This window comes from Polypterus senegalus, chromosome 11 (assembly GCF_016835505.1).
Source record: "Polypterus senegalus isolate Bchr_013 chromosome 11, ASM1683550v1, whole genome shotgun sequence".
Classification (NCBI taxonomy): domain Eukaryota; kingdom Metazoa; phylum Chordata; class Cladistia; order Polypteriformes; family Polypteridae; genus Polypterus; species Polypterus senegalus.
In genome coordinates, this window is record NC_053164.1 from 158,914,484 (window position 1) to 159,058,662 (window position 144,179).

A 144,179-nucleotide genomic window follows, 5' to 3' on the forward strand; every position below is an offset into this window, starting at 1 on the left:
TCAGACGTGCGTTCCAAAAGAAACCAGAGATGAAAGAGCACTTCTTTTCCTTTATGGGGAAAATATTTGATAATAAGCATGCAGAGATTGCACCTAGTCTTAAAGAAAAGGAAGAGTGTTGGTACCTTCCAATATTTGGAGTGTATCACCCAAAGAAGCTGGGGAAGATTAGAGTAGTGTTTGACTCCAGCTCTAAATACAGAGGGGTTTCTTTAAATGATGTCCTCCTTCCTGGTCCCGACTTGAACAATAAACTTCTCGGGGTGCTTATCCGATTTCGCAAAGATTCTATTGCCTTTATAGCCGATATTCAGCAAATGTTCCATTGTTTCCTTGTCAGAGAAGAAGACAGGAACTTCTTAAGGTTCTTCTGGTTCAAGGATAATGATCCATCCGAAGGCATAATCGAATATCGAATGGTGCTACATATATTTGGAAACAGTCCTTCACCTGCAATTGCAATTTATGGCCTCAATCGGTGTGCACAGGAAGGTGAAGCACAATATGGAAAGGATGTCAAACAATTTGTAGAGAGAGATTTTTATATGGACGATGGACTGAAGTCCTTGCCATCTGTTGAAGCTGCTGTTAGTTTGCTGAAAAGAACACAAGACATGTTTGCTTGTTCAAACCTTAGGTTGCATAAGATTGCTTCTAACAGTTTGGATGTTATTAAGGCCTTTCCATCTAGAGACTATGCAAGCAACCTGAAGGATTTAGACCTAGGAGCAGACACATTGCCAATACACCGCAGTCTTGGTCTGATCTGGAATTTAAAAACGGACACCTTTGAATTTAAAGTCAATAATGAGGAGAAAACCTTTACTCGCCGAGGTGTTTTGTCTACCATCAATAGTTTATACGACCCCCTAGGGTTTGCTGCTCCAATCACTATTCGAGGCAAAGCAATACTCCGGGAACTGACTACAGAGTCAAGTGATTGGGACTGTCCAATGTCTCCAGACAAAGAAAGCTTGTGGGAGGGGTGGAGAAACTCTCTGAAAGCTCTGTCAGACCTCCAAGTCCCGCGTTCATATTCCTTTATTCCCCAAGAGGAAATACAAATTAGGAAACTCGGTGTCTTCTCTGATGCTTCCATTAATTCAATAGCTGCTCTAGCCTACATTAAAATCGTAAACCTTAAAGGACGATGTAACATTTGGTTTGTTATGGGAAAATCAAAGTTAACTCCACGTCCTGAAATCACTGTACCAAGACTAGAGCTCTGTGCTGCAGTGTTAGCAGTAGAAATGGCAGAGCGTATTTCATCAGAAATAGATGTTGAACTTGAAGAGACTGAGTTTTACACATACAGCAAGGTAGTGTTAGGCTACATTCACAATGAGACAAGGAGATTCTATGTTTATGTTAATAATAGGGTTTTATGGATTCGGAAGTCCACACACTCGAAGCAGTGGCATTATGTACCTACTGACTTAAACCCAACTGACCATGCCACAAGAATAGTCTCCGCTAGTCGGTTGAAAGATACCACTTGGCTTACTGGACCTGCTTCATTGGCAAAGGTGGAGCAGTACACTGCAACGTGTGAAACATTTGAGCTAGTCGACCCGGCTCTGATATAGAAATCCGCCCCGAGGTATCAGTATTCAATACCACCACCTCAACCCAGACTCTCGGGTCACATCGTTTTGAAAAATTCTCAACTTGGAAATCCTTGGTCCATGCTGTTGCCAGCCTTCTTCATATAGTTCAGCTCTTCAAAGCTTCTGCTGCAGGTAAGAACAGCTGTAAGGGATGGCATTACTGTAAGATAGCACACACAGTACAAGAGCTTAAACAGTCAAGGGATATTATCATCCGCACTGTGCAGCAAGAGATGTACGCTAAAGAGTTGCAGTGTCTCAGAAACGGAGAAGCCATTCGAAAACTCAGTGCTCTAAGAAAACACGATACTTTCATAGATGAGAAAGAAGTGCTCAGAGTTGGAGGTCGTATTAAGGAAGCCAAGTTTACTATTGAAGAAAAGAACCCTCTTTTAATCCCTGGAAGTCATCACATTGCTCCTTTGTTAGTGTATGATTACCATGAGCAGACTAAACATCAAGGGTGTCTGTTTACAGAAGGAGCTCTACGTGTTGCTGGTATATGGATCATAGATGCAAAAAGAGTTATAAGTGGCACCATATTTAAATGTGTCATCTGCAAAAAACTTTGTGGAGTTTTCCAGACTCAGAAGATGGCTGACTTACCTTCTGACCGGCTTAGTATGGAACCTCCCTTTTCAAATGTAGGGCTCGATGTGTTTGGTCCTTGGATTGTTGCCTCACGTCACACTAGAGGAGGTCTGGTGAACAGTAAAAGCTGGGCAGTCATATTTACTTGTATGAGTATCAGGGCTGTCCACATAGAGGTGGTTGAATCCATGGACACCTCAAGCTTCATCAATGCTTTCCGGCGGTTCATATCTGTTAGGGGCTCGGTTAAAAGAATCCTGCTGATGGAGGGACTCATTTTATTGGCGCTTGTAAAGAGCTAAGAATTGCATCAAACCTTGACATTGACTGCATTGATAGATACTTGTCTGAGCAAGGTTGAACCTGGAAATTTAACCCTCCACATTCTTCACACATGGGAGGGGTGTGGGAGTGCATGATAGGTATGGCCCGGAGAATACTCGATTCCATATTTTTACAAGCAGGGACGGCAAGACTTACTCATGATTCTCTTGTAACTTTCATGGCTGAATTAATGGCTATTATGATCCTTGACATTAATGTCTGATGACCCAGAGGATCCACAGCTTCTAACTCCTTCCACACTGCTCACCCAAAAGATTGGCCTAATTGAGGCTCCTCCTGGTGACTTCAACACGAAACACTTGTACAAGCGCCATTGGAGACAAGTGCAGTGTTTGGCTAATGTCTTTTGGGACAAATGGAGGAAACAGTACCTCTCCACTCTGCAGCCGCGCAATAAATGGCAATCTGGAAGGCCAAACCTAAAATCTGGAGATGTGGTTCTAGTGCGGAATTGTCAGTCTAAAAGGAATGATTGGCCTCTTGGACTGGTGACTAAAGTGTTTCCTAGTGAGGATGGTAGAGTTCGTAAAGTAGAGGTTAAAGTTTGTAGATATAATGAGACCAGACTTTACAATAGGCCTATATCCAAACTTGTTCTTCTTATTTCATCATAGTTAAGGATGATATCTTCGACATCAGGTGGAGAGTGTCATGTTTGTTGGGAAGGTATAGTGCCTAAGTATTGAGCATTTCCATTTGTGGGTGGTTGTTGTGTTCAGGTATGCATGCTCTGTAATGTTTGTCCTTCCTGAGCCACCTTAGAGGGGGGCATTCCCTATGTGGGTAATGTATCTGCCACGGACACATAGAGTGAAATTCATCCTGACTGTTTAGTCCTATGGTAGCATAGCCAGTAAGTTTATATTTGTAAAATGTTATTGTTCTGTACTGCTACATGTAGTTTAAATCTGTTGTCAAAATGTTTGCATGCTGAATATTATATTTTTTTTACTTGTAGTTTCACACCTGCTCTTTATTAATAAACTGGAGATTTGTACACCTCGTGTCGTCAGTCTCCAGGTCGTTTTATTGATCAAGGGAGGAGTTTAGCTGTCTGAATATCTATTACCACGTAATAGTGAGATCAGAACAGCTTGACTTTTTTTAAAATTAAGGGTATCTGTTTAGCATGCTAATTCAGTCCTGATATTAGGGGAGTGAAGTAATTTTTTTGTACCCTCACACATCCGCCAACTCTTCAGTCTGTCAGAGAGAAGAACTGTATCTTTGTCTGGGGCACATAAATGGCTGGCATTCTTCCACCTGGATTTAGCTTTTGAATCTGCCTTTGTAATCTTTTTCAGAGTGTAAATAAAGTTATTTCCTGGGAATTTTTTTTTCTTGCTAAAAGAGGACCGGTATGAAAACATCTTGCTGTATTCTTTGCACTATTCATGTTCTTGGATTCATGGATCAGTTTTCCAAATTGTAATTGTTTTGTGAACAATTTTATTTATGCAAGGTCACCGTGGATGCTAAGATTCAAGAATCTTCATTCAGTTCTCCATGTAAGTCACAGAAAATTCAAGTTTTTCAGCAGCAAGTTATTAGCAATTGATATCATACATGGACACCTAATTTCAAGTACTGTAGAAATGGAAAGAACAAGTTACTATTTTTTACAAGTCACTTTCATTAATGCTGTGACAAAGTTCAGGTTTGGTTCTTGACCTGCTTTCTTGGTACTAGCTGATTTCTTCAAAAGATATGTTGGAATATAACAAGTTGCAATCTTGCTTACTTTATTTATGAACCATTGTTAAAACTGTGAAGTGATCTATAGTTCGAACCATTGTTAAAACTGTGAGTTGATCTATAGTTATAACTAATTTGTCATGGATTTACAAGTTGAATGATACTTGGTGGGCGGTGCTGCCTCATAGTTAGGAGACCCGGGTTCACTTCCCGGGTCCTCCCTGCGTGGAGTTTGCATGTTCTCCCCGTGTCTGCGTGGGTTTCCTCCGGGTGCTCCGGTTTCCTCCCACAGTCCAAAGACATGCAGTTTAGGTGAATTGGCGATTCTAAATTGGCCCTTTGTGTGTGCTTGGTATTTGTGTGTTTCCTGCGGTTGGTTGGCACCCTGCCTGGGATTGGTTCCTGCCTTGTGCTCTGTGTTGGCTGGGATTGGCTCCAGCATACCCCAGCGGGTTGGAAAATGGATGGATGATACTTGGTTAAACTTTATACAACTTTCATAGATATTAGATTTTACATATTCACCCACTTGGAAAAGGAACCAATGAGATTATAATAAAAAACAAATTAAGTTATCCACATACCGTTATACATTGATTGCTCTAGGAAAAAAAACTAGCTTGATGGCTGTGGATGGGTTTCAGACTATTTTCACAATATTACATCTTATCTAGGGCGGCATGGTGTTGCAGTGGGTAGCGCTGCTGCCTTGCAGTTAGGAGACCTGGGTTCGCTTCCTGGGTCCTCCCTGCGTGGAGTTTGCATGTTCTCCCCGTGTCTGCTTGGGTTTCCTCCGGTTTCCTCCCACAGTCCAAAGACATGCAGGTTAGGTGCACTGACGGTTCAAAATTGTGCTTGGTTTGTAAGTGTGAATGCCCTGTGGTGGGCTGGCGTCCTGCCCAGGATTTGTTTCCTGCCTTGCACCCTGTGTTGGCTGGGATGGGCTACAGCAGACCCCCGTGACCCTTTCGTTAGGATGTAGCTGGTTAGGCAGTTTGATTACTAAAAAGATGGAATCTTCCTGGTCATCTTATATTTGATAAAAAAGAAAAGAAATCTGGATATACTCTGTAAGAATTGCCATAATTTTTAAAACTTTTTTTGACACTGTTGGCTAAGAACAGGTACAGATAGACTGGCCAGTTTTCACTGTAGCCGGGGCTGTAATCAGAAGCTAGATTATGGCTTTGATTGAACTCCTGGCTTAATCAACTCATATTTCTTATGGTGCAGGCACACATTAATTATTAGTATTATGACTACACATGGGTGCCAGAGAACCACAAACCACAGAGCCAGTAATACAACACTTGTTAATAGAATAAAATTATAGATTTTTATTCTGCTTATGGGCATTTTTTCCCCACTCCTCTCCCAACAACAAGCCACAAGTATACCGTAAATATTCAATACTCCACAATTCTTCCTTCTTCTCTACCTCTGCTGAGTTTTGCCCGCTGCCTTTCAACTCGGCAGCTCCCTCTATCATCCCCCAGGGATCCGTACAGGGCTGCACTTCCAGACTACAACTCTCATGCAGCCTTGCGGCTGTCCAAACTCGGACTATGTTTAAGGGATACTGCCACCTACAATGGTGTGGGATGAACTGCTCCCCTGCCAGTTTCTGTAGTCCTTAGGTATCCTGATCAGGACAAGACTAGTAAAGTGTCCCAGCCAAGTATTGTCCCCAGTTCTTCCACCCCTCCATTATGGAATCACAGCTGGGTAAGGAATCCTCTTCCATCCTTCTGGGACACCTACAGTATACTTAAATTTTGGTTCCCACTTTGGCACAGTATAGACCCCTGCTGGCAACAGATGACAGACTAATAATCAGAAAATATTATTTTAATTTTATTTTGATTTGATATTTAAGTCAAGTTTATTATTTATGTGTACTGAGAAGGTGTGTTTTAGAATTTTCTTCCATTCAATTATAAATGCATAAATTGACAACTTTCCAAAAGGTAGGAGATGCATATAATTACAGTACTTGTCAAGATTAAATTCTTGAGGAAAAGAGGAAATATATACAGCTCAAAAAAATGATTTAAGGTCCCCAGTATTGGGACCAAACAAGCCAAAACATGGCTTTTGTAGAAAAGACTTGGCTAATGCCATAACACCATGGAAACTTGTAAATACTGTTGCTTAGAAATTTATTCTTCTAGGAAATATGCCATGAACAGCTTTGGAGTAAATGAGGACAAGCTAAAAAAATTTGGAACGACCACACAGACTATAAACCTTGAACACAAGATTCTGAACTGTCTGTTAGCAGAACAAACTACAAGTACCAAGCAGATAAATGTATGTTGCATTGTCTGGAAAGCATTAGGGAAAGAGGCCTTATTTTAGGCATGTGTCATAGACCATCCAATGCAGACAATAATTTCAATACATATCTTTTTGGTAATATTTAAAATGCTAGTTTGCAGGGGGATATTATAGTTATGGTCAGGCCCGGCCTTAGGCATAGGCGAAGTAGGCGACCGCCTAGGGCCCCGGCGACCAGGGGGCCCCGGATCGACGGCGGCCATGCCCCTGGCCTACCCCTCCCCTCGCATGTTTAAATCACGTGGGCCAGCGGGGGCGTGTCCGCGTGGGCGGCTGTCTATATATTGAGTCAAGATCTCTATGGGTCGAACGTTCACATCAGTGAATCAGCCCTCATCATCATTTGTCGAAAATGGCTAAATTGTAGCAGATAACTACTCCGCGCGAAAAAGGGACGCAGGGTGATGACCTCGTAACGTTACAAGAAAACGTCTCATTGGTCTAATTTTCATGCATTTCGCAGAGCTTCCAGGGGGGCCCCTGGACCCCCCTTTCGCCTAGGGCCCCATAACAATATAATGGTCCAGGGAATAGCCGTAGTATTCCAAATACCATAACTGCTTTAGCGTTGTTACACTCACTGCACCTTCTTGTTCTTCTTCTTTCAGCTGCTCCCGTTAGGAGTTGCCACAGTGTATCATCTTTTTCCATATTACTCTCACTGCACCATACGGAGTATTTACTGTATATCACTGTATCTGAGTGTGAATCACAGCAGCAGCTGATCGGAAAGAGAATTATTGGTATACAGCTTCAAGCACACGCTACCTCAGCCACAGCAAAATGTTTCAAAGCCTTTCCTGTACGGACCTCGCAGTTCAGAGACAGTTTTATCCCCAGAACTTTAAATGCATTTAATCAATTGCTCCTTGTAGAACTGTTTGTACTTATAAGTACAATCACTCCACTGTAAACTTGCACTACAGTTATAATATTGCACAACCTGAGCCACTTTATAAAGCGCGTATTTACATATGATGACAATATCATTTTTAAGATGAAATGCACCAAAATATGTTTATTATATTATACAGATAACACATTAACTTCATTTAAATAATCTATATTCTTCACTAGGACTGTTGTGAAGGATAGAATAATTAAACATGTACTACGAAGATATTTCAATGTTCCTTAAACGTTTTGAAGAATCGGCGCTCTAAGCTTACAGATGGCTTAACGTCTATTACAGAGCTGATTATGTGGCGATTGGTTACATGGAGAAAGAAAAACAAGGACTGCAGGGGCAGCTACGCCAATATATATTGAATATAAAACAGAAAGAGAAAATAACAACACAGCTAATAATGCAGCGTCATAAGTGAAATTGGTCTGTATGATGCACATTGTAGTAAGTCCTTATTTTGTTTTAGAAAAATAGTGATTAGTGCTTGGCGAAAGGTTTGTGGAAGAGATTGGTTATCTCTGGCTTCTGTAAATGTTGCTAATAGGAGGGCAACTAGCTGAGCGGAGAATTTCTTGTAAAATTCTGCAGGGTAGCCATCAGGGCCCGTTGCTTTCCCGCCTTGGAGTGACTTTATAGCATCTAGTAATTCGGATAACGCCAGAGGTTTATCAAGTTCTTCTGCACTAAGAGTCTATTTGTGGTATCTGTAATGTATCCAGAAATGCATTAGATTGTGTATTGTCTTCTTTAAACTCAGTAGTATATAGGGATTTATAGTAGTCTCTGAAAGTGTACATTATATTTTTGTGTTTGACGATTTTATCTCTGTTCGTGTTGGTGATTACCGAGATTGCGTTGCACACTTCTTGCTTGTAAATTTGTTAAGCTAAAATCTTATTAGCTTTCTCTCCATATTCATAGTAATGATGTCTGGATTTGTAGATTAGTTGTTCAGTTTCTTTAGTTGTCAAAAGGTTTAATTACAAATGTAGAGCCTGCCTCCTCCTATGTAGAGTCTCGCTTGGTAGTCTGGTGTGTTCTTCATCTATTTTAGTAATTTCACTTTTTATCTCTGCTACTTTCTTGGCTTTGGATTTATTTCTGTGGGAAAGATATGAGGTAAGAGTTTCCCAGAGTATTCCTGCAGAGATCTATTTGTCTCTAGAAAGAATTTGATTTGTTTGGATATAAATTCCGTACAATTCTCGTCAGCTAATAGAAGCGGGTTGAGGCCATCTGCGGGTGAGTGTATGGGGGTTAGTAATTTTAGCTCCAAGATCATAGGTGCATGGTCAGAAATAACAATAGCATCGTATTTGCAAGATTTAATCATAGGCAAGAAGTTATTGTCTATAAAGAAGTAATCAATCCTTGAGTAGCAATGATGTACTGGTGAGTAGAAAGAATATGTTCTTGAATTTGGGTTTAAAAACCTCCAGGGGTCTGATAAGTTGTGATCAGTTATAAACTTTGTAATTGTCTTTGCGGTGTTAGATGCCGTTCCCCCTGTCAAGGAAGTCCTATCTAAAAGTGGATTTAGAACACAATTAAAGTCCCTAGCCATTATAACTTTATGAGTGTTCAGATTGGGAATGGATGCAAATAAATTTTGTATAAATTCCTTATCATCAACATTAGGTGCATAAACATTTATCAAAATCATTTTGCAGTTAGATAAGTCTCCCATGACCATTACATATCTCCCTTCAGGATGCAATACTACATCTGATGCTACAAATGGTACTGTTCTATGTATGAGAATTCCCACACCTCTAGTTTTCTTCGTAAAACTAGAATGGAACATTTGGCCTGTTCCGTCTTTTTGCAGTTTCTGTTTTAACAAAGTGTTTGCACAGATTACTGTAGAAACGGAACCGACATGAAATGTGTGTGTTTCAAACAACGATCTATTATTTCCACTCCAAAACTCCACTTCACTCCCAGAAAATCAATCAAGGCATGAGCTGGGAGAAGTTTGTGCACGTTCTAAGTCGGTAGGGGGATGGAATAGCCGGCTACTTGCAGCTTTTCTTTTATCAGCACATTTAGATTAACAAAAGATGCTGGCGGAGAGGTGAGAACGGTTTTAAGAAGCGATTTAAGATGGGACGGATTTACGAGTTTTTTCGTAGGCTCTGGTAATTCTAATGTTAAGTGGAATGCTTGAAGCCGCTCCAGCCAGCGAGCTATTTGGCCTTCAGGTTCCCTGAAGGAAAGCAACCATTGCAGAGCAGCATGGTCTGTGCGAATCACAAAATGTAGACCACACAGGTAATGCCGAAAGTGCTGAATGGAATCCACAATACCCAATGGTTCTCTGCGAGTTACACAATAGTTCATCTCTGGCCGACTCAATGCCCGGCTATAGTAGGCTACAACTCCTTCCCCTTGCGGATGCTTCTGAGCCAGCACAGCTCCAATTCCCATGTTACTGGCATCTGTATCTATACTAATAAAAGGCAAAGCCCTCACTGACTGACTGACTCATTCATCACTAATTCTCCAGCTTCCCCTGTAGGTAGAAGGCTGAAATTTGGCAGGCTCATTTCTTACAGCTTACTTACAAAAGTTTCATTTCAAAATTCTATGCGTAACAGTCAAAACTGGAACCTACTTATGTACATATATACCGGCCATAGACTGTAGCTCGGTCGCCGTGTGTGGCGGAGTTGCGTCTCTCATCGTCACGCCTTCCACTTAATTGAGTGCCTACCCATATAATATAATATATATAATATATATTGTGAACTTGGACCCGGACACAGACAGACGGACATCGTTGGCTCCACCACACACTGTTTATTTACAATAATTATTTACAAATCCATGTGCACTCCCCAGTGCCTCTTGCACCGATTCCCCAATTGTCCAGGCCACACAGTCCATTGTGCCTTTCTCTCTTGACCGCCTCCCGTCCTCTCTCCAGCTCAGTCCACTTCCACCCGACATTCACTGCTGACTGGAGGAGACGGCCCCTATAAATGGGAACCCGGATGGGCTCCAGCTGCTTCCCGGCAATCAGTCCTGGCCACACCCCAGTGTGGCGGAAGTGCCGGCTGCGCACCCGGAAGCCGTCCGGGTGTCCCCGGTCGTCTTCCTCCCAGCACTTCCTGGTGTGGCGGAAGTGATGGGCTCCAGGGCTGTTCAGGCAGCGGGGCGCCACCTGGCGGTGGCCACGGGTCCCTACAGGGCTGGGCTTCCAAGCCCTTTACCCGAGGCCCCCAAAATAACCACGATACATAATCGCGGCCTGGAGGAGGCACAAGCCCTGAGCCCGGTCGGGGACCACAGTGCCCCACCGCTAGCGAAGACACGTGGGTCCGAGCGACACTCCCCGAAAGGGCAGCACGTCTCCAGAGAGGGTCCTACTATGTCCCCAGCGTCCAACACGGCACCTTGGGGCATCTCGATTCGGCACCCCCTCTGACGCCAACGCGCCCCTCTGGTTTGCGCGTCTCTCGCCCCCGCCGTCCCCACCAGCTGGGTCACTATCGGCCTCCGGCATGCAGCCCTCCCACAGAGCGGCCCGTTCCAGGAGGGCAGGTCCCAAACGACGTTGGCTCCAGCGCTCGTCGGGGCTTCGGACCTGTGAAAAGAGGAAAAGGAGGGCCAGAAGCACTGCCAGGACACTCACCCCGAGCGTCCTGTTGGTCTCTGTACCGGCAGGGCTCTTGCCCCCCTCCGACAGCCCCCGACTTGCCTGCTTGAGTCCTCCGCCGCAGGTTCCATGCCCGTCCTCTCGCTGTCCGCGGGACCGCTCTCACAGGCGGCTCACCCAGCCGCCCAGGGGATTCACTCTGCCTCCGCAGAGGACGGCCTTTTTCTGGACGCTCGCTCCCAGCGAGACGCCACTTCTTATCGGAAGTACCGGCATTCACCCCTCGGTTCCTCCTTTTTGTCTTGGACGCCTTGACGGTCTGGGTCTGAGCATGAGAACAGCTCAAATCCAGCCCTGTCTGCGTCCCTGCAGAGCGACGGGAGACTGCCACGGGCTTGGAGCGCAGGGCGCTAGGACCCAGGGCACTCATCAGCCCCTGTCCTCTGAGCGCCTGCGTACTCTCTCTCCTCGCCCCCTCGGCCGTCTGCACCGCCGCGTCCGCTGTTGGGAAATTGCCTACTCGGAGCCGGTCTTCCTGTAAATAGTCACGGCCGTGTTCGGCGAATCCCCCCTCATGCTGTACGGGGACGGCGTCACCCACCTTCCCTGCAGTACCCTGCTGGCCACAGGCTCCAGCGTCGCGCCGATCCTCCGTTCCAGACGGCGTCTCTTCCGACGCGACCGCCTACCCCTGCAGCTTCTCCAACTGGACAGCGAGAGCACTTAGCATCTGTAATAAAGGCGACTCGGCGGGCCGAAGGGACTCCTCTGGCTCGCGCTGAGCCGCTGGTGGAAACAGAGAGAGACGCCGGTGGGCTTACCTGTCCATCAGCATCACTCGTCGCCTGCCTCCTGTGGGCCACTCCCTCTGGCCCAATCGGGTCTCTCCTAGGCCCGAGACTGGCATTCCTTGGTCCCGCCTCTGTACCGTCATTGGCGGGCACACAAGACACACCGGCCAATCCCGTGCCTGTCAGCGGGCGGGACATCCGGCCCGCGGCCATCTTGTCTCCCCTGCTCTGGGTGCGGTGTCGTGCCTCCTCACCGCTTCGCAGCTGCGGCGATTTTACGAGCTGCAGCGGCTTTGATTTCGCAGCCTCCTCTGCTGCCACCGTCGCCCTGCCGACAGCCCGAGGCCCGGCGTGCTCCTGCCACGGACGCGGATCCGGATCATCCCTCCCTGTAGAAAAGAAGGTAAGTGTGACCTCGAAGGGCCTGTTACTGCAGGGCAGGGTACTCACCTCCCGGATCCCGTCATACCGAGGCCCCTTCCCGGTGTGGCGGAAGTGCTGGGCTCCAGGGCTTTTCAGGCAGCGGGGCGCCGCCTGGCGGTGGCCACGGGTCCCTACAGGGCTGGGCTTCCAAGCCCTTTACCCAAGGCCCCCAACATAACCAGGATGGACGCCCCCTCGCGGTCTGGAGGAGGCACAAGTCCTCCTCTAGTCCTCCTGGGCGTCCAGCCGGGGACCACAATATATATATATATATATATATATAGCAAAATAACCGCGCTTCGCAGTGTGGAAGTAGTGTGTTAGCGTAGTAATGAAAAGAAAAGGAAACATTTTGAAAATAACGTAACATGATTGTCAATGTAATTGTGTTGTCATTGTCATGAGTGTTGCTGGCATATATATATATTTATATATATACACAGACACACACATATATAAACATATATATACACATCATATATATACATATATACACATATACAAATACAGACATATATATATAAACACACACACACAAATATATACATATACATATCTACATATATACTGTATATACACATATATATACAAATCTACATATATATATCTACATATATATATTAGGGGTGGGTCTCGATTAAAAAAATTAATCTAATTAATTAGAGGCTGTGTAATAATTAATCTTGATTAATCGTATCTAATCACACATGAAAATTTGTTCCAAATCGCAAATATTTTTTTTTAATTTAAAAGGGTTTTAGTTGGCGACAGAATCAAATAATTGACATGGACATGAATATTGTAAACTCAAGCTCTTTTAATTTCAGAAAAAAAAAATGCTTTTAAACTGCATTTCAATTCAAAACAGAAACAAAAATATCACCCCTGGCTAAAATTGGGCAGACTTAAAAATAAAGTGGTATTTTAATTACTTTAAGTACATTTTCAGAATGGTAAAATTTCAACATAAAATGCAGTTTTTCTTCTTAAAAAAAAAAAGTCGGAAACATAAAAGGTAATTTGACCAGCTTAATCTTTAAACTCTGAGTAACCTTAGCCAAAATTATTTTGTACATTAGGCTAAAACAGTGTGATCATTGAACATTTTGTAATTAGATGTAATTAGAATTACTAACGGTCACGGAAGTCCAATGATCCCCAGTAAGAGCCACAAAGTCCGCTTTGTGTAATGCATCTAATTTTGCTTGCTTTTCAGTGTGCACAAAACCATGCTTTTATCAAGGCTTACGTCGGGTAGTCTTTTGAAATTAAATTTTCCTCCGATCAGTCGTAGGAACGCTTTATTCCGACTCTAACATTTTTGTAGCTCTGATGTGTGCATCAATGTAATCGATGTACCAGGAAATCATGCATTGACAAAAGTTCCCCTTTGCATGGAATTGAAAGTGTGATTAAATGCGTTATTTTTTTTAATGCATTATGGAGTACATGCATAGAAGCTTCTCAGCTGTGCTTGTGCTAAGAAAAGGAAACATTTTAAAAATAACGTAACATGATTCTGCGTTAACCGCATATTATTTCATACGTCTCAAACCAAGTGGATGAGAAGGTAAAATGAATCAAGAAGCGCGCGTACATACTCAGTGCATCCCCTCTCGGGAATCAAACCTCGGATGTCAGCGCTAGAGGCGAAGCCTCTACAATTGCGCCATGGTGTGTGGCTTGTGTATTTGAGAGTATGTAGATTGGAGTATATATATATATACATATATATACAGTATATATATACCCGCGTATCGCAGCGGAGAAGTAGTGTGTTAAAGAAATTATGAAAAAGAAAAGGGAACATTTTAAAAATAACGTAACATGATTGTCAATATACTGTACAGTAATTGTTTTGTGAGTGTTGAGTGTTGCTGTCATCAAGGATTTGATTATCATTATTTCTTTCAATCAGGTTCGTATTTGTACGATGTGTTGTGTTCAAGTTACATTCTGTGTTTGTCAATCGTTGTAAACATAACAGGTTTCATTCATCGATTAGTTTCTTACTGCATCAATAAACAGTTTTTTTTTTTACACTGTCTTCCTTTAGCGGGATATTGACTTTTTCCACCGTGTGCTTTGTTTCTGCAGTAGCTGCACTTATAAATATGCTTGTATGTATCAGACGCTTCATATTTTTTTGCTGCCTTCTCAATTTTGTAATTCGGTTTTTGTTCAGCACTCTTTGGAACTGTTGCTTTTTGTCTGTGCACTGCGTCAGTTCACGTGAGCCACTTGGTGTTCTTGCATCAAAGGTTCCCAGCTGTGCTGGTGCCATCTTGTGCGATGTTCATGGCTGTATGTAATGTTAGCTAAGACCCGGCACTTAAAAGTTTCTCTCGCAGTTTCGCTGAGTTTGCGCCACACACCATCCTGACCATCTCATCTTCCTTGGCATAAGCACAGTCCTTAACCACTAAATATTTAGCGGCAGTGTTTCTATTGGATTGCCGCTGACAGATGGCCTTATATGGGCAGGCACTAAATTACAAACGCCAGCTGCAGCCAGTCTATGAACTTAATTTAAACTTTAGATTTACACCGTGCTTTGTTTCCAAAGTAGCAGCACTCATGAATATGGTTGTATATGTCAGTCGCTCGCTTCTTATTGTTTCGCTGCCTTCTCAATTATAAAATGCATGTTTTCTTCAGCGCTTTTTTGAGCTCTTCCTGGATATCTACGTACTGCGTTGATAGTAAGTTCACGTGATTACGTGGGAGGCGTGATGATGTCACACGAAACTCCACCCACCATGGCCATCCAGCTCAACTCCATTACAGTATATGGAGATAAATAGATTCCAGTTATGGCCATTACGCGTAGAATTTTGAAATGAAACCTGCCCAACTTTTGTAAGTAAGCTGTAAGGAATGAGCCTGCCAAATTTCAGCCTTCTACCTACACGGGAACTTGGAGTTCATAGTTCATAGACAGGCTGCCGCTGGCGTTTGTCATGCCCAGGGGTAATGCGGGATACAAGTTTAATGAGAGGACGCAGGATATAAACGAGAGTTTTGATCACTTTGTAACTAAGTTAAAATTGCACGTGAAGGGCTGTGCTTATGCAAATTCCGAGACTGTTTGTGGGGGATTGACAGTTAAGGCGGGTAGGGGAGTCACGTCATCATCTCCCCTCCCATTCACCTCATTTCGCTCTGAGCTGAGCTCCGCAGCTAACGCATGCAGTGTTACGGAAGCGAGTTTGTGACGCTGTCACCAAATATTCACAGAAAACTCCACAAGTTAATACACACGCTGTCTCTACGGTTTCTCCACAGTGAATCCTCCAGGCACTACTTACAAAAGGTTACATTGGCAATCGTGTTACGTTATTTTTAAAATGTTTCCTTTTCTTAGCACAAGCACAGCTGAGAAGCTTCGATGCATATGCTCCATAACGCGTTAAAAAATCACGCATTTAATCACACTTTGCAATACAAGGAAAGAGGAACTTCTGTCAATGCATGATTTCATGGTACACCGATTACATTGATCAGCGCTTCCCGATTCATTTTACCATCGCACACCCTTGGTTTGAGAAGAAGTATGAAACAATATGAGGTTAACACAGAAAAACAGATCACCAATTGAAGCTTTATGAATAATCGATTCGCCATCAATAATTGTTTTGGTAAAGCCATACTCAGTGTATTCATTAGATGAACGGTAAAAAAGTAAGAGTGAGGGGAGGGTGACTTTTTGAGGCACGCAGGCAAAACCACAATAGCACGCGGGCTCGATGTAGTGCGCGTCAACTCGATCTGAATTACGCGATCACATTTTTAAAAATATATCTTTTCAAGTTCTATTTAGTCCATATGTGTCAAACTCAAGGCCCTCGGGCCACATCTGGCCCGGCGTGTAATTATATCCGGCCTGTGAGATCATTTTATATATTATTGTTATTAATGGCCCAGGGATATGAAGTGCTGGTAACACAATAAACTACAGATCCCATAATACAGTGATTCAGTTGCCTTGCCGAACACTTACCGCGTTAATCAAGTTTAGCTTATGACGCTGCAAGTTATTGTGAAGCTAGCCCACACGATGCCAAAGAGAAAAGTTGATTCTGAAAATAGAGCCTTTAAAAACCGATGGGAGGCTGAGTATATGTTTACTGACATTGCCGGTAAATCCGTGTGTCTCATTTGTGAAGCTAATGTGGCTGTAATTACAGAACTTAATCTAAGACGGCACTATGAGACAAAACATTAGGATACCCTGAAAAACCTGAATGCAATGCAGAAGATACAGAAAGCAGAAGAGTTAAAGAAGAATCTGACACTTCAGCAGACGTTTTTACCCGTGCAAAATCACAAAGTGATTTCAAGTGAAGCTGCTTTTATGGGAGACACAAATGCACCAGTGCAACTTGCCCCACTTTCCCTGTTGCCAAGTAATGTTAAACCAAGTCGTCACTACGGTGTTCCCAAAAACGCACTTTGCTGATAAACTGAGCGCACTGCACACTGAGTTCGCACGGCGCTTTGGTGACTTTGAAGAACAAAAAAAGAATTTTGAGTTGTTTCGCAACCCATTTGCCGTCGATGTGGAAACTGCACCTGTGCAGATTCAGATGGAGGTGATTGAGCTGCAGTGTAATGGCACACTGAAGCCAAAGTACAATGCTGCAGGGCCCGCACAGTTTATTCACTCCATTCCCGCAGAAATGCTTCAGCTCCGTCTACATGCGGCTCAAACCTTGTGCATGTTTGGTAGCACATATCTGTGTGAGAAGCTCTTCTCAGTGATGAAGACTATCAAAACAGCACACAGGAGTCGCCTCATTGATGAGCACCTGCAGTCCATCCTGAGAATCTCCACAACACAGAACCTCACACCAAACATAAACGAACTTGTTACCAAAAAAAGATGCCAGGCGTCCAGCTCTGATAAAATGACATATGAGCAAAGACAACTGAATGATTTGATTTGTTATTGCTGAAAAGAACAAATTTTATTTATATTTCCAGGTTTTGTTATGCAGCATGTTCATATTTGAATTTGTATAATTTTGACAGGATATATCTTTATGGAGAGCAAAATCTTTTGGGATATTTAAAATGTAAGTTTATTTTTTATATAAAATTACATAAGAGTAAAGAAATTTGAATGTTTGTTCTTTTAACGTTTACTTTATTTCTAACTTGTATAATTTAGACAGGATATATTTTTATGGAGAGCAAAATATTATAAGTTATTTAAGGTTTGAGTTGATTTATTCCGGAATAATATTCCTGTCTGTTTTTATTCATATTTATGCTCAAAAAAGTTAAGTTTTAAAAGTTTAGTTTTAGTGTGTTCAATAAATGTTTATCCTGTTTGGCCCACGACCTAAAGTGTGTTTTGGATTTTGGCCCCCTGTGCAATTGAGTTTGACACCCCTGATTTAGTCGACACAAATATCTTTGGTTGGAATGTAAGGCTAATTTACTCTTTACATTTGTATGGTGAAGAAAAATTGATGCAATGATGCCTACATTTAACTTACATTCCTACCAAAGATATTTCTGTCGACTAAATAAAAATTCCTTCTATTTAAAATTTAAATAGAACTTGAACAGATATGATAGTTCATAATATCCACGCAGACTTGCACGTAAGAGCGGGAGTCATCCGTTTTAACAAACAGCGTATTGCACTGATAGAAAATAGCCTGCCCATTTAATTATTTGGGAATGGATAAATAAATTAAGATTTTGTACAAATAATGTTTTTCATTTTTCTTCCTTGATGGATTCTGCCACCCCCAGCAACAGCTGCTTGCACCCCAAAGAGTATATATATATGTATTTGTGTGTATATATGTGTGTGTATGTATTTATATGTATGTGTGTATATGTAGATATGTATATATATATATGTGGATGTATGTGTATATATGTATATATATATATATATGCATATATGTGTGTGCTTATATATATATGTGTATATGTATATATGTATGGATATGTATATATATATATATATATGTTTATATGTGTGAGTGTATATATATTGTGGACGCCCAGGTGGACAGGAGGAGGGCGTGTGTCTCCTCCAGACCGCGAGGGGGCGTCCGTCCTGGTTATGTTGGGGGCCTCGGGTAAAGAGCTTAGAAGCCCAGCCCTGTAGGGACCTGTGACCACCGCCACGTGGCTCCCCAGTGCCTGAATATCCCGGGTGCGCAGACGGCACTTCCGCCACACTGGGGAGTGGCTACAGAGGAATGCCGGGAAGCAGCTGGAGCCCATCCAAGTTCCTATTTTAGGGGCCGCCTCCCTCCAGTCATCGGCAGAAGTCAGGTGGAAGAGGACGGAGCTGGAGGGAGGACTAGAGGCGGCCAGGAGAAAGGCAGTGGAACTTAGAGGCCTGGACATTGGGGGAATCGGTGCAGGAGGCACTGGGGTGTGTTGTGCACGTGAACTGTAAATATTTGTAAAATAAACAGTGTGTTGGGTGAAACATCGATGTCCGTCCGTGTGTGTCCGGACCAGCGTCCACAATATATATATATATATATATATATATATATATATATATATATATATATATATGCCAGCAACACTCATGACAATGGCAACACAATTAAATTGTTAATCATATTACGTTATTATTAAAATGTTTCCTTTTCTTTTTCATTACTTCTTTAACACACTACTTCTCCGCTGTGAAGCACGGGTATTTTGCTAGTATATATATATATATATAGTGGCAGTAGGGGGCGCTAGTGCTCCCTTGAACCCTCAGGTACAACTCCTGACACCAGGTAAAAGTCCAAGACTCTTTATTTTGATTCACAGTTCACCAAGCACCTTCCACACTACTCATATAATAAATCACAGCACGGCACAGCACAGCTCCACCACTCCTCCCAGACAAGCTTCATTTCCTTCCTCTCAACTCTGGCTCTCCGAGTGGTGGTGGCTTGGCCCTTTAATAGACCACCCGGAAGCGTTACAGGTGATTAACCACCTGGTCCTAATTGCCCTTCCGGGTGGGGCTGCAGGCTCGTCCAGCCGGGCTGTGGGAAGCAGGCAGCTCCCCCTAGTGGCCACGCCGGGCCCCAACCAAGCTGTGGAGGACTCCATCTCCCATGGAGCCCTGCGAGTGGTTGAGAAAACACCGTCGGCCAGGGAGGCTGCCACCAAGCGTCCCGGGGGAGGTACTGGACTGCCCATGGCGGCTCACCCGGAACATAAGCAGTATGGGCATCCCTGCTGGGCATGGGGCCCGGCTATCCTTCACAATATATATACACACAGACACATATATATATACAGATCTACATATATATACATATATACATATATACACACATATATATATATATATACAGGTACATATTCACATATACAGTATATATACACATACAGTATATATACATATCTACATATATATATATATATATATATACACATATACACATACATATATACATACACATACACTTACCTAAAGGATTATTAGGAACACCATACTAATACAGTATTTGATCCCCTTTCGCCTTCAGAACTGCCTTAATTCTACGTGGCATTGATTCAACAAGGTGCTGAAATCATTCTTTAGAAATGTTGGCCCATATTGATAGGCTAGCATCTTGCAGTTGATGGAGATTTGTGGGATGCACATCCAGGGCACGAAGCTCCCGTTCCACCACATCCCAAAGATGCTCTATTGGGTTGAGATCTGGCAACTGTGGGGGCCATTTTAGTACAGTGAACTCATTGTCATGTTCAAGAAACCAATTTGAAATGATTCAAGCTTTGTGACATGGTGCATTATCCTGCTGGAAGTAACCATCAGAGGATGGGTACATGGTGGTCATGAAGGGATGGACATGGTCAGAAACAATGCTCACGTAGCCCGTGGCATTTAAACGATGCCCAATTTGAACTAAGGGGCCTAAAGTGTGCCAAGAAAACATCCCCACACCATTACACCACCACCACCTGCCTGCACAGTGGTAACAAGGCATGATGGATCCATGTTCTCATTCTGTTTACGCCATATTCTGACTCTACCCTTTGAATGTCTCAACAGAAATCGAGACTCATCAGACAAGGCAACATTTTTCCAGTCTTCAACTGTCCAATTTTGGTGAGCTTGTGCAAATTGTAGCCTCTTTTTACTATTTGTAGTGGAGATGAGTGGTACCCGATGGGGTCTTCTGCTGTTGTAGCCCATCCGCCTCAAGGTTGTGCGTGTTGTGGCTTCACAAATGCTTTGCTGTATACCTCGGTTGTAACGAGTGGTTATTTCAGTCAAAGTTGCTCTTCTTTCAGCTTGAATCAGTTAGCCCATTCTCCTCTGACCTCTAGCATCAACAAGGCATTTTCGCCCACAGGACTGCCGCATACTGGATGTTTTTCCCTTTTCACACCATTCTTTGTAAACGCTAGAAATGGTTGTGCGTGAAAATCCCAGTAACTGAGCAGATTGTGAAATACTCAGACCAGCCCATCTGGCACCAACAACCATGCCACGCTCAAAATTGCTTAAATCACCTTTTTTTCCCATTCTGACATTCAGTTTGGAGTTCAGGAGATTGTCTTGACTAGGACCACACCCCTAAATACATTGAAGCAACTGCCATGTGATTGGTTGATTAGATAATTGCATTAATGAGAAATTGAACAGGTGTTCCTAATAATCCTTTAGGTGAGTATATATATATATATATATATATATATATATATATATATATATATATATATATATATATATATATATATATATATATATATATATATATATACAGTGGTACCTCGGTATACGTCTGCTTTGGAATAAGTCCAACTTGGTATTTGTCATGTTTAGAGGCGAAATATTTTGCTTGGTATACGACCTTTGTTTGGAATACGACTCGTGTGCTAGAACAGCACGTGTGGTATACCGGGCGCGCGCCTTCAAAAAAAAAGGGCCAAGTTTTAACCTGTACAATAATCCCTCGCTATATCGCGCTTCAACTTTCGCAGCTTCACTCTATCTTGGATTTTATATGAAAGCATAACTAAATATATAACGCGGATTTTTCGCTGCTTTGCGGGTTCTGGGACAATGTGTCTTTTACTTCCTGTACATGCTTCCTCAGTTGGTTTGCCCAGTTGATTTCATACAAGGGGCGCTATTGGCGGATGACTGAGAAGCTAACCAATCAGAGCACGCAGTTAAGTTCCTGCGTGCTGAATGCAGTGTTAACCAGGAAGTCTCATCTCGCTCATTCAGCATCAACGTGTTTGCGCTGTGTAAAGAGTTGTGCTCTTTTGTGTTTATCTTTGTGCATAGTGAAGCCCTTCATTATGGCTCCAAAACGATCTGCTACTACTTCAGGGGCCGTGCCCAATTGCAAACGGAAGATGTTAACGATTGCCAAAAAGGTAAACATTTTGGATTTGTTGAAGGCTACGATTCTTTTTATTTAAAAAGTAGGAAAGGAATATAAGATCTACGGCCGCAGTGTCCTTTTAACCAGGGTGCAAAACGAGTTGTAAGTGGATGTAATAAGGCAGTAGTCTGGATGGAATCTGCTTTAGGGATTTGGATTGAAGACTGCCAGAAGAAGAACAACAGCAGTGCTACACAATCGCCTGAAGTGGCTCCTTTGGAAGAGCTGTAACGCTCTCCTTTGTTGTGCAGTAAAATTAAACTGATTGTTATCGGACACGTCATTTTCATTTATTTCATCTAATTGCTTTTGTATTTATGTATTTTAGTATTAAGCAGTATTTAAATTATTTTATACAACCCCATCAATGTATAATATGCCAATAACAATAGGATTTTTTTTCATGGGAACGAATTAATCATTTTCCCATTATTTCTTATGGGAAAAATTTGTTTGGTATAAGTCCTGTTTGGTATAAATCCAAGGATCTGGAATGGATTAAGGACGTATACCAAGGTACCACTGTATCTACATATATATGTATATATATATATATATATATATATATATATTGTATATAGCAAAATCCCAGCGCTTCGCAGTGACGAAAAACTGGTTTTCAATTTTTATTAAGAAGAAAAGAAAACCTTTCTAAACTGAGGGAAAATATACCAATAACTATCTGTTAAGGATCTCTTTGTTTACCACATTGTCAGTTCAGCACTCCGGTTGTAATATGACCAAGCTGTGCACTGAGATTACTTTTGAGAATGCAACGTATAGTTTTGTCCAGGAGAAAAGCAATGTTGCCTCAAATCAATGGCAACCTTTTGTAGGGTCTGTCCCTGAGACTTATTAATTGTCATCGTGAAGCAGAGCCTTACTGGAAATTTGAGGCATTTGAATTGAAATGGGAGATCAGAGGGTATAACGGTGATGTGAGGAATACAGTACATTCAGAGTGTGGCGCTCTGCTGTTTTTTTGTGTAGCTGCCTTCACACAGCTTCTCCGCTGCTTTATAAACGAATGCCATATAAGGCCGTCGTTTCTCCTTGCTTCGTGGTTCTGTACTGTTTTATTGTTCGTTTATTACGATTGTTATAGTTATTGTGTAGCTATTCGAGACTTACTTTACTGTTCAGGTACCCATTTCCTTTATTTAATCCGTGGCTTGTACGCTATGTTTTGTTTGTTTATTAAAATTATAGATATTTATTGATTCCCTTCTTTATCTGACTGCCTGCTCATATAAGGCACTCTACAAGTTTTTTGTGAAGCAGCCTTTACACAGCTTCTCCACTGTTTTATAAACAAACGACATATAAAGCCATCCTTTTTCCTTGCTTTGCCAAGGAAGCTGCCTTTTTATTTAATCCACGGGTTCTCCGCTGTTTTATTGTTCGTTTATTACGATTATTATAGTTCTCTTTATATATCACATTGTCAGTTCAGCACTCTGGTTGTAATATGATGAAGCTGCGCAAGCTCACTCTTGAGAATGCAACGTATAGTTGTCCAGGAGAAAAGCAATCTTGCCTGAAATCAATGTCAACCTTTTGTAGGGTCTGTCCCAGAGACTTATTACTTGTCATCGCACAGCAGAGCTTTCCTGGAAATTGGAGGCATCTGAATTGAAATGGGAGATCAGAGGGTATAAAGGGGATGCAAGGAATACATTGAGTGTGGAGAAACTCTAGAGACAGCGTGTGTATTAACTTGTGGATTTTTCTGTGAATATTTGGTGGCAGCATGACGAACTTGCTTCCGCAAGACCACGTTAGCTGTGGAGCTCAGCTCGGAGCATATTCTTTTCCTACCTTGTCAATTGTGTAATGCATTTTTTGAACAGGTTTGATGCATGGAAGTGATCACTCGTACTTTATAATTTACAAAATTATATCCCCTAAACAATTGATACTCAAATAAGAAGAGCTACTACCATACACAAAGACATCCTTCTGGAATATAAAAACCAAGACAACAAAACCACATTCCCCTTGTTGTCATCTATAACCCACATCTTGAAGCACTTCAAAAAAATATATTTTTAAAACCACCCCCCCTGACATGCAGACAACCACCAAACCTTCAGCAACTAATTGTCCGAAGCTCCATAAGTGAGCCTACAAAAAATAGCACATCTCCCTGCCTACAGAAAAGATGTAAACGTGTCCTTACATTTATGATACAAACCATATAGTTATACCACACTGCCGACTAGAACATCACATAAAGAGATCTTTTTCTTGCAGATCTTTCAATGTAGTGTACCTAATTCTCTGTATGAAATGTCCCGACACTGCACTCTATGTGGGAGAAACTGGACAAACATTCCACCAAAGAATGAACTTACACAAGTTCCACATTAAGAATGGCAACACAGATGTTCCTGTAGCAGCTCATTTCAACAGCCATGGACACTGTGAGTGGCCATTCTCTTTCGTCTCGCGGATCTTTTAAGTGTCTTCCGTGATCTTAACATAAAGATCACGTCTCGTCTCCCGTCTTTCTCTACCAGGATTTTTTTTTATAATATAGAGATATTGACTATACATTGTTCTCTTCTCTTGCTAAATGAATCATACCCTGGAGAGGACTGTTAATTCTTTACATCTAAGATGTCTCACTTAAAGGTTTTCCAATGCTGTATATATTGTCTTGTAGACAGCAACCTTTAGTTGGTCCACAATATGATAACAGGTTAAAAAACAGAATATAATGAAAACGTCTGTCTGTTACCAATGCCAGGAATTTTACACTTCTTTTCTCTTGGACCAGTTTCTACAGCAACATTCATTGAGGTAAAAACATTTATTAAGATCAAAAACTCAGGTAACAACCTTGCTTTCAAATCTTTAGCACAGCCTCAGACGTAAGACATTGAGCTGATGGTGCTTTCGTTGTCTTTCATGACTGTTGCGACACCGGAGATGCTGGATACAGTAAAAGGCCCTTGGTGGTAGCTGGTAAGGCTGTGTTTCAGACATTGCTTTTTTAGGTTTTCAGAAATAAGGAAAGAATCCCCAACATTGATTGTGCACGTTTTCGACAACTTTCTTTTACAGTTCCCATAAGACTTTTTTTGTCTTGTCTGCACCTTCTGACTTGAATCTACAAAAGCCGACAACATTAAACTTAAACTTATGTAATATTTCATAGGCTATATTGATTGTCTTTTGTAGGGCACTGACCTTTTCATTCAATGCTTTCATTTGCTTAACTCTGGAGTCAATGTCTTCTTCTGAATCTCCAATGTGAATAGTATCTCCCATTTGACAGGTGTTTGAAACTTCTGGTAAGCGCAGATGTCAGTGAAAAAGCAAGAGATATAGAGTGTACCTTGTTGAAGACTGATCATAAAAAGTTCATGATTAGCACACTGCATTAGAACTAATTAAAGGTGAAACATATTAGAAGACTGTCAACCAGCGCATGAGTGCCCACCTGCCTAGCCGTGTTGATGTTATATACAATTGCTGGAAGATGGAGGACCCAAATGTGGCTCTCATTAACATACTACATTTTCTCAGTATATGTTTAATATTTTGATTTGTTCTTTCATCCTGTTTATTTCAAAATGATTTAGAAACATTTACAAATAATCTTTTTTCAGTTACCATAAACATCCAACAAACACACAAAATTACCTGCCCATTTGTCTGAGGATGGTAAGCACTGGAGACTACATGCTTTATTTTAAGGACTTTAAAGATGTTCTCATTTAGCTGCGGATGAAGTATCAACTGGATTATTTCAGTAGTTCGGACAATGGATAATAAATGGTTTTTCTGGAAATGTTTCAATTTAAAAAATAAAACACATTTGTTTCCATAGTACCTAATTGACAAACTCTTTGCCTTGGCCAGTATTGATCTTCCTAACCATGCCAAATGTGTACAGCTTCTCTATGATGGCTGGAGAGGCTTAGCAACAATCCACTTTTTGTAGAGGTCAGTCATAGTCAACACATACTTGTTTCTTCTGGCATTTTCACACAGTGAGCCAAAGAGATCCAGGCCTACCACCTCCCAAGCTTCTTAAACCTGAGAAAACATTTGCCATTAAATTATTATCTTCATTTGATTTTATATCAGAATTCTGTAACCAGCCATTACCTTGATAGACTGTAAGACTGGTGCCATGGTCTTGATGGGATCATTGAATCGGCAGTGGTGACAACATCTCACCTAAACTATGAGGTAGAAACTGACTTAAATTTTGCATCATATGCTTATATTATTGATAAGAAAGAATGTAATGCTTGTAAAGCTAAAATAGAATTACTTTGTTGTAATATAATTTTGGAAATAACCTTAGCAACTCATAAAGACAAAATGGACTGCAGCAAGGATAACAAGAAGACAAGATTACTACAAAAAACAAGCTCTTTAGAAAGGAAAATCATCGTAAACAATTAGTTACTCGAGGATGATAAAACAGGGTTATTGGCGACTGAGTCGTACTATGGTGCAAAACATTCTATGAAAACAAAGGGTAAGGGTGACGTCATAATTATTACTTGATTTGTCTCTTGTCAAGGAAGGAACAGAGGACCACCTAGACTACTCTTTGGATTACTAGAAAAAAAACACACAGTTACCTGTCCATTTGATCCTTCTTGAGGTAATAAGGGTTTATGTGAAGACTGTAAAACTGGGCATCATTTTGAGAGCACAGAACAAACTGCATCAGTCCTCAGAATACAAGTACATAAACAGATACTTTAAGGAAATTGTATGACTGTCTGGTAATTACATCACAGCTCTAGGGGACTTGCAAAAACATATGACCAAATTTATTACAAGCTAATTACTCTGTTTCTTAATACAAGCCATGATAAATCACAACCTGAGGCAGAATCATTAAATGTATCTCAAGATTCACACTTGAGTATGTGCAAAACCTACCCAATGAGTTACATATTTTATAAGAGTTGGTGAGAAGTAGCCAGCAGTAGCTCTGTCACCGTAATGATTGCTGGTTCCAGGATTATCATGACACTCCAGTGTCTTTTGTTCTTCACTCATGACAACCAGATTGTCGGTTTGGCCCGGTGTATAAGAACCGGTGGTCTGTCAGAAAATAAAATTATATATTCAATCATTACTCTTAACACTGACAAATACTGTGACTTCTACTTTTAGATCACTGGAGTTAGAAGGTTAAATTTCATCTATCAATTAATTTTCCTGCTATCTTTCCCTTTATTAACACCATGGGGGGTTGCAGCATGGTGGGGTGTTTAATTAAAAAAAATAAATAAAAACATAACTATAGGTTTCAAGGAATTACTTGGCTACACAATGACTGACAAAAATGTTACACTACTCCTACACTAAAAAAGTAAATATAAAGATTCTTAGCAATAATTAATTCTTTAGAAAATTTTTAATATTCATTACTTGATTCTAATTTACTTCACTGTTGTTACAAGAATGATACTTAGACAACCTAAAGTTTTGGGGCAGCCACCCGTATAATGTGCCTAGGCTGCAATAAAGGTATTTTTAAAGTTTGTAAGTTGTTCACTCAACTGAGTCCAAAACAGAACTGCCATATTGATTCAAGATGGTGGCTTTAAAGGCCAGTGTAGTAAGTGACATCATTGGGGGCTGGAAATGGAAGTGATGTCATCAGAGGCGGGCCTGGAAGTGACATCAACAATGACACCAGGAGCAGAAGTGATGTCATCAAATGCGCCAGAACCCTGTGGAATTTCCCGAGAATGGTTTGCAAGGGATTGAGAAAAAAGGTTACTGCAACCCGCTGCCCCCTGGTCGGACGTGGAATTGCCATTATTCAAGTCATTTAATTAACTCATACTTGCACATGTGTGACACCTGATTTGGGATAAATCTAGAAAGTTCAGCTTTTCATAGTCCCAAAAAAGAGACAAAATGTATTAATCAATTAATCAAGTATAGGTCAGCAAATAACAGGAAAGTCCACATGAGCAGTTTTTTTTTAGTAACACATATTTTATTAAATTTCAAAAACATTCATGCATGTTCATTGACGCCCTGCCCAGGATTTGTTCCCTGCCTTGTGCCCTTTGTAGGCTGAGATTGGCTCCAGCAGACCTCCGTGACCCTGAAGTTAGGATATAGCAGGTTGGAGAATGGATGGATGGATGGATGTTCATTGAAATGACCTGCCTGATTAAAATGGTAAATTTGGTAATATTCCAGTTATTAAATGAGACACAATGTATAAAAACGAGACGTCAGGTAATCCTAAATATATCTAAATTATATTAGAGTATATATTCTCTAAAACTGAAGAGCATTCAATAAACATTACATACCTTTAATTATCAAATTCACAGACACATGTCATATTTCACTTCACTCTCTGACTGCTAAATTGTTGTTAAATTTTTCCTGTAAAAGATATTCTTTAAAGTTGTTGTAAAATTAAAATGTTTTCAGTCAGTCATTGTCCGACCCGCTATATCCTAACACAGGGTCACGGGGGTCTGCTGGAGTCAATCCCAGCCAAGACAGGGCGCAAGGCAGGAACAAATCCCCGGGCAGGGTGCCTACCCTACACAGTAAAATGTTTTCATTTTTACAAGAATTGAAAAGTATTCTTCTTGATGGAGAGAAATTCAATATGTTTTTGTTGTTCGTTTTGGTGTTCGTCTTTCTCCTTCTCACTCAAAAGACTGAAGTATTATTTGTTAATGCAGACTGAGAAATGCAAATCCAGCAGTAAATTTTTTTGTGTGTTGTAAAACATTAAACATGTGCAGTACAAATAGGGCAGGGTCATGAAAGTAATTTTTTGTAAGAAGAGAATGCATGCACAAAGCAAATTGGATGGGGACTCATTTTGTAAAATAAAAAAATGTGGCTCGGGCACTATTGTAATAGTTCTGTGCATGTGTTTGCATGCACGCATGGCTTGGGATGTCTTTGTGCTCATGTGCACCTGGATTGAGCAGGCACCACAGATTGGGGAGTGACAAGACCTTTTATGATGCTAACTTCTGAAATATGTTGTTGGTTGTGAGCATAAAGAGATGTTTCTAGGCACTGAAAATGTCCAGAAATATCTGAGGAGGCTTAATTTTGTCTTTTGTTGTTGCATGGTTCAAATCATGTTATCAGTCCAAATCGGGTAGCAACAGGTCCAGTCAGGGTTGTCTACTGTCCGTAAAAGACAGTGCAAAAACTCCATGGAGGAAATATAACCCCGACCATGCCAATGTGAAAACTCCATGGGTGTTCAACTAAATAGAGTGAGAGTAAAGCTGCTCCTTTCAGTGAGTCAGTAAAACATTTTGCTTCTCAGTAAAAATTCCTGTGGTCTAGAAGCACTGTTACCAAAGAATGAATAAATGCAACCGTAAGATCCAGGCAACTGAATGGTTTTAAAACTGATGTGTATTAAAATCTAATATTGTTAAATTGTAGTTAATATTTAGTTTATCAGAAATGTTTTTTGTTTGTTACCAACAAACCATTTTTGGTAGTAAGTTGGCCCAATTTAAGCCCCTAGCTCACCTGCTGTTAAAACAATTTGTCTAGTTGAACAACAACAACATTTATTTATATAGCACTATATCATACAAACAATGTAGCTCAAAGTGCTTTACAAGTTGAAAAATAAAAAGGAAGATAATATATAAAACATAAACAAACAAGATTAGGCAATAGTTTTATACATTGTGAAAGAAAATGGTAAGGTCAGATGGCCAGTAGGGCAAAAAAAAACCTCATTTAGGCTGGAGAAAGAAACAAAACTTAGTTCAAATCAAATTGAAACAAAATTATTAATTAGTACACCCTATAGTGTGATAATAATGAAGAAACTAATTTATTAGAAGCACATTTTGTTAACTTTTTAAAAGTTTTCTTTAACACTTTAAAAAATCGAAAATGAAACTTGTATGATTCTTAATAAATATCACAATTCTTAATACTTTAACATATTTAAAATAAAGTATTTAAAATGTGTCTTATACAAAATATGTGTAACTGCATTTTCCCAAAATTAAAGTTCAGCAGCTCAAGCATACAAAATGGGATTCAACATAAGCCTGATGAATCAAAATGATTCCACAGACAAAGTTTCTTCATTTTTAAAAGCTTTAGCAAAAATTCAATGTAAAACAGTTCACACAAAAAAGAGAAAATTGATATAACCAAAAAAAGAAAAGTTCTTATTAAGAAAAATTCTGTTCAAAGCTTAATTCTTGTTTAATTTCTAATGATTACAAATCAATTTCTAAATGTTTCTGAACCATTTAAGAATAGTCAGAAAACTGTATGCCTATCCCATTTCTACGTTCTAAACAACAACTGATCACACTGTATCTTAATTATAGCAGGAAAATTCTATCTCATACTAAATTACAGGGGGAAAAAAGACTATACCATTGTCTATGACTATGAAAGAAATTTATATTCTATTCAAATTAAGCAAACACTAACTGAAAGGTTTAACTTTCTAAGATTGGCTCTTTCAATATGACTTTACTTGTGAACTAGTATGCTTAAGAATACAAAAGGAAATTTACATGTATAATATCCATCCATCCATTATCCAACCCGCTATATCCTAACTACAGGGTCACGGGGGTCTGCTGGAGTCAATCCCAGCCAACACAGGGTGCAAGGCAGGAAACAAACCCTGGGCAGGGCACCAGCCCACTGCAGAGCAGACAAACACCCACCCCACACTAGGGACAATTTAGAATCGCCAATGCACCTAAACTGCATGTCTTTGGATTGTGGGAGGAAACCAGTGTACCCGGAGGAAACTCACACAGACACGGGGAGAACATGCAGACTCCACTCAGGGAGGACCTGGGAAGCAAACCCCGGTCTCCTAACTATGAGGCAGCAGCGCTACCACTGCGCCATCGTGCCTCCCCATGTATAATACATTATTTTAAATTATACAAAAAATACACCAAACTGTACTTGTGAACAAGCATATTTAGGTTCAAGTATGCTTAAGTACACTAAAGCCAATTCACATTTATAATATACTAGTATAAAATACACAAAAAATACACCAAACTGTACTTTCAAACAAGTATACTTAAGTACTATAAAATTAATTTCCATTTAAAATATTGTATACCTTTTTTAAGAGTTCAAAATTACAATTGAATTGTGTTTGAAAAAAAAATGCACTTAAGGAAAATATATTTTTGTCATACTTTTAAAAATTGCAGCACATTATTAATATACTTTAGTATGGTATTTTTTCACTAGGGTATCCAAGGTGGTGTTAAACATTTAAGATACAAGTGGTAACATTTCTTTTTTTTTGTTTTTTTATATATACAATTGGAGCACAGGTAGATGAAGTGATATGTTCATGGTCACACAGTGTCAGCTGAAGGATTTAAACCTGCAACTGCAGAATTTGAAAGTCAAAGTCTTAACCACTACACCACACCGTCTGCCTTTTCTTCTTGAATGACTGATCTAATTGGAACACAGCAATATCAAATTGAGGAACTATTAAAAGCAAGGACTAGTTTTGTAATCATAGTAAAATGTTTTAATACCACAAACAACTGTTCATACATTTCACCATATATTACTGGACACACAATGCAAATCCTTTCAAATTACAAAAAAAAAAAAAAATGTCAACACAATACTTAGAAAATCTGAGCCCATTGTGTGACTTCACTGAAATCTCTGCTGAAGCTCAAGAGGAGACACTTGTACTGTAAGACTAACAGGGTATTTTTTTCTCAGGAGAATAATCTGAGAAGCATGAGATAAAAGAGCATATCTACATTTTATTTCTTTCTGATTTCATTGTTAACTAAGTGAAACCAAAGAGATATTACGGAGATCTCTTTTTGATTTTTCATTCCTATGGGTGGGGACTTTCAAAAGTAGACTTGATGTTATTTTAGAAGAATTAACTGTACAGTAATCCCTCGCTATATCGCGCTTCGACTTTCACGGCTTCACTCTATCGCAGATTTTAAATGTAAGCATATGTAAATATATATCACGGATTTTTCGCTGGTTCCCGATTTTCTGCGAACAATGGGTCTTTTAATTTATGGTACATGCTTCCTCAGTTTGTTTGCCTAGTTGATTGCATACAAGCTTAGAAGCTTCCCAAACTGAGCATGTATTACATATTAAATAAAACTCCTCAATGCTATAAGATATGCTTTCCGCGCGGTGCTTGATTGTTTGCTTGTCTTTGCCTCTATCTCACCCTCTCTGACATTCTCTGCGCCTGACGGAGGGGGTGTGAGTAGAGGTGCTGTTTGCACAGAGGCTGTTTGCTTCAAAGATACTGAAGCTCCTCTAAAAAATGCCACTTTATCGAGGTGGTTCCGCATACTTAAAAGCACAAAAGCACACTTATTGATTTTTTGATTGTTTGCTTTAATCTCACGCGCTCTCTCTCTCTGACGTTCTCTGCACCTGACGGAGGAGATGTGAGTAGAGGAGCTGTTTGCACAGAGACCGTTTGCTTAGAAGATACTGACGCTCCTCTAAAAAATGCCGCTTTATTGCTTCGGCAAACTTAAAAGCACACGTATTGATTTTTTGATTGTTTGCTTTTCTTTGCGAGTGCTCTCTCTCTCTCTCTGAAATTCTCTGCTCCTGATGCAGACACTCCATTGAAGAGAAGATATATTTTCATTCTTTTAATTGTGAGAAAGAACTGTCATCTCTGTCTTGTCATGGAGCACAGTTTAAACTTTTGACTAAAGGGTGTTATTTCATGTCTAGAGGGCTCTAATAATATTAACAGTGTGGGAGAGTTTATAAGGGCTTAAAATATATAAAAATAACCATACAAACATATGGTTTCTACTTCGCGGATTTTCACCTATCGCGGGGAGTTCTGGAACGCAACCCCCGCGATCGAGGAGGGATTACTGTATAGGAATGGCAAGCCTTGCTGGGCTGAATTTCCTGTTCTTGTCGACGTTGTTATAATGTTCTTAAGGACTACTGGTGAACGCTGCATAATAAAAATGCTAAGGATGATTAAGATCCTCTGGCATATATAATCCAAGTTGTCCTCAAAAGTGCTTGCTTTAGAATTGGCAGACTGAGGAGGTGGTCTTTTTTCCTTAAAGAGGAGCAGAATATACAACCCCAATTCCAATAAACTTGGGATGCTGTGTAAAATGTAAATAAAAACAGAATGCAATGAATTGCAAATCGCATAAACCCATATTTTATTCATAATAGAATATAGAAAAGACCTCAAATGTTGAAAGTGAGACATTTTACTATTTCATGAAAAAAATTAGCTCCTTTTGAATTTGATGGTAGCAACATGTATTAAACATGTTGGAACAGGGGGAAATAAAAGGCTGGAAAAGTAAGTGGTACTAAAAATAAATAGCTGGAGGAACATTTTGCAACTAATTAAGTTAACTGGCAGCTGGTCATGATTGGGTATAAACAGAGCATCTTAGAGAGGCTGAGTCTCTCAGAAGTAAAGATTGACAGAGGTTTACCAATTTGCAAAACACTATGTTGACAAATTGAGGAACAATTTCAGAATAATGTTCCTCAATGTAGAATTATGAAGACTTTGAATATCTGATCATATACAGTACATCTGGAGAAATCTCCGTGCGCAAGGGACAAGGCCAAAAATCAGTACTGGATGCCCGTGATCTCAAGGCCCTCAGGTGACACTGCATTAAAAACAGGCATGTTTCTGTCATGTAAATCACTAAATGAGTTAAGGAACACTTCCAAAAATCATTTGCCCTCCACAAATGTATGTTGAACTTGTATCATTCAAAGAGGAAGCGACATGTGACCATGATTCAGAAACGCTGCCATCTTCTCTGGGCCAAAACTCACTTTAAATGGACTGAGTCAAAGTGAAAAACTGTTCTGTGGTGAGATGAATCAAAATTTGAAATTCCTTTTGGAAAACATGGCTTGTTATCAGGGCTCAGTTCAAAAGCTTGCATCTCTGATGATATGGGGTTGCATTAGCTTGCATATCTGGAAAGGTATGATCAATGCTGAAAGGTATATACAGTGATCCCTCGCTATATCGCGCTTCGACTTTCGCAGCTTCACTCTATCGCGGATTTTAAATGTAAGCATATCTAAATATATATCACGGATTTTCCGCTGATTCGCGGATTTCTGCGGACAATGCGTTTTTTACTTTATGGTACATGCTTCCTCAGTTTGTTTGCCCAGTTGATTTCATACAAGGGACGCTATTGGCAGATGGCTTAGAAGCTACCCAATCAGAGCATGTATTACATATTAACTAAAACTCCTCAATGCTATAAGATATGCTTCCCGCGCGGTGCTTGATTGTTTGCTTGTCTCTGCCTCACTCTTACCCTCTCTGACATTCTCTGCGCCTGACGGAGGGGGTGTGAGTAGAGGTGCTGTTTGCACAGAGGCTGTTTGCATAAAAGATAGTGACGCTCCTCTAAAAAATGTAAGTAAGTGCTCGGCATATTTAAAAGCACAAAAGCACACATATTGATTTTTTGATTGTTGCTTTAATCTCACTCTCTCTCTCTGACGTTCTCTGTGCCTGACGGAGGAGATGTGAGCAGAGGGGCTGTTTGCACAGAGGCTGTTTGCTTAGAAGAGGAGATCGAGGAGGGATTACTGTACAGGGTTTAGAGCAACATATGCTCCCATTCAGATGACGTCTTTTTCAGGGAAAGACTTGTAAATTTCAGCAGGACAATGTTAAACTTCACACTGCATCTATTGCAATAGCATGGCTTTGTAGTAGAAAAGTCCAGGTGCTGAACTGGCCTGCCAGCAGTCCAAACAATTCACCAAATGAAAACATTTGGCATATCATGTAATGAATAATACAACAAAGAAGACCAGGGCCTCATGCATAACGCCGTGCGTAGAATTCACACTAAAACATGGCATAAGGACAAAAGCATAAATGTGAGTACGCACAAAAAAATCCAGATGCATAAATCTGTGTGTTCGCCAGCTTCCACATTCTTCTGCTCCATAAATCCCGGTCAGCATGAAAAGTAACACATGTGCACGTGCCCGGTGCCACTCCCCAGACTCCTCCCAGAATTACGCCTCTTTTAATATGCAAATCAATATAAATAGCCCTTAAGCTCAGCCTTCTGTGAAAAGACAATAGCAAAGACACCGGGGAAAATAGAAGAATTTCAGTGAATACCAAGTGGAGGCAAGGAAAAGCGTACTAATTGTTGGTTAAAACAGTGGTATAAACAACAAAAGTAAGTTGATCGAGTGACATAGAAACTCAAAAGCACAAGTTCACAAAGTCGCACAGTGTCTGAAATAAAAAAGAAGTTGTCAGATATCAAAGTCACCGTGAAAAGGCGAGTTGTAGGCCACCATCTGAGTGTCATATGAAAGCTTATTAGGGTACAGAGAAAAGGAAAAAAAATATGGACACAGTGGAAAAAAAGCTTGAAATGTCAACTATAATCTCAAAATTTCCACTTTAATCACGTACTTTATTTTGTCATTAAAGCAGAACATCATAAACTTCATCTTAAAATCGTTTAATTTACTAGTTTCTCAAATTCCATCGTAACTAAAGTAGCACGTTAAATGCTTTGTTTTGTATGTGTTCTTCTATGTGTTCTATGTGTGGGAATCACTACGTGCTTCTTAAATGAGCTTTCTCTTCCTCTGACAGGACACCGAATCCATTACATTCATGGTATTACAGCTCTCTGAATAATTGAAATACTGAGATGTATACTTGACATCATTTTCATGATGATAGGTGGTACAGTGATGAGCTGGCTCCTCATGCATTTCAGCAGGGCTACATAAAGTGTCAGTCGTGTTTGTTTAGTATATAAATTTTATGTTTGTTTGACCTTTTCCATGTATAAAATATATATACCTGAAGAAGAATTTCCTTGCTGCATCTGCAAAAAACGTCACCAAGCATGGCACCTGACCCATGTGGAGGTGGGGGTTCCTGTTACTTTATTTCAAAAGAAAAGAAAAAAAGGAATCATCGAACAACTGTGATCCATCACAGCAAGCACTGCAATTATTATATCAAAGACATCCACAGATCATCATTGATTATTCTGTTAAACATAGTAGTAAGGAACCAAAGACTGTTCATCAACCACATCCCGTGGCTGACAGACTACTTTCTGGAGTCATCAGTGAGACTGTTTGGGTTCATACTTTAAAATAGCACTCTGTATATTGTTATTTTCTGTCATGTCATCATCTGGGACTTGGCCAGGTTTCACGGCCAGGTTTTATCCATTTGTCAGTCTCCACAGTTACCGTGATTTAATTGGATTTTTTGTGTATATGAATGTTTGTTTGTCGTTTTGTGAATTCTGTATATTTTCTGGTTAAGACAAGAAAGGATAAGGGAGGTTGGGGCCGTGTCAATTTTTATTTTCTTTTTTTCTATTACTGTATATATTTGCATCTGCATCATGATCAGAGAATACAGGGTTTTATGTGTAATTTATTTCATTCTTTTCCAATATAGTAATTTTTTTCATATACTGAAACTTTTATCTTTAAACAATTTGCTTGTTTTTAATGTTGACTGCAGAAGTTGGGTTGAGGGTCAGTAAGGAACGAAAGAGTAAATTTGATATTGCCGATTCTGGTCTTCACTCAGCTGGAGTGGGTAACTTGCCGCCATCTGAGCATGAGTATGGTTGTTACAAACTGATTGAAGAACTACTATACAACAATTTCTAAATGAAAAGGTTCTTTTATATTTCAGAAATAAAGATTAATTCTTTTTTCTGTATCTCCAAGAAAAGAAAACAACGCTGAAATAAAACCAGTGGTGCTAAGCTTACACAGTCAATTGAGTTATTTGGCTGCTTACTAAGTATAGGAGCTAGAAGAAAATACACTGTATACCAAGGTAATAATTGTAAACTAAAATGAAAACGAAGACTAAAACTACTAATGAAAAAACATTTTCGTAAATTGAAATAAAATAAATAACAAAACTGAGATGAAAAACTAAAACGATACGAAACGATTACAGTAGCTTAAAGACTAACTAAAATAAAATAATAATTTCTAAAAAAAAAAAAAATCAGTTTTCGTGATCATGTCTGAAAGAACGCGGCTGAATCTGTTTATGCATTTTAATAAACTTCCGTTCCTGCCTTGTAGGTGATGAAATTCAACATATAAACTTTATCAGAACAGAGGGTATCTGCGATCAACATGTCCGGAAGAAAACGACACAGCGCCGTATGGGAGTTTTTCGAATAAAATGCTGAAAGCAACAACAGTAAATGCATAGTGTTGGAGCAGGGTGTGTTGTGTGCTGTACAGATTAAAGGTAAAAACCCAACAAACCTTAAAGTGCACCTTAATAGCTATCACAAATTAGCCTAAGACATATTTCTGGGTAAAGAAAAAGAAAGGCTGAAAAGCGAGTGCAATTTGAGTATACATGCAAGTTCTAGTACACATCATACAAGACAGCAGACATTAACATCGTGTTTGCAGAGGACAGCAAATTGGGGAATGAACTCAGCTGAACAACAAAAACGTGAAGATGCCCAAGTAAACTTGTTTAATGACACTGGCATGTCTACTAGGCTGTGTGACATGCCTTTATTCAGAAAATTTGTTTCCTCTATTGATCCCAAATTTAGCATGCCACGTGCTGCACCAATAAATGCGCTCATTGTACATAAAATGAATACAGCAACACAACGTATAAAAGAAATGGTTAATACTTTTTGTTTCAGGTAGCAAGATTGTGGCATGTATGATAAACGGTCAGCAAACCATCCAATATGTATCCATTGTCTGTTTAGTCTGTTATACTGTATTTTGTAATAAAATAACACATTAGCACATTTATACAGAACATTACAGTTTAATTAGTCTTGGTAAAATAGTAATAAATTATCATATTTAAAAATTATTTATTTTGTAGTGTTATATTTATAGATTAAACTTAATAGATGATTCTGGGGGCTGGGTGTAAAATAAATAATAAAAATTATTTATTTCAAATGATTCAATGCAGCTTTAAGTTTTTTACAAGACTAATTGAGCAGTTATTTTCCAGATTTGGTGTCAATATACAAATTATAAAACTAAATTTGGAAAATTTTTATTAGACTGCATCAGGCTTTGGTACATAGTATAGTACACAGTAATAATTTAATAAATATTTTATTTTAAAAAAATCACACTTTAAAGCTTTTCTGAATATGAGAAGAGAAAATAAGGCCAGCTTATTAAATGAGATCAGTTACAGAGGTAAGATGAATCTTTGACTGTAAAACTGAACAAAACAAAATCCTGCAACCACAGTGGTAACAGATAGATAGATAGATAGATAGATAGATAGATAGATAGATAGATACTTTATTAATCCCAAGGGGAAATTCACACCAATAGTGAATAATAATAATAATAATAATAATAATAATAATAATAATAATAATAATAATAGTGGCTTTGACCAAAATTATCATTTAGTTATTCTATGATGCACTAGGAATAAGTGATTATTTTGTTTAATCTTCTTACATTTTTATTAGAATAACATTATTCTCTGTTTGTTTCTAAAAGTGTGGCCGAACATGGTGGAACAATACACTTGACATGCTGAAGCGACTTCAGGAAACTAAAGCTACACTTAATTAGGTTCTTGATGAACTCGGGATAGATACACTCTTGACCAGTGATTGGGCCAAGTTGGAAAACCAACTTAAAGTTTTGGAGCCATTTGGCATGCACACAGATCAGCTTCAAACAGATAGCCAGTCTCTAGCAGAGGTGATACCTTCCCTGCTAAACCTGGAGGCACATCTCCAGTCAACTAGTGGAGAGAAAAATTTGGCACAAGCTCTTCTAAAGTGTTTGCGCCAACGTTTTACATGTCTGTTAGATCCCATTAGTGACCAATTTGATCCAGTCCCTGCAGCCGCATGTCTAATGGATCCAACTGTCTCTCTAACCCTACAGTCTCCTGAACTAATATCTTTGAAAAGAACAGCAGTTATTTGTATTGACTGAGGCAGCGAAACACAATCACACCATAGAAGCACAACAAGATGAGTCTACACAAACAGTAGCAGTTTCAGCAAACATCACAGTCCTTCAGAAATACAAGTACTTGGCTAATAAAATAATAAGCTTAAACCCTGAAAACCAGCCTTGGCCATCTGAAAGTCCTCCGCATGAAATGCAGAAATATCAGGAGGAGGTTAGGCAGGGGGATTTTACTGGAAATCCTCTTCAGTTTTGGCAAGCCAGGGTGGCTGTGTATCCTAAACCTGTGTATCCCTGTGGCTTTGGACCTTGTGTGTGCCCCGGCCTCACAAGCATTTGTTGAACGCATATTTTTAGTTTGTGGATTGCAAAACAGAATGACCACTTCTCTAGAGCACAGAGTTTTCTTGAAAATTATCAGAAAGATGTATAATTGAAACAGTCAGACTGTTTTGTATCACTGTTATGGTGGGGCTTTAGTAAATTGTGCAAAGGAGAAAGAAGCATTTGTTGTTTCAATTATACCATTTAAATTAGGATTACTATTTTGCATGCAAAACTGCAGTGTGTTCCACAGTCAGTTCAAATTCAGTATCTGGGTTTATTTTTGTGTTTTTTAACAGGACATACCTATAGGTTTCTACTGACATTAAATAAATGTTATTTTCAAAATTATTAAGTCTACAGTTCTCGCATTGTGGCACAAAATTAACCTCCACAAAATTGCTTTAACCATACTATAATTACTAAAACTAAAACTGAAACTAATATATATAAAAATAAAATAAAAATGACTTTGTGAATTAAAAACTAAACTAAAAATATGGCATGAAGGCTAACTAAAACTAAATTAAAACTAAAATTAAGACCTGAAGTAATATAAAAATAAAAACTAGCAAAAAAAGTCAAAACTATAACTCTGCTGTATACCATACAAAAGATACTTAAACCACAAAATAATCAAATATAAAGGCATCCTAAGGTACATTACTGATGTAATAAAACATTAAAATGTGTAAAAAAAATTATATAGACTTGTTATTATGAAGTGTACAGAGCAGTAGTACTATTAGAAAGGAACTGTCAAAGGGATGATTGATTACCTTAAGCCCCGCCCCAAAGGAAACTGTCAAAGGAATGACTGATAACCTTAAGCCCTTGCTTGACCTTAACCTGTCAAAGGGATGATCAATCAAAGCTATTAGAAAGGAACTGTCAATGGGATGATTGACAACCTTAAACCCCGCCCCCAAAGGAAATTGTCAAAGAAATTATTGATGACCTTAAGCCCTTGCTTGACCTTAACCTGTCAAAGGGATGAACAATCAAAGCATGGTCTGTTCTGTTTTACAAGAGGTTGGGGGAATGGGGAGGGGGAATGGGTACACTTATGTACATCTAACATTTTATAATCATACGATTAAACATTAAATATATCTAAAACTCGTAAGAAACTGTCGAAGGGATGATTGATGACCTTAAGCCCTTGCTTGAGCATAACCTGTCAAAGGGATGATCAATCAAAGCATGGTCTGTTCTGTTTTACGAGAGGTTGGGGGAATGGGGAGGGGGAATGGGTAGGCTTACGTACATCCAACATTTTATAATCATACGAATAAACATTAAATATATCTAAAATTCGTAAGAAATAGGGATGACACTTTATCAATGTACCCCATGCCATTCAGAGGGTTTGTCTGTTTCTGTGTGTTTCTTTTTAAATTAAGAAAAGCCCTAACATCTTTTTTAAAATATGTATTAGCTCCATTTACGGCCCCTTAGTAAAAATTCTGTCACACCGTGAGTTTAATCAAGATAATGATTTTTAGACGCGATAATTGGGTAAATGTCAAAATGACTTTTTTTACATTCAGCTGATCTGAAAACAAAGTTATTAGATGAAATATTTTCCACTAACGAATCTATCTAATATACCAAAATACACAATCAACTTTAAAAGATTGCAAGAAAAGTTATTAAAATACATGTGACAATATAAGAAATGGATGCATACATAAAACGTTTGCATTTAGCACAACAACCTCTAGGTAAAACAAATTAAGCTAACTTTCTAGCAAAGAGAATGCTTTAATCTATTGCCTAGATGTTACACTTACAGATGGGGATGTATAAATGAGGATTCAAGTAGAGGTTGGACAGCAGCAACTTTTCACCTGCGAGCTTTCTCTCAAACATACAGGGTGTGTCTCTCCACCCTTCCAAGGCTGGGGCAGCAAGACAGGCAGCATAAAGAGCTCTGCATTACCATCTATTGATACGTTAACTTTTTTCAGTATCAAGTGCCTTGACGATCTTTCCAAAAGGTAGGTGATTTTGCTTTTTTCTTCCACAATGGAAAAAATACTTTTGTGGTTGTTGGTAAGTGTAGATTATCAAAATATGTGCTGTTAATGATCATCTCTTTTCAAACTTTTGAAACGATTGTCTTTTATAAATCCATTTTCAAATCAGATGAAGAGTAAACTCCGAGAAGCCTCTCACCAAGAGGTGGGTTTTCTGATTTTTAAATAAAAAAAAAATTGCACCTAGTTGAAACATTCAGAGTTTTTAAATGAACTATTTTTCTTATTTCAGAAGGTTGGTTGCTCAAAAAGGGAGTCAATTCTAATCTCTCTATTATAAAAAAAAAATCCTGGAGAGAAACACTAGGGCATCGAGACGTGATCTTCACGTGAAGATCACTGAAGACACTTAAAAGAAACCGCAAGGTGAAAGAGATTGGCCACGGAGCATCTCACGGGGACCTTAAACATGAGACTTTGTGCCAAGAGATTGACCTAGAACCATCTCGCGATGATGTGGAACATACGATTCTTGCAAGACACGCTCTGCTTACAATCAATACAGCGTATAAGGACAATATGTTATAAATGAAACATAGACAACTAAGCAAAGAAGAAAGCAGCAGGGAGAAAAGAGACTCAAAAGCGTTGGAGAGAAAATAAGAAAAAGAAGAATCTAGGTGCAAATTCAGAAAATAAGAAAAATAATTATCAGGAAGTGGAATTGAAAAAAAGCATGTCCAATCCGGCTAAAAGACAGAGAGTAAAAGACAAAGTGGAACTTCATAAATATGTTCACAAACGTTGTTGCTATATCCATGCAGAACAGGTTAGAGATTATCTATACTAATAAAAGGCAAAGCCCTCACTAACTGACTGACTCATCACTAATTCTCCAACTTCCCGTGTGGGTGGAAGGCTGAAATTTGGCAGGCTCGTTCCTTACAGCTTCCTTACAAAAGTTGGTCAGGTTTCATTTTGAAATTCTACATGTAACGGTCGAGAACGTCCGCCATGTTGAACTTTCTTATTTATGGCCCCATCTTCACGAAATTTGGTAGGCGGCTTCCCTGCGCTAACTGAAACCGATGTACGTACTTATTTCAATGGTATGACGCCACTGTCGGCCGCCATATTGAACTTTCCAACATCACTAATTTTCCAACTTCCTGTGTAGGTAGAAGACTGACCCCATCTTCACGAAATTTGGTAGGTGGCTTCCCTGCGCTAACCAAAACCGATGTACGTACTTATTTTGGTGGTATGACGCCACTGTCAGCCGCCATATTGAATTTTCCAAACGTCACTAATTCTCCAACTTTCCGTGTAGGTAGAAGGCTGAAATTTGGCAGTCTCATTCCTTACAGCTTACTTACAAAAGTTAAGCAGGTTTCATTTCGAAATTCTACGCATAACGGTCATAACGATCAACAACGTCCTCCATGTTGAACTTTCTTATTCATGGCCCCATCTTCACGAAATTTGGTAGGTGGCTTCCCTGCGCTAACCAAAACCGATGTACATACTTATTTCAGTGGTATGATGCCACTGTCGGCCGCCATATTGAAGTTTCCAATGTCACTAATTCTCCAACTTACCGTGTAGGTAGAAGGCTGAATTTTGGTACTTATTTCAGTGGTATGATGCCACTGTCGGCCTCCATATTGAACTTTTCAACAGTCTTTGTTACTTATGGGCCCATCTTCAAGAAATTTGGGCCCAACGCTAACTGAATTCTACTTAAGTACATATATACGTCCATAGCCTGCAGCTCGGTCACCGTGTGAGGCGGCGTTGGGTCCCCCATCCAAACGCCTCCCACGTTGTTGGCTGCCTGCCTATATAAGGCCGTCCGTCACTCCAGTCTCTACATTCCCTTCCTTGCTTCGCCACAGGATTCACATCTCCCTGCTGATAACTACAGCCTTTTTATTTAATTCACGGCTTCTCCGCTGTTTTATTGTTCATTTATTACGATTATAGTTATTGTGTAGGTATTTTAGACTTACTTTACATTGTTCAGGTACCCATTTCCTTTATCATTCCAACCGTACCCGCAATAACATGTCTATCGAGGTAATCACCATCGATCAAAGAACTGTCACTTACCGAGTGGTTTCCATGCCCGGAGATGGCACCTACCTTTTCTATTCTCTTTGTTACATATTGCATGGCCATATCAGGCTTACTCTTGATATCCGGAGGAACTTTGTGTCTTATGTATTGAATGACTGGGACAGGTTCAAGGTGTGGACTGATGACGGTACAGGAGATAATTATACTACACAGGAGCATTATAAGAATGAAATGCTTAAGCCCTTCACCTATGCATCTGCATGTGTGTTGATGGCTAGCGCTGAATTGTTCGGTTGTCGCTTTTAATTGTACCGAAATGGCCAAATATTTTACACCTTTGGACAACCGCCAATGCCTCTTCAACATCTTAGATTCACAGGTGACAATTTTAGTAGTGGACACTTTGATGTTTATGAATGTTTAAACTCTCAAAAGCTGGATGTGAAGTTATTGATGAAACTGGTTGTATACTTACAGCGCTTGACAGATGCCGAATGTCTCTTCAACACAAGTCCTACAAATACTGTCGTAATTGAAACAAACCATGAAACTCAAACCGATTATGACAGCAGCAACCCAAGCTGTGAGATTTGAAACAACATTACTGTTCACATGGCCAACTGTATGTTGCATGCTCAAGAGTAAGCTCAGCGCACAGCTTGGTCAGGTTACAACCGTAGGGCCGGACTCACAATGTTGTATACAAAGAGATCCTTAACAAATAATTATTGGTATATTTTCCCTCAGTTTAAAAAGGTTTAATTTTCTTCTTAATAAAAATTTTAAGGCAGTACTTCGCCGCTGCGAAGCACGGGTATTTTGCTAGTAGAATATAAAAGTAGGAAAATTGGAAAGTATAAAAAAAAGAAAGTAAGATCGCAGTAGCGCAAACAAATAGAAATTATTATAAAGGGAAAATAATCACCACGGACTAGGTGTCATTGAAAAAAAAGTAGGACAAAGCAAGGTCAGAAATAAAAGACAAAGTAGGAAACAAAGTAAAACATCATAAAGAGGTTAAAAATCAAGGAGGCCAAACACATGCAGAGCAGGTTAGAGATAATGAAAACTGGAATTCAAAAGACTAAAATAAAACGTATGCGCAAAACACATTGAGAGCAAGATACAGAATATGAAAGCAGAAAAAAATTGACAGTGTCAAAACAAAGAAAGTAAACATCGCATTAGTGCAAAGAAAGAGAAAGTATTACTCTTGAAATAACGAAAAGGCGAATAGAGATCGAATATATGAACATAGGTGATATGTCAGAAGTATGTAAATATTGTAAGGCTTTGAAGTTTAAGTCAGAGAATTTCAAAAACATGCATTTATTGGTTACTTAGCAAAAAAAAATGCTGATGATGATGTAGATCGTTTTGTCTGTGCTGAAATTCCAAACAGAGAAACCTATCCTGTCTCACTGACCTCATTTGAAAGATTCAGCATATTGGGACACAAAAGATTCAAAATATTGTTTTAACAGAAGTTCTGAAATAAAAGTAAAACTAATTAAATAGCAGCAATTCAAAGAAAAAAAAATCTTAAAAGTGTGTATCCGGAAAACCAAACACGGGGGTTGGCGAGCGAAGCAAGCAGGGGGCAAAGCCCCCTAGTACTTTTAAATTGAAATGTTGTTTATAAGATTGTACAGATTTAATTCTTTAAAAAGCACATTTAGACTGATTACATTTAATGGAAATGTCTTTAAGTACGTACAAACTTAGTACTTTATATTTTAATTGTAGAAGAATCGTAGGCCGACCTGTATTCTTTTTTACATCTGCAGTTGGAAGAGTTAATCTCTACCACAGATTGTCTTTTTGAGACTAAAAATCCTGTGTTAGACAAAAAAACTAAAGCATCCCCAGAGTCCTGTAAGTATTACTTTAACCTGAGGGTTCAGGTGTATGAAAAATAAGACATTGGGAGTTATATAATTTTTAACAGAAACCTCAACACTTCCGAAGAGTGGTTATTCTTCTGAAGTTCAAGCGAATCCAAAAGAATTGATACCAGGGCTAAGGCTGCTGAGCTGAAGGCTGAAATTCGACCGAGTTCTACTGGATTTTCAAAGTGCCTTACTGGACCTTTTCCCCCTTTCTCCAGATTTACGTGAAAAGGTTATTTTGTTGTATGCTATTTTAGAAAACATGTTCCCCAAAAAATGGCATGTAATATGAGTTGCGAAGGTAAAAGCAGGAAAAGCCGTTCAAGTGAGGACTTGTGCAGTGGGAGTGGTTCTCAAATGATATGCTGAATAAACTTAGTTACTCTATTCGACCCCCAAAAATGCCTACCCCGCCTCCCCGATATTTTAATGAATCGGAATATTTTAATTGGCAAAATCAAAACATGACCCAAATGAATAATATAATAGAGTTCCTTCAATTGTTACCACTCCCATTGACTTTGACCTCTTGTCTGCCTTTTAGAAACATTGTGTCCATTAGCCACCCCCGAAAAAATGCTGACATTAAATAATTTGTTAGAAAGGGTTCAGAGGTCTTTGACCAAAAATGTGAATGCTCAAATGGGTCATGGTTTAACAAACACCATCGGTTCTGCAAATGCTCGGCCTTTTGTTCCAACCACCCAAAACGCTGTTGTCTCTCAGAGTATGGTTACACCAGTTCATCTGTTTCAGTTAAGCCTTTTGTCTACTTCTGTCTCAGCCACTGCATCTTCTGCTCTAGTCATGCCATTTGTAGCTAACCCCTCTGCTCCAATCACTGTATCTTCAGTCAATGTCTCCTCAGCCCCCTCTGCTTCAGTCCTTATAGTCAGCACCTCTGTTTCAGTATTCTCATCTGTAGCTAACCCCTCTGTTCATTCTGATGTATCTAACACTTCTGGTCCCTCTTCTAGATTTAACCCTTCTGGCCCCTCTGCTTCAGTCCCTGTAGCTAACACCTCTGTTTCAGTATGTCCATCTGTAGCTAACCCCTCTCCTTGAGTCTTGCCCCCTGTTTCATTATGCCCATCGGTCCTCTCTGCTGTAGCTAAGCCCTCTGTTTTAGTCACTGTTTCCTCAGCCCCTGTTGCACTGCCATTTGTAGCTATCCCTTCAACCACCTCAGTCGTGCTAGTTATGTCCAGTGGTTCTGTTGTGTCTAAACCTCAACCACTTCTACTTCAGGTGTAACACTTATGGCCAGTCCCTCTGCTGTCTCTAGTGCTGACAATCAGAGCATTTTTCGTCAGATCAACAGGCCGGTGTTTAATAATACAGAAATAAGACACCTCTTAAATTTCGCTGGAGCCTATGAACTAGAGTCTTACGAGGTGGTATTTAACAGTATTTATGAGACGCTGCAAACAATTCTCGTTATTTTTTCGGGTACTTTAAATCCACATGATGTTGTACAGTTAGAATTGTGTGCTAATTCCTTACCTATTAGTGTTTTTATACAGCTGTCTGGAACTAATATTAATTTAGATGAGTTTCTTCAACAGATAGAGAATCTTCTTCAGAGTCACACAAGTGTATTGGCAGTTGAGTCTTTGATGCTAGTCATACAGTTTATTTGGTCACCTAGTGGAGGCACTAATGGCACTGGCAAGGTGTCCACTCTACTCAATCATGAAATAGTCAGAAAGAAAATGAGGCATTTAATTATTTCTTATAAATGTGGGAATCAACTCTGTTTTGCCTTTTGTCTGATTACCCTAATGGTAATGGACCGGTAAAGACAAAATCTGCAGTTATGCATGCGTGAAGCATGCAACGTTCAGAGCAGGGCTGGATTATCTGAGCATGAAAAAGTGTAATTTACAAACATTCATATATTTGAAAACATGCTGGATATTAAAATTGTTGTCTGGTGCAGATGCCCAAGAATTGAAATTTTTTTTTAATTTGAAAGCTCCGGTGATAGAAACCCTAAAACATATTTTATGCTTTTGCATTACAACCATTGCTACGGCATTTTGAATTTAAAGGGTTTTCTGGGTGTGAAATACTTGTGTGACTACTGTTACACAGGCTACCACTCAAACCTTAGCCATCGCTGTGAAGGCCACTCTGTTTCTCCCCTGATTGTAGACCAACCCCTGAAGAGCTTATCAAATGTGTTGATTGCAACCATTATTGCCGGTCCCAATTTTGTTTTATTCAGCATACGATTCCTAAATTTAATGACAAGACCAATGACATAGAAGCGGCCTGCAACACTGCAAAAATGTGTCCCTGTGTTACAAAACTTACACAGTGAATGCCGCCTCAAAACCCCATAAATGTCGTCCCAAGGAATGCCTTGTTTGTAAATCAAAAATTGAAAATGATGCATAAAACCATCAATGCTTTATACAAACCTTGAAGTCGGGGGAGCTGTGTGAGAAGCACTCTCATTTACCTGGTATGAGAGTGTCAGACATGGTGTTTTTAATTTGAAAAAGGAGATGTCTTTTTATTAGAAAAATAATGTTGAAATTCTTAGAACCGCCTGCATCAAATTTAGAGACGAGGTCATCAAAATTGGTAATATTGACCTGTTTCAATGCATGACCCTAGCCTCTCTATGTTTGGCCATGTACAGGCAAAACTGCATGCCTCCAAAATCCATCCATCCATTATCCAACCCGCTATATCTTAACACAGGGTCACGGGGGTCTGCAGGAGCCAATCCCAGCCAACACAGGGCGCAAGGCAGGAAACAAACCCTGGGCAGGTCGCCAGCCCACCACAGGGCACACACACACACACACCAAGGACAATTTAGAAATGCCAATGCACCTAACCTGCATGTCTATGGACTGTTGGAGGAAACCAGAGTACCCGGAGGAAACCCATGCAGACACGGGGAGAACATGCAAACTCCACGCAGGGAGCACCCAGGAAGCAAACCCGGGGCTCCTAAGGCAGCAGCACTACCCACCGCGCCACTGTGCCGCCCTGCCTCCAAAATCTATCGGTATAATCCCTTCTGACCATTGCATTAGTAGTCAGAAAAACTATTCAAATGCATCTATTCAATGATTATTGTATCTCTGTGAAACAGAAAAGTTGAACATTCAGCACTGTCTAAAGCTTGTGGAAGTAAAGGGTTCCTTATTTTTGACAGCTATGCCAGAGTTAAAGGTATTCCGACCGCCTTTGATTTGCTGGCTGCTTTTACCACGGCTGTCCAAAATGCTATGATTTAAACAGTATCCATCCTTTAATGAGCATGACTTGTACAGTTATGTACCAAAAGTTTATATGAAAATTGGAAATACTTCGGACCAAATTTAATCTAGATGTGTGTGTGAAATTAGAGCAGCAGAAATTGGGAGACGATGAAAAAAAACCTCAGGCTACAAACTTTCTTAAAACATTGCAATTTCCCTCAACGTATAAATCTGAGGGACTCGTTGTTCAGTGGCCGTACCAATGCCATAAAACTGTACCACAAGGCCGGGGGCAGCGAGCAGATTCATTCTTATAGTTTCACTAGTTTGTAGTTAGTTTTGTGGATAAAACTAAAATGTACCTGATCGGTCATCCCACTATCATTTCTCAGCAGTTTGGTGATCTCGGCCAGTATTTTGGTTTAATTAAAGCCACCGTCCAGCCTCCACGTGGTCTCAGTTTTCCAGTCCTGCCTCTCATGAAATTAATGTTCACCCTCTGACGCACCTTTGCGGAAACAGAATCTCAGACTGTGGACTGTTGTCACACAGAGGATGAGAGAGCTTTAACCAGGACTAGATGTAGTGTGGAAATAATGAAGGACATTGACAAAGGTTATAATGTTTCAAAAGTACATGAGATTTGGCATTACCCTGAAAGTACTTCTCAACTATTTTCGGACTATATAAAGCTTCATCTAAAAGGCAAGCAGGAGCATTGGGTTATTCTACCTGGTGTACGGATGAGGCTTCCCGAGACTGGTATATTTTAGAATATTATTGGGAGGAACGTGTACAAATGGACCGCGATAATATCCCGTAAATCTGGCTAAGAAACAGATTTCAAAGTTGTTTTTAAATTCTCTTTGGGGTAAATTTGGGCAGAAGCCTCTCCCTCTCACTACTAGCTTAGTCAAGGATGGCAAGGAATTCTTGCAATATATTTTCTCCAAACAATATAATGTTTCTTATTTTGAATTTATTGCCGATGAGATTGCTCAAATACAGTGGAAGTACGCAGATGAAAAGTACACCCTACCTGGTAGCATTAATGTCGTTATTGCTGCTTTCACAACTGCCTATGCCTGGTTAGAGTTGTACGATTTACTGGACAGTCTGGGAGAAAGGGTGTTGCATCATGACACCGACTTGGTTATTTTTACCTCTCAACCTGGTCAGTACAATCCTCCTCTGGGTGACTATTTAGGAGAACTCACCAGTGAGTTAAATCCTGGTAATTATATTACAGAATTTGCATCAGGTGGTCCAAAGATGTATGGGTGTAAAACAGCACAAGGCAAAACATGTATGAAAGTAAAAGGCCTTACCATTAACCACAAAACCGGTAAAATTGTAAACCTCAAATCACTAACCAATCTATTTCAGAATTGTGTGACGTCTCATGAAGCTCCTCCTCAAGAGTTACTGGTTCACAGTGATCAGATCCGTAGAAATAAAAAATGCTTCACTTTAGAAACCAGACCACTCAGGAAGAAATTCAGAGTGGTATATAACAAGAGGGTTTTCCTAAAAGATTACACCACAAGGCCGTATGGCTACTAAAAGAGATTTTGATACATGCCTTCAACATTCCTTCGCTAAAATTATCTCGGGTCCATCCTGTTGTAAATCCTATTATGTAAAAAAATTACTGGAACATTCGAATCATGTTGTGTCTCAGCCTTTTCACAATATAATTTGATAGTTGCTGGCAGAAAATGTATGACGTGCTATCAGCTAAATTTCAGCAGTTTATCTATTATCTATTATTCTTTATGCGACAACGATCTTCTCCCTTCTGAGAAAATAAATTTGGTCATTATAGATGATGTGATTGAATCGGCTAGCAAAAGCCAGGAAATAGAAAAAGCTTTCATGAAATATACTCAGCACCGGAATCTGCCTATCATTTACTTGGTTCAAAATGTATTCTTTCAAAGAAAGAAAAGCTGAATAATTAATGTTAACGGCAATTATATTACTCTTTTTAAAAACCCCAGGGACAAATTGCAGATTATTGCCTTGGCCTGCCAAATGTATCTGGGGCATGTTAGGTTCTTTTTGGAACCTTTCGAAGATGCTACAAAATTACCATATGGCAAGCTCTTAGTGGATCTGAAAGCACAGACCCCCGATGAACTATGATTAAGAACAAGTCTGTTTCTGCCTGTTTGGCCGGTCATGTACACCATGAAAAGATAAAAGAAGCTGTTCTGAGTCAAAGTTACATATTCTGTCAGCATGTCGGCCAGAATAAGCAGAAACCTACAGCCTCTCAAGGCCTTACTCCGTTGCTCTTGACATCGCCGTAAAATTCTTATAAATGCGTCTTCTGACATTTTAATTAATGCTTTGTCCGAAATAGCCTGTAATACTTTAAAAGGTAATATACCACTTTCACCCAAACAGTTTAAGCAACTTAAGAAGCATAAAACATATGTCAGAAAAATAAGTGACAGAAAACTAACCTTAAAAAGAAGAAAGCTATTTTGAACCAAAAAGGAGGCTTTTTGGAGGCTCTTTTAAGTGTTGCCATGCCCTTCATATCCAGTTTATTAGCTTCTAGAGCATAAACATTTAATACACTAATAAAAATGTATTTTGTACCACAGCAATGCTTCTTTTTCAGCAAAAGAGCGCTAATCCGAACGATCTCTTGAGCACAACTGAAACTGAACTGGACAAGGAAATGAGAAACATCCTGCAATGCTGTGATATAGGGGCTGACGAGAAGGTGAAGATTTACACCTCTATCTTGCAGAGATGTCTAACATTAGTTAAAAATGCCGATAAAGAAACTAACAGTCTGACACTCATGTTACCAAAAGAAGAAAATGTCGAGGGGGACGTTAGAACAATCAATGTGTCTGAGGAGCGGGTCTGGCAAGAGGTTTTGAGAAATGCACCTATAAAAGCAAAGAAAAATGTTGAATTTGTTTTACATAAAATGTCTGTCAATCCCAATCACGCATTTTGGAATAATCGTGGAGAGCTGTTGTTAGAAGGTAAACCTTTGGTTGGCTCCAACATGGTGGATTTTATACGTAATCTGACAGCATCTCATACAATACCTGAGCAAAGTAGGCTGGAAGGAATTTGTAAATGCCATGGCTAATTTGAACATTCCATTTTCTGTTGTGCCTAATTATGAAACAAGAGAAATCCTTGAAAGTTTTAAGCCACCTGCCCCCCTCCCTGTTCATCAACCAGAAGTTAGCCTCTACCAATGGAAACTGAGAAAAAAAAGACTGGATTGGATTGCTTATTAATTTGTAAAATTGTTTGTTTAATAAATACAACTGTATGTCATTACAAGAATGTCGTCATCCTTTAACCGTCTATTGAAATATTTATTGGTCTCTGATCTCTGCATGCAAAGGTACCGATAAAAACAGCGCCCTGGTGAAGGAAGCCAGGAGCGAACAAATTTAGATACCATAGCATCATTATTTTTCACCTCATCAGAATACTTTTTTATTACAGAGGCATATGGCAGTCCTTTTCCTCGATGATGCAGAAAGAAGAGGTAGTGTTGGCCACATGCATCCGAGAACCAACTTTGAAGCTGCATGTTGATGTAAATGATTTGTTTACAGTTTTTGCTTAAGAAACGGTAAATGTCATTCAGGAAGTAGATAAAGTCTGGAGGATTTCCATAGGAATCAAAAAACTCTCCATGGCTATCTTCAATGAGGTAAATTCCTAGCCAGTGTTCTTCAGGTTAGTTTGGCGGTGAGTATTCACTACGAACATGGCTGGCATTTTTTTCCGGTAGTTTATCACACGCCAGCACCCCATGGAAATATCTTTCAGTGTAGGGATCTTGGGACAGTAGTTCTATTAATTCTTTTGTATTCATGGTGTTTACTAGTAGTCACACAGAACATTACATCTCTGGTTGATTTCAATGATATTGTCAAAGACTGCATATACTATTAGATTGCCAGTCTGAGGTCTGAGTCTTTGTGAGAGGGATGCGGAAGCGTACTTCAAATCTCATGTTTCCAGTTTTAAGTAATAAAAAATGATCACCACATTCTTGATCGGGGGTTAGATCAAAAGCGAAAAGAGTATATCCTTGAGAGAACTCTGAATGAGTGATAGACAGATCTTGATCCTTCAAATGCTTACCAGTGGCTAACACCAGTTTATAATATTATCTGGCACTGTTGCCGCTTGCAAAGTCTGGTTGAAAAGGTTTGGCAGGAATCTGTTTACCGTCCATGTACAGAGCCAGGAACTTTCCATCATTATGTTTGAAATTGAATGGATTCCTTGTATAAAAACCTGAAAAAGCCTCATTATCCACCATGCCAATCACCACATACTTTGGTAGTTGACCCAGAAACAGGTTTTCTTGATTGCATACTCGGATACCTGCAGGCATACTGAATACTTTCATATTCACCCATTCCACAAGGTATTTAGCATTAGCGGATGTAAGGGCATGAGCATGCCCTAATTTCGCTGCTGGTGAAACTTTTACTTTTTATACAAACAGGAAGGCTGTCGTTATGTTTACTTTGTAACGTTCGGCATCACCAGACGTTAAGCAGAATTTATCTTTGTTCCAAACCATTTCAATCTTGACGTGTATGCCATTCAATATTAGTTTTTCCTGGAAAAAGAGATTGGTATGTATGTGTCCCAGAAGTTCAATAGTCCTGCTACCGAACGTATAGGCGCTAATAAAACTGGTGTTTTCTCTGTCAGGATGTGTCTCTTCCAATTTGTTAAGTGTATCTTTGTAAAAAAAGGCCTGCAGCAAACTGAGAATGAAGAGTCTCCTGGCTGTAATTTAGCAAGCCTTCTAAGACAGCTCTTTAAGGATAACAATTTGAACTCTGTGATATTAGGCGGTCCCCCAGGGTAACATCAACTTACGAAAACAAACTGGCTATAGGATAGTTGACAAATCCGACCTTTGCACCAGCAGCTATGTTAGTTCCGTCAGCGCTCACTATTTTGCCCTTAGGCAGAAGAGTGTTATTCAAGTCAAGGTAATCTTCCCCATTTCCAGGTATGAGAAATTCTAGCGGTGCTACTTCAGAGAGGGCTGAGAGCGGAGGGACTTCAACATATATATTTTTATCTACACTTGTTTGAGTGAAAGGCACCATAAACAGCTCCAGTTCAGATCTGACACACTCCTCTGACATTCTGTGTACGAAAGCCATCTTCTCTTAGAAAATGTCTCTCTTCTTTTTTTTTGCTTGCTTTTTGTTCTTCTTCTGACAACATTTAAAAAATGCTGTAAAAATAGCGTGCCTTGTCTTTTTGACTGGCGGGCCACCAGCCACACTTGATATAGCACCGGTGATCTTTTACAATATTTTTAGCAGCGGATTTGATATGGGGTTTTGCAATGTCAAGAGCCTTTTTTCAGAAGTAAAGCTCTTCTAAACAACCCCCGAAATATACCTCCAATACCCCCACCATACATTACAGGGGATCCAGAGAATCCTGGTAATCCGTTACCCGCTTGAGTCAGATAATATTGGATGTAAGATATCGGGTCCTGGTAAGACCTCATTGCTTCATTTGTGCATTCAATGCCTGACAGGTCTGAAATGCAACTTAACTATTACCTTACCAAACTGAAATGGCACGTTTTTGTTCTGGTCTGTCTTTATTTCAGTAGTCACTGTGTCAAAATGATTCTTGCTGACTGGGGCATAATGAAGTTTGTCATATGTGATGGTAGTAATCTTATTCGCTTGATCCTCTATATGAACACACCTCAAAAGGGCCATAAAGCTATCTCCGATGAGATACCACAACAACAACAACAACATTTATTTATATAGCACATTTTCATACAAACAGTAGCTCAAAGTGCTTTACATAATAAAGAATAGAAAAATAAAAGACACAATAAGAAAACAAAATAAATCAACATTAATTAACATCGAATAAGAGTAAGGTTCAATGGCGGGGACAGAAAAAACAAAAAAACTCCAGACGGCTGGAGAAAAAATAAAATCTGCAGGGATTCCAGACCATGAGACCGCCCAGTCCCCTCTGGACCACGTCTCTGTACACGTACAATGTGTAAAATCCAGCCCTAATGTCAGCATGGAAAGGAGCCTTGTAAGTTAACGTTGAGTCTGATCAGAATACGCTCCTAATATTTGACCCAACTGTCCTTTAAGTGTATAGTTTCATCCTTTTCGCCCGATACCATGTAGACTCTTCTTTCCACGCATTATACTGTAATTGAATTTCACAGGATTCAAAGAAGGGACAGTTCCTGCTGCAACATACTGTATGTCAAAGTGGGTAGGCTTAAGGTTGCTGAATTCATAAAAGACAGTAGATCGTGATTCTTAATAACCACGTGGAATGAAGTAATATTTTTTACCCCCGGAGTTAAAACATAGAATTCATTATCCGGTTTGTCTATTGTATTGTATTTCTGCTAGACCAACTTCCCAAGAACCTTTAGCAAGCTTTGTTGTGAAATTGGAAATGGTGATGTTAAGGAAAATGTTTGAGAAAGTGATGCTAGGCAGAATCACAAAAAAACTTTTGCGTTCCATCGTATACCGTTAGAGAATGATGAGCCGATTATGGGTGTTCTGGATTTTATTGAACATCTTGGGCTTGACTCTCTGGTATCCAGCTATTAAATTTTTCTGGCCATCCAAGCCATTTGACTAAAGTTTGACTTAAGTTTGACTTAAGTTTTTTATTCTTAACTTTCCTAGCCAGTATTTTTTCGATCCCGTAAACATCTGTGGAATCGACTTTAATTTTCTGCAATTCAGGGTCATAAAAGGATCCTATGATCTCTTCACCATCGTAATCTACTCAGATAGGGTAAAGATTTAATCTTAAAATGTCTGTTCATAACCTTGCGCAAAAGGATTTCTGTTTATAGAAACCCTAACTGTATCTCCTACTTTGAACTTAAACAACGGTGGACCTGGGGGGTTAGCTACATCATATATTTTTTTGAAAACTTTTGAGGAATATAACGTGTTTACATCAGAAGGAGCCATTTTTATGCTTCAATGATAACTTTTCTTGTAAGAGTATACTAGATCCGACAGTTTATTAATATAGGTTCTCATATTATACGCACTGAAATACAGTATTTCCACATTTTAGATTTTAGTGTGAGGTTAAATCTCTCCACCACGGATGCCTTTAATTAATTTCCTGTGGTGAAATGTTTTATTCTGATCTTCTTTAGTAGCTTTTGAAAATCTCAGTTGAAAAATCTTTCCCCTTATTGGTCTGGAACTTTTTTGGAGTTCTACCGGTGCTCAGAATGTCTTGGAAGGCTCTTGTCACTTGCCCATTTTGTTCTGCAGAGGCCGTACCCATGCATATTTAGAAAGTACATGGGTATGGGAATTGTTAATGGGGTGTGATAAGGGCTCGGTTTACGAATGCACCTCCCTAAAAGGAGGGGTTTAGAGATTATCAATTGTGACAGTGATCCAACCCTCGCATTAACCTATCCCACCCATAGGGGCGGGGCGGGGGACATTATCTAATTTTGTTTGTGGTGGCGTTTTCACTAAATGACTGCAGTTTTATACAAGAACTCTTTTGTCTCCTGCCGCAGCCAGGTGGAGCGACACACTTCTCCCCTTACCCTATAGGCAGTTAGAGAGACAAAGGCATACCTCATGGGTATTGAAATTGTTAATGGGGCATGATAAAGGCTCGGTTTACGAATGCACCTCCCTTAAAGGAGGGGGTTAGAGATTATCAATTATGACAGTGGTCCAACCCCCTTATTACCATTCCCCACCCATAGGGACGGAAGACATTTCATAAAACATATTTTAATTAATCATATTTTCATATTTTCATACATCATATTTTAATATTTTGGGGCAGGGCTTAAGGTCATCAATCATCCCTTTGACAGTTTCCTTTGGGGCGGGGCTTAAGGTCATCAATCATCCCTTTGACAGTTCCTTTCTGATAGTACTACTCACCTGTGAGACCCTGTGTAGTGGAAGATGGCACCATGTTACACTCTGGGTCCTCATAGTTCATGAACCAACAGGATTGATGGTGTGGGTACTAAAGGGCACTGCAGCGCCTCAAACCCAGAACACAAATGCAGTCACATCGTCAAAAGGCTTCAATAAATTTGGCTTTATTAAATCCAGTACCTTGTACAGGTTTCTATACAGGGTGGTCCAGATCTAATTATGCAATTATGAGAAGGTGAACACATCGCACCCGCTGTTCGACTGACAACCGTCTCCCTGCCATTTTGGAATGCAGGGCAGGTGCTGCCATCTATCGGTAACAAAAATAATTTTTTGTGAATTCTCTATGTAATAAACTTAATAAGTTATAGCATAATGAAAATTGCATAATTAGATCTGGACCACCCTATACTCTTTCAATAGACTTTCTTTTCCAATAAATTCTCCGTCTCTCTTTCAATCAAGCTTTGTCCACCACCTCCCAACTCTGGCTCACCTGGATGAGGCCAGAATGCTTTTTTATCTTAAGACACAGGAGTGCTTCCACTGTCAAGTCACTACAGCTTGGCAGCACTTCTGGGTCAGGAAAAACCTCCTTTGAGGTGAGCACCTTTCTTATAGCTCCCTCTGACACTACCCAAGCATTCCAGCAGGGTTGTTCTGCAAGATTACATGCCCCAAGGTGCCCTGTGGGAGTTTGAATGGGAGCACTGCAAGTGGGCAGCTGCCACCTAGCGTACAGGGGTATCAAACAGCCCCAGAAGCAGTCCTTCCCTGTCATTCCATTTTATCCTGGCCAGAAAAAGTAATTAAAACACATCTGGCTGAGACACGTGCCCATCCACCTGGGGCTTCCCATGTTGGTAAGGAACCTTCCCCTCTCCTGATGGGGATGCCTGTCCATTCTGTATGAAATTTACAATGGTAAGAGGAAAATACGGACATAAAAATATAAGTGGTGAAAAAAATAAGTGTTCTTTGTCTACAGATGGTCCCAGAAAAATACAAAAAGGTGCAAAAATTAAATTCCAAAATCCAAATTAATAGAGTGTCACTGATTCAAATTTAAATTCTATGACACTCACACAAAGAAAAACAAAAATAGTAAAATATCAGACTATATAAGGGGGGAAAAGAAATAAAATTGTACTAAAAAAAAGAATAAATGCTATATACAAAAACCAAAATGAAAATTATCCTTCTTATTATTCAGGCTTACTAAGTGCAACATCAGCCAGCGCACATCCCCTAATGTAACTATGCTGCCTCGCTCTCTCCCTCTCCCGCTCTCATGGATGCACTCTCTCCATTAAGTGCTTCAAGTTTCTAACACTCATCTCAAAGAACTTTGCTAAACCCCTAAGGACGATTATCAAAGTTGCAACTCACTTTTGCCATTTCTCTCCACTACTAATGATTAGAAGTGCACGACTACTAATGATTAGAAGCCTGTCACAGTTCAATCTGTTAACAGTCTGATTAATGTTTAAATAGCTTTTTGGAAAATTGCACTTAATTTGACAGAAAAGGAGCTGTATTGTGTCTCTTAGAGTGCAGATGGTTTCACAGAGGTACAGAAGCACTTGCATGTGTTGCGCATGTCCAATTCTCAGAGTGCTGTGAGAAGCAGACTAATCACTGCAGTAAGCAAAGTCAGCTGCCCATTGCACCTTGCCACTGTAGAAAAAGAGAAATGGCAATGAGGGCAGTGAGTTGGCAAATTATGCAAGAGGCTGTAGGGGTTTAGTAAAGTCCTGGGAAATTAGCGTTAGAAACTTGAAACACTTAATGGAGTGAGTGCATCCATGAGAGTGGGAGAGAGCTTCTTCTTCTTCTTTCGGCTGCTCCTGTTAGGGGCTGCCACAGAGGATCATCTTCTTCTATATCTTTCTGTCCTCTGCATCTTGTTTTGATAGATGGCACTCTTGCTGTCTGTCTTGCTGATGGCACTCTTGCTGTCTGTCACAAATTACTCCTGACACTCTTTTCCACCTATTCCACCCTGCCTGCACTCTCTTTTTTCACCTCTCTTCCACAATCTCCATTACTCTGTACTGTTGTACTGTTGATCCCAAGTATTTAAAACCTCATCCACCTTCACTAACTACTCCTTGCATCCTCACCATTCCATTGACCTCCCTCTCATTTACACACATGTATTCTGTCTTGTTCCTACTGACCTTCATTCCTCTCCTCTCTAGAGCATATCTCCACCTCTCCAATGTCTTGTCAGCCTGCTTCCTAACTGGAGATCACAATGTCATCAACAAACATCATAGTCCACATGGGCTCCTGTCTAATCTCGTCTGTCAACCTGTCCATCACCATTGGGCTCAGAAAGGGCTCAGAGCTGATCCCTGATGTAATACCACCTCCAACTTGAATGCATTTGTCACTCCTACCACAGACCTCACACTATCACACTTCCCTCGTACATATCCTGTACATCTCTTATGTACTTTTCTGCCACTACCGACTTCTTCATACAATACCACAGCTCCTCTCAAGGCACCCTGTCATATGCTTTCTCCAGATCCACAAAGACGCAATGCACCTCCTTCTGGCCTTCTCTATACTTCTCCATCAACATCCTTAGAGCAAACATCGAATCTGTGGTGATCTTTCTAGACATGAAACCATACTGCTGCTCACTAATCATCACCTCACTTCTTAACCTAGCTTCCACTACTCTTTCGCATAACTTCATGCTGTGGCTGATAAATTTTATCCCTATGTAGTTACTACAGAGGTGCTTGTGCTAATTGCTGAAGATTTTAACCATTACATAACATTATCTGCCTTCTCCCAGCACAGTCGAACCTCGTTTCATGAACGTCTTGGTACACGTACAACTCGGTTTACGAACAAGCCAGTTTCCCTTTAGGTTTGTACATGTTCAGTCTCTCCCTGTGCATTTCCTGTGCAGCGAGCGAGCGAGCAAGAAAGAGAGAGAGTGACACACACACACAGGCACGCTGAGAGAGAGACACACACACACACAGAGGTGCGCGAGAGACACACACACAGAGGCACACACGCACACGAGACAGACACACACACAGAGGCATGCGAGAGACAAAAACACAGAGGCGCGCGAGACAGAGGCAAAAACACACACAGACGCACGAGACAGAGGCACACACACACAGGCGCGCAAGACAGAGGCACACACACACATAGGCGCACGAGACAGAGGCACACACACACAGGCGCACGAGACAGAGGCACACACACAGATGCTCCAGGCTCGCAAAAGAGACACATGCACAAATTAAAGAGAGAGAGAGCGAGCAAGCAAGAGAGGGAAGGCTGGACGCATAAGGTAGAAAAGGCTTGTTTTTGTTTTCAGTTCTGTTTACAGCGATCAGTTCATAGCATGCATGGTGGTAATGGTGGTTACTTTTCTTGGTGGTTTATTAAATTACGGATTTTTCAAATGTTCATTTTTTTCCCTGTGCTTAAAACTCATTAAAAAAAAGTTCCTAGCACGATAGCGCAAACTATTGCAGTGTTAGTTTTCTCTGTTCTTGAAGGTTTTCTCAGTGTTATTCAATGTTTTTACATTTAGTTTATTATTACGCTGTGCATTCTATGGTATAATTAACTATATTTGTGCTTAAAAACTAAAAAAATATATATATTTATATAGAGTTCGTACAGTCTGGATTGGATTAATCGTATTTACATACAATCCTATGGTGGAAATTGCTTCGGTTCATGACCAAATCGGTTTACGACCAGAGTTTTGGAACGAATTATGGTCGTGAACCGAGGTTCCACTGTTTGTGGATTGTAAGAACTGGGGAAATAGGACTATTGACATTGCAAATGTTAAAGATGCATACAGTGCCACCCCGTTGCCTGCGCTTGGGAAAGCAGATCATAACCTGGTTCTGCTTCAGCCTCACTATAAACCAAGAGTGAGGGAGCTACCTACAACCACACGCTCATTCAGGAAGTGGTCCCCTGAGGCAGACCAGGCTCTTAGAGACTGCTTTGGAACTACGGACTGGGATATCCTGCAGGGGTCACATAGTGAGAACATTGAGGAGGTTGTTGACTACTGACTACATCGACTTCTGTATGGACACTGTAGTTCCAGTAAGAACAGTTTAGCTAGCTTCATAATCATTACTCTGTCTGACACTCTTTTCACCTCCAAAACACTCTTGACATACTGTTCCTTCAGAATAACCCCTAACCCATTTCTCCTCCCATCAATACCATGGTAGAACAATTTTAATCCACCTCCGATCCACTTGGCCTTCCTCCCCTTCCATTTAGTGTCTTGTATGCACAATACAGTATATCAACCTCCCTTCTCTCCATCATATCTGCTAACTCTCACCCCTTACCAGTCATACTGCCAACATTCAAAGTTCATACCATCGGTTCCATCTTCTTTACCTTCCTCCTGTCTCCAGACACGTGTACCCCTTCTTCTTTTCCTTCTTCGGCCCACTGTAGCCCAATTTCATCCAGCACCCTGTTGGCTAACAGTACTAGTGGTAGTTGTTGTTAACCTGGTGCTTGACCGATATGGTATGGAAGTTTGTATTGTTGTCCGCCTATTAATTTGGCAAAATTTTACACCAGATGCCCATTGTGACGTAAGCCTCCTATCTGGGCTTAGGACCGGCACAAAAAAGCACACTGGTTTGTAAATCCCCTGTGGCTGGGTTGGGAGAGAGAGCAAGGCAGCATAAACACTTTTGGGGATGCATACTGGCTGATGCTGCACTTAGTAAGCCTGGATAATAGGAAAGATAATTTTTTTTTTAGTTTCTGTATGTAACATTTATTTTTTTATGTTTTTAATTGTGGGGACAGTTGTGTTTGTTTTTCCCCTTTATCTGATTTTGTTACTATATATATATATATATATATATATATATATATATATATATATATATATATATATATATAGTGACAGATTAGGTGCTTTCTCGCACCCTTGTACCCTCGGACCACACGTCAGACACCAGATAAAAGTCTAAATAATTATTTATTATAATAATTATGTGCACAAAGCACGCTCCTCTCCACAATTCTCCAATAATAATCACAAATAACCAATAACAAATCCTCCACTCCCAGACGCTTAGCCACCCTGCCTCCCAACTCAGCTCATTGTCTGGGAGCTCCCACAGTCCTTTTATACTCCCTGACCCGGAGGTGTTCCTGCCCAACAGTCCACAAGTCCTTATTCCTTCCGGGTCAGGGTAAACAATGCTTTTTCTCACCCCGGAAGCCCGCTCTCTTCCTATGACGAACTTCCGGGTCATAGGCACTGAAGAACTCTTGGTCCTCCCTGCAGCTCCCTCTCGTGGCTCCCATGGCATCCAGCAGGGCGGTGCATAAAAACTCTATTGTCCATGATGCCCTGCTGGTCTTCTGGGGACCTCCATGCTGCAAGGAGGGCTCCACCTGGCAGCTTGGGGGTATTGGCTGGGAAAAACAGCCGGCCATTCTCCACTATATATATATATATATATCTATATATATATATATTGGCTGCCATTTTGCTATTTTGACACTCTATTGCTTTGGATTTTGGAATTTCATTATTGCACCTTTTTATAATATTTGATATTTCCGGCGCCGCATCCGAGTGGCAGGCTTTCCAGCAGCTCCGTATTCGACTTTATCTTTTTACCTTTTTATCTCTATTTTCTCTATTTCACTGATCACTTCTACCACTTTCTTTTATGTGGAATTGCTCCCTGGACACTTTTACATTTTACTATTTTACTATTTGACATGGATTTTACACTCCGAGAATCGCCTATTCAAGTAGTCAGCTTAAAGCACTGAGAAGAAATGCTTATGCGGTGTGGTTCCTTATTTACCTGACGAGGTAAGAAGACGATAAGCGCAAAGATAAAAATAAGATTAAATCGAGAAAATGGCGTTATAAACCGTCGGTGCCTTCTGTGATCCTGGGAAATGTAAACTCACTACAAAATAAGATCGACGAACTGGCTGTGCTGGTGAAAATGTCAGAACCTACAGAGAATGCAGCTTGCTGTGTTTTAGTGAAACATGGCTAACGTCTATCATCCCAGATGCTAGCGTGGAGCTACCGGGTTTAGCACAGTTAGAGCGGACAGAGAGCAAGTACCTGTGGAAAGAAAAAGGAGGAGGACTCGCTCTCTATGTCAATACAAAGTGGTGCAACTCAGGACATGTAAGCGTTAAAATCTCCACTTGCTGCAGGGACATCGAACTGTTGGCCGTAAGTCTGCGCCCCTATTACTTGCCCAGAGAGTTTGGACACGTGATTGCTGTTATTGTTTACATCCCCTCAAGCGAGCGGAGATGGCGTGTGACATCATCCATTCCGCAGTTGCTAAGTTACAAACGCAGCACCCTGAGGCACTTGTGCTAATCGCTGGAGACTTTAACCATGTAACGCTGGATAAAACATTACCTGCCTTCTCCCAGTATGTGGATTGTAACACTCGGGGAAACAGGACTATTGACCTACTATATGCAAGCGTTAAAGACGCATACAGCGCCACCCCACTGCCTGCGCTTGGGAAAGCAGATCATAACCTGGTTCTGCTTCAGCCTCAATACAAACCAAGAGTGAGGGCGCTACCTACAACCACACGCTCATTCAGGAAGTGGTCCCCTGAGGCAGAGCAGGCTCTGAGAGACTGCTTTGGAACTACAGACTGGGATATATTGCTGGGTCACATAGTGAGAACATTGAAGAGGCTGTTGAATGCACAACTGATTACATCAACTTCTGTATGGACATTGTAGTTCCAGTAAGAACAGTATGCTGCTATGCTAACAACAAGCCATGGATTACAAGTGACATCAAGGGCCTTTTGAACCAGAAGAAAAGGGCTTTTAAAGGTGGTGATAAGCATGAGCTGAAGTGCGTGCAGAAGGAACTCGAGTCCAGCTCAGGGCGACAGAGCAGTACAGGAGAAAGCTGGAGCAGAAGTTGCAGAACAACAGCATGAAGGAAGTGTGGGATGGGATGAAGATTATCACTGGCTGCAGCTCGAGCGGGTGCCATCGAGACAGGCGTGGAGAGAGCAAACCAAATGAACAACTTCTTTAATAGGTTTGATCACAGTAACCCACTCTCACCTCGAGTACTGCATCCTCCAACCATCCTTCTGCTGATACCAGCATAGGTGAGACATCCCCACCCACAATTACAGCAGCCCAGGTGAGCAGAGAGCTGAAAAGACTTTGTGCCAGCAAAGCAGCGGGTCCAGATGGTGTATCGCCACGATTGCTGAAGGCCTGTGCGTTGGAACTGGGGAGTCCTCTACAGCGCATCTTCAACCTGAGCCTGGAACAGGGGAGAGTCCCAAGGCTTTGGAAAACATCTTGTATCACTCCTGTCCCAAAGGTATCACGTCCTAGTGAGCTGAATGACTTCCGGCCTGTTGCTCTGACGTCACATCTGATGAAGACCATGGAGCGGCTGCTGCTTCACCACCTGAGGCCACAGGTCCGTCACGCCCTCGACCCTCTGCAGTTGCATACCAGGAGAAGGTGGGAGCGGAGGATGCCATCATCTATATGCTTCATCGATCCCTCTCCCACCTGGACAGAGGCAGTGGTGCTGTAAGAATTATGTTTTGGACTTCTCTAGCGCCTTCAACACCATCCAACCTCTGCTCCTTAGGGATAAGCTGACTGAGATGGGAGTAGATTCACACCTGTGGCATGGATTGTGGACTATCTTACAGACAGACCTCAATATGTGTGTCTTGGGAACTGCAGGTCTGACATTGTGTGCAGCAATACAGGGCGCCGCAGGGACTGTACTTTCTCGGTCCTGTTCAATCTATATACATCAGACTTCCAATATGACTCGAGTCCTGCCACGTGCAAAAGTTCGCTGATGACACTGCTATTGTGGGCTGCATCAGGAGTGGGCAGGAGGAGGAGTACAGAAAGTTAATCAAAGACTTTGTTAAATGGTGCGACTCAAACCACTTACACCTTAACACCAGCAAGACCAAGGAGCTGGTGGTGGATTTTAGGAGGCCCAGGCCCCTCATGGACCCTGTGATCATCAGAGGTGACTGTGTGCAGAGGGTGCAGACCTATAAATATCTGGGAGTGCAGCTGGATGACAAATTGGACTGGACTGCCAATACTGATGCTCTATGTAAGAAAGGTCAGAGCAGACTATACTTTCTGAGAAGGTTGGCATCCTTCAACATCTGCAGTAAGATGCTGCAGATGTTCTACCAGATGGTTGTGGCGAGTGCCCTCTTCTACGCGGTGGTGTGCTGGGGTGGCAGCATAAAGATGAAAGACGCCTCACGCCTGGACAAACTTGTTAAGAAGGCAGGCTCCATTGTAGGATTAAAGTTGGACAGTTTAACATCTGTGGCAGAGCGACGGGCACTAAGCAAACTCCTGTCAATCATGAAGAATCCACTGCATCCACTTAACAGTGTCATCTCCAGACAGAGGAGTAGCTTCAGTGACAGACTTTTGTCACTGTCCTGTTCCACTGACAGACTGAGAGATCGTTCCTCCCCACACTATGCGACTCTTCAATTCCACCCGGGAGTAAATGCGAACATTAATTTTATTTTAATTCTTTTCATTTTTATTACTATTTAATTTAATATTGTTTCTTTGTATCAGTATACTGCTGCTGGATTATGTGAATTTCCCCTTGGGATTAATAAAGTATCTATCTATCTATCTATCTATCTATCTATCTATCTATCTATCTATCTATCTATCTATCTATCTATCTATCTATCTATCTATCTATCTATCTATCTATCTATCTATCTATCTATCTAATTTTGTTGGAACATCTGCAAACAAAGCACATTATTTTTCATCTCTTATATTTTGATGTCTGTGTCTTCCAACCATTTTACAATCAATCCACTCGGTTCATAAACTACAAGTGCCTAAAGTGTAGCATGGTGCCAACTTCCACTACATAGGGTCTCACAAATGGTGGCTGCAGTAAGATGAGCTGTGAGGAATGAAGAGTGGAAGAAGGAACAGCAATTGGGTTTGGTGCCAGACTGATTTTAACAAACCAACTTTTTAGAATTTTGAATTTTAAAGATTTTAATGTCTTTAAAGTTTTTATTCTTTTAATGTCCTGTTTGAGAAGGAGACTGTGGTTTTGTTTTATTGAAGTGTTTGTTTTAGTGATTTTATTATTTTTTGTGCAGTTGGAGGGCCACACCATGGACCTCAGCCACCAGTTGCGATGGGTTTGGAGAAGAATGAAGCCTTCTGTGCAGCTTAAGGAGGAAAGTTTTTGATGAGTGCAGTTTTTAAATAAATAATCATGTCCCGGGAAGTGCAGGCTCTAAATGTATACAGGTGTGTGCGAGTGGGCTTCACTCCGAAGTTGATTGGGGTGCTTCTCTGATTGCACATACTGTACACAGGTAAATCAGTCAGGTGCCTCGTTCACACCTTAGAGTGGTCAAAGCACTACACCTACGCCCAATAAGGCTGGAATAAAATTGACCCAACATGGTTAGATGGGGGAACAGAAAAAATATGATGAAAGAACAAGAACAAGAAACGATAAGATTGAGAGAGGAGCTGGTGTAATATATAGTGGAGGCAGGCAGTCAGGAAAGTGAGTCCCAGCAGTGTAATCTAACGGAGCTGAGGGTTAGGGCAAATTCAAAGGGGACTCCTTTGTAAGGTGGGGGGTTAGCAGCAAGAAGTGAGGGAGTAAGGCTCTGTGCAGTGCCTCACAGACGCTGAAGGACTGCTGAAGAGGACCTGAAAGGACTTAAAGTGTTGACTGTGCCTATTGGCAGATGACTGGTGAGCTTAGGCAACATCATTTTAGAGAGAAGCACTGTGGCTGACAATAGTTTTAACGGATAGATTCTGCCCATGGATTTTAACCTCATTTTTTAATGAATTATTTATTTCATTAATGTTAACCTCACATTTACTGATTTTATGGATTAATTATTTAACTATTGAAGCACTGCACTTTTTGGTTTTAAGAGCAGGATTTTCAATAAAAGCACTGCCACTTTTTGTACCAACCCCTTGCTGAATGTATGTGTCCTTATTTGCTCCACTCATCTTGGTCTATTTCTATCAACAGTTACAGGTGGAAAAGGCTACAGGAAGAAGCAGATCAGGGTGGTGCTAACCAGGTCCATGAAACTCACATATGCTAATGAACATCTTGCATTTATAAACATATGATTTTTTGGCAGTAAGCACTGGGAAATGTATAATGCAGCTAAGACAATTATGTGGGAAACTTGATACAGTAAACACTGCAGAATCTCTAATGCTGACTTATTGTGCGTGTGTGAGAGAGAGAGAGACATATGCATATCTAACCCATTTACAAGATGTTTTTAAATCCACTGACATTGGAATGCCAAAGAACAACATACAGTTGAGGATATAAGACATTTCCTTAATGATGCTGAATGTCCACAATAGCTTTTAACACTAGAATTACCAGAGCCTACAAAAAAACTCGTAATTCCGTCCCACCTTAAACTGCTTCTTAAATCCCTTCACACCTCTCCGCCAGCGCCCTTTGTCTTCTAAATGTGCTGATAAAGAGAAGCTCGGAGCAGCCGGCTATTCCATCCCCCCACCAATTTAGAACGTGCACGAACTTCTCTCAGCTCATGCCTTCTGGGAGTGAAGTGGAGTTTTAGAGTGGAAATAATAGATCGTTGTTTGGAACACACGCATTTCATGTCTGTTCCGTTTCTACAGTAATCTGTGTCAACACATTGTTAAAACAGAAACGTTTTTTTATATTCTAGTAGTAGACGACAAAATGTAGGCATAAACTATATAATGTATGAAGCCTGAAGTCCAAATAGCAAAGAAACATTTTCACAAGAATAACACAATTGCGCTTTTATTCAAAAATATAACTGCAGAAACAAAAAGCCGCCTAAACATGTGACATTGACACCACTTTATTGTAACTGCCTCCATGGTTCAATAGACTCAGCCCCCGCTTGGGAATCAAAAGGTCACGAGTTCGATCCTGCGCTCCTCCGTTTTGAGAAGTAAACTGCTCTTAGTCTTACTGTTTTAAAATAAAAGCATACATTTGATTTCAGTCTGTAACAGCCGGTGCAATTTATGATCCTTGTAAAGGCTAGCTTTTTTTTAATTCACTTTTCATTCTCTCAGTCGCGTTCAGAATCAATCCATACAACCCCATCTGACACAGCTGTTTTCACTAAAGACGCGCTATAGCTCTGCAGTGTACCACGATGCATACTAACGCCAAACAACCCCGGTTCTGACACACATACGCTGGCGAAGCTGCTTTCTTCGTATCTCACCGTCACTTGCTTTTCTTTTTATTCAGTTTTATTGAGTGTTCCTGCCAGTCCCCGCATGTTGCTGTATGCTGTTTCATTTGTACTCCAGGACATGCAGAGGAAAGAATGGTAAAGACCAGTAACTTCGGCGCTATATGCAATCATCAGACACTCCCCATCTGCCCGTGTCGTTCAAACACAGGAACATATATTGGTGTAAAAGTATAACAAAAGTGCACTTTTATTCAAGTGCACTTTTTCCATCGCCTTTTCCTGTAAGAAGCAATGTACACACTTCTCTCTATGCTGTGGTTTCTATTACACACCTGAAAGAAAGAGACAATATATGTGAAAATATCATCGCACTAATGCAATATTATTTGAAAACGAACAGCGTCAGATCGGGTGTGAATTTATGCAGGAACTGGAAATTCTCTGATGTGGGACCTTCCCCCAGGGAAGAAAGTACAGTGTCAGGTGCTCATTCAGTGTAATAGAAACCATAGCACAGAGAGGTGTGTACACGGCAACAAGTACACGTATCGTAAATGTAGGAAGGACGGTCCTTGGGTGTGTGGAAACTGTTAATATTTGAATGTGATGATTTTATATAGCACGGAATGAAAATCTGCACTTCTTAGCATTGCACCATGCAAGCTGTCGTATCAGTCTCCTACTGTAACTTGCTTTCTTTTTTCTTCGGTTATACAGGTAGTTTTGAATAAAAGTGCACTTGTTTTGTTTGCGAAATGAAGTGTCAGTGTGCACTTTTCGTGGCATTACACGTGTATTTTTTGAGCATGCCCGTTTGAGCAGTATAAAAAGTATTGAAAAGTATAACAAAACAACGGGCAGATGGGGAGTGTCTGATGATTGCATATAGCGCCAAACTTACTGCTCTTTACTATTCTCTCCTCTGCGTGCCCTGGAGTACAAAAGAAACAGCATACAGCAACATGCGGGGACTGGCAGGAACACTCAATAAAACTGAATAAAAAGAAAAGCAAGTGACGGTGAGATACGAAGAAAGCAGCTTCGCCAGCGTTTGTGTGTCAGAACCCGGGGGACGGGGACGTTTGGCGTTAGTATGCATCGTGGTACACTGCAGAGCTATAGCGCGTCTTTAGTGAAAACAGCTGTGTCAGATGGGGTTGTATGGATTGATTCTGAACGCGATTGAGAGAATAAAAAATGTGAATTAAAAAAAAGCTAGCCTTTACAAGGATCATAAATTGCACCGGCTGTTACAGACTGAAATCAAATGTATGCTTTTATTTTAAAACAGTAATACTAAGAGCAGTTTACTTCTCAAAATGGAGGGGCGCAGGATCTAACTCGTGACCTTTTGATTCCCAAGCGGGGGCTGAGTCTATTAAACCACAGAGACAGTTACAATAAAGTGGTGACAATGTCACATGTTTAGGCGGCTTTTTGTTTCTGCAGTTATATTTTTGAATAAAAGCGCAATTGTGTTATTCTTGTGAAAATGTTTATTTGCTATTTGGACTTCAGGCTTCATACATTATACAGTTTATGCCTACATTTTGTCATCTACTACTAGAATATAAAAAAACGTTTCTGTTTTAACAATGTGTTGACACAGATTACTGTAGAAACGGAACAGACATGAAATGCGTGTGTTCCAAACAACGATCTATTATTTCCACTCTAAAACTCCACTTCACTCCCAGATACTCAATCAAGGCATGAGCTGAGAGAAGTTCGTGCACGTTCTAAATTGGTGGGGGGATGGAATAGCCGGCTGCTCCGAGCTTCTCTTTATCAGCACATTTAGAAGACAAAGGGCGCTGGCGGAGAGGTGTGAAGGGATTTAAGAAGCAGTTTAAGGTGGGACGGAATTACGAGTTTTTTTGTAGGCTCTGGTAATTCTAGTGTTAAAACATCCACCCAATTTAGATCTCTAGTGAAACCTCTCTTGCTTTTTCCTTTACTCCATTTAAAACCCTTGATCTGGTAAAGGAAACCAGATTTCTTCAAAAAAACATACAAATACATTGAACGTTTAAATCATAGTCAATCTAATCAATTTTCAGCTTAGTGTCATATGGTGATAGTGTCTATCCTTCCCCAAACCTCACACTGATAGCACCAAATCATGTCATTCTGCCTTCAACAGGAATATTTTCAATACTTAATCTGGATGTCAAAATGCTTATTTCTAAAAATCCAGACATGCCCCACAGTAGGTATACCGGTTCATGCCAAAAACTGTTTTATATTTTTGTTATGATATGGATTTTTCTTATACCGCAATAATGGTTTAAATAGCCTAAACAATGTTTGGAATGTGGCATCGCGGGAAACTGTTTAAGGGGGAACCTTTTTCACTGTTGCACCACTAAACACATACTGTACAATGGAGTACATGCGTTAGTGGAGGTATTGAACGGTGAAAATGGACAGAGAACATTCCGAAACTTGAAGCTGTAGCAGATGATAAAGTTGAACATGATGACATAGAAGAACATTTGTCGAAAAAAGGAGCCGCGTCTGTTGTCTGGAGATACTTTGGTTTTAAAAGGTCGGAAGTGGACCATTATGTTCAAATGTGTGAATACTGTTTCAATATTACTGGAAAATAGTGCAAGCCAAGTTGCACTTGTTTTATTTTTTTTTAATACTGTGTAATGTACCTGGGTACTGTGTAATAGTGTGACATTTCCACTTTAATCTCAACGCTTATGATAGCACACATGCAATAAAGAAAGCCCTCTCAGAAGAACATCCATTTAATTCTGTGTTTGTGTCTCCAACCACCAGATCACAATCCCAACATTTATACAATGCTGTATTTAAGTTTAACCTGTGCAATAGCCATTCATACATCCAGTTTGTGGAGCCTTGTCACACCTGCCATAAAGTTCTCTACCCTGAATGTACACCTGGGGACCCCTTACTGTGAGAGAGCAGCACTACCACCACTCCACTGTACTTCCCCCTTTCATGTTTAATACCTACTTTGATGCATTTCATCATGAAAATAATATTTATCTTAGCATTCCAAATTTTCAAAGAGCAAGAATATCATGAAGTGAATGTATTCTGTGCGGCACTGCCTGTGCCTCCTCTTAGTGCAGAGGAAGTCAGTTTAATAAGTGCGTAGCAATTAACAACTGGGTCGGGGAACACTTAACACAAAGCATTTAATGTGCTACATTAACTTATGACGTGGTTTGAGAAAATGTAGTAAATTAAACATTGATTTTAGGATTAAGTTTAGTTTACAACATTCTAGTTTAATGACAAAATAAACTATGAGAATAAAGTGGAAATGTTGACTTTAATCTCAACATAAACGGCGAGATTAAAGTGGAAATGTCAAAATTAAAGTCAAGAAGTTCACTTTATTCTCGACATATAGTTTTTTTTCTTCACTGTGTCCATAATTTTTTTTTCTTCACCGTGTCAGGGATGCCAGGGGCAATGACCCGGCCGGGACGCCGTGAGGGACCGGATGTGGGTCTGCGCCCACCCTGGATCATGTGGGGGCCGCCACCCTGGTTGCTTTGGGGGCCACGGGTTGAGGGTATGGAAGCCCCACCCTACAGGGGCCCGTGGTCACCGCCAGGAGGCGCCCCAATGCCTTGGGGACCTGTTACCTCAGCACTTCCGCCACACCCGGAAGTGCTGGGGGGAAGATTTAAAAGGACGCCCGGTGAGCTGCCGGGAGAACAGCCGGCACTTCCGCCATGCTGGGGTGTGGCCAACGGGGGAGTGTCGGGAACACCTGGAGCTCATCCGGGGCATGGATAAAAGGGGCCGTCTCCCTTCATTCAAGGCTGGAGTCGGGTGGAAGAAGGACGAGGCATGAGAGGAGTGTGGAGGCGGCCCGGAGAAGAAGGCATTGAGTGGCCAGGTCTGTGTGTTGCGGTTTGTGTTGTGCACGGACTGAATCTGAATGACATAAAACATTTGTAAATATTGTGAGTAATAAACGTGTGGTGGTGATCAACAACATATCCGCCTGTCTGTGTCCGGGCCGGGTTCACAACCGTTTTCCTAATATGCTTCTGTAGTGCTATACCACAAATAGCATTATAACTGCAAGTTGCAGTTTTATTATTTAAATATATAGCTTAGCTTGAAGCAAGGTCCATATTAATGCAGTTTGCCTTAATGATGGTTTAGTTGGTAAAGATGTCATCACCAAGTTGCACTTGTTTTATTTTATTTTTATTTGGAGAATACTGTGTAATGCACCTGGGCTTGAAGTCTTGAAGTAATAGTATTATTACTGGAAGTTGCACTATTATCTATTTTATTGTTATTATTTTTTTAAATATTATGCAGTTTAATGATGGTAAAGTTTTAAAAAAGTCGTTTTAACGTGTCAGTGGACAGAGATTGTTAACATTAACAGAAAGTGATGTTGGTTTACAAAAAATATTTACAATGTATTCCTTTTCTAAGATATTTTCAGTGCAATACAACTTTTGATAAGCACCTTTGGATATTTGGATGGTTGAAAATATGTTGTCAAAATTTCAGTTTAAGGTGTTTGCAAAATTTGTTCAATAAAAAGGTTCTATATTTTGACTGCAACTGTCATGCAATGTGATTCCTTTTCTTCATTAGTGCCACCCCCTTGAAAACTATCACTTTATGGAGCCATGCAAACCTGTATTAATTCTTGTGTGCACATTAAAATGATTTTTTGTACAATGTACAAGTCTCATGACAGTGGAATAGGTTATTCTTAGCCAGTTTACTGCAGTAATTGCAGTGGAAAATGTGGTTAACATCCACTCATGTATGGGAAAAAAATATCATCAAATACCGTGAAACCGGTATAATTTTGAAAAATACTGTGATATTGAATTTTGGGAATACCGCCCAGCATTACCCCACAGTAATGTTGCCCCCCCCCCCTTTAGGTTAACTACTAAGGACCATATTCAATGGCCTGATATAAATAGTAATACCTAATAACATATTGAGCTCCTCATTTCAAAATATATAAATTGAAAGAACCTTTTTTATTTTCCTCATTCTAACTCTAGATGTCTTCCTACTTGAGAGTAAAATTATTTCCTCTGTGCCCTACTTATCCTCTTGGGTAAGATACTACAAGATAAAAGAGAGAAAAAACACTTTTTTATATGGCATATATGGTATGAAAACAAAGTAGGAAGGAGCAGTGATAAAAACTTTAGCATCTGTAAGTGCATATTCCTTGCTTTGGTTCAAATGGTAAATTCTTTTATTTTTGTTTGTGCTGTATTTGTGGCATTTTAAGTTAATTTCTAGCAGCTTAATTTTCAGGTGTTAATGATTGTTAACTTGAAATGTGATGCCACCAAGCTCCATCCAAAGATACAAATGCATCAAAGCTGCCTGCTCATTAATTGCATTTGTGCCATTTTAATATTTTAATGATCAGTGACACCCCCTTACAATAACTCAGTGCCTCTCTTTTTTGTATTAATTATATTTAAACGAACTTTCAGTCCACCAATTTTCAGAATTCTCAAACCAGTTTTCTGTTTTTTTTTTGTGCCATAACCTGGCAGCACTGACTTTAAATAGTTATCAGTTCACCACACTGTACACTCACAAACAATACAATTATACAATACAATGCAATTTATTTTTGTATAGCCAAAAAATCACACAAGGAGTGCCGCAAAGGGTTTTTGACAGCCCCCAGGCTTGACCCTCTAAGAAAACAAGAAAAAACTCCCAAATAAAAATGGAAGAAACATTGGGAAAGGCAATTCAGATAGAGACTCCTTTCCAGGCAGGTAGGGTGTGCAGTGAGGGTCAAAAAAGGGGGTCAATACAATACACAGAACACCCCCATATTCATTCAGACTGTGGCCATTTACTGTTACATCTCCAATCTATATATATAATTCACTAAGGCAAGACACCCATGGAAAGGCAAGACACCCATGGAAAGCATGCCGGAAGGGGTGTGGATTCACTAAGCCGCCGACAAGTAAGATACCTATGGCGCACTCAGGGAGGAGCCACGCCCACCAACTCCAAGACCATTGGATATGACGACAACTCGCAGAGCCACGCCCACCAACTCGGCGTCATTTATATTCGTGTGTCGTAGAGGCCTCATGTACCTCCGAGCCACCTTGACTGTTCATAGAGGCATGTTTCTCGCGGAGGTGAGTCGCCATATGCAGCGTGTAAAACAGTTTGCGAGGGGTATCCCATGGGAAACTTAAAACAATCCTTTACAACTGAGGTTAAAGCACAATGAAGTAAGCAGTCTTTAAAAACCGTGTTTTCGGTTACGACACACGACCGCGTGCACCATAGTAAATTGTTTTACACGCTTTATACAGCAATTCGCATCCGCGACAAACATGCGTCTTCTTCACTCATGGACAATTATATGTTGCTCTCTCCAGAGTTCCATCTTTTCATTCACTTTCTGTTGTATCCTCAAACCCTCCCTTTTTAGACAACTGCGTCTTTCCAGAAGTGTTCAACCATCAATAAATAATTATGTGGCGTTTGTTATGCCGCGGGTTCACTATTGTGTTGTATTTTGCTCTCTCCAGAGTTCCGTCTTTTCATTCACTTACTGTTGTATTCTCACACCAACCCGTTTTAGACAACCGTGTCTTTCCAGAAGTGTTTAGCATTCAATAAATAATTATGCATTAGATTGAGCGTGTGTCTACCCGGCACAGAGAGGCGTGGGTAAGCCGTTGAACCCCATTCGGGCTGCAAACTGTGGAATTCCCACTAAGTGCGACTCATATTCTCCCACTGGTTGCATCCCTACCCTTTGTGCACACCCCCCTCCCACCTCACTACTACTGTGGTTGAGTGTCTTGGTGGATTATACAAAGTATATAGAAAAGCAGCCAACGACTCAAGTGATGAGTTGGAGGTGGGCACATGAGCAGGCAATGCATACTGAACGAGAATTCAGCAGACTAGCATGACAGAGGGAGCTGAATGGACGTCCTTCTCCTCTCCTCCCGTTCCACACTCCGTGCCGTGCACCTCCATCCCTCCGTCTGGCAAGAGAAGGCAGGATTGCGGTCCACCAGTTTTCAGTCACGGACGATTGTGTGTTGGTTCGTTCGGTGCATTGTTATAATGTTGCTTTTCTTGCTGATTATATAACATATAATAATATATAATATAACATAATATAACAAATATAATATTACCGATTTTTCAAGTGTTAATTTTCACCCTGTGCTTAAAAATCATTAAAAAACCGGCCTGATTATGCAGCGTATTGTACTATTTGTACTGTTGGCTAGTAAATCATATCAGCATTTCTTTAGGATATGAGGGTAGAACCAGAACAACTGAAAAAGTCCTACAGTGACCAGGGGCCTCATGCATAACTCCATGTGTAGAATTCACACTATAACATGGAGTACGGACAAAAGCGGAAATATTCGTACACGCAAGAAAATCCAGATGCATAAATCTGTGCAAACGCCAACTTCCACGTTCTTCCGCTCCATAAATCCCGGTCAGCGTGAAAAGTAACAAACGTACATATGCCTGCTGCCCCACCCAAACTCCTCTCAGAATTACGCCTCTTTGAATAACTGTATCGCAAGTTTACAGTGAGGTAATTGTACTTGTAAGTACAAACAGTTCTATAAGGCGCACTGATTGAGTGCGTTTATAGTTCTTGGGATTAAACTGTTTCTGAACCACGAGGTCCACACAGGAAAGGCTCTGAAGCATTTGTCGGATGAGAGCAGTTCAAATAGCAAATGGCTGAGGCAGCGTGTACTTGATTCTGTATACCGATAATTCTCTTTCCGATCAGCTGCTCCGAGTGGTGCAGTGAAAGTAATATGGAAAAAGATGATCTGCTGTGGCAACTCCTAATGGGAGAAGCTGAATGTAGAAGAAGAAGGTACAGTGAGAGTAACAACACTAAAGCAGCTATGGTATTTTGAATACAGTGGTGTGAAAAACTATTTGCCCCCTCCCTGATTTCTTATTCTTTTGCATGTTTGTCACACAAAATGTTGGTTTTTATTATTTAGGGAGAAAAAAAATCCAAACCTACATGGCCCTGTGTGAAAAATTACTTGCCCCCTGAACCTAATAACTGGTTGGGCCACCCTTAGAAGCAATAACTGCAATCAAGCGTTTGCGATAACTTGCAATGAGTCTTTTACAGCGCTCTGGAGGAATTTTGGCCCACTCATCTTTGCAGAATTGTTGTAATTCAGCTTTATTTGAGGGTTTTTTAGCATGAACCGCCTTTTTAAGGTCATGCCATAGCATCTCAATTGGATTCAGGTCAGGACTTTGACTAGGCCACTCTAAAGTCTTCATTTTGTTTTTCTTCAGCCATTCAGAGGTGGATTTACTGGTGTGTTTTGGGTCATTGTCCTGTTGCAGCACCCAAGATCGCTTCAGCTTGAGTTGACGAACAGATGGCCGGACATTCTCTTTCAGGATTTTTTGGTAGACAGTAGAATTCATGGTTCCATCTATCACAGCAAGCCTTCCAAGTCCTGAAGCAGCAAAACAACCCCAGACCATCACACTACCACCACCATATTTTACTGTTGGTATGATGTTCTTTTCTGAAATGCTGTGTTCCTTTTACGCCAGATGTAGCGGGACATTTGCCTTCCAAAAAGTTCAACTTTTGTCTCATCAGTCCACAAGGTATTTTCCCAAAAGTCTTGGCAATCATTGAGATGTTTCTTAGCAAAATTGAGACGAGCCGAATGTTCTTTTTGCTTAACAGTGGTTTTGCGTCTTGGAAATCTGCCATACAGGCCGTTTTTGCACAGTCTCTTTCTTATGGTGGAGTCGTGAACACTGGCCTTAATTGAGGCAAGTGAGGTCTGCAGTTCTTTAGACGTTGTCCTGGGGTCTTTTGTGACCTCTCGGATGAGTCGTCTCTGCGCTCTTGGGGTAATTTTGGTCGGTCGGCCACTCCTGGGAAGGTTCACCACTGTTCCATGTTTTTGCCATTTGTGGATAATGGCTCTCACTGTGGTTCGCTGGAGTCCCAAAGCTTTAGAAATGGCTTTATAACCTTTACCAGACTGATAGATCTCAATTACTTCTGTTTTCATTTGTTCCTGAATTTCTTTGGATCTTGGCATGATGTCTAGCTTTTGAGGTGCTTTTGGTCTACTTCTCTGTGTCAGGCAGCTCCTATTTAAGTGATTTTTTTGATTGAAACAGGTGTGGCAGTAATGAGGCCTGGGGGTGGCTACGGAAATTGAACTCAGGTGTGATACACCACAGTTAGGTTATTTTTTAACAAGGGGCAATTACTTTTTCACACAGGGCCATGTAGGTTTGGATTTTTTTTCTCTCTAAATAATAAAAACCATCATTTAAAACTGCATTTTGTGTTTACTTGTGTTATATTTGACTAATGGTTAAATGTGTTTGATGATCAGAAACATTTTGTGTGACAAACATGCAAAAGAATAAGAAATCAGGAAGAGGGCAAATAGTTTTTCACACCACTGTAGTTTGGCCATTCCGTGGACCATTATATTGTTACAGGTTAATTAAAATCAGATGCCTTAAACTAACAAACAATATGTGGTTAATTTCAGTGTATATGATAAAGCCGCATCAGGAATGTGGGTCTAAAAAGAAAGGGAAACCACAATGGAGCAAAAGCACTGCTTTGACGCTGGGTGCCGCCAGTTTGCAAAACCAAGTGGAGAACTTGCGTACGCCAGGGTTTGAGCTACCGTGAAAATGTGCATGGCTTTACGCAAAGTTGAGTTTTTATACATTGTGATTTGAGCATGGAAACGGGAGTACGCAACATTTTTGTGCGTATGCACCATTTATACATGAGGCCCCAGGTCAGAATTCAAATTTAGGTAATGTTCAATATATTATGTTTTGTGCAATATGATGAAAAGAGTCTGCCATCACATTTGTCTGTTGTCCATAGTTCAATGATGATGTTAATGGACAGACATTGTTATATTTCATGTATGTTAATCAGTTTGGAACTGTTTTGTTTTACTGTGTTTTTAAAGAAATCTGTTTCTTTATTTGCTTTAATTTTGAAATTAGTAATTTGTACACTGGTAATTAAATTTTATGTGTGAACTTGTTGCAGCATACTAAGACTGCAGTCAGTGCTATGCAAAAATAAGCAGAATTTAATAGAATATAAAATGCTATTTGGAGACTTATAAATGTTTATTGACTGATGCATTTTTATAGTGTAGCAGTCCATCTATATTTTTTCCAATTACTTTGTCATTTGACATCAAATTACATAAACTGCAAGTTTTTAGCAGGTGGAGGAAAGCTGTACTATATGGAGAATATTTACATGAACAATGCAGGCACATAACAAGCTCTACCATGGCTGTGTTAAGAATCAAAGCCATGAATCCACAATGCTATCCACAACGCTACCCTAATACAGTGATTGAATAAACTGAAACCTGCTATAATGTGAAAGAACTTAAGGCAAGTTCACATGAAACAGTGACAAAAATGACAACATAAAGCTGGGGAAGTCACTCAAAAGGCGATCGAGCGATTCTTACAGTATGTTAATATCTTGAGGTGATAAAGGTTCACTTTGTAGTGCCCTGCGAGGAAAGAAAATATGCCAGACGTTTTCTTAATGCAGGCAAAAACTACTGACTGTTTATTAAACATGCTTTAACTGTATGCCAGTTCCCTCATCACCCCAACTCCTCCCACACTGCAGTGTGTGTGAATTGTGTCTTTAGAGGTGCAATGCTTCCAGCCGCTACACAGGTCCCCCCAGAATTCACATGCAAGGGCAATGTTAACTATGTGCAGTATGCGCCCTGTCCGAGTGCGGTTTGGCGGAGTTGTGACCAAAACTGGAGAAGTAACATCTGAATGCCCTGTAGGTACAGGTGTGTTAGGGGAAGCAGGTGCCAGGTCACCAATAGGTGACGGAAGAGTCAAAAACCTCTGAGAAATTCAAATGTGCATGCCTGAGGCGATCCACTGAGACACTCTTCTGTTTCCTACTGATGTCAAACTCGAACGGTTTGTCTCCGCGTTCAAGGATTTGGAAAGGGCCATCATAAGGTGGTTTCAGTGGGCCTCTATGTGCCTTGTGCTGGACAAACATGGACTTTGCTGATTGCAGGTGGCATGGAAACCAGGAGTGAGGAGAGCCGTGCTGAGCAGGAGGTACCGACAGGAAGGTGACTGCTGTGTCTGATTGATAAAGGCTTTCGTTACTTCTGCTGTAGTTGTGGACGTCAAACGGACAGCTTCAGGCCACCTAGTGGTCCTGCCAACCACAGTGAGCAGGTGTGTAAAACCATGAGAAGGAAGAAGGGGGCCTACTAGGTCCACATGAACATAATCAAAATGGCGAGCAGGCACTGGGAAAGGAGGTTTAACATGGAGCTTTAACATGGCAATGTATTTTAGCCTTTTGACATGCAGCACAAGCTGCTGCCCAGCTACAAACATCTTTTTTAAGGCTCCGACAAACAAATTTGCTCACCTCCAAGCACTGAAATGCCTTTCATCCTGGATGTGGGAGGCTGTTGCTGGGGACAATTGGGCGTAGGTAACCTGCACTGGTGTCACACAGGAGCTTAGCAGTGCTGCCGTCTAACTGCACCTCTGACAACTACAGGCAGGTGTCTACCGAGTGAAGAGCTTGGACCTCCGGGTCCTCAGCTTGGTCAACTGCCAGCTGAGAGTAGTCAATTCCAATGTGTATGGCTGGCAATGCAGGCCAAGAGAGACAGTCAGCCACCACATCGTTTTTACACTCGTTACGCGTCTGTTGTGAACTCTGATATGTAAGCCAGCCTTAGACATTGCAAGAACAAGTGGTTTGTGGTCAACAAATGCAGTGAATGGCCGGGCTTCAAGCAAGAAGAGGAAATGGTGAATGCTCCAAGTACAAACTCAGTAGTTCCCAGTCTAAAGTGCTATACTAGTATTCATTGGGCCGTAAATGTCTGCTGAAAAATGCCAATGGCTGCCATGCATCATCAGTCTCCAAACTCCACCCCCACTGCATGGTCCAATGTGTCAGTTGTAAGAGCAAGTGGAGCGTCAGGCAGCGGGTGCGCGAGCATGGCCACATCAGCTAAAGCACGTTTTGGTATTCGTAAAAGCCTCATCCAGGCCTTTGGACTATGTGACAGGGGACTTTATGGACTGGCCCTGTAGTTCCTCATATAAACGTTGCATAATGAGTGCGGCCCAAGGAACGAACCAGTGGTAGAAATTGACCGTGCCCAAGAATACCTGGAGGGTGTGGACGGTGCAGGGTTGTGGAAAATTGGTGCCAGCAGAGACTTTGGAAGGCAAAGGAATCACACCCTCTTTTGAAATGCAATGTCCCAAGAAATCTATGACAGGCACTCCAAATATACACTTAACGGGATTGATAATCAACCCATGCAGGCTCAGGCTATGGGCAAGGTGCTCCACTTTGGAGGAGCTGGCAAATAAGATGTCATCTAGGTAGACAAAAAGGAAGTCAAAATCCCTGAGGACAGAGTCCATCAACCTCTGGAATGTTTGTGCAGCGTTTTTAAGGCCGAATACTGCTCGTAGGAATTCAAATAATCCTAAGGGGGTGATGACTGCTGTTTTGGGGATGTCTGCCAGGTGCACAGGTACTTGGTGGTAGCCGCGGACCAGGTCCACCTTTGAAAATATTACTTTCCCAGAGAGCCGTGCCGAGAAATCTTGTATGTGTGGAATTGGGTAGTGGTCTGGGATAGTGTGATCGTTTAGGTGCCGGTAATCTCCACATGGTCAGAAACCTCCACCTGCTTGGGCACCATATGGAGGGGAGATGCCCACAGGCTGTTGGATCGGCACACAATCCCTAGCCATTCCATGTCGGCAAATTCAGACTTCGCAATAGCCAGCTTGTCAGGGGCCAGCCGACAGGTGTGTTTGCGTGGACCGGTGGACCAGAAGTAGAAATGTAGTGTTCCACTCCATGCTTGGTTTCTACTGTGGAAAAAGTGGGTTTTGATAGATGGCAGAAGTCATTGAGAAGATGGGTGAAGTCGCAAGTCGTAGCTATCATATTGTACAGGACGGAGGTAGTGATACTGCTACATGTGCAGGGAAGGGTGGCAAAGTCCTTTGCATTGTCACACATGTGTGATTAAGAGGCAGCTAAAGGGCTTGAGTAACTGTAATACTACATACTACTGTCTCTCTCAGTTCCTTGCAGACCATTCCTGGGAAATCCCGCCAGTTCCTGGTGCCTCTGATGATGTCACTTCTGGTTTTGGCGCCTGTGATGGTGTCACTTCCAGTACTTCTGAAGACACCACTTCCGGTCCCAAAGACATCACTTCCAGAATAGATGACATAATTTCCTCCACCAGCCCTTATAACCACCATCTTACCTCCATGTATTCAGTTTTGTTTTGGGCTCAGTTTTGTAAATACTCAATCTTTTTTCAACCTTTAGCAGCCAGAATCATAGTATACGGGTGGCTGCCCCAAATCTATTTGACTGTCTAGAGTCTTTTTGTGACAGCATCTACAAGGCGACAGTTAACATCAACCAGCAACTCATTCGCACACAGGAAGTCCAAACCCAGCAGCGGCCTGGCCATCTTGGCCGAGACAAATGTCCAAGTGAAACGTCTTTCACTGAATGATAAGGTTGTGTGCTGTGTTCAGTAGGAAGGATTCCTAGTGCCATTAGCAGCCTCCAAAACAGGCCCTTGTCTTCCTGAAGCCACATCAATAGGTGATGCAGGAAGCACGCTCACTTGTGTGCCAGTATCGTATAGAAAACGGCAACCATACTGAGCATCTGTTAAGTAGAGTAGGTGGTCTGCAGGTTCTGATGAGATAGTGTTGAGCGACCCAAATGGGTTAAACTTACAAGGAGGGCAACATTTCTTTGTGTTCTTGCTGCACATGGTAATGGGCATGGTAAAAACACAGGTCAGTTATCTGTATGGCGGCAGGAGGGGGATGAGCAGTATGAGACTCAGACTTGTTAATGGGACTGACGAGGGTTGCAGGTGGATTATAGCTCTGCAAAGCAGAGTGCAGGCTGTCGGCCATCTTGGCTAACTCTCGGTAGTCAACGATGGTCACGGTGGCCAGGACCGTGCACACTTGATCCGGCATCTGTTGGAGAAACAGCTCCCTGAATATAAAACAGGGCTTATGGCTACCTAGCAAAGCTAATATGTGGTCCATCAATGCAGAGGTTTTCGCGTCTTTCATGCCTGTGTCACAGATGAGCGGGGACACTGCCCGGCCAGGACACCTGGATAGTCCCCGACGTGGACAATGTTACTCCTCGGCCATGAGAGGGCAGCCGTCCGGGCCTTTTTGGGGGCCACAAGGAGGGAACTGGGACGCTCGTGAGAGGACGTGGCCACCGCCAGGGGGTGCCCGGACAGTGAGGGAATCCTGGAGGGCAGCAATTTCGCTACACCAGGAAGTGCTGCCGGAAATAATTCCAAGAAGACCTGGAGTGCTTCCAGGTGCATTCCTGACACTTCTGCCACGCCAGGAAGTGACATCAGGGAGAGCACCTGGCACTCATCCGGGTCATAATAAAAGGGGCTGCCTCCTTCCAGTAGACGAGCCAGAGTTGGGAGGAAGGAGACGAAGCTTGTGAGGAGGAGGAAGGAGGTCAAAAGAGAGAGGGAGAAGAAGAAGAAGAAGAAGACGACAGTGGAGAGAGTTGGTGTGAGGACATTGTGGTGTAGAAACAGTGAGAAAATAAAGAAGTGTGTTTTGGACATCCTGGTGTCGGTCTGTCTGTGTCTGAGGGTACGTTTGCCACACCTGGTAATGTTTGTAGCTGCCGTGCCCACTCTTACTCCGTGAGACCGTATGTCTCTAAAAGGTACAGTATGCCTTTAAAATTAAATACTAGTCTGTGTCTGGGGGATTTTCAAGCAGACTCACCAACCTGGACGCTGTAGAGCCGCTGAGAGCTGCAATGACATAGTAGTACCTCATGTCCTACTAATGTTCCTAATGTCCTACTAATGTTCCTTAGCACAAACTGTGCCTCTGCTTGAGCGAACCACGCTGAGGCTTTGCTGTTCTCAAAACAGACATGATTATCGTAACTCTGGAACCGTCCAAGAGCTTCAGGGTCACCACTGTAGAGCCCTCAGAGGAAAAAAAAACACACCAGACAAGCAAAAACTACTGACTGTTTATTAAACTTGCTTTAACTATATACAACTGCCAATTCCCTCATGACCCCACCGCCTCCTACACTGCAGTGCATGTGAATTGTGCCTTTAGAGGTGCAGCGCTTTCAGTCGCTACAACTGCTTTTCACCGCAGACTGAGGTACAGAAGCTGATTTGTATCTATAATGGTGAAGAGGAGAAAATGCTTCTGGTGTTTTTAAATTTTTAGAGCACATATTATATACCTACAAATGCTCAGGCTATGAACCAGGGTGTTGTAAGAATAATGTCATATGGCAGAGGCATTCACTCCATCATACACCCACTCATTGTTCAAAAACCCGTTGTGGTTTTTTCAGTACATGCTGTAACACAATGGACAAGACAGGCTCCAGTGAATGCTGTAACAATTCCAAAGAAGACCAAGACACCCAGGTAAATACAGTAAGTAAATAGAGAAGTCGCTGCACAGTGTTTCAAGTACTCCTTTATTCATCTAGCAAAAGCTGGATACACGTGTCTTCTGATTTTAGATGTAAATCACGATAATCAAAAATAAGTGCAGAATTTCTAAAATTCAAGAATAACTATTATGGAGCCGTATTTAATTTTTCTCATTGGTGTGCATTTGGACGGTACTGTGGCGCAGTGGTAGTGCGCTCTGCCTCGCAGTTAGGAGACCTGAGTTCGCTTTTCGGGTCCTCCATGCGTGGAGTTTGCATGTTCTTCCCGTGTCTGCGTGGGTTTCCCTCCGGGTGCTCTGGTTTCCTCCCACAGTCCAAAGACATGCAGGTTAGGTGCATTGGCAATCCGAAATTGTCCCTAGTGTGTTGTGGGTGTGTGTGCCCTGAGGTGGCTTAGCCCCTGCCCAGGGTTTGTTACTTGCCATGCTCCCTGTGTTGGCTGGGATTGGCTCCTGCAGACCCCTGTGACCCTGTAGTTAGGATATAGCGGGTTGGATAATGGATGGTGTGCATTTCAGAGATGCATAAAAATAAAAGCAGAGATGCATTTATGATGGTTTGGACAAAAATATATTACTGTATATACTGGGGAATAAACTTAACTAGAACAGTTTGAAAAATAATAGGCAGGAAAGCACTCATTTTCCTCATGAAACAATAAAATGAGTCTGTTTGGTAGTTAATTTGCAATGTTGTTCTCATTTTCCTAGCCTTTCTATAATTAAATTTACATTAAAATGAAGTATAAGAAATGTGGATGAATACTGATGTAAAAATGTGTTACTTTTATCTTAAGGTTACCAAAATGGACCAGAAAGTAGATGAGATACTGAGGATCCTGAGAGAACAGTTTGGAAGGCCAGAAACTCAGCATAAACGGATGCTTCTCAGCACTAAAACCATTACAGTTAAACGCCTTGGACATAGCTTTGACGAGATGTCTGGACAATAAGAGGATACCCTATCATTCAGCAGCACAGAAAACTGAACAATATGCACTTTTATTCATGCAAAAGCACTTTGTATTAGTTAAAAAGAAATAAAAATAATATTCTCAGTTTACAGAAACTTTAGCTTTTTACTTTTTGTTCATAAAAATTAGCCAGTGATAATTAAATATAATTTAAAACAAAAAATACAAAGCCAAAGTTAAATATTAAAGTTCTATTTTTTGAAAGATTAAGAGCTGTGACATATTGTATTCTATAATGTAGCATTCCAGTATGAGATCAAATTATTTCAATGCTTTAGCTGCCTCACTTTTTGTTCATCCCCCTGAACTAAAGCTGAAAGTCTGCATTTCAACTGCATCTGAGTTGTTTCATTTACAATTCATTGTGATAATGTACAGAACCAAAATTAGAAAAAAGTTGGCTCTGTCCAAATATTTATGGACCTAACTGTAGTTTGCAAAGATAGTTAACTGTAATTTTAAAAAAGGCATCCAAAATAGTGTGTAAAAATCACAGTAGAATGTATCTGTGATGACCCATAAGACTGCACCCTTCATACCCTTTATAACCTAAAATACTGAGAGTGAACTATTATTTAATTACAGTCATAACTCAGTTTTAATTAATATACAGCATAATTTATCATCTTAGAACATGTGATGGAATAAAAAATACTTTATGACTATAGAGCACATAATGATATAATATGTGTGTATATATGTATATTTATACTGCATTCACACACAAAAATGTTATTTACATATTTAGGGTAAATGCTAATGCATTGTGGTATTGTGATATAATTTCACCACCCTGTTACCATCAGCAACTTCAGCATAGAACACTCTGTCACATTTCTCCATTGATAAACGCTTTTTTTTTCTATTTAATAGTCTCATCTCCAGGAGTTTATCTTACAAATGACTGTGTTAATTTAAAGATGGAAATTGGTGTTACCTACCTCAGTAATGGGCAATCACCACTCACCCATTTAAAATTTGATGAAATATAGCAAACACAGCAGTGCCTTGAAATATCTATTACACTCTTGAAATGTTTGCAAATGTTGCTAGATTACAAATGCATTTTGCAACCATGCCTGTATTTAAAACGTTAGTTATCTGATTGATAGATGGACAGGCAGATGATTGACCCCAAGAATTAAGTAGTGGTACAGCCATTGACAAACAGGTTCCAAGATTACACTCAAAATGGCTAGGACAGGTAAATAAAGAATGACTAGCGATAGACAGATAATCTCATTAAAATTAAAGTAACACATAAAGACTAGTCAGCTGTAATAGCTAATGGCAAATTGTGAGAGGTTTTGCCTAATGGCCAAGATTTTCTTTGGGCTGAAAAAGGTGTCATGGAGCTAATATTAGACACTGCTCATTAGATCTTGTAGCTTTTCCAATATATTTGTCTTTTTTTTTGGCTCCTGAGACTCCATGTATTAAAATAATTTAGAAAAAAACATCATAATGTGGTGACTTGGAATAAGATATATATTTTTTATTTGTAATCCCCCCACATTTGAAAGCTTTTAGAGGGTCTCAATAATTACGTAAGGTATTGTACACACAAAAAAGTTTGAATCCTTTGGATCTATAGTTCTGAGGGAAAAATGACTGGAGCATGTTTCTCATATATATATATATATATATATATATATATATATATATATATATATATATATATATATATATATATATATATATATATGCTCAAAAGAATTAAAGGAACACTTTTAATCAGAGTATAGCATAAAGTCAATGAAACTTATGAGATATTAATCTGGTCAGTTAAGTAGCAGAGGGGGTTGTTAATCAGTTTCAGCTGCTGTGGTGCTAATGAAATTAACAACAGATGCACTAGAGGGGCAACAATGAGATGACCCCCAAAACAGGAATGGTTTAACAGGTGGAGGCCACTGACATTTTTCCCTCCTCATCTTTTCTGACTGTTTCTTCACTAGTTTTGCATTTGGCTACAGTCAGTGTCACTACTGGTAGCATGAGGCGATACCTGGACCCTACAGAGGTTGCACAGGTAGTCCAACTTCTCCAGGATGGCACATCAATACGTGTCATTGCCAGAAGGTTTGCTGTGTCTCCCTGCACAATCTCAAGGGCATGGAGGAGATTCTAGGAGACAAGCAGTTACTCTAGGAGAGCTGGAGAGGGCCATAGAAGGTCCATAACCCATCAGCAGGACCAGTATCTGCTCCTTTGGGCAAGGAGGAACAGGATGAGCACTGCCAGAGCCCTACAAAATGACCTCCAGCAGGCCACTGGTGTGAATGTCTCTGACCAAACAACCAGAAAAACTTCATGAGGGTGACCCAAGTGCCCCATGTCCTCTAATGGGCCCTGAGCTCACTGCCCAGCAGCATGCAGCTCGATTGGCATTTGCCATAGAATACCAGAATTGGCAGATGCACCACTGGTGCCCTGTGCTTTTTACAGATGAGAGCAGGTTCACCCTGAGCACGTGACAGAAGTGAAAGGGTCTGGAGAAGCCATGGAGAACATTATGCTGCCTGTAACATCATTCAGCATGAGCAGTTTGGTGGTGGGTTAATGATTGTTTGGGGAAGCATATCCATGGAGGGTCACACAGACCGCTACAGGCTTGACAAAGGCACCTTGGCTGCCATTAGGTATCAGGATGAAATCCTTGGACCCATTGTCAGACCCTATGCTGGTACAGTGGCTCCTGGTGCACGACAATTCCTGGCCTTATCTGGTGAGAGTATGCAGGCAGTTCCTGGAGGATGAAGGAATTGATACCATTGACTGGCCACCACACTTTCCTGACCTAAATCCAATAGAACACCTCTGGGACATTATGTTTTGGTCCATCCAATGCCACCAGGTTGCACCTCAGACTGTCCAGGAGCTCAGTGATGCCCTGGTCCAGATCTGGGAGGAGATCCCCACAACACCATCTGTCATCTCATTAGAAGCATGCACCGATGTTGTCAGGCATGTATACAAGAACACAGGGGCCATACAAAGTGCTGCGTACAATTTTGAGTTGCTGCAATTAAATTTTGGCAAAATGGACTAGCCTGCCACATAATTTTTTCACTCTGATTTTTGGGGCGTCTTTGAATTCAGGGCTCTGTAGGTTGATCATTTTCATTTCCATCAAACGATGTGGCATCCTTTCGTTCCTAACACATTACCCAGTCTATATCAGTATAGATATCCAGGAGGATTTCTTTTTCCCATTGAGATCTGATGTGTTTTCAAAGTGTTCCTTTAATTTTTGAGCAGTTTATATATATATATATATATATATATATATATATATATATATATATATATATATATATATATATATATATATATATATATATATATATATATATTATAAAGACAGATGCCATATTATATGACCTATCCAATTCCCCTCCATAAATTTCTATTTCCACATCTAAAGTGCCTATTAGGTTATTAATATAAGATCCTTGTAATATGTCAGAATTTTATATCTCAGTAAAATATCACAATCTGACTGATAAATCACATGAAAAAAACTTGACTTTTCTGGGAAACATCAGGAGTAGGTATCTATAGCCTCACCTAAAATTATGAATATCTAAACTCAGATCATAAAATAATATTAAATAAAACTAAACACAGTATGTTCTTCTAGGCATAAAATTTAATGATATGGATGACTGCAGACACAATGTGTTTTAATTTCTGTCTTTACATTAGCACAATGTGAAATTTCAATAAACATGTAAAGCCTTTCAGTGATTTATTTAAAATAAAATCCCATAATAAAAATAAACATACTAGTCTTTATAAATGCCTGTCAGGAACTAATGTCCACCATAGCAGATAAGGGCATAATACCATCAGGTTACACTTTCAATACAATGCTATCAGGTTTTACCATGAGCTGGGAGTTTTCTTTTGTCTGTTCCTCACATAGCCCCGTTTCTAATTGCTACTTTACCAGATTTCTTAGTGCTGCATTATGGCTAGGGCATTAGAGTCACTGTGTGACCCTAAGCAAATAATGTATCCTGTGTCTGCTCCAATTGTAAAAGTATATGTAAACATCTATAATGTGAACATTTCCTTACTAAGTGCTTTGAGCATGTAAATAAGATGTGTTATTAATCAATCAAGGTTCACTCCTAGCTCAAATTGATCTCCCTTTATAATTAATTTGTTTGGCCTTCAGTCTAAAGTCAAAAATGCCAAGTTGCAGGTTTTATTTTAATTAAGAATTAAGGAAAATTATGTGAAATGACATCAGGACATTCCTGTAGTTAAATGTATCAATAAGCCTCTAATAAATTATCTAAAATAAAATGCAGCTTGAGAGCAGCTTCACAATGAAGGTAATGAAGCCAATTACAATATTTTTTTCAAAAGCCTAAAAGAAATTAAGAATTTAGAAAATGTCTCATTAATCCTTAGTGCTGAAGTACCATTGAAGTTTGAAACTGAGTTATTTTCATTTTATGTTTTTGTTGTTGTGTTAATAGTTTATAATCTTCGCAGATGAACAGAATTTGTTTGAAGCATTTGCTTTAAAAATACTGAAATTGCATGCTATTGCAACAGTATAATTATTGAATACTTAACTGGTAATTAAGTGTAAGTACAAAAGAGCTGGTGCATTATAACCACTAGTGGTACTCAATATTTTAAATTTTATTCTTTGCCATTTAGTTAAAATTCCTTATTCAGCTGCTCATCTTCACATCCTGAGACCCTATTTACCACAAAAGTAAAGTTTGTTTTGCGAATATCCACAACAATCATCAGCATTTCAGTGCAAGAGAAGAGAAAAGCCAAGCAAAATGACACCTTTTATTGGCTAACTAAGAAGATTACAATATGCAAGCTTTCGAGGCAACTCAGGCCCCTTCTTCAGGCAAGATGTAATCATTACATCTTGCCTGAAGAAGGGGCCTGAGTTGCCTCGAAAGCTTGCATATTGTAATCTTCTTAGTTAGCCAATAAAAGGTGTCATTTTGCTTGGCTTTTCTCTACATTCATAATGGCTAACACGGTACAACAACCTAGTACTACAGTGCAAGAGAAAAAAGCCAAAAAATTTGAATTATCCTCGACTTTCATTTGCATTACATGTCCAAAACTGTTTTGGTGTTGGTGACAAGAGACATAAGATTTGTGGCAATGGTTAATTGGGTTTGATTTTTTTCTGTTCTTTTTACTAATGAAAATCATAGTCATTTCTAGGATGTAAAAAATATTGCAATTTATTTGAAGCTTTTTGTTTTCAGAATACCAGTGATGTACCCTAAAAAAAAATCAATATAAAACTAAATTAAAAAAATGAATCGTGAATATCCGAACAAACGTAATATGAAGGCAGGAATATCATAAAATATACTCAAAAAATGCTCTGAACATGCAAACTCCATGCAGGGAGGACCCAGGAAGCGAACCCAGGTGTCCTAACTGCGAGGCAGCAGCGCTACCACTGTGAAACCCTATTAAATTCCAAATTTAATAAATATAATTTGTGGAAAGTAAAATGACTAGGAGGTGACAGCAGGAAAGCAGAAAGGGATGTTCTTTTGTCACAGTTTGCTTGTTACTAGACAGTCAACAAGGAAGACTAAAATAGGGCTTCATTTAGAAGTCCAAAAATAGGCTATTTTCTAAAGAAAAACTGCAAGTCTGGAGGATGTATAATTTCCCCTGAAAGCCACAGATACAATTTTAGGGCTTAGACTTCTAGCCATTAAAGGGGACAGATATAAAGGAGGTTGCCTTCCAGATGAGAATTTGTCTTTGTCAAGTTAATGGAGTACTAACTTACCCAGTTGAACCCTCAAATAGTGTTTCCCTGAGTATAATATTATTGTTATCTGGTAAGTTGTGCTGTGGTGTTGGCTTTATGTCAGGTTTTGTATAAGTATTTACAGATTTTCGTTTTTGTTTAAATATTTATTTACCTTGAGTAGTTGAAGGTGGTGCAGATGAAAGCTCTGGTGAAGAAGACGACAAGACAGCTGCACGCATCCAGAGAAATGCAAGCAGGCTCATAGAGCTCTACACCAGAAGGCATCCTGGATATTGAGCTGCAAGAAACAAACAGATAAAGTTTTTGATGCTGTTTGAGTATGAGTAAAGGGACCAAATGATACAAACTGAGATTACTTTTCGGAGAGTAGTCAAGGTCGGTGTGTACATGGCTTTACTAGCAAGCTAATGTAGGCAAGGACTTATTGAGTTCCTTCTGTATTACAGCATGTAGAGCAGCCAATGTAAAGGCATGCTAAGTCATGGGAAGATGTCCTTCAGAATTGAAGGAAGGATTCCAGGAGCATATAATAGAGGGAAGATGGACATTAGAGATATTCATTTTGTTTTGTCATCATTGAGTCTGTTAGTGGAGTGTGCACAATGTAGTACTCCTGAGCTGGCTTAAAGTAGGAGGAGGTGTACTTTACTCTTGAATTGTCCCATAGAGCACTGAGAAGTGGGGATAATGTGATGAGCTGGACATTAGTTTGATTTAAATTATGATTTTAATAAGTCCCTTTTCCCTTAAACATTCTGGAAAAAAGAAAAGGGAAAAGGACAAGGGTCACTGTTTAGGTTTTTTTTCTGATTCAGAAAGTACTTGATTCCCTATGAGTAGCCTGAAGAATGGAGAAGGGAAAAGGGTGGGAGTTGTTATGTTTTGTTGTTTGTTTTTTTGTTTTTGTTTATTGTATTTTTTCTTTTTATTTCATCATTTTTATTCACACTCTTAAACTATGGATTCGATGGATAGGCCTATGATTTTTATCACTGATTAAACCACTGTTTGAACTGCTACTTATGATATAAGTGATATTTTGATATCACCTGCTTTAAATAAAGAACTGTGTATTTTTGTACAATCCTGCCTATGCCTGTCTCACTCCCCCTGGTTTATCCTCAGTATGACAAACAGATGACCCCTGGATAGACTACTGTGAGGTATGTGGTAGGTGCAGGGCATCACATGATAAAATAAATAAATAACGATAATTGGAATTTCTAGTTACTCTTAATTCTTATATTTTGGTTTTGTGAACTTCCCTTGCTGTCACAATTAAAGGTTAAGCAGAGGAAAAAAAACACTGCTCATAAATCATAAATCAGAACTACAGTACATCATATGTAATTAATGAAATTATAAAACAAAAACAAAAAACTATAAGCTAGACCTTTCTGTTTACAGAATGTAACATGCAATTTCTGCCCAAAAAATACAAAATACAACTTTGTCATTTTAAACCTTGTAATGACAATACTCTATATGTGCTTTTTTTCCATAGTTTGCTGCTTTATTATGGACACAGGTGCAGAAAGGTCAATTTATCAGGTATTTGACCTGAATTCATTGGATGGATCATGCACTTAAGCTATCAAAAACGATGCCTTTGCCAACTCCTTTTATCAGTCCCTTTCATTCATGCAAATGACAAATTTCTCAGGTGCCTAGAATTTACTGAGATTTGTTTGTTCATATACAGTATACTGTATAAGCATGATACAACGCTTTCACTTGTTTATTGCACTGTTTACAGCATTCATACAAGAAATGTATCTCAGGTAATAGGTGTCAGTGCTGAAAGTTGTAGGAAAAATCCATGAGGAATAAAAAAATAAAAGTCTCATCACAATGGTTCACAGCAAGGTAATCCTACAAAGAAGCATTCTATTTAGTAGTCTTAAACAAAAAAGGAATAACAGACAAAAGATTAGAGAAATGTGATGCTGTAAGCACACATCAAGACATTGGGTACACATAAACCCGAAGCTGTCTCCTCTTCCCTGAGCTTCATCAATTTTTAATATAATCATCTAGACCCATTTTCTAATTTCCATCTTTTCAATGGTGGTTCTGATGCTAAGGATCTGATATCTAAAAGGTTGCCGGTTCAAATTACCCTTACTGCCAAAACAAATTTTACTCTGCTGCACCCTTGACCAAGACCCTTAACCTACAATTGCTTAGGGGCTATGGCTAACTCTGTACTCTGACCACAAGGGGTGTGTGAAAACTAACAAATTCCTAAAACAAGAAATAGTATACGGTGAAATAAAAAAAAAAGTCATACAGGAATAATGTGGGGTGAAAACATACACTCTAGGAGCAGCCACTTTATTTAGGAATGCAACATTTCTCTCTCTTTTTGTGAAAATGTATGAAAGGCTGTTTGAGCAAGAGCCTTTTTATTTTCAACAAATTTGCTTATTACATTTTGCAGTCATAGGATCAACTTGGTACCAACACACTAAATCAGCTCATTGCAACCTTCTGAACATTTAATTTGGTAACATACTGTAGACTCTTCTGAAATATAAACAGAATAATCTGGAATGTAAATTAAACTGTTACTTACTCAAATGTGTTTACAAACAAATCTTTTGAGTATTTTCAGTTCCTGACTTTTCCTGGACAGGCAAATCATTTTTGCCACACCCATCAAGGAAATCCCAAAGATGTGTGGAATTGTGGTGTTCTTGCAAGGGTTTACTTTATGAATCTTTGCTTACTGTGTGAAGAAAGGATATTGCTTTAACTGGCCTGGTACAAATACACATGATGGTGTTCCTCTAATGAGTAGGCATCTTGTGCCTACATCTTGTGGTTCTTGCTTTGAGCTGCTCTGTTGCCATCATATCGCATTTACTTTCAAAAGAAATGAAGAGACAGCTAAATGTTTCTATGCAAAATATCCAACTATCCATTGATTTTTCTCAACAAACTGTTCATACCAGACTAGGAAAGCAGGGAGAAAGAGCGAAATGCAGCAGCATTGAGTGTAAAGCAGGAAGATCACAGCAGAAAAGGTGCCATTCTACCATCATGTACAATCATCCACACTGTCAATCAACCTGTACCACAGCTGTCTTTGAATGTGGAGTACCAGGAGAAAATCTACATCAGCAGAAACAGCATACATAATCTTAAAAGAGACAGGGACTGGATATAGATGCATTCCATTTTCCTGCAAAATTTATGTGAATTTGAATAAGAAATCTGTGAATATCCTTCAGTATATGTTTACACTTTTTACTGACAAAAGTCTAACTGAATATTTTTACAGGCAAAACAGAAAAGATAGAGTCAGCCATTGCACTGCACTGCAAGTTTTACCTGAACAAATGATGTGTCAGCAGAGTCTCTGTGAAATCTTTCTGGCAGGAATGAAAAATCAAACAATGTACTATATGTGATATTGACTGGATGAGCTGTTCAATTTAACTTCAAATCATTGAGAATCTTTTTATAAAACATTTTTCTCATCAACTGCAAAAGGCCACTTAAACTGAGTATGAACAATCTTTCATCAGTCAGGGTGATTCACTCAAAGTTACAGATTGAGGAGAAAAATGAAACTGAAGGGTTAATCCTTAAATTAAGTATTCCAAACTGTGATGGTCTGGTTCAGGTCCACACTCCCCTGGTTGTTTTTTGGAGCCTCATGAACTTGGAACTGCTAATATTATACTCCAAGATAAGTCAGGCAAATGAGGACACACACTGTGAGCAAGGGATTGGTGCAACTATCTAGTGTTTTTATTTTGCAAAGTCAAACAAAAGGTGTCAAAAAGTGGAGTGCAGAAATATTCACATAATAAATAACCCATGAAAGTGGAGGTTAAAAATAAATAAACAGATCCAAACAAACCAAGGTTAAAATACATGCAGAATCTTTTTTTAAAGCACTCACTAACCGCAATGCTCATTCTAAATTCTGCGGTTTCCTCAGCTTATCCCAAAAGAAACTTGTAGCAAGAGGGGATGCCCAACAACAGATACAAGTAAAGTAAAGTTGGAGAGCATGCACTGGTACAGAGCATTGATGCACCCACTACATGTCAAAACAGCTCAGGATCCCAGTTGGCAACCTCCCATGAAGACACGTGGTCCAGTCCTACCCTCTGGAAATGACCCTCTATCTGCCACAGCCAGGTGTTATGTGGGCGACCCCTTGGCCTGGTCCAGCCACTTAAGTCCCTAACAATGAGGATTTTATGAGCCGGATCATCCTCGGAGAAACGCGCCACATGGCCATAGTGCCATAACTGACGCTCCCTCACAATGCTGGTAATGTGCCTTTTTTGGGACTCCATGAGCAACTGCTCATTTGACACAAAGTCAAATCAACGATAACCAAGGATTTTCTGGACAGACACAGTACCAAAGGAGTCCAGTCTTTGTCTCAGGTCACTGGATAGCATCCATGTCTCACAACCATATAGTAAGACGGGAAGCACCAGGACTCTAAAGACTTGGACCTTCATCCTTTTGCATAGATATCGGGAGTGCCACACACCCATTTCCAGTGACCTCATGACCCCCTTTGCTCTCCCAATCTGTCTACTGACTTCACAGGAAGAGTCACCACAGACATGAATGCTTTGAACAACTGCTCAAAGTAGCCAGCCCAGCAGATCATAACTGCAGTGTCATCCGTAAGGACCATTCCATCAGCTGCCCTGACTGTGACTCTCCGAGGAACAGATTCAGATGTGCTTAATGCTTTGATTCCTCTGTAAGCAGGACGTGAATTGCTACACCACAGATGGTGTGTCACTTGCTCATAGATGCCTCTTTATCTGCCATCAGAGCCCTCACAGCCGTCATTCTCAGTTCCTGGTACAGACCAGAGTTGCCATTGAGCCGTGCACTGCGACTCCTTTCGATGATATCCAGGGTGCCCTGCGAGATGAAACACTTCCTTCTGGGAACACCGGTAACACCAACACAACCCTCAGCAACCTTCAGGGTCTTGTCACGGAAAGTCTCCCACATCACATTAGGATCGGCAGTCGTACCCAAATCTGAAAATTCCTCACACAAACTGCGTGCAAACTCATTAGAAACAGCCTGGTCTTGGAGACTGGCCAAGTCCAGGCTCATTTTCCTAGCAGGTGGTAACCTACAAAACTTAAGTTGGATCCTAAGAGTAGCAACAAAGTTTGTGGTCAGAATTCACAAACTGGGCACTTCTGTAGACCCTGCAGTTTTGCAAGAGCCTCCAGCATCTGTCCATGAGGATGTGATCAATCTTCTTCACCGCTCCACCAGTATTGGAGTACCAACTCCAACGATGCAGTTCAGGGCGCAAAGTCAAGGAACATAGAGCCACTTTCACCACGGTCACCAGACCCATGGGGACCGAAACAATCCTCATAGCTAGCCCTGTCAGTGCCAGTGGCTGCATTGAAATTGGCCATGACCAAAGGAGTTTCACCCCGTGGGCACCCATCAACCACCGAGTGAAGTTGCGAATAAAATGTCTCCCTTGCCGAGACATCACTTACCGTGATCGAAGCATACACTGAGACAACAGACAAGGCACCCAGGGAGTGCCGTAATCTGAGTCTCATAATATGCTCATTGAAAGGAGTGACATCGGAAGAAGCCAATCCGCCCACGGTAGCCCCATCCCCAGAAGAGTCTAAACCACTGGATAGCCAATAGGGTGAGGTCTGTTGGGGATCAGAACTGGTGTGGTGCTGAAGTGTCGCCTGCTGCACAGCAGCACTTGGGTCCCAATTTGAGGCAGCCCATACGGGTGGGCGCATGGAACATCTTGTCTCTCCGACACGATGATCATCTTCCTCTGCTGTCGGAGCAGCTGCGGAAACTCAACATTTCAGTGGCGGCACACTGGTGTGCAGACTGGGGACTGGCCAGATCTCTTTAATGTGGATACACCTTTTATTGGTCTGGTCGGTCTGATGGCTGTCATACTCAGGGAGTAGCTGTTACTGTAGCAGATTGGCTTCTTCCGATGGTATCCGATGTCACTCCTCCTCAACAGATACAGTCATCCATTAATTCCAGATCCAGGTTCCCACTGCCAGTCCTCAGCAACTGTAGACCTACATTGCAAACCCCACTCACATATCCCTCAGTAAGTCCTTCGGCATCTAAAGGGAGACACCACACAATGGAGCTACTCCAACTCTCCTGCATTACTCAATAGTAATGCTCCTTCTCCAGCCCCGGTCTTGAGTGCTGGCTTGCCATTTACTTTTCTGGGACATACTCCAGACCACCTGCCTTCTTTCTACCCAGCTCGGGCTCTGTCAATCCTGTCTGTTCTCTCTCCTCCTCTCTGCTGTGCAGGCTGCCTTTGTAGCCCCAAATGGGTGCAGGTGCTGTCCTCCACCTGCTCCAAGGTGAGAATGAAGCACATGACTGACCTGTTTGCATATGCATGTGAATCAGTCAAGCACCCCAGTCATCCTCAGAGCAGTGTGTGAATGCTTACATGTGCACCTGCACCTGCAGAATTTTTCAAATATTATATTAATTTATTAATTTTGTAAAGGTGTCCAGGATCTAAATTCACACTGGCTACAAAGCAAGAACCTTGCACTGGTTTTCTCAGAGAACATTAAAATCCTCACAATGACCACTTTAATCCAGGTCAAAATCACAGAAAGCCAGACATCTATGCTAGCACAAGTGGACACAAGTCCATTCAAATGCACGCTTACTTATATATAATCAATTTGGATTTGCCAATTACCCTAATATGCATTTTCTGAGGAAACAATCGAAGGATATGCAGCTAGTCAGAGCCTGTGTGCTGCCTAGAGTTTTAAAGTCCTTGAATGATTAGTGATGAGGCAGCAGCACAAACCATTGAGAAATAAAAACTTCTAATCATTCAATATACCCAATGGATACTAAAACTAAGTTCAAATTTCCATACATTTCCCATGTAATTTTACATGGGTTTAAACTGATTAGTGCTCTTACTGGGAGAGTTGATTTTGTTATTACATGTATAAGGCTCAAACACTCTTAACAGTTTTGGTTTGTTTTTAGGCCTCGTAGCAGTCCTGTTAGACCCACTGATTGTAAGCCCGTTTGCTTTGGACTTATCTTGGTTGTTCGGCAGTGGGCTTTTGGCATGTATTTGTTTTTTTAGAAGGTACTGCCTAATTAGCACCAAGCAGTTGAAAGTAAAATACAAAGTAATGTTGCCTCTCTTAAGAAGCTTTTCAAAAAATAATGAAATGATTCACTTAAAGTGAACAAATGAGAAACTAAACAGCTAGTCTGTAGGATGTAACATTATGAGGGCAAACTCAATTATTTTTTTAAATTTTGGCTTTGTAAAGAATTTTGAAAGTTTGGATGGTAGGTGATCAAGATGCCAAGCATATACTTTATACTATTAGTATATAAAAATTAACCTTTTCAGCAAATAAAAAAATATTTTACAATAACATTTTAATCAAATATGTCACTCGCTCGCTCTCTCTATATATATCTCTATCTAAAGGGCATTTTAATTAAGAAAATGTAAGTAACTTAAATGTAAGTAACCTATCTAAAATTAATGAATATATGAATGAACTAACTGCTGTCACATTTTGGGATGATTTCTGTTGACTACCTAATGCTCCCTGATCTTAAATTAAGTTTTAAAAATAAGACATTATTCACCTTTGTGCATTCAAAAGAGGTCTCAAATCATTCCTCATCTACTATTAACAGGCAGATGGACTGCATAATTTTATATTTCATATTTCCTACAGATCATACTTGTATTGCAAACAATGTGAGGGTTCGTAATTAATTTTAAACTTCACTTTTACCCGGACCCCATCAAAAATGCTTTTTTTTTTTTATTTATTACTTATTTTTAAGTACAGAACGCAAAATAGAAACAAGTGTTGGTCAGAAGCTCACTGCAAGGTGTGTGAATGACAAAAATAAAAGAAATTGGATATCTGACTGACATTTCAATTAAAGTTACGGGTTAAAAGTAAAAATGACAAATTTCTGATTCTAATAGGAAGCAAGGTTTTCACAATGCAACATTTTTCATATTCTTTATAACATTTCATAAACTACTGCATGCTAAATTAAATGAGGATTTCCAAAAGAAATAACTTTTCAGGCATTGCTAGAAAAAAAGAACAGAATATATGCTGTGCAACAGTATAAAAATTATAAATTTGTTCCAAACACAGTCCACAAACTCCAATACAAAATTATGAACATACGTGGCCTTCCTTATTTCTCATATGCTTGCATTTCCCTGTCAATCATCTTCTTCACTGTTGTAATGTTAAAAATGTCTGTATTTTATATTTTAAAATTTCTTTTGAAATTGAAATGGATGAGGGCAGTATGGTTTTAAAAAAGGTTTCATCATGAACTGAAATGTCTGTTGTATTGAATTTGTACTGTAGCCTCTGGTTTACAGATGAATCTATGGATAATAGAAAACATAAACAATTTTCAATGGATTTTAAGTAGTACTTGTAATAAAAAATTGCAACAATGTAGAACAATCTAGACGAAACAGGCCATTCAGCCCAACAAAGCTCTCCAGTCCTTTCCACTTATTTCTTCTAAAAAAAAGTCGAGTTTTAAAAGTCATTAAAGTCTTACTGTCTACCACATTACCTGGTGGCTTATTCCAAGTGTCTATCCTTCCTTTTGTAAAGAAAAACTTCCTAATGATTGTGCGAAATATACCCTTAAAAAGCGTCCACTTGTTCTTGATGAACTCATTTTAAAAGAACAGTCTCGATCCACTGTACTAATTCCCTTCATAATTTTAAACAATTCATTCATGTCACCTCTTAATCTTCTTTTGCTTAAACTGCATAGGCTCAATTCTTTCAATCTTTCCTCATAATTTTAACACCTGTAGCCCTGGAATTATCCTACAGGGTGCGCACAAAGTCCGTATATCCCTGTGTTTTGGAGGATTCTGAAAGCTAAAGGTTACCTCTTAGGAATCTAAAACATCTGTATGGGTCCCTCCATGATCTCTGCATAGCCGAATGTGCTGCCAGGTTCTCGTGCTCATGTTCTGCAACATTTGCGGGGTGATTTTCTGGACGGCTGCGTGAACCGCATGTTTCAATTCATCGTTTATGAATAACTGTGCTTCCACACGTCTTCTTTGATAAACCCCAAGAGTGCATTATCTGGAGTTGTGAGATCAGGGCTTCTCGGAGGCCACGGAAGAGGAGCGGGATTCTTGTTTGACTCTCATCTGATCCAACGATTCCCAAAAACGTAATTAAGGCAATCACGCATGGTGATTGCGAAATGGGCAGGTGCCCCGCCTTGTTGAAACCAAACACTGTCAAGGACACCCTGGTTTCTCAGTTGTGGGATGAGCCAGCCATTCAGCATTTCCAGATAACTGATTTGGTTAAAAGAACCATCAAAAAAATGAGGGCCAAACAAATGCTGTGCTGTCATTCCGACCCAGATCATCACGTGTGGTGGGTTATGCTCAATTTCTCCAAAGAAATGTGGATTTTCTTTTCCCCAGAAAAACACGTTTCGATTGCGGGAGCTGCGATAAATCACGCACTCGTCAGAGAACATAACCTTTTCCTTCTCAGCATTTGTTGGAAATTGATGCAGCATCAGATCATGCAGCATCAGATCACAAGCTTCCTGATGTCTGTCCAAGTCGGCATCTGATAACTCGTTAACGTGCAATGGACGGCAACGTTTCATTTGCAAGTCCTGTTTGATGTGTTTTCGCAATGTCGATTCCGCTAATCCCAACTCAGCAGCACATTTACTAGTGGATTTCATTGAGGATCGTTGGACAGACTCTGCCACATCTGCACATGTTTCATGCCTTGTGGATGGCCTTCCACGCTGCCCATTGCAAAAACCTTCTTCTCCCACTGCAACAACGTCCTCTTTGTCGGTGATGCCTTCCCAAAACGCACAACAAAGTCATCCATGACATTTTTGATTGATTTTCCAGTAACAGGCCGCTCGTGAACCCACACAGTGGCCACCAAACGCTCCTTGATCGTGAAAAGATTTTTGTCACCCATCGCTTCGTCTTGGAACGACCGCCATGTTATTTCAATTTCTTGAGGGGCAGCAGGTGGCATCACCAGACTGGATGTCGGAAACACACCTTGAAATACCGGGAAGACTTGGGCTGATGTCCACAGGAACCAAATTGTCATGGTTATTCCTGTAAATGCTCCTAAAGATATGGGTATACGGACTTTGTGTGTACCCTGTAGTTGCTCTTCCCTGGACTTTTCCTAGTGCTGCTATGTTCTTTTTATAGCCTGGAGATCAAAACTGCACACAGTACTCCAGATGAGGCCTCACCAGCACATTATAAAGCTTGAGCATAACCTCTTTGGACTTGTTCTCCACACATCGTGCTATATAACCTAACATTCTGTTTGCCTTCTTAGTGGCTTCTGAACACTGTCTGGAAGTCGATAGCTTAGAGTCCACTATGAGTCCTAAATCCTTCTCATAAGGTGTACTCTCGATTTTACGACTACCCATTGTGTATTCAAACCTAACATTTTTACTTCCCATGTATAATACTTTACATTTACTGACATTGAATTTCATCAGCCACAAATCTGCCGAAGCCTGTATGCTATCCAAGTCCTTCTGTAATGATATATTATAACAGATTCCAGATTTATCTGGTAATCCGCCTATCTTGGTATCATCTGCAAACTCAACCAGCTTGTTACTTATATTGCCATCTAAATCATTTATATGTATTAAAAATAGCTTTGGCCCTAGCACTGACCCCTGTGGAATACCACTCTTAACATTGTCCAATTCTGATGAGGTTCCTCGCACCATCACCCGCTGCTTACTGTGTCTGAGCCAATTCTGCAACCATCTAAAACCATCACCCTGAATTCCCACTTCTTTTAGTTTGACGCCCAACCTCTCATGTGGCACCTTATCAAATGCTTTCTGAAAGTCAAGATAAACAATATCATATGCTCCATTTTGATCATATCCTTTTGTTGCCTCCTCATAGAATTCCAGCATGTTAGTAAAGCACAACCTCCCTCTTCAGAACCCATGCTGACTATTCAGATTAACTCCTGTTTTTGCCAGGTGTTGCTCAATCTTATCCTTAATAATTACTTCCATTAATTTTCCTATGATGCATGTTAAGCTTACTGGGCTATAGTTGCTTGGATCTGCCCTGTCACCCTTTTTATATAATGGAATGACATTTGCCATTTTCCAGTCCTTTGGAATCTCTCTCGTGCGCAGTGATTTCCTAAAATTAGGTGTCAAGTATTTATGTATGTACTCACAAGCCTCCTTAATACCTCAAGGGTAAACATTACCTGGTGATTTGTTTGATTTCAGCCTATTTAATCTAAGCAGTACTTCTCCGTCTACAATTTCCATATCCCGCACTACCAGCTCAGTAGTTCATTTTACCTCTGGGAGGTTATCCACTTGCTCCCTTGTGAACGCCTCAGAAAAGTGCAGGATCTAATCAGTAATATTTTAAAATAAGTTTATAAAGCACAGAGAATTTATTAATTTAGGTATTTTTACAAGCCTTAAATTTTACACCGTTTGGCTTGCTCTCTCACTCAGGGGTGGGGATCGATCTGTTCTTAACATAATTCTTTTTTTTGTAAAAACTTGATTGCTATGTATTGATTGTAATAAAATTAATAAAAAAAAAAAAAGAAAAGGTGCAAGTTTAGGGCATCCGCTATTTCATTGTCTGTATCTTTTAATTCCCCTTTACTATTTCTGATGCACTTCACCTCCTCCTTGACTGTTCTTTTGCTATCAAAATACTGAAAGAATCAATTAGGGTTTCCCTTTGCCTTATCTGCTTTATTCCTCTCCAACAGTCTTTTAGCCTCCCTGATATGCTTCTTAATAGTTGTCCTCATATTCTCATACGTTCTATGATTCACTTTAAAGTCATTAATCTTATATGCCTTATAAAGCAGTTTATTTCCTTTTCAGCTTCTTTTTTAAATCTTTATTAATCCACTGTGGAGTTTTTTAAAATGTCCTATTATTTCCAATTGTATGCATGTATCTGTCCAGCATTACATGTAAAACATTTTTAAACCTGTTTCACTACTTCTTGACTGTCTCCACACTTAAAACCTTATCCTAGTCTATCCTCCTTATACTTTGTTGCATCTGCTCAAAATTTTCCCCACCAAAGTTCAACTTAACAATTTTAGTCTTTGCATCTGTACTCTTTAAAAATACTGAGAATTAGAACAATTAGAACAATCTAGACGAGAACAGGCCATTCAGCCCAACAAAGCTCGCCAGTCCTATCCACTTGCTTCCTCCAAGAAAACATCAAGTCGAGTTTTGAAAGTCCCTAACGTCTTACTGTCTACCACACTACTTGGTAACTTATTCCAAGTGTAATTAATTGGAAGTGTAATTCCAATTATATTATGGTCACTTGACCCTAGTGGTTCAATCACCTCAACACCTTCAATTCTGTTTTGATTATTACAAAATACTAAATCCAGACAAGTTTCACCCCGTGTTGGTGTTTTAACATACTGTGTTAAAAAACAGTCACTGGTTGCTTCTAAAAACTCCTGCTCTTATGCTCCTCCATCTGCAAGGTTATCCCAGTTATTATTTGGATAAAGTCCATCCATCCATCCACTTTCCAACCCGTTGAATCCAAACACAGGGTCATGGGGGTCTGCCCGAGCCAATCCCAGCCAACACAGGGCACAAGGCAGGAACCAATCCTGGGCAGGGTGCCAACTCACCGCAGTTGGATAAAGTCCCCCATGACTATAATATCTCCCTGTAAACTTGCTTTTTTGATATTATTAAAAAGATGTGTGATAAAATTATTGTCTAAATTGGGTGGTCAATAACACATTGCTAAAATAAGACCTCTTTCCCTAACATTTTCCAGGAGAATCCACATGTTCTCACTAAGATGGGGCTCATCATTCAACTGAAGAAAACTTGCATTTAAATTCTGTTTGGCATGAACAGCAACCCCACCTCCTTTTCTGCTCTGTCTATCCTTCCAAAAAATGTGAATCCCTCTTTGTTACACTCATCCCCATCTTTGTTATTTAGCCAGGTTTCCATTATTGTTATATCATAATTACAGTTTGTGAACCGTTTAGAATTTTCTATATTTTTGCATAAATATTACCTAAAACATCATCAGATTCTTACTCAAGTCCTAAAAGTAGATAAAGAGAAACCAGTTAAACAAATGAGACAAAAATATTATATTTGGTCATTTATTTATTACGGAAAATGATTGAATATTACACATTTGTGAGTTATTAGTGTATTGCCGATAACGTGTGTTTATTGGAGCGCAGAGCAAGGAATACAAAGAAGTACTGCAGGATTTTACTTCTATTGCGGTCCAAGCCATCTGTATGTTCTTCTATTTGTGTCCAGGTTCTTATCGCCTGTATATTTGCTGCCCAGTAATAAAACTGGATGTTAGGTAGAGCCATGCCGCCTTCTGCCTTTTGTCTTTGTAGGATCGCTCCTTTGATGCGTGGATGTTTTGAATTCCAAATAAATGAGGTTATTGTTGAATCTAATTGCTTAAAGAATGATTTATTAATGTATATTGGGATGTTTTGAAATAAAAAAGGAGCTTAGGAAGAATATTCATCTTAACAGTGTTAAATCTTCCAGCTAGTGTGAGATGAAGGGTTGACCATCTATGCAAGTCTTGTTTAATTTTTTCCATGAAGACGACGCGGTTTTGTTGATAAAGAGCTTTATGTTTACTTGTGATGTTTACCCCTAGGTATTTAAACTGTTCTGCAATAATAAAAGGTAGGGTGTCTAATCTAATATTATATGCTTGAGAATTCACTGGAAAGAGTACACTTTTATTCAGATTAATTCTGAGACCAGAGATCTTTTGAAATTCTGTGAGTGCTGCTAAGACTGCAGGCACAGAATTTTCTGGGTCCGAAATATACAGTACCATATCATCTGCATATAATGAGATTTTCTGTTCCTGTCCTTCTCTGCTAATCCCCTTTATCTGATCAGTATTTTGACAATGTATTGCCAGTGGTTCAATGGCAATCACAAAATGCAGCGGTGACAAGGGGCATCCTTCTCTAGTGCCACGTTCTAGTTTAAAGTAGTCTGAGAAAATGTTATTGATGCAAACTGAAGCTTCTGGGTTAGTATACAGTAATTTAAATCTCTCACCACATTCTTAAACCTCCTCTTAGGCCTTCCTCTTTTCCTTTTAACTGGCAGCTCCAGCCTTAAAACCCTTCTCCCAATATAAACAGCATCTCTCCTCTGCACATGTACAAACCAGCAGAATGTCGCCTCTCTGTCTTTATCTCTCAACCATCTAACCTGAGATGACCCTCTAATATGCTCATTTCTAATCCAGTCCATTCTTTTCAAACCCAATACAAATCTTAACATCTTTAACTCTGCCACCTCCTGCTCTTTCTCCTGCTTTTTGGTCAGTGCCACCATTTCCAAACCATATAACAGGTCTTGTAGACCTTCCCTTTCACCCTTGCTGGTACCCGTCTGTCACATATCACTCCTGACACTCTTCTCCACCCACTCCGTCCTGCCTCCACTCTCTTCTTCACCTCTCTTCCACACTCCCCGTTTATATTCACTGTTGATCCCAGGTATTTAAACAAATCTACCTTAGCCAACTCTACTCCCTACATCAGCACAATTCCTCTGTCCTCCCTCTGATTCACACACATGTATTCTTTGTTTTTCCTACTGACCTTCATTCCTCTCCTCTCTAGAGCATACCTCCACCTGTCCAGGGTCTCCTCAACCTGCTCCCTAATCTCGCTACATATCACAATGTAATCCGCAAACATCATTGTGCACCGGGACTCCTGTCTAATCTTGTCTGTCAACCAGTCCATCACCATTGCAAATAAGAAAGGGCTCAGAGCTGATCCCTGATGTAATCCCAACTCTACCTTGAATGCATCCGTCACTCCTACACCAATGCCACTCTTTCCCCATACATGTCCTGTACCACTCTTGAATGCTTTTCTGCCACTTTTGTATTCTTTAAACAATATCTCATCTCCTCTCTAGGCACTCTGTCATATTCTTTCCCTAACCCAACAAATATACAGTGCAACTTATTCTGTCATTTGTCTGTCACTCCATCAACACCCTCAGACCAAACATTGCATCTGTAGTGCACTTTCCTGGCATGAAACCATACTGCTGCTCCCTAATTATCACCTCCCTTCTTAACCTAGAATACACTACTCTTTCCCATACCTTCATGCTGTGGCTCATCAATTTTATTCCTCTTTAGTTACTACAGCTCTGCACACTCCTCTTACTCTTAAAAATCAGTACCAGTACACTTCTTCTCCACTCCTCAGGCATCTTCTCACTATCCAAGATTGCATTAAAAATCTGGTTAAAAACTCCACTGCCATCTCTCCTAAACACCTCCATGCTTCCACAGGAATTTCCTCTGGACCAACAGCCTTCCCATTGTTCAGCCTCTTCATAGCTGCCCTTAGTTTCTCATTGCTAGTCCATTGCACTTCCTGATTCACCATCACCACATCATCTAAAATTCTCTCTCTCCCTCATTCTCTTTATTCATCAGCATCTCAAATACTCTTTCCATTTGTTCAACACACTCTTTTCGCTTGTGAGTACGTTTCCATCTTTATCTTTTATCACCCTAAACTGTTACACATTTTTCCCAGCTGGGTTCCTCTGTTTAGCCAATCGGTAGAGGTCCTTTTCTCCCTCCTTAGTGTCCAACCTCTTATACAACTCATCATACATCTTTACTTTAGCCTTCACCATCTCTCTCTTTACCTTATATCTCCTTACCTTGTATTTTCTACATCTAACTATCTCACTTCTTCTTTACCAACCTCTTTCTCTGTATACTCTACTGTACTTTCCCATTCCACCACCAGGTTTCTTTGTTCTCTTTCCTCTGTCCAGATGTCACACCAAACACCCTTCGAGCTGTCCACCTGTCTCCTTGACATCATACCTACCTCATCCTCTCCATTGCCTTCACCAACGAGTCCAGTGAAATCCACTCAAATCACCTCTCTCTCTCCCTTGGGTACACTTTCCACCACTTCATCCAAATCACTCCAGAAGTCTTCTTTCTCATCCATCCATCCATCCATCCATCCATCCATCCATTCTCTTCCGCTTATCTGAGGTCGGGTCGCGGGGGCAGCAGCTTAAGCAGAGAGGCCCAGACTTCCCTCTCCCCGCCACTTCTTCCAGCTCTTCCGGAGAATCCCATGTTCCCAGGCCAGCCGGAGACATAGTCCCTCCAGCGTGTCCTGGGTCTTCCCGGGCCTCCTCCCGGTTGGGCGTGCCTGGAACACCTCACCAGGGAGGCGTCCAGGAGGCATCCTGATCAGATGCCCGAGCCACCTCATCTGACTCCTCTCGATGCGGAGGAGCAGCGGCTCTACTCTGAGCCCCTCCCGGATGACTGAGCTTCTCACCCTATCTTTAAGGGAAAGCCCAGACACCCTGCGGAGGAAACTCATTTCAGCCGCTTGTATTCGCGATCTCATTCTTTCGGTCACTACCCATAGCTCATGACCATAGGTGAGGGTAGGAAGGTAGATCGACTGGTAAATTGAGAGCTTTGCCTTACGGCTCAGCTCCTTTTCACCACGACAGACCGATGCAGAGCCCGCATCACTGCGGATGCCGCACCGATCCGCCTGTCGATCTCACGCTCCATTCTTCCCTCACTCGTGAACAAGACCCCGAGATACTTGAACTCCTCCACTTGGGGTAGGATCTCTCCCCCAACCCTGAGAGGGCACTCCACCCTTTTCGGCTGAGGACCATGCTCGGATTTGGAGGTGCTGATTCTCATCCCAGCCGCTTCACACTCAGCTGCGAACCGATCCAGAGAGCTGAAGATCACGGCCTGATGAAGCAAACAGGACAACATCATCTGCAAAAAGCAGTGACCCAATCCTGAGTCCACCAAACCGGACCCCTTCAACACCCTGGCTGCGCCTAGAAATTCTGTCCATAAAAGTTATGAACAGAATCGGTGACAAAGGGCAGCCCTGGCGGAGTCCAACTCTCACTGGAAACGGGCTCGACTTACTGCCGGCAATGCGGACCAAGCTCTGACACCGTTGTACAGAGACCGAACAGCTCTTATCAGGGGTCCGTACCCCATACTCCCGAGCACCCCCACAGGATTCCCCGAGGGACACGGTCGAATGCCTTTTCCAAGTCCACAAAACACATGTAGACCGGTCGGGCAAACTCCCATGCACCCTCCAGGACTCTGCTAAGGGTGAAGAGCTGGTCCACTGTTCGCGACCAGGACTAAAACCACACTGTTCCTCCTGAATCCGAGGTTCACTATCCGGCGGACCCTCCTCTCCAGAACCCCGAATAGACTTTTCCAGGGAGGCTGAGGAGTGTGATCCCTCTATAGTTGGAACACACCCTCCGGTCCCCCTTTTTAAAGAGGGGGACCACCACCCCGGTCTGCCAATCCAGAGGCACTGTCCCGATGTCCATGCGATGTTGCAGAGACGTGTCAACCAAGACAGTCCTACAACATCCAGAGCCTTAAGGAACTCGGCGACTCATCCACCCCGGGGCCCTGCCATCAAGGAGTTTTTTGACCACCTCGGTGACTTCAGTCCCAGAGATGGGAGAGCCCACCTCAGAGTCCCCAGGCTCTGCTTCCTCATTGGAAGGCATGTTAGTGGGATTGAGGAGGTCTTCAAGTACTCCTCCCACCGACCCACAACGTCCCGAAGTCGAGGTCAGCAGCGCACCATCCCCACCATATACGGTGTTGACACTGCACTGCTTCCCCCTTCTGAGACGCCGGACGGTGGACCAGAATCTCCTCGAAGCCGTCCAAAGTCGCTCTCCATGGCCTCCAAACTCCTCCCATGCCCGAGTTTTTGCCTCAGCAACAACGAAGCTGCGTTCCGCTTGGCCTGCCGGTACCTATCAGCTGCCTCCAGAGACCCACAGGACAAAAAAGTCCTATAGGACTCCTTCTTCAGCTTGACGGCATCCCTCACCGCCGTGTCCACCAACGGGTTCGGGATTGCCGCCACGACAGGCACCGACCACCTTGCGGCCACAGCTCCGGTCAGCCGCCTCAACAATAGAGGCACGGAACATGGCCCATTCGACTCAATGTCCCCACCTCCCTCGGGGCGTGGTTGAAGTTCTGCCGGAGGTGGGAGTTGAAGCTACTTCTGACAGGGACTCTGCCAGCCGTTCCCAGCAGACCCTCACAACACGCTTGGGCCTACCAGGTCTGACCGCATCTTCCCCACCATCGAAGCCAACTCACCACCAGGTGGTGATCAGTTGACAGCTCCGCCCCTCTCTTCACCCGAGTGTCCAAGACATATGGCGCAAGTCCGGCGACACGACCACAAAGTCGATCATCGACCTGAGGCCTAGGGTGTCCTGGTGCCAAGTGCACATATGAACACCCTTATGCTTGAACATGGTGTTCGTTATGGACAATCCGTGGCGAGCACAGAAGTCCAATAACAAAACACCGCTCGGGTTCAGATCGGGGCCATTCCTCCCAATCACGCCCTTCCAGGTCTCACTGTCATTGCCCACGTGAGCATTGAAGTCTCCCAGCAAAACGAGGGAATCCCAGAAGGTATGCCCTCTAGCAACCCTCCAGAGACTCCAAAAGGGTGGATACTCCAAACTGCTGTTCGCGATACGCACAAACAACAGTCAGGACCCTTCGCAACACCTGAAGGCGGAGGGAGGCCACCCTCTCGCCCACGGGGTAAACCCCAATGCACAGGCTCCAGTCGGGGCAATAAGTATGCCCACACCTGCTCGGCCTCTCACCGGGGCAACTCCAGAGTGGTAGAGAGTCCAGCCCCTCTCAAGGAGATTGGTTCCAGAGTCCAAGCTGTGCGCCGAGGTGAGTCCGACTATATCTAGCCGAACCTCTCACCTCGCGCACTAGCTCAGGCTCCTTCCCCTTCAGAGAGGTGACATTCCACGTCTCAAGAGCCAGTTTCTGTAGCCGAGGATCAGACCGCCAAGGTCCCGCCTCGCCACCACCCAACTCACATTGCACCCAACCTCCTTGGCCCCTCCCATGGGTGGTGAGCCCATGGGAAGGAGGACCCACGTTACCTCTTCAGGCTGCCCATGGGTGCAGGCCCGCCACCAGGCGCCATCGAGCCCCACCTCCAGGCCTGGCTCCAGAGGGGGCCCGTGACCAGCGTCCGGCAAGGGAAAACGTCGTCCACAGTTTTATTTTCATTGGAGGTTTATTGAACCGCTCTTTGTCTCATCCCTCACCTAGGACCAGTTTGCCTTGGTGGTTCTACCAGGGCATAAAGCCCCGGACAACATAGCTCCTAGGATCATTGGGACACGCAAACCCCTACACCACGATAAGGTGACGGTTCAAGGAGGAGCTTTCTCATCCATTGCACACCCATTTTGCAGGGAATGTGCACTAACAACATTCATCATCATTCTGTCTGACACTTTTTTCACCTCCAACACACTCTTAACATACTATTCCTTCAGGATAACCCCTACGCCATTTCTCATTCAATCCAAACCATAGTAGAACAATTTGAACCTGCCTCCGATACAACTTGCCTTACTCACTTTCGACCTCTTGCACAAACAATATATCAACCGTCCTTCTCTCCGTCATATATGCTATCTCTTCGTTAACCAATCATACTGCCATGTACAGCAATGTTCTCATTTCTGATTGAAATGCCACCATTTTCTTGCATTGGTAATGACCATTTTCAGCTCAAGGCCATTGTCACTTATGTGGCTTGTGGTTTCTAGAAATACAACATTGAGCAGATTATTTTATTTATACAAAGAAAGACCATCCAGCTACCATTTTTCAGAACAAACTTCTACAACTTTAAGAGTGATGAAATTCAGAGTCTATGCCAGTGGCGCCAACCTTAATAGGGCACACTTTATTACAGTAAAAGACACACACACACACACACACTGGCCCTGTCAAGTGACAACAATTATTCTCTCCATTGTGTCTTAAGAGCGCATAAAAAAAGTTGAGGTTGGGAATCCTCCTTTAATTAAATAGGTGGAGAAAAATTTGAAAAAAAAAAATGAAAGAAATGACCCATTAAGGGTTTTCAGATGAAACATTTTCAGGATAAAACAGCTGTGTTTCTTTCAGTGTTTATACAATACTAGCAAAATACCTGCGCTTCACAGCGGAGAAGTAGTGTGTTAAAGAAGTAATGAAAAAGAAAAGGAAACATTTTAAAAATAACGTAACATGATTGACAATGTAATTGTTTTGTCACTGTTATGAGTTTTGCTGTCATATATATATATATATATATATATATATATATATATATATATATATATATATATATATCTATACTAATAAAAGGCAAAGCCCTCACTCACTCACTCACTCACTGACTCATCACTAATTCTCCAACTTCCCATGTGGGTGGAAGGCTGAAATTTGGCAGGTTCATTCCTTACAGCTTCCTTAAAAAAGTTGGGCAGGTTTTATATCGAAATTCTACGCGTAATGGTCATAACTGGAAGCAGTTTTCTCCATTTACTGTAATGGAGATGAGCTTCAACGCCGTGGGGGAGGAGTTTCGTGTGACATCATCACGCCTCCCACGTAATCACGCAGTACATAGAAAACCAGGAAGACCTCAAAAAGCGCAAGAAAACATGCATTATATAATTGAGAAGGCAGCGAAACAATAAGAAGCGAGCGAGTGACATATACAACCATATTCATGAGTTCTGCTACTTCGGAAACAAAGCACGATTAAAACCTACACTTTAAATTAAGTTCATAGACAGGCTGCCACTGGCGTTTTTAATTTAGTGCCTGCCCATATAAGGCCGTCCGTCAGCGGCAATACAATAGCAAACTGCCACGGGTAAATATTCACGGGCGAAGGACTGTGCTTATGGAGAGGAAGATGAGATGGTCAGGGTGGTGTTTGACACAAACTCAGCGAAACTGCGAGAGAAAGTTTTAAGTGCCAGGACTAAGGAAACATTAAATACAGCCATGGACATAGCACGAGATGGCACCAGCACAGCTGGGAACCTTCGATGCATTTACACCGAGTGGCTCACGTGAACTGACGCAGTACACAGATAAAAAGCAACAGTTCCAAAGAGTGCTGAACAAAAACCGAATAACACAATTGAAAAGGCAGCAAAAAATATGAAGCGTCTCATACATACAAGCATATTCATAAATGCAGCTACTGTGGAAACAAAGCACACGTTGGAAAAAGTCAATGTCCCGCTAAAGGAAGACAGTGTAAAAAAAACCCGTGCATGCAGTGTGTCAGGTCTCAGATAAAGAAGAAGACGAGCTGTTTATTGATGGAGTAAGAAACGAATCGATGAATGAAACCTGTCATCTTTACAACGATTGACAAACACGGAATGTAACTTGAACACAACACATCCTACAAATACGAACCTGATTGAAAGAAATAATGATAATAAAATCCTTGATGACAGCAACACTCAGTAACACTCACAAAACAAATACTGTATATTGACAGTCATGTTACGTTATTTTTAAAATGTTCCCTTTTCTTTTTCTAACTTTTTTAACACACTACTTCTCCGCTGCGATACGCGGGTATATATATATGTATATATATATAACCCGATCTACATACTTGAATAATGGATACTTTATTCGCCATCAATGATTGTTTTGGTAAAGCCATACTCAGTGTATTCATTAGATGAACGGTAAAAAAGTAAGGGCGAGGGGAGGATGCAGGCTGTAGTGCGCGTCAACTCTATCTGAATTGCGCGATCACATTTGAAAAAATATATCTTTTCAAGTTCTATTTAGTCCATATGTGTCAAACTCAAGGCCCACGGGCCACATCCGCCCGGGCGTAATTAAATCCGGCCCGCGAGACCATTTTATATACTGTATTATTGTTATTAATGGCCCGGGGATATGAAGCGCTGGTAACACAATAAACTACAGATCCCATAATGCAGCGCTTCAGCTGCCTTGCCGAACACTTACCACGTTAATCAAGTATAGCTTATGATGCTGCAAGTTATTGCGAAGCTAGCTCACACGATGCTGAAGAGAAAAGTTGATTCTGAACATAGAGCCTTTAAAAACCGATGGGAGGCTGAGTATATGTTTACTGAACCCGTGTGTCTCATTTGTGGAGCTAATGTGGCTGTAATTACAGAATTTAATCTAAGACGCCACTATAAAACAAAACATCAGGGTAACCTGAAAGACCTGAATGCAATGCAGAAGATACAGAAAGCAGAAGAATTAAATAAGAATCTGACACTTCAGCGGACGTTTTAACCCGTGCACAATCACAAAGTGATTTCAATTGAGGCTGCTTTTATGGGAGACACAACCACTTGCCCCACTTTCCCTGTTGCCAAGTAATGTTAAACCAAGTCGTCACTACGGTGTTCCCAAATACGCACTTTGCTGATAAACTGAGCGCACTGAGTTTGCACGCCGCTTTGGTGACTTTGAAGAACAAAAAAAGTCTGTCTACATGCGGCTCGAACCTTGTGCATGTTTGGTAGCACATATCTGTGTGAGAAGCTCTTCTCAGTGATAAAGACTAACAAAACAGCACACAGGAGTCGCCTCACTGATGAGCACCTGCAATCCATATATATATATAAAAGGGTGCGAGCAACTGTTGCTGGGGGTGCCAGAATCCATGAAGGAAGAAAAATGAAAAAACATTATTTGTACAAAATTTTAATTTATTTATCATTCCTAAATAATTAAATGTGCAGGCTATTTCGTATCAGTGCAATGTTTGTTAAAACGGATGACTCCTGCTCTTATGTGCAAGTCTGCATGGATATTATGATTATTACGTTTCTGTTCAAGTTCTATTTAAATTTTAAATAGAAGGAATTTTTATTTAGTCGACAGAATATTATTCCGGAATAAATCAACTCAAACCTTAAACAACTTATAATATTTTGCTCTCCATAAAAATATATCCTGTCTAAATTATACAAGTTAGAAATAAAGTAAATGTTAAAAGAACAAACATTCAAATTTCTTTACTCTTATGTAATTTTATATAAAAAATAAACTTAAATTTTAAATATCCCAAAAGATTTTGCTCTTCATAAAAATATATCCTGTCAAAATTATACAAATTCAAATATGAACATGGTGCATAACAAAACCTGGAAATATAAATAAAATTTGTTCTTTTCAGCAATAACAAATCAAATCATTCAGTTGTCTTTCCTCATATGTCATTTTATCAGAGCTGGACGCCTGGCATCTTTTTTTGGCAAGAAGTTCATTTATGTTTGGTGTGAGGTTCTGTGTTGTGGAGATTCTCAGGATGGACTGCAGGTGCTCATCAGTGAGGCAACTCCTGTGTGCTGTTTTGATAGTCTTCATCACTGAGAAGAGCTTCTCACACAGATATGTGCTACCAAACATGCACAAGGTTCGAGCCGCATGTAGACGGAACTGGAGCATTTCTGCGGGAATGGAGTGAATAAACTGTGCGGGCCGTGCAGTATCGTACTTTGCCTTCAGTGTGCCATTACACTGCAGCTCAATAACCTTCATCTGAATCTGCACAGGTGCAGTTTCCACATCGACGGCAAATGGGTTGCGAAACAACTCAAAATTCTTTTTTTGTTCTTCAAAGTCACCAAAGCGCCGTGCGAACTCAGTGCGCAGTGCGCTCAGTTTATCAGCAAAATGCGTATTTGGGAACACCGTTGTGCCGATTTGGTTCAACATTACTTGGCAACAGGGAAAGTGGGGCAAGTTGCACTGGTGCATTTGTGTCTCCCATAAAAGTAGCTTCACTTGAAATCACTTTGTGATTGTTCACGGGTAAAAACGTCTGCTGAAGTGTCAGATTCTTCTTTAACTCTTCTGCTTTCTGTATCTTGTGCATTGCATTCAGGTGTTTCAGGTTATCTTGATGTTTTGTCTCATAGTGCCGTCTTAGATTAAATTCTGTAATTACAGCCACATTAGCTCCACAAATGAGACACACGGGTTTACTAGCAATGTCAGTAAACATATACTCAGCCTCCCATCGGTTTTTAAAGGCTCTATGTTCAGAATCACCTTTTCTCTTCAGCATCGTGTGAGCTAGCTTCGCAATAACTTGCAGCATCATAAGCTATACTTGATTAACGTGGTAAGTGTTCGGCAAGGCAGCTGAAGCGCTGCATTATGGGATCTGTAGTTTATTGTGTTACCAGCGCTTCATATCCCCGGGCCATTAATAACAATAATACAGTATATAAAATGATCTCGCGGGCCGGATTTAATTACACGCCGGGCCGGATGTGGCCCGTGGGCCTTGAGTTTGACACATATGGACTAAATAGAACTTGAAAAGATATATTTTTTCGAATGTGATCGCGCAATTCAGATCGAGTTGACGCACTACAGTACATCGAGCCCGCGTGCTATTGTGGTTTTGCCTGCGTGCCTCAATAAGTTACCCTCCCTTGCTCTTACTTTTTACCGTTCATCTAATGAATACACTGAGTATGGCTTTACCAAAACAATCATTGATCGCGAATAAAGTATCCATTATTCATGAAGCTTCAATTGGTGATCTGTCTTTCTGCGTTAACCGCATATTTTTTCATACGTCTCAAACCAAGCGGATGCGAAGGTAAAATGAATAAAAATGCTTGCGTATATAGTCAGTGAATCCCCTCTCGGGAATCGAACCTCGGCGCTAGAGGCAAAGCCTCTACTATTGCTCCACGGCGTGTGGTTTATCTATTTGAGCATAGCAGTGTAATTCGGTTTTTGTTCAGCACTCTTTGGAACTGTTACTTTTTGTCTGCGCACTGCGTCAGTTCACGTGAGCCGCTGAATATGGTTTTATATGTCACTCGCTCGCTTCTAATTGTTTCGCTGCCTTCTTAATTATATAATGCATGTTTTCTTAAGCACTTTTTGGAGCTCTTCCTGGTTTTCTACGTACTGCGTATTTACGTGGGAGGCGTGATGATGTCACACGAAACTCCGCCCCCCACGGCTTTCGAGCTCAACTCCATTACAGTAAATGGAGAAAAATAGCTTCTAGTTATGACCATTATGCGTAGAATTTCGAAATGAAACTGCCCAACTTTTGTAAGGAAGCTGTAAGGAATGAGCCTGCCACATTTCAGCCTTCTACCTACACGGCAAGTTGGAGAAATAGTGATGAGTCACTGAGTCAGTCAGTCAGTCAGTGAGGGCTTTGCCTTTTATTAGTATAGATATATATATACATATCTACATATACTGCGGTGGGTTGGCACCCTGCCCAGGATTGGTTCCTGCCTTGTGCCCTGTGTTGGCTGGGATTGGCTCCAGCAGAACCCTGTGACCCTGTGTTCGGATTCAGCGGGTTGGAAATGGATGGATGGATATCTACATATATACACGCATACATATACACACATACATACACACACACACATACATACATATATATACAGTATATACACACATACATACATATATATATATATATACACACATACATACACATAAATATATATATACGCTTTTTTTGGGCCCTGAAAAAGGCCTGTGGGGCTCTCAACTCACTAAATTTGGGTGGGGATTTTTGGGAAAAAATAATTGGGGGTTTTTTGCCAAATGGAAACTCAAAAGTTTTGGGGGCCAGGCGGCTTAAAATAACCGGCATGGAGATCCCAAAACGGGGAATTGTCTTAAGGCCCCCGGGTTTGGGCGCGTCACAAAAAAACAACAGCCCCAAGGCTGAAAAAAACCAGTTCAAAATTAAAAGGCGAAAAATTGGCTTGATCTCAAGTATTTAAAAGCTACTCAAACAAATGCTGGAAAAGTAATTCCCTGAAAAAGAGGGTTAAAAAAACCGGATGGGGGAGGCTAGATAAAAAAGAACGGTGTTTATTTGGGAAAGCAATGTGGCCTGTTTTTTACAGATTACAAACCCGGAATGGACAAAACACCCCAAAAGAACCTTTAAAAAATTAAAAAAATCAAAGATAAGAAACCAGAAAATAAAAAAAATCTGAATTTCGCGCGTTTTTTAAAATTTTCCTTTTTTTTCATTTTAAACCCTCTTTTTGGGGGAAAAATAATATTCCCCAACTTTTCTTTTTGCCAAATGTTTTTTGGTAAACCAAGTGTATTCATTGTCAAAAATGGCAAATTTTGGGGCTGATTTCTGGGAAACCTCAACTAAATTCGGCGTACTTTGAAAAAAAAAATTTCAGCCCTAAAAATGGGGGGCCCCCCGCCCGGTGAATTTTGGAAACTTTTTATATCTGTTTAGTTCTTTCGGGTAAGACTTAACAAAAAACAAAACCCAGGAGAAGCCCCCCTGTTAAACCCCACGGTTTCACCCTTTAAATCTCAAAACGAACCTCCCCACTAAGGAAAAAATGTTCCAAAAAATAGGGCCCTTTAAAACCCTTGGGGCAAAAAACTGAAGTTTGTTTTTTGGGGAGCAATTTTAAATTAAAAATTTTCAAAAGGGGTTTTAAAAAAAATCGGGGAAATGTCAATGGAAGATAAGAAAGGAATATTAAAAAAAATCTTTTGGGATTTTAAAACCCAAAAGTATTTAATAATTTTTTTAGGGAAAAAATGAATTTTGTTCCCCTTTTAAGTTGTTAAAAATTTTGACTGGGGTTAAAATAATTTTAAAATGGAAGAAAAATATTTGGGGTTTGGTGATTTAAAACAAAAATTTTCCTGTCTGTTTTACCTTCTTTAAAGTTTCTAGGTAAATAAAAAACCAAAAAAAATTGAACCCCTGAACCATCTGAATTCCCCAAACCGTAACCCCAAACTAAGCGCCCTGTCAAAAATCGGTGGTTAAAAATGAATATGAGAAAGAAATAATGTTTATTTTATTGTGGGAAAATTTTTTATATTTTTTTTGTTATAGTGTTATATTTTTTGTATTTTTTGAAGGATATTTTTTATGAAAAAATTTTTGGGGATATTTAAAAATTAAGTTTATTTTTTTTATATAAAATTACAAAATAAAAAAAGTTTTTTTTTTTTACTTTACTTTTTTTTCCATAATTTAAACGGTTTTTTTTCAAAATATTTTTTTTTTTTTATTGTTTTTACAAAAATTTTTCCTTTTTTGTTTTTTCCCATTTAAAAATATTTTTTTGACTAAAAAAAATTTTTTTTTTTAAAAATTTTTTTGGGAAAAATAATTCTTTTTTTAAGCCCCCTTGCACAAGAAAAATTTGAAATGAAATGTTTAATTAAAAGTTTTTAGTGGGGGAATTTTTTAATAATATTTTTTTTGGAAGGGGGATTTTTATTGTTATAAGTTTTTAATTTGAAAAAAAATTTTTAATTTAATTTATTTTATTTTTTTAAAAAAAAATTTTTAAAAAAAACCCTCCCCAAAAAGGGGAAAAAACTTAATTAAAATTTGTTTTTTTAAAAATTTTTCCTTTTTTTTCATTTTCGAATTTTTTTTCTTTTAAATTTTTTTAATAATAATAAAATTAAAAAAGGGGGGCTCTTAAAAAAATTTACAAAAAATTTATTTGAAAATTAACTTTAAACTCCCGAATTTCCCCCAAAGGAAAATTTTTTTTTTAAAATTTTTAGGCAAAAAAAATTGACATGGAAGAATTTTTTAATAAAAGGTTTTTTTTTTAAAAAATTTTTTTAAATTGATTTCAAAAAAACAGAAACAAAATTACCCTTCAAAAAAGGGGAAATTTAATTTTTTGATCTTTTTGTCTTTTAAAGTTTTGTTTTAAATTAAAATATTTTCCCAAAAAAGGCTTTTTTTTAAAAAATGGCAAAAACAAAAAAGGTAATTTACCCTTACCTTTAAACTTGGTTCCCAGCCAAATTATTTTGCTTAGGAAAAATTTGTAAGTTTTTTAACGATGTTTAAAATTACAAATTTTGGTCTGCCCCAAAAAAATTTTAAATTGTTTCTGAAGCACTTTTTTGCCACTTTTCGTGTCTAAATGTTGAATTTTACTTTAAAAATTTTGGGGGAGTTGGGGAAAGTTGGCCCCGGGGAAAGGGGCATTTTCTAAAACCACCACTTTTATGGCTCGCCCCAAAAATCTTTTTGTGAAATTTTTTTTAAGATGTTGCTTACAATTTTTGTTAAAACCATTTTTTTCTTTCCCAACCGTTGTATTTAAATTTGTGTGTAAATTTCCTGTTTTTTTTTAAAGTAAGGTAATTAAAAGGTTTACAAATACTTTTTGAATTTTAAAAAACACTTTTAAAAATTTAAAAATTGTTTTTGGGGAAAAAAATTTCCCCCGAAAAGGTTTCTGTACAATTTTATTTCTTTTTTCTCAAATGGGTTTTTTTTAGGTGTGGGTTTTAAAGTTAATTCTGTTTTTGCTTTTGAAAACTTTCACATCAAATGTTATCCCAAAACTTTTTCAAGTTTAACAGGCTTCCAAAATTTATTTGTTAAAAGGGAAAAGGTTCTTTTAAATTTAATTTCCCCCATTAAACTTGACTCCGGAAATCATAAAACCCGTTTTGGGGGCCTTTTTTTGAAAACGCCGCAAAATGGCATCACTCGCTTCATATTCTTTTGCTGCCTTCTCAATTGTGTAATGCATTTTTTGAACAGGTTTCATTCATCGAAGTGATCACTCATCCTGTGTTCACAGTCAGTTCATGTGAGCCGCTCTCTTGTGTGATCTTGAAATGTCCATGGCTTTATTTAATGTTAGCTAAGACCCGGCATTTAAAAGTTTCTCACTACAGCAATTTTAACTCCATTAGAAAGTGATACAAAGACTTGTTTATACCTTGTATCTTCTCATTAAACTTGTATCTCGCGAATATCGTATTCGTTGTAGGCATGACAAACGGCAGCGGTAGTGTGTCTATAAACTTAATTTAAACTTACGGTTTACACCGTGCTTTGTTTCAGCAGTAGCTGCACTTATGAATATGCTTGTATGCGTCACTCACTTCTTTTGCTGCCTTCTCAATTGTGTAATGCGTTTTTTGTTCAGCGCTCTTACGTGGGAGGCGTGATGATGCGGGACGCAACTCCGCCTCATACGGCAACCGAGCTGCCGGCTATGGGCGTATATATGGTCGAAAGTAGGTTCCAGTTATGACCGTTACGCGTAGAAGTTCGAAATGAAACCTGCTTAACTTTTGTAAGTAAGCTGTAAGGAATGAGCCTGCCAAATTTCAGCCAACACGGGAAGTTGGAGAATTAGTGATGAGTGAGTGAGTGAGTGAGTGAGTGAGTGAGTGAGTGAGTGAGTGAGTGAGTGAGTGAGTCAGTCAGTCAGTCAGTCAGTCACTCAGTCAGTCAGTCAGACAGTCAGTCAGTGAGGGCTTTGCCTTTTATTAATATAGATAATACAATTTATTTTTGTATAGCCCAAAATCACACAAGAAATGCCGCAATTGGCTTTAACACGATTTGTTTTTTGAAAGACCCCCAGCCTTGACTCTATAACAAATAACTCCCAGAAAAAACCTTGTAGGAAAAAAATGAAAGAAAGCTTGGGAAAGACAATTCAGAGAGAAACCCCTTTCCAGTTAGATTGGGCAAAAATGGGGTAAATACAACACAATATACAGGAGAGAACAAAGAAGTGTTTGACAGTCAGATGATGCCCTTTATTCTGAGCTGTGGCTCCTTTATAGTGTGGGTTGGAGTCTGACAGAAATTACAAAATGTCAGTCCTTGTCAGGACTAGAAAGCTAATACCTAGTCAGTGTAACTCTCTTTTTCTTCCCTCCAGTGCCCATTCTATATAGTCTCTGAAAGGATCTCACCAGATTAACAATAAACAAGTGTCGGATATTACTTTTTTGTGTTGCCTGGATTTTCAGCAGATATGTAATTTTGTTACAATATTAGTTCTATATTACTTTTGAACAATAATGTCTACACAGTCAGAAGTCTTCCATATCAATATGCTTGTTTTATATTCACACACTAAACAACAAACAATTAATTACTGTAAAAGCCATTTTCCTAGTTCTTTAAAATGTATGAATATTTACTAGATGATAATGCATAAAATATGGGAGGTTCCAAAAACCCCCGTGAATAGAATTGAGTTGGTATTTTCCTGTCATCTCTTAACAGTTTTTGAGTAAACAATGTTCTTTAGTAAGTGTTTTGCCTTACCTTGTGTAAGGTATAGAGGCATACGGTTTTTTAACCGTGTCCTTGAAAGAATTCTTTTTATGCTCGCGTTCGTGCTTATGCACGGCACTGAGCTTGGCGCATATCTAAGTGCCAACGGCCTAAGGGTCTTTTGAGTGTAAAGTAACCTGTAAATTAAAAGATCTAAGTTTTGAACCGTATGTTTAAAGCATACAGAAGAAGAAATAAATAATCTTTAAGTACAAAAGTAACCAAAGCTTCATAAGAAAAACTAAGTTTATAGAAGATATATTTTTCCCTTTTTTTGCCTTTATTCTTTGTGTGTAACTATTTTTCTTTTTATTCTTGTATAGATTATTTGCCTTTAACTTTCACTAAATATTTTTAAAACGAACTTTTGGACTGAAAGATTTCTTTGACACGCGTCTTACCCGTGCCTGACTTCATCTTACGCAAAGCGGCTACAATTACAATGAAATTGCACTAAATATAGTTCCACATGTTAGTATTTCAAAGTGGTACTGATAATGCCTATTCTCAATTTGTATGTACTGACAAAAGTTTTTCTTTATTTTGGTATGAAGAACAGATGTCAAACTTTGTGCAAGATTCTTTGATGTGACACATTTTATTGTCTGCAGTCTGTTCTGGGTATGGAACATATGACTCCCATCTAACACATTTAAAACAGCTGGTGCTAATCAGAGTAAATTATAAATAGACAGATTTTCTACAGAGTGCACATAGCTATTTAATGAAAGCAAAGTGTAGAAGAGTGTTGAGAAGCACCTGTGTCAGCATGTGCTGTAAAATACTTTGACAGTTGTTGAGACTCATGGTATGGTATTATTTCGTCACCCATACAACCTGTTATATGTCTGTTAAGCCTTCTCCAGTCACTCTAACCTGATACTCTAACTGCATACACTATAGCAGCAAGCCCTAGCAGTTGATTTTGAAGCTATGCAAAGCTTTTTATGCAGGCTATGTTGTATGACAGAATAGAAACTATATTATTATATGACAAAGACAGATTTCTATGATGTTACCTCATATAAAGATTGAAATGTTTTGTACATAGCACACCCGTGCCCACAATCTTTGTGTAAAAGTTAGGCTCAATCATGGACTTTGGTTAAAGGGACAAAAAGAAAAGCGAAATGTATTGTGGATCGTTTGAAAATTCTAAACTCTAGCTTGAATGACTCAGAGAGTATATGTCAAATCTTAGTATTATCAGAACACAAAATCATTCATTTTGGTTATTAGCTCATTCAAAAAGTCAGCTCTTTCTAAACTTTTGGAAAAAAATACAAATATAACTCAACACCTATTAATCTACTTGACATGGTGGAGAGTGGGAATGCAACAATTAGAAGAGCAATATGTTTTATTATAAAAGAAGGAAAAATGCACATATTTTTATTTAGATGTCTATCCTTTTTTGAACAGACATGCAGCAATGCTGATGAGCTAATTTATACTGCTTATTTGGAGATGGATTCCCATTTTCTCCACAATGCTGTCAGAATGGGCTTTAATGACTAGTCCACTACTCTTTTCCATTACACTTTCTCTTACTTTACTCTTGAATATGTGTAGCATAGCAAAATAGTTATATAAGCAAATACCTACAGAATATTTACAGCAGGAGTTAATATCAGCAAACGACAGGCAATTCAATGCTAAAGTAAAGTTTCAGGGAGCAAAGATATAAAGATTTAGCAACATAATTAAACAGTGAAGATACTAGTAATAATAATAATAATAATAATAATAATAATAATAATAATAATAATAATAATAATAATAATAATAAAGCACTGGAATCCTACAGAAGGACATCTGCTATTATTTTTTCTTGACTCTGAGTACATCCACCTGCAGTATTTACAGCTACTAAACCAGCAAATAGGCATCCAACCAGCATGCCTGGAAAATGATCTACAATCATTCTTCTCTCAAATTATACGGTGAATATAATGTTTTTCATGTGGAGATTAACATGAGAAACCAATTCATTAGAAAAAGCAGTACTGTTACATGATTTACACATACGGTGACCAGACCAGTCAAAGATGTTAACACCAGCTTTGTCCTGACTTCCATCCATCGTCCAACCCGCTGAATCCGAACACAGGGTCACAGAGTTCTACTGGAGCCAATCCCAGTCACCAATCCTGGGCAGGGTGCCAACCCACCGCAGGACACACACAAACCACACACTAGGGACAATTTAGAATTGCCAATCCACCTAACCGGCATGTCTTTGGACTGTGGGAGGAAACCCACGCAAACACAGGGAGAACATGCAAACTCCATGCAGGGAGGACCTGGGAAGCGAACACGGGCCTCCTAACTGCGAGGCAGCAGCGCTACCACTGCGCCACCCTAGTCCTGGCTTTTTTCCTAAAAATCAATAAATAATTAAATAGTTATTTGTCCTCTATTTTAGACCTACCTAATTTACTATTTAAGCAACTTGTGCAAACATTACACTATGTATATTGCTGTACCAAGATCCATAATAGCCGTATATCAGTGTAGGCAGTTTAATCATTGATCACATCAGTCCTATTCTAACCACAAACAAGAAGGTATCCTCTAATTACAAAGCTCACCAGTATGTAAAAAAACACTTTAGCAAGTGTACTTTAGAAAGCTTCACCCTCTGTGAAGGGAATAAGCCCAGCTACTCTTATTAAAAAAGAACTGCTTTCATTAATAAGAACACTGCTGACATTGACACCATCAGTGACATGTGTTGCTGGTTTTGATTTTGATGGCGTCAGTGGTTTGTGTGTGTAACGTTTTATTTACAGTGATTTAACATGGCCTGTATAACATGAGTGACTGTGTGGGACCTTGTACTTTTTTGATGGAGTTGTAATATGCGTGTGCAATATTAACCTATAGTTTCAAAACAGAGGCTTGTGATCTAATACAATCTTTATTGCAGACATTATTTATAAGAAAATAAACCCCAATATCCCATGAGTTCCCAGCCCTCTCTCCAAAACTAGTACTGTCTTGTACTTGTTCGAGACGAATTGGCACACCACAGTTAGATATCCTTTGTTTTGTTTTTTTAAACAATGTATTATCCATTTTCAACTTGATTTACACAGATATTTCTGCCATGAAAAATTAAATATAAGATTAATGAGGATTTGTGAGATTGGCAGCAATTGTTGGATCATTTTCAAAATATGACAGGCAGATGTAACAAGAAATGGGCAATATCAAATATGTGTATATAACAACATAACTTTACAAATCTATTAGAGCATTAGAACTGTTACGGCTGGCTCGTAAGTTGCAACATAAAACTGGCACAACACCACATTCTTGGGAAAAACTCCATTTATTTACCCAAAATAAGAAAAATTTACATACAAACTAGATGTCTAGGGGTGTAAAATAAAATTATATACGCGCGAGTAATTAATAGAAAAGCTAAGAAGAGGGGAAAGAAAACACACAAGCAAACACAAAAACCTGACTCCCCTCCAAAGGTAAAAAACAGGTTTTTATACATCATGACCCTCCCAGAGGCTTAATTAGTGATTAATATAACCTGTTGCTCAGCCAGCGATTTCACTTCCTGCAAAACCAGCAAAGGAGCAGTACACAGGCGTAACACCTCCCCCGCAAAAGTATTCCCCAAAGGAATACAGTATGCAAAGGGGAAAAAAACTTCACAGATCCCGACTCACTTCTACTTCAATTTCCGCTTCCTGGGCCCTAGGAAACAGGATAGAAAAAGAAACGATTAGGGAAAAGTGGACAAACTCATACTCGAGATAGGGCATCCGCAATTATATTATCACTGCCCGAATATGTTTAATGTCAAGTATGAATGGTTGCAAGATGAGACTCCATCTCATTATTCTTTGATTACGATTTTTCATCCGATGTAAAAACACTAGAGGATTATGGTCCGTATAAACAATAATGGGACTGGCAGATGATCCCAAATAGACTTCGAAATGTTGCACAGCCAGAACAAGGGCGAGTGCTTCCTTCTCTACAACAGAATAAACCCTCTGATGAGGATTGAATTTTTTTGAAAAGTAACAAATTGGATGCTCTATGCCTTCCTGGCTCTTCTGCAGGAGTACAGCCCCAACTCCCATTTCACTGGCATCTACAGCCAAACAAAAGGGTTGGGAAAAGTCTGGTGCAACAAGCACAGGAGCGCTAGCCAATAAGGCTTTTGCTCCATCAAAGGCCTGCTGAGAAACGGTGGTCCATTCAAAAGGCACTTTGGTACTTATAAGATCGGTCAGGGGTGCTACAATAGATGCAAAATTTGGACAAAATCCACGATAATAACCAGCCATTCCCAGAAACCTACGCAATTCTCGACGATTTGCAGGTACTGGGAAGGCACAAATGGATTCAATCTTGGCTTCAATTGGTCGGACTTGTCCATTTCCCCCTCTACTTGTGGAGATTCTATCCTAACAGTGCCAACCTCCTTTTCTGTAACAAGAACTCCTTTGGCTATCAACTGGCTTCTAACAGCCCTCAACATATCCTCTTTGTGCTTTTTATCATCGCTAGTCAACACAAAATCATGACTCTCTGCAAGTTCTAAAAGTTGTTCTTTGGTGCACCGATTTAAAAACTTTTCAGAAAGTTCAACACTAAACTCCCCAATGGAGGTCATTTTGAACTAGCAACTACTTAACCCCACAACAAATTTAATATGCCAATACAGACCTACTATATCAAACACTTTAGCTTACCAGCCTACTATAAGGTTAAGATCAAGGCAAATTAACTACCAGTTCTTATTACTCAGTTCATTTGAACCGGTCGTACAATTACTGTTTTAATACAATTAAATTTCTTTGTTATAGAGACAATAAAGCACTATCAATTCATAAGAGGATTTATTACATCATGCACAAGCCATCGATATAAAACAGTAAACAACAACCATCCACTATCGATCGGCTATGCCGCTTCAAAAACGTATTCCTCTTATTGTCTACAATTACTATTGTCTCTAAACTCAAATAGATGCCTGTTAGTTAAATCAATTTTAGCCTATACAAGCAATCGTGTACTTCCCGTTTAACAATAACAACAATACCCCTAATACTCACACGCAAACACAAAACAACGCTCTCTTTATCAAATTTAATAAAAGAGAAACTCAAGGAAAAGTACTCACCGGGATTTCCATTGACTTTTCATCTCCGATATACCTAAGTATCCCCAAACTAACCTCTCTAGTCTTCAAAGGACTGCCAGGCTCGAGGCGACTTGAAACGCTGAACTTCGTAACAGCCGTTCTCCAAATGAGTGCAGCTGCGCGAGAAGCGTACCCCCACCCGGGATTTCCTTCTAAAACCCCCCAAAACAAAAGAAGAAAAAAAAATCAACAAAACAACAAACAGTGTTCCGATGGAAAGATTGCTCACACGCAGCCCAGCTGAAACACTCTAACTAACCGGAGTGAAAGCCAGTTCTCAAAGGAAATCCCGAAAAGGAAAAAAAAATAAATAAATATACATACAACGACGAACTCAAAATCCCGGACAAGCCCCCACTTTTATGTTACGGCTGGCTCGTAAGTCGCAACATAAAACTGGCACAACACCACATTCTTGGGAAAAACTCCATTTTTTTACCCAAAATAAGAAAAATTTACATACAAACTAGACGTCTAGGGGTGTAAAATAAAATTATACACGCGCCAGTAATTAATAGAAAAGCTAAGAAGAGGGGAAAGAAAACACACAAGCAAACACAAAAACCTGACTCCCCTCCAAAAGTAAAAAACAGGTTTTTATACATCATGACCCTCCCAGAGGCTTAATTAGTGATTAATATCACCTGTTGCTCAGCCAGCGATTTCACTTCCCGCAAAACCAGCAAAGGAGCAGTACACAGGCGTAACAGAACATCAGAACAATCTCAAGGAGAACAGGCCATTCAGCCCAACAAAGCTCGCTAGTCCTATCCACTCATTTCTTCCAAAAAAAACATTGTCAAGTTTTGAAAGCCCCTAAAGTTTTACTGTGTACCACATTCCTTGCTATCTTATTCCAAGTGTCTATCGTTCTTTGTGTAAAGAAAAACTTCCTAATGTTTGTGTGAAATTTACCCTTAACAAGTTTCCAACTGCGTCCACATGTTCCTGATGAAACCATTTTAAAATAACACTCTCGATCCACTGTACTAATTCTCTTAATAATTTGAAACAATTCAATCATGTCACCTCTTAATCTTCTTTTGCTTAAAATGTATAGGCTCAATTCTTTCAATCTTTCTTCATAATTCAATCCCTGTAGCCCTGGAATCAGCCGAGTTGCTCTTCTCTTGACCTTTTCTAGTGCTGCTAAGTCCTTTTATAGCCTGGAGACCAAAACTGCACACAGTACTCCAGATGAGGCCTCACCAGTAGATTATAAAGCTTGAGCATAACCTCCTTGGGCTTGTACTCCACACATCGTGCTATATAAGCTAACATTCTGTTTGCCTTCTTAAAGGCTTCTAAACACTGTTGGAAAGTTGATAGCTTAGAGTCCCCTATGAGTCCTAAATCCTTCTCATAAGGTGTACTCTCGATTTTCTGACCATCCATTGTGTATTAAAACCTAACATTTTTACTTCCTATGTGTAATACTTTACATTTACTGACATTAATTTTCATCTACTACAAATCTGCCCAAGCCTGTATGCTATCCAAGTCCTTCTGTAATGATATAACGGATTCCAAATTATCTGCTAATCCACCTACAGTATCTTGTTATCATCTGCAAACTTAACCAGTTTGTTACTTATATTCCTATCTAAATTATTTATATATTTTAAAAATAGCAGTGGCCCTAGCACTGACCCCTGTGGAACACCACTCTTAACATTGGCCAATTCTGAAGAGGTTCCTCGCACCATCACCCTCTGCTTCCTGTGTCTGAGCCAATTCTGCACCCATCTAAAAACATCACCCTGAACTAGCACTTCTTTTAGTTTGATGACCAACATTATTTAAAGCTACAGCTTATTTAGGATATATTTTGTAACCATATAGCATCATTAACAATGGCACACCATTGCAGAATAGCTGTGTCATGGCACTATAGAACCAGCTTCAATTCTCAGCCCAGGAATATATGAGGAAACCAGACTGCAGAAAACCTGAGCAGACATAAATGTACAACTTCAACAGTCAGCAACCATGCCCTGAATTAAACTCAGCTCTCTCCTGAATTGTCTCTCAGCAAAGAGACAGCAGTTTTAATGACAGTGTCCCTAACTATAAAATGATGATTTTAAAAATTAAAAATAAAATATCTTTACACGGGCGGTGTGGACGAAATCTCAGACCTGACAGCAGGTGCGGTTATAAAGCAGCTTTATTTTCAAAGTCACGGTGAGAAGAGTTTCAGAAAAGCAGACAATCAAATATACATGACAGCGTCAAGGCTCTTCTGAACCCCGTCTGTTGGGTGGGGTCCAGTTTTATACCCCTAGAATGCGTAATTTAATATCATTATAAAATGTAACAGTCAACACATTTATTATACACAAACCTTTAGCCCCTTCAACGCCCCTTGTGCAACTTGATTTCTTGGCTCCTTTTGTTATGGCGTTCAGATGTAAGCTAAGGGAAAATGTGATAAGGCAGACTCATGTGTGGAATGCTCAGACCTTGAGTCCTTTGCACAAACATTTTTCTGTTTGCTAAAACAAAGCATGCTATTACATGGTTTTGTAAAGCTTACTTCTCAGACATGAATTAGTACAAGGGAACGAAGAGAACATTCGTCTTCCACAGCGGCATGGTGGTGCAGTGGTAGCACTGCTTCCTTGCAGTTAAGAGAACCTGCGTGGAGTTTACATGTTCTCTTCGTGTCTGCATGGGTTTCCTCTGGTTTCCTCCCGCAGTCTAAGGATATGCAGGTTAGGTGCATTGGCAATCCTAAATTGCCCTTGGTGTGTGTGTGTGTGTGTGTGTGTGCCCTGTGGTGGGCTTATGCCCTGCCCGGGGTTTGTTTCCTGCCTTGCGCCCTGTGTTGGCTGGGATTGGCTCCAGAAGACCCCTGTAGTTAGGATTTAGCTGGATAGATGGATATCTTTACACTTTGTGTTAAAATTACATAATATGGCCAAACTAAAACGTTTTTATGTATACCATTATCATTTTTTTTTCTTAAAGGAGTTCAACAAAAGACTAGTGTGCTGTACACTAAATATCATGGGCTTATTCTTCAAATTATTTTTAAAGCAGCCATTAGGTAATGAGCACACAGAGGTGAAAACTGAGCAAAACAAGCCACTCCTTAGTTTGCTTTCCTATTTGCACCCATGTCTGTTCTTTGCTAAATATCAATTTCATTCAGATTGAACAAGTATTGTAAACTGTCATTATTACTCATTAAAATGAAAATGCAGGTGAATAAAGAGGCTGACTACTCTTATATCAGCTAAAAGCTATGACAATTCAATTTATTTCTTTACTAAATCAACCAGAATATTGTGTATATCTGAACTAAAACATGATAGGCAAGTAGTTATAGGAGGACGGCTTCTGTCAAAATCGCAATTAGAGCTGTCAATCATAATGATTAATGACTTTTAAGCCCCGCCCCCTATGACGTCATACCGGAAGTCCCGCCCCGCTGATGCAAGACCGGAAGTCCCGCCCCGTCGCTCCCTGATGACGTCACTCCGGAAAGTCCCGGCCCCTCACGTGACCTCTCTCCTCCCCCTTTGGCACTGCCCCCTGGCGGCGGTTGGTTGAAGGGCCCCCTGGCCCCGCCCAGACTCCGCCTTGAACCCTCCCCCAGCCCCTGATTGGTTCAGGAAACTGTCAAGGGCAGTTTGATGGATGTCTGTCCCCTCCTTGAACCCTCCCCTGGCCCCTGATTGGTTCAGGAAACTGTCAAGGGGGCTTGGATGGATGTCTGCCCCCTGTTTGAACCCGCTCCCACCCCACACCCACCTGCCTGCCCAGGAAACAGTCAAGGGCAGTTTGATGGATGTCTGCCCCCTCCTTGAACCCGCTCCCACCCCACACCCACCTGCCTGCCCAGGAAACTGTCAAGGGCAGGTTGATGGATGTCTACCCGCTCCTTGAACTCCCCACCGGCCCCCCTCTCCCGAAAGACAAGCCCGGGCAAGTGATAGCCTTTACCTCGACCAGCTCAGACATGCCCGGGGCCTGTCCTGACCAGCTCAGACATGCCCGGGGGCTGCCTGGGCCCCCGCCCTTTCTCTAGCACAAGCTCAGACATGCCCGGGGGCTGCCTCGGCCCCACCCTTCCTCTGGCACAAGCCCAGACAGGCCCGGGGCCTGTCCTGACCGGCTCAGACATGCCCAGAGTCGCCCTGCACCAGTCCCAGCACGTTCACGAAATTAAAATCTCTATCTCATCTTGGCCTCTCTGAGTCAAGCTGCTTTTTTTTGCCCCTCACACAGACAACAAACTGTCAGCTGGAAGACACGGTCTGAGTCAGTCCGCATTTAACCATAGGCGCCCCACACTTCCCGGTCCCCCACGCCTCCCAGTCCCCCACACTTTCCTGCCGAAAGCCTAAAAAGCTAAGCATTTTGTTCTCGGTTCTATCTATGATTTTAATATGAACACGCCATTAAAATATCTATCTCATCTTTGTTTTATCACTTACAGGTCCATCCTTTTCCATCTCACAGAAATTCCTCAACCAACATTGAATCAGGTTCCCAGTGACAGACTCTGCAGTAAAAACATTCTTAGCAATGAAGCAGGTTTCTCAGAAAGAAATCAAGCAGCCCAGCTTTTAGCCGACCCCCTTGCAAGCAGGCCTGTGTGCTCTGTCTCTCTCTCTACCCACACACACACAAAGTAAAGTCAGGTATGGGAAGACTCTGTGAGTTCGCTTGCAAACAACTGAGCCCGCCCGCTTCGAGCACCCATCCCCCTTGAGACCAAAAAAAAAAACTTCTCTTTTTAAAGTGAAGTTTAGGTTCCAGCAGGGATGCTTGCATCCTTGAGCTGTGCAACTCATAGGATGACTCCCACGCCGCTGAGGAATTCTTTTGAGGTCCTTCTCGGGGAGTACTTTGAAGTTGCTTATGTCATTTTTTTCATCTCTTTTAAGGGAGTTTAGGACCATCCCTTATCTGGGCAACTCAAGGTCTGGCTGCAAAAATATTCGGATCTAAATAGAGAAAAGGACGCAGACCTGTGTGCTCTGTCTCTCTCTCTCCCAGAGCGCAGACACAGGCTGAGACAGCCCCTGCTGCAGCGTGGAGCGCGATCGCCTTAGCAAAAATGTTCACCTATATACAGAGCTTAACCTTAGGGTTTATTTTTCCGGGGTCTGTCTAAAATCAGACAAGAGACACTTACTAAAAAAGAGCAAAACCCTAATTTCCTTAATTACATTGTCCTCCTGGCTGAGTAATGAACCATGTCCTGTACTTTCGAGAGGCCGGCCCATGCCTGTCATCCCTTACACTATATAGCATGTTTGGTTACTCTTTTTGTAAGTATAATATAATGAAGTATCACTACACTGGTCAAGAGAGACGGATTCCACGCTTGTTTTTGCTTAGCTCATTTCTATCACCTAGGAGCCTTTTGACAAAAGAAACCTCTCTAAATACACTTGTGCATTTCAACGGATATTTATAAGAAATCAGGTTTTCTACCTTATCCCAGTTTTGTACGTGCATGTAAAAGCACAGAATTTTGATATTTTCTGTCTACTCAAAAAACTGAAAATATTTCTATTAACACAAATGATAATTAGAAATCATTTTACTATTTTTAATTAAAAAGTTAAAAACAGAAAAGCCCAATTATGATTTTTGTTTTGTCATGGGAGGGCCCTAGGGTGACACTTTTCCCCTTTATACTCTTACTTCTGTAGACCTTAAAACATATTCTTACCAAAATAGTTCATCACTTCCCAATTCCTGTAACATTAGGTAATTAGACAGAGCTCCATGACAGGCAAGAGAAGATTATAGGTCAAATACACAGTGTCATAAAATAAAATAAAGTGTGAACACCGCACAGACCTCTGCCCATGACGGATGGATCTTTTAAAGTTAAGGGATTTTTAAAGATTAGCTTGTAAAGCTTGAGATAACTGCTAGTTCAGCCCTTTAAAAATCACACCTAGTTAAATAATAGGCAGTAGTTCCCTTATAAATCACGTTTGATGTATAATTTGTAATTATATTACTTAATATAATTTGTATAAAAATCGATCTAAAACAAGCCCTATTTCTCTTCAAACTCACCCCACATTTTAAATACAGGTATCTTCAGCTGACCCTAAGGAAACATCTTGTGGAAGCAAGCGGGCCGCATGGCTCAGGGAGGGGCTGATGGTTCCAGCAGGGGCCGAATTCACACTTCAGCTAAATCAGGTTTCCAGTGACGGACTCTGCAGTAAAAACAGTTTTAGCAATGAAGCTGATTTCCCAGAGAGAAAGACCAAGTGGCAGACCCTGTCAGCTTTTAGCCGACCTCCCTGCGATCAGCCCCTGCTCTCTTTCTACACACAGAAAGTAAAGTCAGGCTCTGCAAGCACCTCAATCGGGGGAAGGACTCTGTGAGTTCGCTTGCAAACAACTGAGGCCGCCCGTTTCGAGCACCCACCCCCACTGGGTGACCCTCGGAGAGCTCACCGGCTGCTAGTCTCAGGAATTTGTTAGGATTATGTCATGTACAAACCTAAACTTTGAATTATCACCTTTAAAGACATGGAGCAGTCTCGTGCTACAAACGCCTTGTGTCTCTTTTTAACACTTCTGCCTGTAAAAGCTCTCTATTCCTTCTGTGGCCTCAGGTTTAATAGGGGCTTGCACCCAGGCTAATGAACAAGGTCCTGTACATGTCGAGATGCCGGCCCATACCTGCCGTCCCTTACACTATATAACATGTTTGGTTATTCATTTTGTATGTATAATATAATGAAGTTATTTTTAAAAGTAACCCCACACGCACAAGAGAGACAGATTCCACGTGTGTTTTAGGATTTGCTGCGATCAGTGATTTTTAGTGTTTTGCTGAGCTCGTTTCTATCACCTAGGAGCCTTTGGACAAAGGAAAACTCTGTAAATACACTTGTGCGTTTAAACGGAGATTTATAAGAATGCACAGGAGGCCGTAGTGAGGTGTGCTGGTTTAACTAGAGGCAGGGGATGTAAGTAGCCCTTTTTGCCCTCCGAAGTTCATCGAACTAAAATCATGTTTTTAAAATCAGCAGCTTTAGCTCGTGCTAGTGACCTCGTAAATGGGAGCCAACCGCTCAGCACGCTTGTATAGCTCACAAAATAGCAGAGCTAATTACTCTTTCTTCTTAAACTAATGATCAGATATTCGGGTAATTCTTAATGAAACACTAAAGCGTTAGTGAACAAAAATACATGTTCAGTAGCCAAGTAAAACGACCGGTTGCTTTAACATGAAAATAAAGTATCTTTAGAAAATAAAGCGTCTAAAAGCATCTTTGTAAAGGTCCGATTTTAAAACGTTATAAGAAAAAGCCTTGTTTCCCAAAGAGTTCTTTGGAACCATCAGTGCCTTTCTGATCACATCCACCCCAAACATAGCATAGAACTTAATTTCTGTACTCCTTTTAAATGAGAATAGCCAGTATAAAGTCCCTAAAGGAACCGGAGACATCTGATATCTTTTACCCTATATGTTTTCTTGCCGGCCCAAGTCATTCAGATTCTGCTTACAACACAAATGTGCGATTATTTTTTCTCAAATGGCCAGTTCTTTGGCCTGCTAATCATGAAAAAAATCATATTTTATTCTCCTGACACTTTATTTGCATATTTTATTATACCTACTTGTATCGACATTTATCTATCTCTATATTTATTTTTCTGTATCAGAAGGTAGTTTAAGTCAATTTGTTTTGGGTTCAATAGATGTATTTTTCATATTTTCGATTCTTGTTTTCTTTTTTCACATCTTCGAGTCCCCTTTTTGTTACTTCGCGCCCCCCTAGGGGTCAGCCCAGAGTTTGAGAGCCACTGTTGTAGGGTTTTATTGGTAAAACACTCTGCGGCATTTCAAGCTAAGTTAGATTCCCTTGTTTATTCAGCCGTCCATCGGTGTTCCATTTTTGTTATAAATTGTATTTAGTCTCTCTTTATTTACTAAGCATTTTATATGATGATTAGAAAACAGTTATCTTGTTCAGGCTTTACTTTAAATCAGCATTTTCATCAACAGGTTATAAACACTTTGGTACTCAGGGGTCTTTGTATAATACAGCGTTTTAGAAATTCTGTGAAGGCTTGGTAATAGCCTTCCATTTTACAGCAGTTATGAGACCCTGAAAATAAGAACGGTTATAGGAGGTTATAGGAACCTGTACACTACAGGGCTGATGATTAGGCTTTGGACACGTTAGGCCAATCAGGATGGAAAATGTTTTTAGTGAATAGTTACATTATATCTATTATAGGCGTTAGCACAAGGATTACAATTTTACTAAAACTATGAGGTTTTATTCTTTCTTTTAGGTAGTCCAGGTGACATAGGACGGCTGTTATTGAAAACTGCTTTTCCCCTCTGTTTGTGAAAAAGCATCCTTGGTTTTAGTAGCATTCAGGGTCAAGGGACGTAAGTTTGAACTGTGATTCCAAGAGTCAACAAGTGTCTGCAACGTCTTGAATACGAGTCACAGGACCAGGGTTTGTGCAGGGATCATAGTCAGGGGCAGAATTACGCTAGACATTATTATTCCAAAATGAAACATTGACTCGCCCCTATCACAAAGATAAGACAGTACAAACTAAAATGTACAAATACTAAGTGACAGAGGAGATTAAAAAACATCTTAAGACCGGATCACCCTAAGCTCACCGCACACTACAACAGAACCTACGTGTTTTCTGCGGTATATTATCAGCTAAATGGTCATCTATGTAGGCAGTTCCACGGGATGGCAAAGAGTTGGGGAAAACATTATTGAACATCGGCTAGTATGAGGCTGATTAACATGAGCCGGTTATTGTTAGAATCTTACCTGGCACTAAAAGTCAGGCTTGTGTTCCTCCTGATTCAGGAAGAACATTAAATATTGGAGTTTAGAATATGAACTAGACTGATAAGGACATGTGTGCCAAAATTAATAAATAAAGTAAATAACCACATGAAAAAGTGGAGTGATTACAATTTGAAAACTGCCGTGATGTATCAAAACATTTGAAATAAATAATAAGCTTTTTGACATGCAGTCGGAATAGTCTGAATGTGTCTTAAAGAGTTCATTTTTTAAATAAAACTTAAAAAGGCAAATTAAAAATATTAAATCTGAATAAAACACAGAAGTATCATTTAATGATATCAATTAGGGTTAAGTATTATCGAGCACCGGGATCTATTTATCAGGTTTATTTAATTTAGTTATAAACAAAATGATTGTTGGCATTTTGCTTTGAAATGAACAATAGTCTGATAGAGCTTTAAGAATTAGAATGTAAGACAAACCTCTACACTCTATAACAAAATGTTGCTGTTCCAATAGGAATATCTCGGAGGTCTGTTTTATTTTAACCTTTTGACAAGAAGCCCCTGGTCTTGGAAATATACCACCTATGTTGAAAATGAACAGTGCCGACATGCTAACTAAATAGATATAATCTAAGATATTTTAGAATATGACCCTAGGTGCTAACCCCGATGATTCTGACCAACTAAAGGGTCTTCACTTCATTGTCCAACTTCCTGTGGGTGCTATGGATCTTGGAATGGAGACTGCAAAAGATTCTCTAATCTTTACTCTGTAATGGTCCATATGATGGAGATCTAGCGTGGGTCCGCAGGGTTAACCGGTCATAGGACATGATGTTCAAAATTCAACTCTGGTTTTTCAAATGAGATAGGACGAGTGCGGAGTGTGTTCTGTACGTTTTTTATACTCTTTGAAAAGTGACTCCCGCCCCACCGGCCTGATTGGTTCAGGAAACTGTCAAGAGTCTTTTGATGGATGTCTCTTATTCGGGTCAGTGAAAGGTACTTCGGTATAAAAAGCTTAAGGTCTCGGGGTTATGGTCGTTGTGAATAGTGAATACAGTAAAGAGAATACAGAACACACGCCGCACTCGTCCTATCTCATTTGAAAAACCCGAGTTGAATTTTGAACATCATGTCCTATGACCGGTTAACCCTGCGGACCCAGGCACTAGATCTCCATCATATGGACCATTACAGAGTAAAGATTAGATAATCTTTTGCAGTCTCCATTACAAGATCCATAGCACCCGCAGGAAGTTGGACAATGAAGTGAAGACCCTTTAGTTGGTCAGAATCATCGGGTTAGCTCAGGGCCATATTCTAAAATATCTTAGATTATATCTATTTAGTTAGCATGTCGGCACTGTTCATTTTCAACATAGGTGGTATATTTCCAAGACCAGGGGCTTTTTGTCAAAAGGTTAAAATAAAACAGACATCCGAGATACTCTTTGTCAGCCCTTACATTCTAATTCTTAAAGCTCTATCAAAGCAAAATGCCAACAATCATTTTGTTTATAACTAAATTAAATAAACCTGATAAATAGATCCCGGTGCTTGATAATACTTAACCCTAATTGATATCATTAAATGATACTTCTGTGTTTTATTCAGGTTTAATATTTTTAATTTGCCTTTTTAAGTTTTATTTAAAAATGAACTCTTTAAGACACATTCAGACTATTCCGGACTGCGCATGTCAAAAAAGCGTATTATTTATTTCAAATGTTTTGACACATCACGGCAGTTTTTCAAATTGTAATCACTCCACTTTTTCATGTGGTTATTTACTTTATTAATTTTGGCACACATGTCCTTATCAGTCTAGTTCATATTCTAAACTCCAATATTTAATGTTCTTCCTGAGTCAGGAGGAACACAGCCCTGACTTTTAGTGCCAGATAAGATTCTAACAATAACCGGCTCATGTTAATCAGACTCATACTAGCGATGTTCAATAATGTTTCCCCAACTCTTTGCCATCCTGTGGAACTGCCTACATAGATGACAGTTTAGCTGATAATATACCGCAGAACACGTAGGTTCTGTCGTAGTGTGCGGTGAGCTTGATGTGATCCCTTGTTGATCCGGTCTTAAGATGTTTTTTAATCTCCTCTGTCACTTAGTATTTGTACATTTTAGTTTTTCCTGTCTTATCTTTGTGATAGGGCGAGTCAATGTTTCATTTTGGAATAATAATGTCTAGCGTAACTCTGCCCCTGACTATGATCCCTGCGCAAACCCAGGTCCTGTGACTCGTATTCAAGAAGATTGCAGACACTTGTTGACTCTTGGAATCACAGTTCAAACTTACGTCCCTTCACCCTGAATGCTACTAAAACCAAGGATGCTTTTTCACAAACAGAGGGAAAAGCAGTTTTCAATAACAGCCGTCCTATGTCACCTGGACTACCTAAAAGAAAGAATAAATCCTCATAGTTTTAGTAAAATTTTAATCCTTGTGCTAACGCCTATAATAGATATGATGTAACTATTCACTAAAAACATTTTCCATCCTGATTGTCCTAACGTGTCCAAAGCCTAATCCTCAGCCCTGCAGTGTATAGGCCCCTATAACCTCCTATAACCGTTCTTATTTTCAGGGTCTCATAACTGCTGTAAAATGGAAGGCTATTACCAAGCATTCACAGAATTTCTAAAACTTTGTATTATACAAAGCCCCCTGACTACCAAAGTGTTTATAACCTGTTGATGAAAAAGCTGATTTAAAGTAAAGCCTGAACAAGATAACTGTTTTCTAATCATCATATAAAATGCTTAGTAAATAAAGAGAGACTAAATACAATTTATAACAAAAATGGAACACCGACGGACGGCTGAATAAACAAGGGAATCTAACTTAGCTTGAAATGCCGCAGAGTGTTTTACCAATAAAACCCTACAACAGTGGCTCTCAAACTGGGCTGACCACGCTAGGCTGGTAACAAAAAGGGGACTCAAGATGTGAAAAAAGAAAACAAGAATCGAAAATATGAAAAATACATCTATTGAACCCAAAACAAATTGACTTAAACTACCTTCTGATACAGAAAAATAAATATAGAGATAGATAAATGTCGATACAAGTAGGTATAATAAAATATGCAAATAAAGTGTCAGGAGAATAAAATATGATTTTTTTCATGATTAGCAGGCCAAAGAACTGGCCATTTGAGAAAAATAATCGCACATTTGTGTTGTAAGCAGAATCTGAATGACTTGGGCGGCAAGAAAACATATAGGGTAAAAGATATCAGATGTCTCCGTTCCTTTAGGGACCTTATACTGGCTATTCTCATTTAAAAGGAGTACAGAAATTAAGTTCTATGCTATGTTTGGGGTGGATGTGATCAGAAAGGCACTGATGCTTCCAAAGAACTCTTTGGGAAACAAGGATTTTTCTTATAACGTTTTAAATCGGACCTTTACAAAGATGCTTTTAGACGCTTTATTTTCTAAAGATGCTTAATTTTCATGTTAAAGCAACCGGTCATTTTACTTGGATACTGAACATGTATTTTTGTTCACTAACGCTTTAGTGTTTCATTAAGAATTACCCGAATATCTGATCATTAGTTTAAGAAGAAAGAGTAATTAGCTCTGCTATTTTGTGAGCTATACAAGCGTGCTGAGCGGTTGGCTCCCATTTACGAGGTCACTAGCATGAGCTAAAGCAGCTGATTTTAAAAACATGATTTTAGTTCGATGAACTTGGAGGGGCAAAAAGGGCTACTTACACCCCTGCCTCTAGTTAAACCAGCACACCTCACTACGGCCTCCTGTGCATTCTTATAAATCTCCGTTTAAACGCACAAGTGTATTTACAGAGTCTTCCTTTGTCCAAAGGCTCCTAGGTGATAGAAACGAGCTCAGCAAAACACTAAAAATCACTGATCGCAGCAAATCCTAAAACACACGTGGAATCTGTCTCTCTTGTGCGGTGTGGGGTTACTTTTAAAATAACTTCATTATATTATACTTACAAAATGAATAACCAAACATGTTATATAGTGTAAGGGACGGCAGGTATGGGCCGGCATCTCGACATGTACAGGACCTTGTTCATTAGCCTGGGTGCAAGCCCCTATTAAACCCGAGGCCACAGAAGGAATAGAGAGCTTTTACAGGCAGAAGTGTTAAAAAGAGACACAAGGCGTTTGTAGCACAAGACTGCTCCATGTCTTTAAAGGTGATAATTCAAAGTTTAGGTTTGTACATGACATAATCCTAACAAATTCCTGAGACTAGCAGCCGGTGATCTCTCCGAGGGTCACCCAGTGGGGGTGGGTGATGGAAACGGGCGGGCTCAGTTATTTGCAAGCGAACTCACAGAGTCCTTCCTCCGATTGAGGTGCTTGCAGAGCCTGACTTTAGTTTCTGTGTGTAGAGAGAGAGCAGGGGCTGCTCGCAGGGGTCGGCTAAAAGCTGACAGGGTCTGCCGCTTGGTCTTTCTCTCTGGGAAATCAGCTTCATTGCTAAAACTGTTTTTTACTGCAGAGTCTGTCACTGAGAAACCTGATTTAGCTGAAGTGTGAATTCGGCCCCTGCTGGAACCATCAGCCCCTCCCTGAGCCATGCGGGCCGCTTGCTTCCACAAGATGTTTCCTTAGGGTCAGCTGAAGATACCTGTATTTAAAATGTGGGGTGAGTTTGAAGAGAAAAAGGGCTTGTTTTAGATTGATTTTTATACAAATTATATTAAGTAATATAATTACAAATTATACAGCCCAGGCTAGATTTGTTAGACATCTCAAACGTGATTTAAAAGGGAACTACTGCCTATTATTTAACTAGGTGTGATTTTTAAAGGGCTGAACTAGCAGTTATCTCAAACTTTACAAGCTAATCTTTAAAAATCCCTTAACTTTAAAAGATCCATCCGTCATGGGCAGAGGTCTGCTTGGTGTTCACATTTTATTTTATTTTATGACACTGTGTATTTGACCTATAATCTTCTCTTGCCTGTCATGGAGCTCTGTCTAATTACCTGATGTTGCAGGAATTGGGAAGTGATGAACTATTTTGGTAAGAATATGTTTTAAGGTCTACATAAGTAAGAGTATAAAGGGGAAAAGTGTCACCCTAGGGCGCTCCCATGACAAAACAAAAATCATAATTGGGCTTTTCTGTTTTAACTTTTAATTAAAAATAGTAAAATGATTTCTAATTATCATTTGTGTTAATAGAAATATTTTCAGTTTTTTGAGTAGACAGAAAATATCAAAATTCTGTGCTTTTACATGCACGTACAAAACTGGGATAAGGTAGAAAACCTGCTTTCTTATAAATATCCGTTGAAATGCACAAGTGTATTTAGAGAGGTTTCTTTTGTCAAAAAGCTCCTAGGTGATAGAAATGAGCTAAGCAAAAACAAATGTGGAATCCGTCTCTCTTGACCAGTGTGGTGATACTTCATCATATTATACTTACAAAAAGAGTAACCAAACATGCTATATAGTGTAAGAGATGACAGGCATGGGCCGGCCTCTCGAAAGTACAGGACATGGTTCATTACTCAGCCAGGAGGATAATGTAATTAAGGAAATTAGGGTTTTGCTCTTTTTTAGTAAGTGTCTTTTGTCTGATTTTAGACAGACCCCGGAAAAATAAACCCTAAGGTTAAGCTCTGTATATAGGTGAACATTTTTGACATCAGCCACCAATCAGTCCAGGCTAGACGTCTCAAACGTGATTTAAAAGGAAACTGCGGCATATTATTTAACTAGGTGTGATTTTTAAAGGGCTGAACTAGCAGTTATCTCAAACTTTACAAGCTAATCTTTAAAAATCCCTTAACTTTAAAAGATCCATCGACCGAGGGTCTGCGCGGTCTCGAGCCCACTGACGTATGGGGGTAGGGGAGTTTACAGACAGCTGCTGACAAGCGGGCGATCTCGCAGGGGCGATCACGCTCCACGCTGCAGCAGGGGCTGTCTCAGCCCGTGTCTGCGCTCTGAGAGAGAGAGACAGAGCGCACAGGTCTGCGTCCTTTTCTCTATTTAGATCTGAATATTGTTGCGGTCAGACCTTGAGTTGCCCAGATAAGGGATGGTCCTAAACTCCCTTAAAAGAGATGAAAAAATGACATAAGCAGCTTCAAAGGGCCTTTCTTTACCCCCGAAGGACCTCAAAAGAATTCCTCAGCGGCGTGGGAGTCATCCTATGAGTTGCACAGCTCAAGGATGCAAGCATCCCTGCCGGAACCTAAACTTCACTTTAAAAATGAAGTACAGCTCTTGACTTTAGGGGGGTTTGGGTGTTCGAAACAGCCAGAAAGAAAGCGCATGGCATGGGGGTTTTTGGGATTTCTAGCCGCGCGTCAGCGTTCTGAAAGCTTCAGGAGCCGGCACGTGCACAGACTTTCCTTTCTGTATGTAGAGAGAGAGCAGGGCCTGTTCGCAGGGGTTGGGGTCTGTTAAAAGCTGACTGAGAAATGCTGACATTTGGTCATTCTCTCTGGGATTCTCTCTAGGATTTTCTGTGAGATGGAAAAGGCATCTTGACTTAGATGAACCAAAGATGAGATAGATATTTTAAATAATAGATACAGGGGTTCTTACCCAAAGCAGGAGAGGCAACGCTGGAATCTAGGGCCTGGATTCCATTTTCCCGGTCAGAGTCTTTACAAAATGCTTTATGGCATTATGCTTACAAAATGCTTGGCTTTTTAGGCTTTCGGCAGGGAGGTGTGGGGGACTGGGAAGTGTGGGAAGGCTGCCCGTCAGGTACGGCCTGACCCGCGGCGACCGAAACAGGGTGCGATCGCACTGGCTGGCTCAGACCGTGTCTTCCAGCTGACAGTTTGTTATCTGTGTGTGTGTGAGCTGGAAAAATGCAGGTTTTTGAAGCCAAGATGAGATAGAGATTTTAATTTCATGAACGTGCTGGGACTGGTGCAGGGCGACTTGGGGCATGTCTGAGCCGGTCAGGACAGGCCCCGGGCCTGTCTGGGCTTGTGCCAGAGGAAGGGCGGGGCCGAGGCAGCCCCCGGGCATGTCTGAGCTAGTCAGGACAGGCCCCGGGCATGTCTGAGCTTGTCGAGGTAAAAGCTGTCACTTGCCCGGGCTTGTCTTTCGGGAGGGGGTGGGGAGTTCAAGGGGGGCAGACATCCATCAAACTGCCCTTGACAGTTTCCTGGGCAGGCAGGTGGGTGTGGGGTGGGAGCGGGTTCAAGGAGGGGACAGACATCCATCAAACTGCCCTTGACAGTTTCCTGGGCAGGCAGGTGGGTGTGGGGTGGGTTCAAGGAGGGGACAGACATCCATCAAAGTCCCCTTGACAGAAAGGAGAACCAATCAGGGGCCGGGGGAGGGTTCAAGGCGTAGTCTGGGCAGGGACAGGGGGCCCTTCAACCAACCGACGCCAGGGGGCAGTACCAAAGGGGGAGGAGAGAGGTCACGTGAGGGGCGGGGGAATTCCGGAGTGACGTCATCAGGGAGCGACGGGGCGGGACTTCCGGTATGACGTCATAGGGGCGGGGCCTAAAAGTCATTAATCATTTTGATTGACAGTTTGACAGAAGCCGCATGCCTATAACTACTCTCGTTCTTTCGGTCACTACCCATAGCTCATGACCATAGGTGAGGGTAGGAACATAGATCGACTGGTAAATTGAGAGCTTTGCCTTACGGCTCAGCTCCTTTTTCACCACGACAGACCGATGCAGAGCCCGCATCACTGCGGATGCCGCACCGATCCGCCTGTCGATCTCACACTCCATTCTTCCCTCACTCGTGAACAAGACCCCAAGATACTTGAACTCCTTCACTTGGGGCAGGATCTCACCCCCAACCCTAAGAGGGCACTCCACCCTTTTCCGGCTGAGGACCATGGTCTCGGATTTGGAGGTGCTGATTCTCATCCCAGCTGCTTCACACTCAGCTGTGAACCGCTCCAGAGAGAGCTGAAGATCACTGCCTGATGAAGCAAACAGGACAACATCATCTGCAAAATGCAGTGACCCAATCCTGAGTCCACCAAACCGGACCCCTTCAACACGCTGGCTGCGCCTAGAAATTCTGTCCATAAAAGTTATGAACAGAATCAGTGACAAAGGGCAGCCCTGGCGGAGTCCAACTCTCACTGGAAACGGGCTCGACTTACTGCCGACAATGCGGACCAAGCTCTGACACCGGTTTTACAGGGACCAAACAGCCCTTAGCAGGGGGTCCGGTACCCCATACTTCCGAAGCACCCCCCAAAGGATTCCCCGAGGAACACTGTCGAACACCTTTTCCAAGTCCACAAAACACATGTAGACTGGTTGGGCAAACTCCCATGCACCCTCCTGGATTCTGCTAAGGGTGTAGAGCTGGTCCACTGTTCCGTGACCAGGACAAAAACCACACTGTTCCTCCTGAATCCGAGGTTCAACTATCCGACAGACCCTGCTCTCCAGAACCCCCGAATAGACTTTTCCAGGGAGGCTGAGGAGTGTGATCCCTCTGTAGTTGGAACACACCCTCCGGCGGACCACCACCCCGGTCTGCCAATCCAGAGGCACTGTCCCCGATGTCCATGCGATGTTGCAAAGACGTGTCAACCAAGACAGTCCTACAACATCCAGAGCCTTAAGAAACTCCGGGCGTATCTCATCCACCCCCGGGGCCCTGCCACCAAGGAGTTTTTTGAACACCACGGTGACTTCAGTCCCAGAGATGGGAGAGCCCACCTCAGAGTCCCCAGGCTCTGCTTCCTCATTGGAAGGCATGTTAGTGGGATTGAGGAGGTCTTTGAAGTACTCCCCCCACTGATCCACGACGTCCCAAGTCGAGGTCATCAGCGCACCATCCCCACCATATACGGTGTTGACACTGCACTGCTTCCCCCTCCTGAGACACCGGACGGTGGACCAGAATCTCCTCGAAGCCGTCCGAAAGTCATTTTCCATGGCCTCTCCAAACTCCTCCCATGCCCGAGTTTTTGCCTCAGCAACAACCGAAGCCGCATTCAGCTTGGCCTGCCGGTACCTATCAGCTGCCTCCAGAGACCCACAGGACAAAAAGGTCCTATAGGACTCCTTCTTCAGCATGACGGCATCCCTCACCGCTGGTGTCCACCAACGGGTTCGGGGAATTCCGCTAAGACAGGCACCGACCACCTTTCGGCCACAGCTCCGGTCAGCCGCCTCAACAATAGAGGCACGGAACATGGCCCATTCGGACTCAATGTCCCCCACCTCCCTCGGGACGTGGAGGTGGGAGTTGAAGCTACTTCTGACAGGGGACTCTGCCAGCCGTTCCCAGCAGGCCCTCACAACACGTTTGGGCCTACCAGGTCTGACTGGCATCTTCCCCCACCATCGAAGCCAACTCACTGGTGCTAATTGTATTTCTGGGGAAAAACATCCATGGGTAAGTCAAATGAAGCATTTACCTGAAAACTGTCTGTAGTAGTAGGGTATTGTACCATGTTAGCCATTATGGATGTAATGAGAATTTAAGCAAAATGACACATTTTATTGACTAATTTAAAAGATTACAATATGGAAAGCTTTTGAGGCAACTCAGGCCCCTTCTTCAGTCAAGATTATCAATTTGCAACATATCACAGCAGGTTCTTCCCTTGTTACCAATATTACGCTAATAGATTTCAGATTGTTATAATTCAGAACTGAAAAAAACATATGAGAGCATGGAAGGATGGACAGATAGATAGATGGATGGATGGATGTTTCTACTTTACTCATTTTCAGAAGTGCAATTATGTTAGACTATCATTAACTGTTTTTAGGTGATATACTCCTTATCTGTTTGAAGGTGTTTAAGAGTGATTATAGGCCTCATTTCCAAATTCATTTAGGGTCAGTGCTAGAAACAATAAACCTACTCTATAGTTAATCATTGCACTGGAGAATGGTTGATAATGTTGGTAATCATATCCAAGTAAGGATTCAATTGTACTTTATATCTATAAAAATAATGAACTTATAAACCTATTACTATTTTCTCTATATATTGTACATTGCAAATACAAGGTGCCATGCTATAGTATTCATTAGTATAGCATTTAATGAAGTATGCTTATAATTAACTGGAAAAGTGAAGAAACTCTTAATGTGATAAACTTGAGTCCACACAGCTGACAATGACCACATATTTAATTCTGCACCTTTTAAATATTGCATTATTGGAAGTTTTTTTTTTACATAAGTCATGTATAATGCATTTTAATTCATTGGTGTCATCCCGAAAATACTATTCTGTTGCTTACAGTCATAAAAAAAGTTTGGGGACCCTTCTTAATTTTTTGCGTTTTTGTTTACCATTGGCTGAGCTTTCAAAGTAACAACTTCCTTTTAATATATGACATGCCTTATGGAAACAGTATTATTTCAGCAGTGACATTAAGTTTATTGGATTAACAGAAAATATGCATTATGCATCATAACAAAATTAGACAGGTGCATACATTTGGGCAC